The sequence below is a fragment of the Lygodium microphyllum genome, chromosome 10, assembly GCF_053477565.2.
Source record: "Lygodium microphyllum isolate KBCC chromosome 10, Lygodium_microphyllum_v1.1.10, whole genome shotgun sequence".
NCBI lineage: Eukaryota > Viridiplantae > Streptophyta > Polypodiopsida > Schizaeales > Lygodiaceae > Lygodium > Lygodium microphyllum.
The window spans coordinates 54,262,552-54,406,730 of NC_141144.1; the positions used below are offsets into that span (position 1 = coordinate 54,262,552).

The 144,179-nt window shown below is 41.4% G+C and overlaps 2 protein-coding genes across 2 annotated transcripts; one reads left to right on the forward strand and one right to left on the reverse strand.

Annotated features, from left to right (window-relative positions):
- Positions 1–19,258: 19,258 nt before the first annotated feature.
- On the reverse strand, positions 19,259–67,472 carry ATG6 (AUTOPHAGY 6). The gene is made up of 10 exons (XM_087686276.1): positions 67,227–67,472; positions 66,155–66,579; positions 42,869–43,039; positions 24,850–24,974; positions 21,710–21,758; positions 21,362–21,520; positions 20,666–20,751; positions 20,153–20,215; positions 19,856–20,005; positions 19,259–19,773 (listed from the first exon to the last, which is right to left on the reverse strand). Exons 1-10 carry the CDS (start codon positions 67,390–67,392, stop codon positions 19,521–19,523), a joined length of 1,647 nt encoding a protein of 548 aa, XP_087542402.1. The 5' UTR covers positions 67,393–67,472; the 3' UTR covers positions 19,259–19,520.
- A 74,559-nt stretch (positions 67,473–142,031) lies between these two features.
- On the forward strand, positions 142,032–143,892 carry LOC148030008 (chaperone protein dnaJ 49-like). Its single transcript, XM_087687348.1, has 4 exons — positions 142,032–142,130; positions 142,204–142,464; positions 143,611–143,698; positions 143,783–143,892. Exons 1-4 carry the CDS (start codon positions 142,032–142,034, stop codon positions 143,890–143,892), a joined length of 558 nt encoding a protein of 185 aa, XP_087543474.1.
- The last annotated feature ends 287 nt before the right edge of the window (positions 143,893–144,179 follow it).

Sequence of the window (144,179 nt, forward strand, 5' to 3'; positions counted from 1 at the left end):
AAGTAATAAGTGTGGGAAAGAAATTGTGGGTGTGTATAAAATTGGAAGGTAGTCTCCACCGCAGTTGGAAAAAGTTGGCGTCCACCATGTTGGCCATATCTCCCGACTCATAATTATAAAAAAATACCATTCAAAACTTTAGCTCACACGCTACAACTTTTATGATGAAAAGTTTTTTTGGATCGGAGTGGAAGTATTTTTAAAAAATCTTACAAAATCATGTGCCTCATTTTTCTTCCACTAATGCTTCCAAGAAGGGTCTGATTTGTTTGAATTATCATAAGGCTCCAAAGCCATGACATTATGAGCCTCACATGCCCTTTGGATGGCTCCAAATCCATTTCATGTCTTTTCTTTTCACATTACACATTTTCCCTTCACCTTCCTCCATTGATCTTTACTCTTCACCCCCCCTTGGTAAACCGGTTCATGAAATATTTCCATCCAGTGATTTCTTGGATTTCCCAAGAGGTTGTTCCCACTCTCTTCTTTATTTCAAACCTCCAAATGTACAAAAAATCAACAAAGAGTTAGACAAATATTTTTTTGTGATTTTCTCGAATCATAGTGAAGCACCTCAAGTACACTACCAAGCATGCATCCAATGCTTACAAATGCACCTGATATAGGAGAAAGTCCCGACTATACAAACCAAAGAAAAATCAGCCCATAATCATCAATCTCAACAAGGTGTGTGTGCAAGAGACTCCCATCGTCTTGAATAAACCAAGCTTTGCAATGAGGATGACAAAGTACTCCCACTGGAATGAAATCTAGAATGTTAAGGAGCAATGCAAGCTAAAGACATAAATGTCATAACACATAGAAATCCAAGAGGCATCAAACGTACATCTAGGAGCATATGCAAAACATAAGTGACCAAGCTCCTAACTAATATTAGCCCACTGCAAGTATGTATCAAACATAGATTAAATCCAAATCTTAGAGCTCCACATAAGCATATCCATGAGTAATAATCCATGCCAAGCAACAAGAAATCCATGTTGCATCTCCAAAGCACCTTTAGGCATTCAATACATAAGACTTCAAACCTGTAATCTTGATGTCCAAACCTTATCAAAGCAATAAACCTTTGAGAGTGACTGAGCAAAATGATCTCAACTTATTCCAAAGAGCACCCTCCATGATCCATACATGATCCGAGAATTAATACGTGAGTGTGTAAGCATCAATGGGCTACAAACAATGAAGAGTGTGCTGTCTCAAAAAGTATGAGCGTCCATTGTGGCAACCAAGAGCTAACCTCGACCACTCACAACAATGTTCAAATGGAAGCCTTCAATGTTTGGGAGGATGCAAAATAAGTAGCCAATGATCCTCTAGCTCATGAAGAGGTGATTTAGATTAGAGATAGGTGTTGTTGCAGCAAGCATAGGTGCAAATCACACTAGCTATTGCTGGTTTGTTATGATATGGTTAAGCTTAAAGCTCACTTGGAAAGGCTCCAATGATCCATAGGAAGATCCTTATCAAGCTAGAGTAGTGTCAAGAAGGTCAGGAGAGAGATGGGAGTGGTACATACCTCAACTTGTGGCTACCATGAAAGCTATATGTGAAGTTTTCTTCCCAGGCTCAAGTCAATGTGGATAAAGCTCCTCAAATGCCCACTTTAACATCAGTTGAAAGGTGGAGCAAGAGTAAGAGCACAAGCAAAAGCAAGAGGAAGTAAGAGCTATATGGAGGTTTAACTTAAGAGAGAGATTAAGACGATATGTGAGAACTTCAATAGTCAAAATGTGTGCCTACCTTCCCTTATTCTATTATCATAGAAAAAATAAAGAATAAAGTGACAGTGATTGGGCAGCCACCACATGTAGTGTGCAAGTGTGTTGAAACTATGTACAAAGTAGATATAAGTGGCTAGCACAAGCGGCCTTTAACCCCTAACATACAATTGACGAACTAATTATTTTAATGAACTCGATAATGATGATGATGATGGACTATTTGTTGGTGAAGGCATAGCAGATGATGATGGCAATTAGGAAATTGCGATCTTGCAAATGACGATGAAGACAAGGTGAAAGGTGAAGATGACGTGTTATTTCTTTATCAACTCAAATGATTGGCATAACCTTTTAAAGTTTATAGTTTGTTTTTTTAAACCAAGGCAAAGCTAGAAGGCCAAAGATCTAACTAGCAAAAGCTTTGCATATTTTCCAAGGCTTAAGAAAAGGATTACCGTTCTACTTAATCAAGCTCAATAAGATTAATCATGATAAAGAATCTAATGAAGAACCTTCTTACGTGAAGGAATATGCAAATTCTTCCCTACAGAATTGATTAAAAATCTCCCTTGAAAAAGGAAAGGATTGTTTTTTTGGAAAGATTGTTTTCAACTTGTCTTTATGTTTGTACCTATGAACTCAAGGACTTAGAGTTCATGGGTTATGTAGAGGTGATCAACCGCTGAGATCCATGGATTGCTTATTGTTTCAAGCGTTCCAAGCCGAGCACTAATGGCTACCTCTCACATAGCTGACACGGTATCCATCTCTACTAGTGTAGTGAGCTTACCTTCACGCTCAATCGAGTTGTATCCTCTCTCGAGCACTCCAGTAGCTCCACGATCCAAGTGCAAGCTCCATCCTCAAGCTCCACACGCTCCAAGCTCTATCACCGTGATCAAGACAAGAGAAGAGAAGAGAAGAGAAAAAGAGAGGAGAAGATGGAGAGCTTCTCCACCACAGCCCCTCACCCTCACACACTCACTCAATCACACTCTCACACTCCCTCTCTCAAGCACAAGCTCAAGCAAGCAAGAACTAGAATAAGATGAAGAAGAAGAAGAGAGCTACTTTTGGCCAGTCACAATAATGAGCTCTCATTCATCTTTTGAACTTTATATACAAAGCCCTAAATCCCATTTGGGCGGCCATCCCCTTTTCACATGGCCAGCCATAGCCTACGGCCATAGCCTAGGCCCTTTTTTCCATTGCCCTTCTATCTTCCTAGCTTCCTTCCTACCATCCATCTACCTTTACAATTTGCAAGAGTGAGAGCCCACCAGCACTTTTAAAATAAATCATGGTGCACCTTGCGTTCTTTTACAAAAGCATTGACTTACACTTTTTCTTATGCCCCTTTCTCCTTGATTCGGGACTTTCTGCACTTCTTGTGTTTCCATATTTCTCCTGGCGCGTCTTCGTCTCCCATTTCACTTTTTCCTTAACCTTATCTTCTACTTTAGATTATCTTGATTTTCCACCTTGTTCATCCTCCCTCCTAGATGACGAGTGCCAGCAGTCCTATGGCACTTGCTGGTTGTGAGGGGGACAGTGTTGCTGGGATGCTAGGGGTTTCTTGAGGCTGTGGACATACCGTGGTGGAGGTGCGCTGGAGGGATTTTTGGACCAGTTAGAGGGATCTATGGAACTGAAAGGCCGTTGAGCTGGGTAGGGGCCTTGGTATTGGAAGGATTTTTGGAACTGAGAGGCTCTGGCACTGGATATGATCCTTGGTATTGAAGGGATGTTGAGGGGTGGGTCCATCTTGGAAATTCAAAATGGTGTTGGATGGATCCTTCATTTAATTCTCCATGGTTGAGTTCACCTGCACTATTCCAAATGAGCTTCTTCATTCACTTTCTGATCGTGGCTACTATTGCGTTTGCCCCATGGTGGGTTGTGCGTTATCTGATGGCACATGGTGGAGGATGGGGAGGGCATTACATGGATGATGGGGTCTTTGAAGCTGGTAGTGGGGCCTTTGGTTTGGGGCCTTCGATTCTACCTGGAAAGAAAAGAAAGGTGCATTATGTGTGGGTGTGTCCCACTATCATGTGGTGCATTATGCACATGCTATGTGGGATGGAGCTTAGGTTGACAAGTCTAACCACAGGTGAATATTACCCTCCTGGGTGTGTCCTTCCCTTGATGTGCCCTAAGCAAGAAATGGGAGATCAAAATGAGGCTATGGTTTTGGGGAATGGAACCGGTTGATCGGGGCCACCGGACACGCCTAACTTGAGGACCCCCTAGGTGCAATGGTTGTGGTGGATGTGCAACTTATGGTGGTGATGTGTGATAAAAAAAAAATTTGCCACAGGGGTGCTCTCAAGCTGTACCCTGATATTACTAAGGTGGCCTTAGGTATTTAGTCAAGAAGGTGCAGCTCTGCAGGTATTCCTTGATGGTAGCCCTCGCATTGAGAGTTGTGGTTGACAAAAAAGGGTGGCTGCACCTCATAAAGTGGCTATTATTCATGTCTTCAAGGATCCTCTTGGAACGAGGGGAATAGGATTGCCCTCATCATGAGCCTAGCCATAGCACAGCTATCTATTCCTAGGTTAATTTCAAAAAAGAGTGGGGGGAGGTGGGCTTCCTCAGCTTCTACTAGCTTTTGTTTAAGCAAAAACCTAACGATCCTCAGGTGATTACAAGTGGTTATGAAGGCTGGGTCTAGGCAGGAAGAGAAATCCTCGAGGAAGCACTTAATATAAGGGCGCAAGTCCCCTACTCTAAAGGTCAGGCATTCCCTGGGAGTTGCTGCATTGACATTGTAGATCTTCAAAAAGTCATACCTGCCACATGCACCCCCTATCGTAATCCACCCTGTGCCTGCAAGGGTAGGGCATATAGGCAGGATCATTCCGTTCTTCCTATAGCATGCCATAGAAAGCCATCCATGAATCAAAATTGGTGTCCCAAATCCTCCTCCGCCACTTTGGTCGCGCCTCGTAGCCTTGGACGTTTTTGGGAACCTGATTAACCTTGTCCTTCCAGTAGTCTGTGGGCTCCTTCCTCCATTGGGTGATGATGATGCTCTGCTCCTCGTCCCATCGGTTCGCTAGGGTATTGCCCAACCAGATGATTCCTTCCACTACTTCCAAGGGTAAGACTCAATTTAAGGCCCGTGGGAAGAGGAAGGAGAACTTGAATGGTCGAGATGAGAGCTCTTGTTGTTGCCAAATAGTCAGCTCCTATGGCCAGTTAACAGGATAGTGATCCTCATAAGGTGGCATGGGCTCGTCAGGAAGCTCTTGTGGCCATGTCTGCGCCCTCTGTTGGGCTTGCTCCACAAGTTCCTATCTTTTTCTTCTTGTAGCAATAACGTGCTCCAAAACCTGGGTACTCTCTGACTCTTTTGGGGGTAGATTAGGTGAGGGAAGACTGGCCTCCCAGATTTTCAGTTCTTCTTCGAATGCTTGCTCAAGGTCAAAGGCCCTTCCTCGATGTCTTGTTCCACAGGGAGTTGAATGGGGGGTGGGTGGGGCTGCTCTTGTTCCTCAAATCCAAGTTCCCTGAGCTCATTAGTGGAGAGGTCGGCTTGTTGCAAGTAGCTACATTGTTACTCCTTGGTTATGCCCGTTCCGGTTGGAAGTGTGCACTCTTGTAGGCCATATCTTAAAGCTCTGATTGTCAGTTCCAGCTTCCTTCTCATTCTCTCCACCGAGTCCTTGCCTTTTCAACTTGTGTGACATGAAGCACAGTGCTCAAAAAGGCTTGTCTTTGCGTGTTGGAGCACGCTTCAGCGGCCTCAGCTCTAGACTCTGCGAGCACCTCTCACATTCCGATATTGCCAGGCACTCTGTTAGTCTCCGCACTCTTTCAAGCTTGCATTCCTCCCACTGCTATGCATTTTCTTCCATGTCTTCCCCCTTACCCCTCTCCATCTCCTAAGATAGCATCATTACCACCTGTTGCTACTCACTCTAGATTTCCATCATCTGGGTCTTCTCCTTATCCCGGCAGTTCAGGTACTCCTCGGTCATCCTCCTATCTTGCTTAGCCACCACATAGTACTATTGGTAGGCTTCTGTGATCCGTTTTGATAGATCTTCAATAGTTTGCGCACAACTTTCAAGCTCTGCCTGGTGTAGCTTCCTTTTGGTCATGGCCATGGCCGTTAGTGCCTCCACCTCCTCCCGGGCTCCATCTTGTAGGCTTCCTGTGGCTTTATTGATGGCCTCGGCACTCATTTCTAACATGGCTTCTATTTCTCTCTCCAGCCTTCCTTGCTCTTCCATTTCCTCCACATCTCGAATACCATGGCATCGTTCTATTCTTGGCGTTGTTCTTTTTGTGCTTGGTCTCTTTCTTGTGGGCTTCCGTGTAGTTCTGCATGCATAGCACCCATGCCATTTGCTGCTGGAGCTCAGCATTTTGCTGGATGAGCCACTTGTGGCCCCACTGCTCCACCATCAAGTCTTAGGCTTCATCCTCTAGTATTTTCCTTAGGCGATCTTCATTTTCTTGAGCCTTCTTTTCTTGGACACTAAGTTGCTCCTTCAAGCTCCAAAATTCTTTCTCATGCTCAGAGGCTTGTTGTGTCATCTCTAATTGTAGGGCTGCCACAACCTCTCTTTCAGCCTCCAATTCCACAACAGTGGCCTTCCTCTCTTCCTTGGCCCTCTCTAGTTGGGCTAGGAGTTCTGCCACATAGGCATCATAGTCCTTGGCTGGGGGCATCGTTGGCAATGTTGTGGTGGACGCTTCCAGCTTTTTCGCTTTGGGTCTTGCCAGGACTCGGTGTCGGTCACAGACAACCTTTTGGATCTTGTCCCTAGCGCCATCTCTTGTACTTTTGTGACTAGGAATTGCATCATGGACATGAGTTGAGTGGTGTCCATGCCAGACGTTGGCTCCTATGTGGTGGAGGTGGTGGTGGCGATTTGAGGCATAAGAGTCAAAGGGAGGGGGTCCAACAGGGCCTTGCCCTTTCCCACAATGACTAGGGCTACTTTAGCACTACCACTTGGTTCATCTTTGTGCCATGGGCTCAAGGTAGCCATTCCTCTGGAACCATAGGCCTCCTCTACAGACCTTTGCATGGCCTCCGCCATGTCTTCATCTTCCTTTCTTTTTAGGTCTTCTGCTTCTCTCTCGGCTCTTCTCTTTCTCTCATCTTTAGCCCTCTTGGACTCTTTTTGGGCCTTCCTCAACTTGACCCATTCTTCCATTGTCATCGTTTCTTTTGTCTCCTTCTTCAGCTTTGATGGGGTTCCTTTCGTCTATGCCTTTAGCTCTCCTTGGCCGAGGGACTGTGTCTCCTGCTCTTCCTTATCACTTATAGTCCTTTCTCTTGACTGCACTTGTTCAGGGTGAAGCAGTCGATTAGGGGTTTCCCCTACTCCCTCTCCACCTTCCTCTATGTCCTTCAAGGCCTCCTGGATGATGGCCATTAGGATCCCACCAAACCTGATGGTGGATGCTTTGGAGGAGGACTTCTTTCGAAGAACTGATCTTGCTGTGGAGGCCGAGGATTCTCCTCCCACTACCGTTCTACCAGTGGTCAAAGCTTTCACTGAGCTTTCAATAGTTTTGCACACAAAGGTGTTCCAATCTATTTTGTCTAGGGATCTTGCTGTGATGCTCTCCAACAATGGCACCTTGATTCTGCTCATAAGGGCATTGTACCTTTAACTCGAGAAGAGAGTATGGACCATCTTTGCCTACAGCTTGTTGATCTCAGGATTTGGAATATCTGCTAAACTTACCCCATTCACTATGCATACGGTAGCCTTATTTATCTCTAACATGATGCACACGTCCCTTTTTGGGCATCACTCGGTACTACTAGTTAAGCCTAGGGCCTTCTCCACCACCTTAGGGATCAATTACACATCTACTTGGTGGGCTTCTTCCCCTTTCCTAATTGTCACCATGCCACATTTCCTTTCAGCATTGAAGCTCCTCAGAAACTCTGCACATTTTTTGTAGTTGACCGCTTGCCCAACCTTTTCTACATACTTTTGCAGGCTACATTGGTCCACGAGTCATTTTATGGGCGGCTCTTCCATGATGGCATCCTCTAGGTTCACGACATGTTTGAATGTGAAATGGTTGTAGCCCCTCATTTCTACCGTCAAGTCATACTTAGCTTGCTCTTCCTCCGTGAATGGAAGCTTGTTGCCTTTATCTTGCCCTGCCATTTTAGGTTCCTATCACATATCATGGTTCACCATTAGTAATCCTAAGACATTTTCTTGTTGGAAAATAAGCAGGAATTGATCGTGCTTTTATGGCAAGAAGAACATGCTTTAAGCAACAAAAAGAATTTCCCCTTGAGTAGTTCTATTCATTTCCAAGGTCTTATGACACTTTTCCTTGATTTCACCTTTCTTCATGTTTACGCCCTCCCCCCTTGGGAATGAGAAGAATCCTCCTAGGATTGAACATGGGAGAGGCAAGACATTTGAGCACCGTAGGGTGCTATTTACTTGGGCATCATCCAATTATAGAAATCAGGGTTGTATTCCAATTGGGCATGATGATCGAGATTACAAGGGCCTATGCATACTTGGGTAATGTAAGTCAGGACATCGGTTAGAAAGTCACCCGAGTTGATGCGACTAGCCACATGTAGCTCTTCTTCCGTAAGGATACGATCAATGTAAGGATGGGCCAAGACATGGTCATCTAGGTGTTTGGAGCAAGTGGTGGCCAAGACCCTAAACGAGGTTGGTGCTACGTAAGCCATACTCAGTTGTCTTGATGGCGCGTCGCTTCTCAGCATTAGTCATTATCTAGCAACCTTGCTTCTCCAATTGGAGACGTAGGTTACCCCATTTTTGTAGGAATGAGAAGTTAGAGTCAGCGAGGCGAGTAAGTTCCTCAATCTCAACAGTTGATGCAAGCCTTTGGGGCTTGCAGTAGGATGTTATTAATCATCTGATGAATGTGTGCTCTTTTGAGATTTCACCATTATTGATCAACTCCTTTGAGACTTTAAGGGATGTTACGGTTATAAACTCGTATTCTTCCCAAGTGTAGGATAAGGAACAAATCTCAGAGGCAAGGAGTTCATCAAGCAAGCCGAGGTCAAGTCTTTTGTAGCTCCTAGTGAACTTGGTATATCCAAGAGCTTGATGCAAGTCACCAAGTCATCTCCCATATTCTCAGCAAGGTCCTTGGCGACCGATAGAAATGAACATCGCTCGTAGGAAGGCCTAAGACCTATTGGTGGTTCGGGTGGAATAGAGCTAGAGGGGTGGCGGACTAGGTAGTGCTAGATCTAAGGATAACTCCGTAGTCCGATCCGTGTATCCAACACTGCTTTGGGGTATTGAGGGTGGCTTCAGTGGCATGGATGGTGCATTGCTTCCCTCTTATGCAGCCCCACTAGGGTATTGAGGGTGGCTCCAGTGGCATGGATGATGCATTGCTTCCCTCTTGTGCAGCCCCACTGGGGTGCCAAGTTCTCTGGACTTAAATGATTTTGGAATATCGAGTTGCTATTTCAATCGATATATTGGTTGGGTTTTTTTTACCACAACCATCACGGGTTCTGTGGGCCTTGCAGCTCGGGTTTCTTGGGTGATCCTTGCCTTAGCAGAAGTGGGACTTCTTGGATATGGGGTGGCAATCGATGGTCGTGGTTGGTGGGCTATGCTTCTAGGATCTCTCTTCTTGGACACCCATATCTAGGTGTTGCCTTGGTAGTATCCTTGGGCTCACAACAATAGATCTTTGGAAATCCATCATAGCTTGATTGTGCATCTATGCTAATAGTGTCAGATTGGTTGCTTAGGTTTTAAATGATAGCTGTTGGCCCTATGGGCCGTGTTTACTTGTTGTGCATAGGCCGTTTTTGGTGCCTTAGCACCCATTTAAGTGTGGGTTATGCAGCCTTGGGAATGGCCTTAGTTGGCGGTGGTTTTGTGGTCTATGTGGGTTGTGATAACTCACAACCCCCCTCCTTAGGCTTGGTCCTAGGTGGCTCTATCAATGGCATAGCAAGCTTTGGTGGAGCCTTGTTCCCCTTGCTGGAAGCTGTCACAATTCAAATATTGCAAATAGAAAGGTGAATCCGATGCAGATCGTAGTCTACATTGCAGTGTGCTTACTTCTTGAAAGTGTGTCCTAATAGCGTTTCTTGACCTACATCCTTTGTATTTGGCAATACATAGAAGATGACTGGTAGGCTCTCGGACTCGATAGAGACTATGATCTTGCACTTCCCTGGGAGTGCATATGAGTTGCCCCTGAATAAATGGGTTGAGTTTAGCGTTGGTGGGTTGTAACTGTGGCTGACCAATGAGGGTCCAATGAGTATAAGTCAAGACATTGAAGTTAGCTCCCTCATCAATCAAGATATCAAAAGCATGCGTGTGTCGAGCGGTGGCCGTGATGCGTAGGTATGCTGGCATTCATCATCCGGTACATTATTCTTTAGTAGTAATGGTTCTTCATTAACAACATTTATTTTTCTCTGTGCTACTACCTCTTCATTTTCATCCTCTAGTTTGGTGATGGTGGCTACACGGACATTCATAGGGGCTTCCAGCATAGGGGGCTCATGCAGTGGGTGAATGGGAGGATAGTACTTCTTTATGCAACTACCATTAAAGAAGCCTATGCCCTCTTCTTCAGTGTCGGATTCTACGGTGTCTACCTACTCCATGGTCTCCCCACTACTGGAGTAGCAGTCCTCGTACTCATCATCAAAATTGGCTTCTCCTATTTTCTTGTCATCCCTCGGACTCTCGTCTCTAGCATGTCCTTCGTCGGTAACTAAGGCCCAATTATACATTAGGTTTAGGTTATTCACCTTCAAGAGGTCTTTGAGGGGTTGAGATTAGCAGTGAGATTGCCAGTCAACTTACCCACCATATACTCAAGAGTCTCGTGCAATTCTAGCTTGTTGCTAGGAACATGGGGAGGGATAGGTCTAGGTTGGCTGCTTGAGCTCCTAGCCATCATACAGAGGGTCACTACAGGCTCCCTCCCTGAGACACTTGTGGTTTTTGTAGCCTGTTTGTATGTCTCCTCCTCGTTTGAGAATGGGAGATCGATGATTGCTACTATATGCATCCAATCTCACTCATTGTCAAGGCAAGGAATGTATTTGGTCAAGGGTCCGTGAGACTTCCTTATTGGTGTGTCACCCTTGAGCATGGTAGAGATGGCATCCAAGTTGATAGGGGTTGTCTTCCAAGTGTCCATCTCAACCTTTATCGATTATGTTCGGTTCCCTAGGAACATTAGACCATTGCCCCAGTCTTCAATGACTCGACTGTTCCTCATCCAGGGTCCTCCTAGCATAATGTCATAGTTCACTCCCTTCATGACAATGAAGTTCACATAGAACTGGACACCCACGATCTTCATTGGCCAAATCTTTAAGACTCCAAATGGCCTTACTTTCATTCCATTAGCTAGAGTGACGTTGAACATAGCAGTTTTGATGGGCAAGTTTCCCCAAGCCTGGAGCACAGTATGGCTCAACACACTCACTCCCATCCCGGTATCTATGATTCCTTTCCGTGTGGCGTCTCCTAAGGATAGGATAGGAAAAATTGTGTGCATCTCAGTGCCTTCCCAGAAGGCATTAACGTGTAGTGACTTCAGCACTAAGTGCAATGTCAAGCTGTGGGTATTTGCGTGACTGTATCATGATCCTACAAGTCAGTGGCAGCATGCTCCATTGGTTCTTCCATCCAGTGTTTCAATTCCTGCCATAGTGTGGGGTGCTATGTAAGTAGGTGTTGTTTGAGTAGGTCTCCTAAACTCAGGGTCACTGGGGTGGTCACTAAGGTCGTGAGGAGGTTTCTCGTTGTTTGTCTCTCTCCTAGGTTTGTGCTCCTTGGCCACTGGTTTTGACTGACTGGCTAGCCCGTGGCATCTAGACTTGGCCTAGGTGGTGCCACTTGTGGCATGGTCGCATCTCTCAACCTTGGTCATGCAAGTGAGACTGGTGTTCTCACACTAGAGAGATCCTCGATCTCGTCCTCTAAGATGGGCTCAGCATCCTTGAGGCGCTCCTAGGCTTATTTTACCCACTCTTTGACCTTGGCTATTGTCTCGAGTTGGCACCTAGGGTGGGGATACTCCCCTACCTTTGCACTCCCTTTCTCTGACGTCTTTGGAGCGATAGTTTTTACCTCTGCATCTGTGACCTTCTTGCCATTCACTAGCATTGTCCCATCATCAGCCTTAAGCATGAATTTTGTGTCAGTCTCTTTATTCCTTCTCCTTCGTCTCTTCTTTCCTATTGCGGCTACATCTAAATTGCTAGGCCCTTGTAGTGATATGCATGTCTGCTTTGTCTATGCTCTCGTCATGATATGCAATGGGATGGGTGTCCTTGGTGTCGAATGTCTCAACTCCAAACAGTCCCAAGGGCATTGATGGTACAATTGCCAACCTAGGGGATGGCTTCTGTCTAGGGCAATCGGCAAAGACATGAGTGATACCGCACTCGACACGTTCGAGGTCGGTTTTTTCCTTATTCACTTGTTCTCTCTCTAGACAATGTGATGAGATATTTCCCGAGTGATCGCAAGTCCAACACGAGATTGGATCTTGGATCCTGGCCCTACGAATCCTCTTCCTCTACCTCTACCTAACATCATCACTAGTACTAGTCGATAGTCCATCAGGACTGGATTTCTCTCTTCGTCATACGAGATGTAAGGGTTTACGTAGGCTTCATCTTCGTTAGGCTCCTCCATGTAATGGACTGGAGCATCACTCAGTGGATGGGTCACGTAGGGTCATGGTAGCCCGAGTATGCCCGCCAGGTTGATTTCCATCCTAGCGATGACGGGTTTTGCATCGTGTGGTGCTAGAAGTGCCAGTTGGGCTCCTCTTTCAAAGAAATTTAGCAGCCTGTTCTCCAAATATGGCAGGGTGTACTATTGGACATAGGGGGATCTCCTAGGCAACCTATAGTGCATGGCATCATGGCCGAATCTTTCACAATTCGTGCAAGGCCTAGATCTAGGATCCTGGTACTCGGCTGGGAGGTGGCTACTGCCACAATGCACGCATTGGACATGCAGTCAGACTAGTCTCCTCACCAATTCTTGCAGACATGCTAGCTCCATCCTCATCTCCACTAGCTCATGGCTTGTTCTACACTCTTCCCTCTGTCCTGTGTGCTAGGGGTTTATCCCTTGCTAGAGGTTGTGGTCCTCTCTGAGGTCCTCTGACTGGAGTTGCTGTGGTTCAAACTTCGAGAGCTTCTCTCTCTTAGCTGGTCATCCATCCTAATTGCTTCATCAAAGACTCTAGCTAACACATCTCGCTGCAAGCTAGAGTTACTCGCTAAAGCCTTGTACAACTCCTCACTGTAGATTCCGTTTATGAACACGGTGGAGACCGCTCTTTCATTGGGTCGCTCATTCATAGGGATTCTCTTGAAGAGTCTACGCACATGAGTGACTTAGTCTCTTATGTCCTCCTTGTCCTTTTGACTGATGTTCATCAGTCGAACTATGATGTTGTCAGAGTACCCCACTTTCGAGAATCTCTTAATGAAGAGATCTAGTCATGAAAAGTTCACTCACTCCATCGCGTCTAAGCTAGTGTACCACATTCTACCTTTATCGCCTAAGCAAAGCCCAAACACCTGGGAGCGTTGTGCAAGGTCTATGAGACCATTGGCCTCGCAAACTTTCTCAAACTACTCTATGAAGCTGTATGGGTCGCTACTAGGCTAGTACTTGTCCATCTGCTTAGCTACTGTAGGGATTTTTTATTGGCTCAATGCCCTTTGAGTAATTCCTAGGTCTAAGAGTAGAGAGGTTGCTAGTGTTGCTGCACTCAGTTCAGTAGCCGTATTATCAATGAGCCGCTTGGTCACAAGTGGTGTCCATGAGCCGTGTTGTCCATAAGCCGCTTGGTCACAAGTTTGCTCGGCGTGAGGTCTACATCTAGTGCACTCTCTCTCTGCATTTGGTACTGCCTTGCTTTCACCGACTAAGACTAGCATGCGTCGAACTTCGTGCACATCTACGTACAACTGCAGCTTCCTAACTCTCTGCTACTAATTGTAGGTTGCTATGCCCTACAGCACTTTCCTAACTGCTTTTCTTTCTTCCTCTAGGCTTGCCACTACCTCCTCTACTGGTCTAGCATGGATTATTGTTCTGGTCAGTAGGTCGTATTCATTAACCATGTCTTGGACCGCGACTGGGAATTCACCCATATCCAGCTGATCATATTTCGGTGGTTTCAATATTGCTTGTCTTTCAGTCCCCATGGCGTCTTCACGGGTCCTATTAATGGGGCTCTGAGGAGGTACCCAACTATGTTTCGGAGTCTCCTCCTATTGGTGGGTTCCTTCGAGTTATTATGTCTGAGTGTGTTCCTTGTTATTGAAAACAGACCTCAACTTATGTACACTCAGTGCTGGGTGCTCTATTGTGCACGATGCAAATTCAAAATTTTCATCTTTCTGGTGCACATATGTAAAAGAAATCACTGTGGGGTGCGCAAACAAAACAAAAAAAAACTATCTTACATGTATGTCTACCCCATTGGCTTGTCTACAATGACCTAGTATGGCTCTAAGCGCGGTCTCTGGTCGATCCTGGGGTCTATGCATCTATGCTTCTCCCTCTACATTTTATCAAGGCTGGGTTATAGTCTAGAGGCCAACCTTTGGGCTACACGTCTAGTCCTATGTGACCGGGCTCCTAGAGTTTACCTCTAGTCTTATAGTCACAGTTTCCTCTAGTTATTGGCTTTGGCGAGCCAAGGTGGGTTTCTAGGGTTGTTTTGGCTTTGATCCTAGTTTGCTCTGAGCCATGGAACTGGTCTTGGATCTATATTTTCTTATTCTGGCTTTGTTGGTCCGATTCCTAGAATCAGACTCGTTCGATTCTGGGTGGTTCAACTCTGAGAGTCGGATGGTCCAACTGGGCTGGTCCAACTTTGACGAGTGGTTTGATCAAACAGCTTGGTTCGATTCCTAAGGTTGGTCCAACCATAGAGTGATTCAATCGTTGTACGTATTCGATTGAACAAATGTGGTGTCCGAGGCGGTTCGATTGAGGAAGGTTGTCTGATTGGATGGTTGGATATCCGATCAGACAGTTGATCCAATTTTCATGCATTCAATTCTGAAAATCAGACGTCCAATTTGACAAGTGTCCGCTTTTGGAATGGTCCAATTTTGAAAATCGAAGCAGGTATGTCCGATCGAAAAAGGTTGCTTGTCCAATTCTATGATCCGAGCGTCGCGATCGGATGGGTCGAGCGTCCGATCGGACGGGTCGTGTGTCCAATTATGGATTTTTTGATTTTCAAAATCAGACGGGGTGTCCAATCGTCAAAGTGGTCCGACTCTGGGAATCGAACACTGTGGGGGGCATCCGAATTCTGCCAGCCAAAACGCGTGTTGATCACTTATTTGTTCAAAAATCTAAAGATGGATGTCACTGTGGCTACTAGAACTTCCAGGAATCAAGGGGGAGTGTGGGCCAAGGGCATTCCATACTTGCATCTCACTGAAAGTCCCGATATGCTCCGATCTATTTAATGTAGACCTGGATCTACAAGCTGTCTCTCGCTCTCTCAAGCTCTCCTTAACCTTTCAAATGCAAAATAAGGTCTTCCTTGCCACTCCTGGCCTCTTATTGCCCTGCCTAGGTCTGCATTCACCTTATTCTTGCTCCTCTTACCAACATTTAACCCAAAATTTCTTTTTTTTGCCCTTATTTTCCATGTTTCAGCCTGTTATATAGCAGCAGAAACCCTACTTCTGTGCTCACATTGTTTTGCTCCTATCCTACCTAAATGTAAACAAAAATCAATAAGAGAACACCTACACTACTCCAACCTGCTTTTCCAAATCCAAAAAGCCAAAAACATACTTGCTAAGGAGATTGGATACCTCTTCAAACTCCCTCGCTTCCTACCTATCTACCTCAAGCACCAGTTCAGGGAAAACCCTACTTCAATGCTCGATTCAAAGCGCGCAAGTGCTCAATACTTGAATCCCTTTGTCCCGGCAACGAAACCAAAATGTAGAGGTGATCGACCGCCAAGACCCACGAACCGCTTATTGTTTCAAGCATTCCAAGCCGAGCACCAATGGGTACCTCTCACATAGCTGCCACACTATCCATCTCTACGAGTGTAGTGATCTTACTTTCATGCCTGATCGAGTTTCCTCCTCTCCCGAGCACTCCGATAGCTCCATGATCCAAGTGCAAGCTTCAAGCAAGCTCCATCCTCAAGCTCCACACTCCAAGCTCCATCACCGCGAGAAAGACAAGAGAAGAGAAGTGAAGCGAAAAGAAGAGAAGAGAAGAGAAGAGAAGAGAAGAGAAGAAGAGAGGAGAAGATGGAGAGCTTCTCCACCACAGTCCCTCACCCTCACACACTTACTCCCTTACACTCTCACACTCCCTTTCTCAAGCACAAGCTCAAGTAAGCAAGAACTAGAAGAAGAAGAAGAAGAAGAAGAAGAGAGCTACTTTTGGCCACACACAAAAATGAGCTCTCATTCATCTTTTGAACTTTATATACAAAGCCCTAAATCCCATTGGGGCAATCATCCCCTTTTCACATGGCCAACCATAGCCTAGGCCCTTTTTTCCATTGTCCTTCTATCTTCCTATCTTCATTCCTACTGTCCATCTGCCCTTACAATTTGCACAAGTGAGAGCCCGGCACTCTTAAAATAAATCATGGTGCACCTTGCATTCTTTTACAAAAGCATTGACTTGCGCTTTTTCTTGTGTGCATTTCTCCTTGATTCAAGACTTTTCAGCACTGCTTGTGTTTCCATATTTCTCTTGGCGCGCCTTCGTCTCCCCTTTCACTTTTGCCTTGACCTTATCTTCTGCTTTAGATTTTCTCAATTTTCCACCTTGTTCGTCCAAGGGTTAACAGGTTAATTTAAAAAGCTAACTTTATATTTTGAATTAATTTTATTAGGTAATTAGATAATTAAAATTTTTATCTTTAAAAATTGATATATATCTCTTTGTCATATATGCCTTTGACCCTAAAAGGACATTAATGCAACCCCAGAAGGTCATGGTATTCAACATTACACATGCAAGATAACCAAATCATTAGGGATTTTTTTGACTCCATTTTTTGGGCCCTCTAAGAAGTGCCATATCATTAGTTCCTTGGAAAAAAGGAGCATAGAGATCCCTATCAAACTGCAGATGTTCTAACATGTTGGAACAACAAGGATGGAGCTAGTACAACAGATTGCTTGATAGGATTACCTAGATGAAAATCTTCTCCATTTCAAGCATACCTATTGGGATAGCCACAAACCATGCACACCTTTCTTTCTCAGTGGCTTACAAAATATTCATATATGTTTTGACTCAACACGCATGTAGATATCCAAGGCACCACTATATACGAGACACAATAGATACATATAACAATGCGATCTATGAGAGATTATGAATACCAACCCATACAACCTCTAAAAGAGATTGTGAGAGTCTTAGAAAATCCATTGCAAATTTCTACAACATTTGCATTTCAACATATCAAAACCTCCTACATCATACGACCACATAATGCAACATCTTAGAACAATTAATATGATGATGAGTGTTGTGACATGTCAGCCTAGTTAGAATAGGAGATTTCACTTGGTCATAATATAGAAAAATAGGCAAGGGTTTTGATGCCTAGTGCAAAGTAAGAAGCACAACTACTTGGCATGCCTCAGGTATAGATCCACCAATCCTTGGGACAAGTAAATACGAGGGTTTGAAGATGTTCTTACAAAGAGGGCCACCCACGTTGATCATGACACTAAGGAATGTCATGACTATGAAAAGTTGCATATGAACTACCAAGAAATCTACATGCGCCACATTTAGTGCCACCCCAAGCTACTAGATAGTACCCTTTTTACACTAAGAATGGTCATGGACACCATTGATAGATTCTTGATAGTGAGAGGCCAAGGCCATGCCTCTAAATTTTGCATAAACATTGACCTCAAAGTCCATCGGGTATTTAATTCTATTGAGACTTGGGTGACTAGATTAGGGCACCAATTCATCTTTGATCAAGAGCCCATTGGGCCACATAGGTGTAGGTGACCAAATCAAAGCAACAATTTACCTTTGGCAGAAAGCCCATTGAGAGTGCTAGATCATATGCACATATGGATTAAACTTTAGAGGGCCACAATTCTAGATGCAAGAAGCTACAACGGCCAAGCTTGCATCATGTCTTGTAGCACTAGGTGCTCTCAAGAGATAACATCCACATATCCAATTTTAGGAACCATGCAAGGAACTATAGCTTTTTTATTATGGATCCCAATCCCAAAGATCCCACCCAAAAAGGCCAAGGCATCAAGCAAGAATACCCAAGAATGTACCAAGATCACAAAGATAATGCATTTCTTTTGAGTTGCTTAAGAGGCTACCCAAGTGAAATCAAGGCATTGGGCCAAGAGTGTCACAATTGATTGCCCATGTGCCTGCAAAACAACCACAACAACAACAAGCATTCCTATGGCACTTGAATTTTGTTTCTTGCCTTTTTCTCCTTGCTTAAGCTCGAGCCACTGAGACTCACCAAAGATGATAGCATTACTTGCAAACCCTAAACTTCCTCACCAAGGTTCCCTTTCCTCTACACGATGGCTACCTCTCTAGATCTAAGTGGACCATTTTCATGAGTTATTATCCTTCAAGTAAGACATAACCCTACACCAAGTGTTCCCATCACTCTATAAGTGTCAAGCCGACTATTCTCATCACTAACAATTTTGAACCATTATTACTCACAACAAGAGAGACTTGAGACCCTTATACTAAAGCAAGTGTTACAATGGCCTAGTTAGGGAGCTATTGGGATAATCAAACATTAGATTCCAAACACACTTAAATTGGTGTAACCATCTCATAAATTGTACTTCATGATAATAAGTCACTGCCATCGTATTATATGCTCAAGTGATAAGCCCTTTCGGCCTTTTACAGACATGAATGATGTAATAGAGAATCACAATCAATAAGCTTTGGATATGGCTAAAAAAACTCTAAATACATCCAACATGACTAAACTATCTATGATTTCACATATCTCGTGTGTTATCAGCCCTTCAAAGCATCTCGTGTGATCAATACTTAGAAACATTTCGTGTGATCAATCCTTCGAAGCATTTCTGCATCTTTAAGAAACATGGATATTTTCCTTCATTTTCTTTCTTCCTCTCTATGTCACAATGTTGCACAATCCCATCATTTTAAATGTGGCATGACAGGCATATTTTTCCCCATTCAATGACTAATTCATTAATGGTGACCAATTATCCACAATTCCCATATTGTGATCCAATATCGAAACTTATCTTGTGGTAATTGTGTGCTCTACCGCCATTATTCTAACAAACCAGAATTGCACGAAAACCCTTTTGCAATCTCAGTGTCGATTGTGCACGTTTCACCACCAGCAAATAACCAATGAGCCTCCTGAACAATTGTGCCTTTGTACTAGTGATTCATTAGCTTGACACTCGCAAGAATTCTAGAGGTGGGCTACTATTTATGAGGCCTTATCACTCTTTCATCACCTTGTTAAGCAATTTGTGCATCTCTGTCTTACGAATTTGTAGTCTACAGAAGAGTAACACATCCAAAACGTAAATGTACAATGTAATTTTCTGTAATGTAGTAATGTGTATAATGTATAAACATTGTGGGATGTACATTGAACCCCTTCGGTTGATTTGATTTGTTGCAGAGAAATTAGTATTTACAGGATTCTCCTGGTAAGTCTCTTTTCAGAGGTCCCTTCTCTGTTTGGCCAGAGTCTCTCGGCAGACTTTCTCATATGTCAACTGCTACCATGTTGCATTCTTGACATGGCAACTGCTCCTTTGGACTCTGCCAGTGTCCTTGCTCTCAAAGATGTAAGTCCATGAGCAATTGGTGAAGGTGAGGAGGGAGATTGGAAAGTCGTATTTCCAATCAACCAATATAACGCCCATTTCAGGTCACACAACATATACTTCAGCGCTTTGGTCCACTTTTCTGGGCGGTTGAAACTTTGAGTGATGGTTAGTCCTTCAACTTTATCATTCTCAATCCTGGAAAACCCCAGAAATGTAGGCCATTAAAATACCAAACAGCATGCAATGTTACATCACAAAAATACTGCAAATACTCTACTTGTATGGCAATTGGAAGCATTTATCAGGTGAGATATTTGCTGCCCTATCCTTGGTGAATGCAAAATCGGCAAACTCCTTGATACAAGCTAGAAAGAGAGTCATTGCTTTATCATATCGGGTACTCCAAAAGAGATTCACAGGACCAAACCTGACATCCAAAAACAAGAATTGAATTAACATACATAACATCTTTTAGTTTCTCTGATTTGCAATTGCTTCACCTCAAATGGTTTTAACCAATCAGCCCTAGTTATTCCACAACTCTATTACCGATGATGAGAAAATAACAACTCACAACTCATATTTCGTCTTGCTGTCTGCGATCCGAGGATAGCTCCCCATTGGCATTATTCGGTAACTGTGACAGAGTGTTAAGGTGCTACTGCACTATTTACATAACCAACTTTTGACCAAAATCATCGTACAAAAACTATTGCTGGCACTATGAAAAAGTTTACTATGTTAAGCTTTCACCCCTCCAATTCATTTCAATAACCCCATGCTTGCCTTGGTTTATACATCATTAAAAGGTGACATTTCTAGGGTAATAGAAGTTTTATTGGCAGCATGTTTGTTCTTCCATATGGTTGTCTAAACTTATGTAATAGACTTCATATGAAAACGTGTAGACCACGGCATTGGTAAATAAGCTCTCACCACACTTTAATACAGCTTTTCTAATGGTCCACCACCTAGCCCAAGCAACTTCTTCAGTGTCACGAACAGAATTTTTCAAAATGCAAAAAGAATGTAACTTGCATAATCATGGCTATGAAAACATAAGTGTCACTTCAAAGGACGAGGATACGTGAAGTTCAGACGGCAGTATTGTGCCATCGTAAACAGAAGCAGACATGCCTGACCCCATGCAGCATTAATCTCCTCCCACTCCACCTGTAACATGGATAGCCTGTCATCAATATCAGGGTCTCTTTACAGAAACCTTTAAGAAATCCTCAATTTTTGGGGGAACTGTGTTTTGTGCTACTCAAAATAAAGCAGCATGTATGGCATAACATGTGGCCTACTGTTGATAAAGGCTGAAGCTGATGGTGTACTTTGTACGACTTGTAACAAGTTGATATGTGGAGAACCTCTGAATCATAGTCTCATGTAACCACAAAGGTCAACCCTGCTGCAATGGCAACAGCTCAAGACTAGGAAACAGCAAAGCTAGGGAGTAGCTGGCAAACATCAGAACTATAAACTTCTTCACCATTAGTTACAACATTTAATCACATGGAAGGGGTGGAAAAGGGAAAACGAGAGAAGGTTTCCTTTCACTTTCCCTCTGCGCTCTCCTGTTTTAAGAACTGCTTAATATTTGCCTGTGCTTAAACTTTTTGTGCGTTGGTTTTTTCCAGTCACCTAAAATGGCCATTTCGGAATGTGGTCTGTGAGCTTGAGGTACAATATTCATGACCCCTTATCCTCAAAACATGATCTAGATGATTTCTTAAAAAACATTGAAAAGCCAGTTTCAAATTTCAAAGGCACAGCATACCGGGACACTAGGGAGTCGACCAAGTCGAAATCCATTTATTGTTCCAAAGTCTCCTTCATGTGTGATATGAAAAGCATCATTCAGTACATTTGCCCGTTTCAACATATCTAACTGGGCTTCAGTAACCTCTATTTTAGCAAGTACTGCATCCCTTTCTTCCTGTACAAAAGCTATTAATTTAGAACAACGGGCATAGAGACAATGCCATTGACTGGGAAATCATGACCATGAGCAGTATCTGATTGTGCATATTTTAAAATTCACGTGTAATTTGAATCTTTCAATCTTTACATTGTAGAGACAAGGTTGGTTATACACACAAAAATAAAAATAACGTTTAAGAAGAACCTGATGCATAGTCAACTGCAGCTTGAAGTCATTAAACTCGTGCCAGAACCTATCAAAAGCATTGAAATCCATGAGCATATCTTCTCCATATGAGTTTCCTATCCCCCCTTTATTTGTACAAAAACGAAACTATTGAAAGCAAGAACATAAGGCTCATGAAATGGTCACCTAGAAGGCTGCATAACAAGGGCCTAGCGTCCTTACATTAAACTGCTAGTTCTCTGCCGTTCCTCATTGAACACATAGTTTTGTTTGAGTGTCACTGTGTTCACACCATGTTACCACACCTACACTGCATTAAATGAAGGCCAAGCAAGGCAATGTGCATCTTGGCCTATATAAACAAGGTGGTTGTTTCAAATCAAGAATACTCTTTGATTCTTTCTCCTCTCTTTAAACTCGCAATTTTTAACTATGAAAACATAAGCGTGCCATCAGAGAAGGCTTGGAACTCCATCCATTTCTTCACCTTCATCTCCATGTTCAGCATCACATCACGTATGGCATGTCCATCTTGTCACGTGGTAGCTACCTTGAGATTTGACTCCTCTGCCAATAAAATGTGCCTATATCATGCCGCTTCACATGTATTCAACTACTATCATGTGAGAAAACAGGATCATCCATGGAGGAGAGAGAAACGAGACAATGACAGTGGATGAGCTATAGCAAGAGAGTAGAGTGTACTTTGCTGAACCGAACTGAAAGAGTAAAAGTACAACCTAGTTTAGGTCATGAGTTGACCTAACCAGTCTTCCACCAACTAACAATAGTTAGGCTAACTTACTCTAGTTCCTAATGTCACTAACTTAATGTCTAAAGACACTAGGTACACACACACTACATTGATACTTGAATAAGTGTCCACAACACACGAAATACATTGGGCACTACCCGGAAGGAAGAGAAGGTGAGGGAAAAGGAAAGGAAGAGGGAGAGGGAGAGGGAGAGGGAGAGAGAGAGAGTAGGGTAATTAAAGAAGATGGAGGCTTGAAAATTGAGCTCAAGAGAGGGCGATTGATGAAGATGGAGTCTAATTTGTGTGGTGAAATCAAGGGGAGTGGGCTGCCCTTATATGAGGGCTAAGGTGAGGGAGAATAGAAGAGGGAGGAGTGGAGTGTGAAAAAAGAGAAGCTTCAATGTCTAACAGCCCAAAAAAAGGAGTAAAAGTTCAAAAAAAAGGGCGCCAATGAGCAATTTTAAAGGTCTTTCCTTTTTCAAACAATTTGAACGCACACAAACTGTACAGTACCATATGGTACGGTACATACTGTACACACACACAATGCAACCTTGCACATGGAGCAGGGATCAAAGCATCTGCTCATTGTTGTTTTCAAGCATGAATCAAATGCTGGTTTGTTGTGACAGCAATGCAAGTTTGAAGGTAGGTCTGAATTTACTCACTGGGATTGACATATGATTAGGGCTGAGACTTCATAGATTCGATCAGTTTGGAATTGAGATTTGAGTGAGTTACACTTCTTTTTTCTTTTTTTTGGTGGGGGGGGGGGGGGGGGGAAGGAGTTTGTGTGTGTGTAGATATGGGTATATTGTGTATGAGAGAGAGAGAGAATGAGATGCCTACATTGTGCGTATGTCTGAGAGAGAGAGAGAGAGAGAGAGAGAGAGCTGTTGGAGGATATGGAGTTGGGAAAAAGCAACCCAAAAAAGGGTAAAAAACAGTCATATTTGACCCCAGCCAGAAAAGACAGTAGATTTAGCCATATATACTGAAATTCTTGCTATAAATATTGTTATGTATGCTAAAGGCAAAGACGTGGTTACAAACATTGAAATATGCCACAAACGCATTGGACATGCAAATTTGTACAGGTTGAAATTAATGCAATTAAAAGGGTGGGTTAGAGGTTTGTCTATATTCAGAGTTACAAAATTGCATAGAGCTTGTGAAGCATATCAATTCGGGAAGCAGTTTGACCCACGCAATAGACACTGGCACTATCAGACAGGTTCAGACATGCTGAATAGGATCGGACCTATTGAATGAGACGGATCAGAGATGTTGAACAGGATGGATCGGATGGGTTGACATGCACGTTGGACATGAACAACCCTGAACACTCAACAATTGGTTGACCATTGGAGGCCAACATCAAAGATGACAAGGGGAATCAATTGTACCACAAGAAATCACTTGAAATTTAGCCATTTATAACTGATTTGGAGCAGAAAAAAGTGAAACTATAGCTCTTCTACCGTGGAAAATGCATGGAAAATTCAGGAAACTGTAAGAGAGTAACTAATGAAACGCATGGAGTAAGGATAAGAGCAGTTGCCCTTTGTTGTTTTCACACATGAATCGAATCCTGGTTTGCTGTGACAGCAGTGCAAGTCTGAAGGTATGTCTAAATTTACTCACTAGGATTGATGTATGAACAGGGCTGAGACTTCGTACAACAGATTAGATCAGTTTAGAACTGAGATTTGAGTGTGTTACACTTTGTTTGTAGTGCACAACAATATAGGACCAAGTTTGAACCTCCAATGTCACATTTCAAGGCCAAAAGGACTAAGGACACCATGTATCCATATACATTACATTTATTAGAGCGTGAATCGACAGATATTTCACGCATCTGGTCGGTTGCTGAGAGCAACTAGGGACGTCACTTTAAAGACAAGTCTAGGTTGGTTCAAGAGCCAAGGCACATGGAATCATTGGCATTGAGAAAGTGCTAGTTTATGATAGCAGGTCACTCGTGATTAGTGCAAGCTTTGAATAATGATAAAGGAATACTGTAAGGGGCACCAACCTTTGGGGCCTATCGTGTGTTGTTTACCACGCAGGAGGATTCATGTAAGTTGGTTTATGTTCACTGCCCTTTAGATTATTTCCAAAGGGCGGTTACATCTCTTGAGGACACACTTATACAAATCTCTTATTCAACTGCTGTAAATAAAGGTATAAGGATCTCTTCTCTCATCTTGTATTGAGTTGTACAAATTAGGACCTAGTGTCTTACAACCATAGCATCAGACCAAGTTAACCCAACCTTTAGAGTTATTTGTCACCAAATTACAAGTACACACAAGAAAAAAATGTAAACAAAGTTTGCCCTACATCAAATAATAGCTTTCAATATCCTAGGTGTGCGAAAATAAAGTTTTTAAAATACCTTTCTTCTAATTCATGGAAATGCTTAGATTTCAGTTCAAGCTCTTGGAGTTGGGCCATTACTTCCTCATTCTGCCGCTCAGCTATCTCAAGTTCAGATTCCAATTTTCTTTCTTCTTCTTCCACCTTTAAAAAAGAAGTTAACAACATTTCAGGGTCTGAAGAGCATATAAATAAAACCCCTAATTTGCTATAGTAAGACGATTATACTTCTAACAATATAGCACCTACAAACCATCTCATGCTGTCTTGAGAGCACAAAACAAAACAAGTGTATATGCTTAGTTAAGTTACAAACTGTTTTGTCAATGTAGATTAAAAACTTATAGATATTAAAACAAACACAACAAAACTAAAAAAGAACTTTCCCACATTTACAACTCTTGACTTATTATATAAGCACAAAGATCGACATGGACAGCAAGCTAATAATGTTGGTTTAGACCAAAATGTGGGTCCTTCTAGGCCTTCAGAAGCTAATGACCAGCAAGAGCAAGAGGAATTTGATGACCATTTTAGAGATCAGGTAATGATAGCAAGTAAAATGTTTATGCAATTGGCAAATGATCCTCACTTTATGCACTTTTTGAATGCTTAAAGAAGGGCAGCAAAGGCAAGAAGAGAAAATCATATTCAAGAGGTTCGGGACAGCAAGATGCACTAAAGAAAAAGCCAATACAGCAGCATGATGTTTCAAACATGGGTAGTAAGCATAAGAAAATGATGCCTGTGGAGCAATTGATGCATATGCAAGGCCAACTTGGAAGTGCAACAGCAGGGCATGCATGCAATGATGGGCAACCACGATACTTTGGTGGTGTCACTAGTTTCCATGCTATTGTGGGTCAAGGACCGCACATGGAGATGTAGGACACAACTCCTTATCATATGCAACCCTGTCACGGGGACATGAAATTTTCAGATGCTATAATCTTGCCGATAACATTTGATTAAGATATTAATCAAATGTACAAGATTGTTTAGAACATGCGATGCACATAACAAGTATTTCATGGTAATAGCCCAAGGACCCTAAGGATGCAGTGGGTGCCATAGACAAAAGTAGTAATAAGTTATGCCTAATATGTACTAGGTGGTACTCGGTATCAGATTTTGGCCTAGACCAATTTATTGGCCACTAATGTCAATGGTGACATTAGAGACTTTAATGTTATTGGCTGGTGACATTAGAGACTTTAATTTATTAGCCATTTAATTATTGGCTGGAGAAATTAATTTTTTGAATACTAGAATAATAATTACATTAATTTTCAAAATTGAACTAGATAATGCTGAAAAACGGAATTAGAAGGCTCCCACTTGGCAAAACTTACCCATGCAAGTGGGAAAAACGTTTTTAGGGGCTGGTGGAGTCTTCCAGCCGTTGTGAGAGAGAAGGAGGCTATTAGAAAGCAAGGAGAGGCTACTGATATAATTTGCAGCCACCAAGGATCAGTTCTACAGCAAGTGACAGCAATTTGGAGCCCTCCACGAGTGACAGCAACCCAAGGTCCTTTTGGTGCAAGTGACAGTTTACAGGTGGGGACAGTAATCTTTCTAGTAGTCCTAAGCTATAGATGACAACTTCCATGGCTGTTTGAGCAAGGCAGCAACAACTTTTCAACATTTCTTACAATGAAACTCTAAAATTTCTCTCTACAGCATTCTCTCATCCCCCAACCATTTCTCAAGTTATCTTAGCATTTTCCAACAATTTCAAAGGAAGAGATTTCAATCAATCTCTGCTGTAAACCCTAATCCATAGCAAAAATTAAGATTTTGACACCCACCTCGAGATGTGTGCTCATAATTGAGAACCTAGGACTTGAATTCCAACAACTGAAATTGAGGAATCTCTAGGAGATTCAAGAGACCAACCAACCAATATCTAATTTGGGGCTGAATTTGTCTTTCAAGGAACAAGGTGAAGGCCAATTCCCAAGCAAACCAAGGGGCGATGGATTAGCATAGGAGATCAATGAATCTATGTTGTACTCCATCCATTTGCAATATAAGTTAAAGAAAAGGGGTGCTAAATTTGGGGCCAGCAAGGTGTCAAATGTCCAAGATTAAAGAAATAAAGTGTGCACTTTTAGTTTACGTGAATTTTATGCTTGCTGTAATAAGTACTTAATCAGGTTATTTATCACCCCATCCAAAGAGGAAGGCTGGTTTCAGCCAGTCTTTACAAAGTCAGCCAAATCATTAAAACATACTCTTTCACTGTCGAAACAACATCTGGGGACATTTTTAATGTACAAAACTTTGGCCAATTATAGATGCATGATTTAGGAACATTTTGATAAGCTTTTAGCTCAATCTATCACCTAAAAGTGTCTTCTTTATGGAGTACTGCCACGTCACAGGTACATACAAATGGAAACTATCAAAGCAAAGCTTTGTTGGTCATATTGATTCTCAGAGTTCCCTTAAGTGAGGTGGCATGGAAAAGTTACTACATTAAAGATTGGAGAAGATCAAGCCACTGTTGGGTTATCATGGTTCTAGCATATCATGAATGAGACGTGGGAAAAAGTATTTTGCAACAACTATCATTAAGCTTCTAGGTTATTATCCTTATATCGTGTTGGGAATAAAGGCTCACCGTGCCTTTTACCGTGCTTGGGTGTGAACGCACCCTTCACTTGTACTTTATATATATATTCAAAACGTAAAAGTTGTACACTAGTCTTTTGTACCGAACATCAAGTGTTATGCCCACTCTTCCTTTCTACTACTCTCAACTCTCTACGCATTCACTCACTCTTCCTCTCTACTACTCTCAACTCTCTACGCATTCACTCTCAGCTCAGAAAACTATCCGTCAAATTGGTATCAAAGCACAGGTTGTGCACGCTTCCCGAAGCCAATAAGTAGCAGGCAGACCAATCAGCAGGTCGCACGCACTGCAGGCGACACATAGAAAGGCGATAGACGACATGTTGTAGGCGAGTCGGACCAACAGGCGACCACTACAGACGGTGACGGGGAGACGCAACGACCAAGCTGTAGACGAAACGGGCAGATGCGATGACAGACGGGCTCACGACTCACATGGACAGGCGGTCACCCGTGACCAGACGGATCATGAACTTGACTTAATAGTCTTTTTTTTTTTAATCTTTAACTTCTACAGTTACTTTACCAGACGTTTAGACCCAAAGGCACAAAGTCAAATTTAGCCAAAGAAAATTGGGGCTTTTCCCGGATTTGGGGACTTTAATGCAGAAGTGGACAATTTGACTCAGAAATTGCAAAATCGGTGCACATTTGCTCGTGAAATTTTGGGGCTTTTCACATTTCAGTGAAATTTCTTCAATTTCATTGAAATTTGTGCGCACTGGACCCGAGAAATTTGGGGCTTTTGCAGAATTTCATCAATTTGTGCAAGAATTGCTTGGTATATACACTTGGGTACGTGTGTTGATGCAATTTGAATGGATTATCCTCTAAAATTTTGGGGCTTTTGATCCAAATTGTCAAATTTGTGCTCAGGAATGCCTTTGAGCAAAAATTGCAATGAAATTTTGGGGATTCACATGTAACTAGTGGCTTGGTCTCTAAATGTGTCAGAAATTGCTTGAAGAGTGCAGCAAACGACATTCTTTAATTCTGAAAATCTATTTGCAGATCTGAAATTTCTGCAATCTTGGGATTTTCATTGCTGGTTGGTACTCTCATGTACTATGGTCACTTGTGTCACATTTGGGCTTGCCTTTGGTGACTGATTAGTCAATTTTGGGACTGCAAATTATGGCTAGAAACAGTGACAATGGTAATCTTTTGCACATTAAGAAGCTTGAGGGTGCACATAATTTTGCAATTTGGCAAAAACAATGCTACAACGTCTTGGTGTAGAAGAAACATGTAAAGCCCATCAAAACAAAGAAAATCAAACCAGTAGACATGGAACAAGACGAGTGGGATGACTTGGACTAGCTTGCTCGCTCTACCATTGAGCTCTCGGTGTCAGACAACTTGCTCTTTAACATTGAGAAGCTAAATTCAACATATGCAATGTGGCAAAGGCTTGAAGAATTGCATTCTCAGAAAAGTGCAGCCAACAAGGTTTATTGGCTGGAAAAACTAATGGACTTTCGCATGAAAGAAGGTACAGCCATGTTTGTACATTTGAATGAGTTTAACTCAATTTTCAGTTAGCTGATTGCTTTGGATTTCCATATTGATGAAAAGTTCAAAGCTACCTTCTTACTATGCACTCTACTTAAAAGTTGGGATAGTTTCAAGACAGCATTGAATAATCCGAATGCTCAATTGTTATACCCTGATGTGGAGAGTTCTTTGCTAATGGAAGAACTCAATACACTAAGAGGCAGATTTCAGCATAAGAGCAATTCTGAAAACAAAGCACGCAGTAAATCTCGTGGCAAAAACAATGAAGCCAACTTGGCTGAAAATAAGGACAGCCAACCTGCCAAAAAGAGCAATGTGAAAATAGAATAGGTTAATGTAGTCACTCATGATAATGACAGTGATGGTGATGTACTTCTTTGGATGCACATGCATTGATTGCAAATTCTAAGGATGATATGCACACTTGGATACTTGATTCAAGTGCCTCCTTTCATGTCACACCACATCATGAGTGGTTCTCTGACTACAATGGTGGTGTACGTGGTGTTGTCCACTTGGGGGATAACTATGCATGTAAAATTGCAGGCATTGGTAGTGTGAAACTAGAATTTCAACATGGCTCCGTGTTTGTTTTGCATAATGTGAGACATGTACCTCAACTCAAGAAGAGCTTAATAAGCACAGGGCAACTAGATGATGAAGGCTATCACACCACCTTTGGGCATAGCAAATGGAAAATCTAGAAAGGCTCTCGCATTGTTGCCAAGGGGTCCAAAAGTAATACCTTGTATCCTTTACATGTATCTAGTGTGCGTGACCATGTAATCGCCATAACTGAGCAACCAAGTGTTTCTTTGTGGCATAGCCTGTTGGGACACATGAGTCAATCTGGAATGAAAGTGCTCTCTCGTTTGGGTTATTCATCGTCTTTGAGTTATGCTGATTTTGAACAGTGAGATCATTGTATTTATGGTAAACATGCTCAAACGTCACACAAAACATCTCTTTCTCCAAAGTTTTTACCCTTGAGTTGGTACATTCAGATGTGTGTGAAATGCCAGGATTATCTTTAGGGGGGAAGAAGTATTTCATTACCTTTGTTGATGATGCCACACACAAAGTATGGGTTTATCCAATCCGTCGCAAAGATAAGGCCTTGGATAAATTTAAAAAATTCCTAGCACTTGCTGAAAATCAGACTACCAAGACATTAAAATGCCTTCACTCTGACAATGATAGGGAATATGTGTCCAAAGTCTTTCAAGACTTTTGTGACAGCAAAGGGATTAAAGGGGAGCTTACTACCCCTCATAATCCACCCCAAAATGGTGTTCAGAGCGTATGAATAGAACCATTCAAGACAAGGTCCGTACAATGCTATCACATGTTGCTTTACCCCATGGTTTCTGGGCAGAGGCTGTTATGACAACCGTACACTTGATTAATCGGTCACCAACGAAGTCTTTGGGAGGGGGAGTCCCTCAAGAAGCGTGGTCGAGCAAGCCACCTTCGTATGCTCACTTGTAAGTGTTTGGTTGCGAGGCATTTGTATATATACACAAGGAAGAACGCAACAAACTTGAGCCAAAGCCCTATAAATGTATTTTCCTAGGATATGGTGATGAAGGTGAGATAAGGTATCGATTATGAGATCCCGAGAAAAGAAAAGTAGTACGCAACAATGATGTCATCTTCTAAGAAGATCGCATATACAAACTGCCCGAAAGAACAAAGGAGGTCAAAAGGGTTGTATTCCGGGAGGATGTACCAATAGGACATCAAAGAATGCCCGTTAGACAGCAGCAAATACCTATTGTAAATGCCCCTAAAAATGCACGGAATGATGCTGAAAATGATCATAGGATCTTGCCCATGATGTCCCACAAATTCAGCGAGAACATGTGCATCTGGAACAACCTGAACCAGCTATACAACATGCTGAACCTGCAGAACAGCAAGCTGTTAATGCAGATTTGCAGGCTGAACAGCCAGCAAATTTTAACTACTGGATTCGTCAGTCAACTAGAGTGCAAAAACAGCCAAATAGATTTGTTCCTGGTGTAAACTATGTGGTTGATTATGTCATGTTAACATATTGTGGTAAACCATCATGCTTCCAAGAAGCAATGGACAGACAGGATAGTAAGAAATGGCAAAAAGCAATGCTATCAAAAATGGAATCTCTCATGAAGAATGGCACTTGGGATTTGGTACATTTACCAAAAGGACTAAAAGTGCTACCGTGCAAATGGGTTTACAAAATGAAAGTCGCTTTTGGTTCTTTGCCAAAGTACAAGGCACGCTTGATTGCTAAAGGGTACAGCAAGAACATGGAATTGATTTTGATGAAATATTTTCTCCTATAGTCAAAATGACTACTTTGCGAACTATCTTGTGCTTGGTTGCATCTAAGGACATGGAACTCATACAGATAGATGTAAAAACCGTCTTCTTACATGGTGATCTACATGAGGAGATCTATATGCAACAGCCTGACGATTTTGTTGCAAAGGGAAAAGCGCACATGGTATGTAAACTCCACAAGAGTTTGTATGGGCTGAAGCAGGCACCATAAGAATGGTATCACAAATTTGATACAGTCATGCAATCTCAGGGATTTCATCGTTCTCAAGTTGATCACTGCTTATATACCAAGAAGGCAACAGATGGCAGCCTTATTCTCTTGGTTTTGTAAGTGGATGACATGCTAATTGTACTCAAGGATGTCCATGCCTTGGACTCCTTGAAGCAGAGTCTACACAATAGATTTGATATGAAGGATCTTGGTGAGGCAAATCACATTCTTGGCATGTGTATACTCAAAGACAAATCAAAGGGTCTTCTTTATCTATCACAACAAAAGTATATTACGAAAGTTCTGTAACGTTTCAATATGGAGGGGGAGAAAGCTATTAGTTTACCATTACCTCCATATGTGAAATTTAGTGCAAATGACAGGGATTGTTACATTAATGAATGTAACTTATGGGGAAACAGCACGAGAAATGACCGTCACAGAGCCTTGGACGCCCATACGGGATTCAGGGGGATTAGGAATGAAAGTGGGAACAAGGCAATTCGAAAGAGAGTTATTAATTAGTATAACTCCTAAGAAATCGACAGCTAGCAACATGCTAGACACGCACGGTTACTGAATCCTCCTAAGCGTGCCTGGGTGGAGAACGAAGGGATATCTCTCATATCTTGTGCTTCCGTAGTGTGACACTGATATCAGAGCTGTTCGACATGCCTGTCAGACGTGAGAAAAGTAGAAAATAATTAATCGACTTGGAGAAGGACGCCGCTGCTTAGAAAGCCGTGCCAATTCTAGAGCGAGAGGTAGCGCGCTACATTTCTCGCATTCCGTTGTGAGAGGTAGAGAGGGAGATAGCGTGCTACGTTTCCGGCCGGGAGGTAGCGTGCTCCATTTCTGGCCTCACGCGGCCCTCTCTCTCTTCAAAGACCGAAAGATGCCAGCCGTCATGTACCGTCCGAGCGGCAACGATCTTACCCACTCGCAACTCGGTGACGGGCGCCCCTACTGAGGGTCGTATCTATGCACGACTTCGCATTTCTGTTCACATGCTAGCTGTCACTTACCAGCCGCCGATATCTGCCCCGCCAATCTACAAGTCTACACTCCCTGAGCAATTTCAGTAGGGAATTTCAAGAATTTCCACTGGGCTGCGTCCTGAAAACCAAAATTCAGCATACACGTCTTTGCTCCCTGCCAAGAAATCAGACAGACGCAATACAGGGAAGTTCCCTACCTTTGTCTGCAAATTTCTTACATTTTCTTCCCAATTCCAGTGTATAGATGGAGGGGAAAGAGAGAGAGGGGGTAACCGAAGGCTTTAGTTCCGAGGACCACCCTATGGTGGATTCCCATGAAACTGAAATGCAAGAAAAACACTAGGAATAATTTTTTGCTACACGAGAACAATTTGATGATTTAACTGCTCGTGTGCAAGCATAGGAGATTCAAATGGAGTTGCTAACTCAAGCACTCACCGAAATAAAATCCCAATTAGCCTTATTACTAGAAAGAAATAAAGGTAAGAAAGAGACCTCAAATATTCCATCTTCATCAAAAGATGTAGATGTGACTATGCAAGACCCAAGGGAACCCCACCAAAAGCTGAGGGATAATCCAGTGTTAAAAGATATGAAACCCCCTCAGTTTCATGGGGAGGAAAAAGATAGAAATAAAGATACACTCTTTAACTTCCTTCAAAAATGGGAGGATTTGCACAAATTAAAGAATACTCCACTACATCTCCAAGCACTGGAGGCCAATTTAACCTTGGGGCCAAAAGCATATAAATGATGGAGAACTTGGAGGCAAATAAAATACCTGAAACTTGGGCTCAATTTGAATCGGTCTTTTTGAAAGAATTCATTCCTGAAAATGAAATGGAAAGAAATTGGGAAGATTGTGATTTTGTCAGACAAAAGAAAAGACCTTTGCTAGCATATATTGAGGAGTATCGTGAGATAATCCTCAAATTGGAAGGAATAGATGAATTTTAAAAGACAAGAGGATTCATAAGGGGACTAGATAAGGCCTGTAAAAAGAAAGTGAAAAGGAGTTCATCCAAGACGCTTGAAGAGGCAATTAAATTTGCATTAATCAATGAAGATAATACGCGTCCAGGTGCAATCACTAGTCTCACTGATACGGAGCCCAAGACTAAGGAATTTGAAGCCTCAAAATTTGTAGGCAAATCCAAAAGGAAAATGCCATTCCTTAAGGGTAAGAAACAACCCTTTGAAAAGAAACAATATGTACGGCCGAAGCTAAGTCAAGATGACTTTGATAAGGCCAAAAAAGAAAGGTTGTGTTTCAATTGCCTATCCCCTAACCATGCTGCTTGGAATTGCCCTCAAAGAAAGAAGGGGGAAGATAAAGAAAAGGATAAGGACAAGGGCAAGGGAAAAGGGAAACAAATCCATGTAGTGCAGACCCTGGAATTAAAGGGGCATGAAAAGTATAAATCTTTAGAGGTCTTGCACAAGGATGTACAATACAGGTGTCGTATGTCAACTTCTATATGGCAATCTACCTTCGGGCCACATGATTTAGTTAGAGTGCATGGATTGGTAGGTGGAAAGAGGGTTAGAGTCATGATTGATGACTCTGCCACCCACAACTTCATAAGTTGTGCACTTGTCAAAAAGTTGAAACTTCCCCAACAAAAGAGTGAGCATCAATATGTTGTTCACATGATGCAAGGTCAAGATAAAAGAATATGGGATACAATGGTATCCAATTTGGAAAACAAGATCCAAGGATATAAAGATAAGCTTGATTTTCAGATTATGAATATGGAAAGAGCCGATATCGCTTTAGGGAGGGAGTGGCTATGGGGATTGGAACCATCCTTAAAGCGTAGTTATCATCATAATACACTGGAATTTGAAAGGGATGGTGAGACTTTTGTGATTCAAGGTGAACATGAAGTATCTGATAATCCTTTGATGTGTTTCTTTGAAGTTTAGAAGCTGATAAAGAAGGAAGCTTGTGAGGTATATATGTTATGGTCCCTTCCTGTACAGGACATTTTTACTTCTTGTAATATAAAGCAACAATTTTCTTATGTTTGTGAGTTGAATGTAAATAATGAATTGAGTGGTTTGTTAGATGAATTTAAAGATGTGTTTCCATCTGACTTACCTAGTGGCCTTCCACCAGATAGGGGTGATGTAAATCACCCAATTAATATAGATAGGGATACATACCCTATTTCTAAACCACCTTACAAGCTAAGTGAAACACAGCACCAAGAAGTCGAAAGACAAATCAAGGATTACCTTGATAAGAGGTTTATAGAATCCAACAATTCACCTTAGGCTTCGCCAATTTTATTGGTGAATAAAAAAGATGGTTCTATGCGACTTTGTGTTGATTATAGAGCACTTAATAAGATAACGGTGAAGAATAAATTTCCTATGCCCAGAATGGAAAATCTTTTTGATCAATTACAAAGGGCAAATTTTTCACAAAGAGTGACATAAGATCAAGCTATCACCAAGTAAGAATTAAGGCCTAGGATGTTCCTAAGACGGCATTTCGTACTAGATACGGGCATTATGATTTTTTGGTGATGCCTTTTGGTCTCACTAATGCACCAGCTACTTTTATGAAGCTGATAAATAGTGTGTTATGACCCTATCTAGGACACTTTGTAGTAGTCTTCTTGGATGATATCTTGATCTTTAGTAAATCAAGAGAAGAACATTTGGAATACTTACGGTTAGTATTCCAATTGTTAAGAACCCATTCCCTTTATGCGAAGAAAACTAAATGTGAATTCTTCGCACAAGAGGTCAAATATTTGGGGCAACTTATCTTGAAAGAGGGAATCAAGATGGATCCAGAAAAAGTAAGGGCAATTATTGAATGGCCATCTCCAAGAAACTTGGAAGAGCTGCAGATCTTTCTAGGTTTATCTAGATTTTATCATAGATTCATTCAAGATTATGCCAAGATAGTTGTTCCAATGATGGACCAACTTAAAGAAAAAGGGAAGAGCTTTAATTGGGGAACAGACCAAAATGAAAGTTTTCAAAAACTTAAGGTAGCTATTGCTACAGCTTCAGTATTATTAATTGTGGATCCCAATAAACCATTCGTGGTTGAAGCTGATGCCAGTGATAGGGCAGTAGGCACGGTCTTATTATAAGAGGGTCGACTGGTTGCTTCTAAAAGCAAGAAATTAGACCGTGCAATTTTTAGCTTTTCTCTATGTTGGAGCAGTCGGTTAGTGACTAGATTTGGATCTCTATTACATTATGCTTGGTCTATCCCTCATGGACTTCATGCTTCGATTTTGGAAGGGGATAGGTTGAGAGATGTGTTTGTGTTTTGTTGTGTATTCTTCTTTGTAGCATCTTGATGCTCTTTATGGTTTATTTATGTGCAGATTAGTTCATGGATTCAAGGGCTAAGTTACCCTATCCCATGGTTGCTAATGAGAGCGGGATTTTGATCCCAAAAAAGAGTAAAAAATGTGCCAAATTTTGTTGATTTGAGGTAGAAATAGAAGCTCACTAAAAGCGACAGATGTGGACCAGATGATGATTCCGTTTATGAGAGGGAGTTATATGCAATAGTATGTGCAATGAAGAAATGGAGGCATTATTTGTACGGTGCCAAACTTTTGATCTTGTCGGATCATGAAAGTATTAAGTGGCTTAATGACCAACCGGATTTACAAGGGCATAAAGCCAGATGGGCCGAACTCCTCCAAGAGTTTGACTATGAGATAAGGTATAGAAAAGGAAAGTACAATATAGTGGTTAATGCACTCAACAGAATGCCCATCATAAATGAATTGAGTTTTACTCAATTCTCTTCCGATTTGCTTGAATCCTTAAAAGAGAAATGCCAGGTTGATCGGGCATATTCCAACATATGGGAAGCAATTGAAAATGGGGATCCAAATGGAAGGGCCTCCACTGAGTAAGGAACAACTGAGAATGTTCAACAAGAAAATGGAGCATCAGGGATTGCTCAAATGGGATTCAAGTGGAAGAATTTTACAATTGATAATGGTTATTTACTCTACAAGGATAGGGTATGTGTCCCGAAAGATGAAGAAATAAGGCGTCAGATACTCTTTGAGTGTCATGATACCCCTAGTGCAGGACATCCAGGAGTTAATAAGACTTATAGTCTTATTAAAATGCAGTTTTATTGGCCCAGAATGAATAAGGGCGTCCTTGACTATATGGTCAAATGTAATAAATGCCAGGTTAATAAAGTTGAAAGATTGAAAATGGGAGCACTTCTCCACCCATTAGAGATTCCTTCAGGAAAATGAAAGAGTATCTCCATGGACTTTATTGTCGCATTACCCAGAACACAGAGAGGGCACGACTTTGCGTGGGTGATTGTGGATAGGTTAACCACAATGGCTAGGTTTATTCCAACTTCAACTGATGTTAAAACACCAGAATTGGCTAGATTATTCATAGAGAATATATACCGATTGTATGGCCTTCCGGAAAATATAGTTTTTGATCGGGATAGTCAATTTTGGTGTGCAATATTTAGGAAGTTGGATACTAAACTTAGCATGAGTACAGCGGAGCATCCGCAAACTAATAGGCAAACTGAAAGGGTTAACCAAATCCTTGAAGATATGTTGAGAGCATATATAAGTAAAAGGCAAACTAATTGGGAAGAGTATTTACCAATAGCAAAGTTTGCATATAATAGTGCCAAACACTCTTCCACTGGATATAGTCCATTTATGCTAATGTATGGGTTTCAGCCCAGAGCTCCTCATGCAGTAGGCCTGCATAAGGAAAAGGTTCAGGCAGCAAAGGATTTTTTGGAGAATATGAATAGTATGTTAAATTTTGCTCAAGAAATTATTAAGAAAGCTCAAGACCGAGCTAGAGCTTATGCAGATCCTCACCAAAGAGACATCTCCTTTGAGGAAGGGGAATTGGTCTATCTTAAGGTGCCTAAACAAACTAAAACTATGAAAACGGAATGATGTCTAAATCTTTCGTCTAGGTATTGTGGTCCTTTCACAATACTTAAGAGGGTGGGGAAACGGGCTTAGAAGCTCCAACTACCTGGTAGTAGTAAAACACATCTAGTTTTCCATGTAAGCAAGATAGGAAAGAAGCTGGGTGATATGGATAATCTAATCTTAAATGATAACATTGAGGAGCTATTAGTGACCAATCTATTCCACATGAACTAGAAAGAATTTTAAATGTTCGTAGCAGACGAACAAGGCATACTATTTATCAAGAATATCTGGGGAAATGGAAAGATTGTTCAGGAGAAAGCTCAACATGGGAGCGAGTAAGTACTTTAAGGAAAAGGTTTTCCAATTTACAGTTAGTAAGTATCGTTTTCAAGGACGAAACCGATTCTTCAAGGGGAGGGGGAGGGGGGGGATGTTACATTAATGAATGTAACTTATGGGGAAACAGCACGGGAGATGACCGTCCGAGAGCCTTGGGCGCCCGTACGGGGTTCGGGGGACTTAGGAATGAAAGTGGGAACAAGGCAATTCGAAAGAGAGTTATTAATTAGTATAACTCCTAAGAAATCAACAGTTGGCAACATGCTAGACACACACGGTTCCTGAATCCTCCTAAGCATGGCTGGGTGGAGAACGAAGGGATATCTCTTGTATCTTGTGCTTCTGTAGTGTGACAGGGATGTACTTGACAACAAAGGCATTGAGCTTGTCAAGGTACATACAAATGATAACCCTACAGACCTTCTTACGAAGGGTCTTCCAGTTGAGCGGTTTGCTCATTGCCGCCAGATGATGGGGGTTGGATAGTATATGTCTTTTAGCTTTGTATATACATAGACTTAGCTGATTCTTTTCTCTACCTTCACGCATGTTGCCTTTAGGTGGGAGGTTGTTGGGAATAAAGGTTCACCATGCCTTTTACCGTGTTTGAGTGTGAACGCACCCTTCACTTGTTGTACTTTATACATATTTAAAACCTAAAAGTGGTACACTAGTCTTTTGTACCGAACATCAAGTGTCATGCTCACTCTTCCTCTCTACTGCTCTCAACCCTCTACACATTCACTCTCAGCTCAGAAAACTGTCCATCATATAGTTTTAGAATGCTCCAATGACTACTGAAGAGAGCTGGAGGCAGCCCCTTCTCTTCAACACCTAGGTCACTTTGCAATTGGAGTCACCCTTGATTAAAGATCACACTTGTCATGGGATAGATTCTCATCTAGGATTGCTAGCACAGTTGGAGTGTGGTTTACATGCAGCGACCTTTCTCTTGGCATTTAAAGGCAAGGATTGCAAGGACTTGAAGGAGGAGAATAGATGATCCAGTCTATTCAAGAGGGATTCTTGAAGGTGGAGCATAGATTTGCCTATATTGCAAACTCTAATAGGTATATTTTGCAGAGGAGACGTGTTGTTGAGGATATGTTTTGTTGCTTGTGATAACACTATCAAGTTGGCATGAAGTCACAATGGCGGAGGATGGTAGTCTCACAACGGAGGAGGTCAAATTGTTAGAGTACTTTGGTCACATTACACATAGGATCAAGGTAGTAGCTCATTGTGACTGGAAGTGGTGTATTGACCCACCTTGTTGGTTCATAGGAGGGATAGAGATTTTGGCCTTATCCAAGACGAGCTCTAAAAACTTGATCAGATCTAGGAGTGGGGCTCTAGAGACCCCTTCATCCTGAAGTGCTACAAGCTTAGACCGGTATGCTTGGATAGAAAAGTTATGAGATTGGCATTCCAACAATTAGGGCATTCACATCCTCGGGTGGACAACAAACTTGAGTTGGCTTGGCTAGGCCAATGGAACATAATGTGCACTTTGCATGCTCCATTAACTTCTTTGTGAAACCATTACTTGGCTGTATTTTGAGCTAAGATGTAAGAATCTTACGTCTTTAATGGAGGCCTTGGACAAACAAATGCAAAGTTGAAGAGGAAAATGAGATCTTTGAAATTGATTATCTAGATTATCCAAAAGATGCAAGACTAAATATGGATGCACATTTTTTTGAGAGCATGCCACTTTTAGGACACGTTTTTCAAGAACACGACCATTTTGGCACATTCCCAAAAGAAGGAACTTTTGGATTGATGGGGGCCCAACCGTCCTAAGAAAGCAAGTTGAGAAGATGTGTTTCCCAAGAGAGCTCATCAAGAACAACTCCATCAACATAGTGACGGCTCGTCTTCAATAGAAAACATTATTCTCAAGTTGCCTTCTAACTATGAATGTGACTATGACTGTATGTGTGTGCGCGCACGCACGTGGGTGTGTGACCCCTTCTGCTCTAGATTCTTGTTGATTGCTCCAAAGAGGTCAGGAGGTTGGATGATGGATCCCACAAGGTGTCTTGTAACGTCATCACTCGATATAAACAAGCAAACTTGTCTCCATCATCTTCTTCAAAGGTTGGCTTTCATTCAATTTCTATAATTTTAGTTCTATAATAAAACCACTGCATCTCAACTTCTATCAAAGCGGGTCAACTACTTGGCATAGATGTACAAGAGATCTCGAGTTAGAATTTTTGACAATTAAGTCACTCCATTGAAAAAGGAAAAGCTTTGATGAAGGACAATAATCCACCAAACAACTCACATGACGGTGTTAGGGTTGGTGGCATTCAAACTGGCAGGAGTCTACCTAGTGAAGTTAGGCCTTCCACGAATCCTGATAGAAGACATGATGATGCCCACAAAAACCAAGGAGGAGGACACTACAAAAGTTGCTCTAAAGCAAGTCTTAAGAAGTCAAGATTTCTCAATTCAATGGCGAGAACAAGACCATCGACAATATTGAAGCATGAACTAGAGGATTTCTTCACCCTACAAGTGTTTGATGAAGAAGAAAAAGCAAAGAGCGTGTCTTTGGAACTTTGCAAAGTTACAAAGCTTTGGTGGAAGTCTCATTTGCAAACAAGAAAGAAGCCAAGTGAACCCATCAATTGGATCAAATTCGAGCTGCCACAAAGAAATGATCATGTTCTCCTCGTTGATACATGGAAAAAAAGAGATTTTTTACATGAACACAAGAAGGGCTACATGATCGTATTATAGATAAGTGCAAAGATCATTGCACTACACAAGTATGCTCGTGAAGTCTCAAATGAAGCCCAAAGAAGACCCATATATGTTGAAGGGACAAAATGCATAGATTTCTTGGATGCAATAGCGAAGGCAAAAAACTTTGAAAAGAGGCACATTTTGAAAGCAAAGCTTGAAGCAAAGAAAAGATTCACTCCTACGGAACATTGGCCAAGTGGTAGTAAAAACTTCCAAAGATCTTATCTTCCTAAAAGCTTGAATTTTTCTCGAACATGAGGTAAAGGACGAGAGAAATCATTCAAATTGCAAGAGATTCCAAGAAAATGCCCTCCATAACCAAGAAGGAATAGTAACAGGACAAGGGAACTACCAAATGGAGAACCAACATAGGTGGATAAGGAAGATTCAACCAAAATCAAAGTAACCAAAATCAAGGTGGATCCAAGAGGAAACAACAAGCAAAGCCATGGCAATCTAACCTAAAATTCATTGAGAGAGCATGAGGAAATGTATTATGCTTCCGATGTGGAAAGCAACTACACCATCAACAATCCACGGTGTTGAGAGACTTAGCATGTATGACCAAAAGACACTAGGTCTTAGGAAACAGGAGCTTGTAGCACAAAGATAAGAATTTCTGAAGAAGATGATGAAAAGAAAGTGAGAAGGTAATAAATTGCAGTAACAAGTTACCAATATATTGCAACCCCAATTGTAGCTTATGACTGATTCATATAACCTTGTGTCCAAACCACATACAACATATACATCACCATATACATCAAGTTCTGAGACTATTGCTTAGCATAAACCTGGCTATGTTCAGCCCTATATGCAACATACATGTGTTTGGACAACAAACAATATATCTACAATTCAAAAACGGTCCCATACATACATATGAGCAGTCCGGAACTCAATTAGCCCATATAAACATGAAAGTCCCTTTTTTGGATCACCAAAATACCTCTCTTTCAGCCCTATATATCAGCCTTTCAATCTATGATAGTAGTGAATCAGGAAAGCATCAAATCAGCCCACTACATATCTTGTTTCAGGACAGCCAAGTACATAACACAATGATGAGTTTGAGGACAACAGCAGTGAACTACATTTATGCCCTTGTTTGCTTCAGTTTTTGGCTGTAAAAAACCAGCATACATAGCCCATGATTTAAGATTTCAATCCCCTCCACTGCTTGAAACAGGGCAGCAATGGTCTTCATGATAGCAAAAGTTTCAGGACAGCCATAAATATAAACTAGATAAGAGATTTAGGACAGCAGTGCACTGCTTGAAAAACGATGTTTGCATCAGTTTATGGCAGAAAAAACTAGCATACAACAGCACCCTCTCATCTACAGTTTCCAAGCTTCATATCTCTGCTTTCTCCATGTCTTCTTGCATCCATAGAATAGTGCTTTTTTCATCAGTTCTTGTTGTCCACGAATGTTCCTGATGTTGACACATGTCACCAGCCTTTGAAATCTGTCCTAAAGATGTCCAGATCAGTCTTAAAGCATGCTCTGAAATCATCCCTAAAGCAGGCCCAAAATTCCTTCAATCCTTAGCCAAAAAGCATGCAAAATATGCACCACATGAGAGAGAGAGAGAGCAGCAGCAGTAGGCAGCCCAAAAGTCATGGTGCGAATTGCATCGGCTATCTCCTGCTCATCTACAACTTTGCTGCTCCTGATCTTCCTCTAGTTCTTCTCCTACTTAACTTCCAAACAAGTTTTTTATTTTTCTCTTCTTTAACTGCCACCCCTAGACTTCCAACAAACAGGTTCCCATAGCATTTTGTCACGAGGACGTGAAATTTTATTGCTTTGCTTAGCATTTGATTAAAAGCTAATCAAATGTGCTAATGTGACTTGCATATGTGAGGTGCAAGTTAATTATTTCACAAGGCGGGACCCAAGACCTCAAGATATTAGTTGGTACCAAAGGCAAAAGTTGTAATAAGTTATGTCTGACATGTACTAGGTGGTACCTGGTGTCAAATTTGGGCCTAGACCAATTCAGCCTCCCTCAAAGGTGTCTTATAAGAAAAATGTTATGTTGATCAACCTCCAGCTTTTGGAGCTCACAGCCTGCCAATAGTCTAGCTGGAGGTTCAGGGCTTGCACAATTGTAGCAAAGGCCTTAGCATTGTGTTTTCAGATTGATTGCTACTTGAAAAGTGGCCACATGTCATGAGTATTGAGGCTACAAAACTATCATATTTTGCTCAAAGAAGCCAAGTCAGAGAGAAGCAGAGCCGGATCTAAAAGTGACACGTTCAGTTCTTTTTTATGCTTGCAACAACTTGTGAATAACTTGAACATCAGTGACTAAGAAAACAGAGACAAAAATAACAGAATACCTTTTGTTTTTCCTTCAAAAAAGCCTCTTCACTAAGAGTATTGACCTGCTCCTTCTCAAGATGATTCAGGCATGCTTCATAAGCTTTAATATCCTTCAAAATCTCTTCTGCTTGCTTGTTGAACTCCTCACATAGCGATCTCATGCACTCTGCACAGAGAGGTTGTTCAACCTGCTCAAAAACAACATTATCATATAAGATAGGACAAGGACACATGACCAACAGTATCCTGGGAACCATATAATTGTGCAAATAGCTTGGCAAGACTTCAGTATCACGACTCACAACCAAAGCATAGATCACAATCAGAAATTAAGTACTGCCATAACCTTGAACTAACAATCATATCCATTGATTTTTCCACAACACCACAGCCAAATCTAGTAAGAGAATACTGCACGAACAATGATTGAAACTTGAAAGATATTGTCCATTTCTGAGCACCATAGTTCAGACAGCCATACTCTCTTTACATGGACAATGTCATTGTTATGGGTGGACTCATGTTGTTTTACTAGGCTGTAGACTGAGAGAAAGAAATGAAATTCTGCCATTTTAATAAAGCAGCCTAAAAGGCTAGATAAAGACACTAAGACAGAGAAAGTTGAGGCCTAACAAGGAAAAGCCCAAGTGAGTAAAAAGAAAAAGGAAAGCCACATAGAATTGCTCAATTCTTTTCATTTTTCTTATGAGGAAATGCAAACCTCCAATGAATCAGCTTTTGTGCAAAGGGCATGTTGTTCCATCCATTGAATTGAGAACCAAAACTGAAAATCTAGAACCTTGGTAGGACAAAGGTCCAATGAAAGTCCTAAAAAGGTCACCATGTGGTAGGCCATTCTTACCCTAGAAAGTCCCTGCTGCTGATTTCAAACTGTTCCAGCCTGGGAAAGTGCTGCACATGCCTGATACATGCCCCAAACAGCCATCTTTTGCTGTCATCATCAACCACACTGCTGTTTCAGGTTCTCCCACAGCCCTTCCAGCCTGCCGCTGTGCCAGCCACATCATCATCCATGCCATGGCCAGCTGTGCTTTACTGTCTTCAGCCTTTCATGAATAACATATTAGGCCCTGATTTGCACAATTCAACAGAAGACGAGAGAACTAAGAAGGTAGAAGAGATCTTTCAATCTTCACTACAACAGTTAGATAAGGATTTGTACAAATATGGCTCCAAGAGCCCAAGCATGAACCAACACACTTCGCTTCAAATCCATGAAGCCAGCTCACTATCCTATCTGGGGTAGCTCTTCAACACCTGCACCAGTCATCCTTGATCAGTCTTCTACCATGATCAGCCATGGGCACTCCAGGATGCCAATCTCACAAACACTCCAGTCAACGAGCAAGGTGTCTCTTCACTGCTCCTTGTAGAAGGCATGGACAGAAGAATTTTGTGGTTGTTGATCTCACGATCCGCATGACCACAATTCCTTCCAATAACCAGCTGTCCATTAAACATTTTTATCTCTTTTCAAAAACATGAGCCTGGCAACCCAAAAAGCAGCCTGTTTTTTAATTTAAAAACTGTCGACCCTTTTCTTAATGTGTTTTCACCACGTCATCAAGTGATTAATGATCCATCTTGTAAAAATGCCAATGATTAGAGGACGCATGGCAAAGTTGCACTCTAATTTTTCTTTATGATTGCCTGACCTCCCCAAAGTCTACAAACTACCACTGCAAGTGATCATCTTGCACTAAAGGAGGACTTGACAGAAACACAAATGAAAGTTCAAGCACTGGAAGGACACATCAGCCACCAAAAGAAAAATGAAGACGAGGCCATCCATCAAGGAGAGCAATTAAAACCACAAAGAGATTCTCGTGAAAGAAGTCAACACAAATTGAAGAATAAGAATAGCAAGAATGGGTTGCCAAGGAAATCAAAGTAGGAGGCTCGGATGAAGGATGGGATAAGGTCAAGGTTCTAGTGACGGAACACAAAATAATACAAAGAAAGGTGTGTAGGGCCACTCCCTTCATGACGTTGGCAAATGCCATGACTTTACATTGCTTGTTAGCTTGTGCAATATACCATTATTGCAATTGTCTAATCGTATCTATCACTTCATAGTGGCTATAAATTGGTTGCTTCAATTTGGCCATGAATATGTTAGAGAGTCATTTCCTGGACAGCAGAGTGCCACATCAGCAGTACGGACAGCGCAGAGGACCCACGTCAGCAGGCGGTACAGTCGGACAGGTGCCACATCAGCACAGTTGGTCAGGGACAAGAGCAGTCAGACTGTTTTATGCAGCCGACCTGTTTTTTTGGGTCATTTTCGTGGTATATTTTCTCTGCACCCGTGTATATTTCTGCACTCCTATACAGCATACTACACTGCAAATTTTCTGTGTTTCACTGTCTCTCCTCTCTCTCTCTTCTCTCTGTGTTCACTCTCTCTCAATCTTTGTCCTACGCTTCCGCATCGCTGCACTCTGACATGGTATCAGAGCGGTGAAATCAGACTAACTAATTGAAGAACCTACCTGAAGAGGAGATTTCAGCACGACACAAGGCTGCGTTTTCAGCATTCGAGGGCAAGTGGGAGACCTGCGCATCGGAACAAGGCTAAAGCAAGTGTGGGCGTGCGGGAAAGGAGACCAGCTGGTGAATTTGCTGGAGGTTATTGCTGTTCGAAGGGAGGAAGGCTGTGTTTTAGGCCTTCTACTGCAGATTTTACTTTTCCATCGCCTCCAGCGGCTGAAGAAGGTTCAGGAAGTGGAGGAAACAGCCCTAACGGGCTGCGTTTACACAATCAAAGGGGGCTGATTTTGTGTTTGTGCAGGTATTGCAGGTGCACATGTCTACAGAGACTAATTTGGAGTTCCAGGCGATCATGGACAGAAAGGTGCCTATCTTAGCAACTCTTCCATTAAATCAGAAGCTTGATGGTGACAATTACCCCATTTGGTGGGTGATGATGTTGGGCATTCTGGAGTCTTATGATTTGGTGGAGCTTGTGATGGAGGAGATTAATAGGCCCTCGGTGCGAGATGAGTCCAAACTCTCTTCCAATGCTCGTGCGGAGTTGACCAAGGCCCAGTCTCATTGGGACAAACTGAATACCAGGATTCGTTCTTTTCTTTTTCTGTCTTGCAATACAGCCATGATAGCTCACATCGAGCACTTGACGGTGGCTCGAGAGATATGGCTGGAGCTCGCGACCAGATGTATAATCGGATGACCCTGATGAAGAGGATTTCTTTGGAGGTGCAGATGCAGACCTTGTCCGTGAATAAGTCTTCTTCGCTTCGGAAACACATCAACAAGCTTCGGCAACTTCAGATGCAGGTTCAAAACGCGGGGAAGCCTATTTCCTCCAAAGACATGGCAATCACTTTATTGTCCCAGTTGCCACCACGATTCGGTTGTAGTGACTGAGAGGCATGAAGATTGAGACAGTAGGTGTTCATTACGCGCGGAGAGACAGAGAGAGTGAGAGAGAGGAGAGCAGAGAGTGTGCACGATTTTAAGTACAATGACGAGTGTGTACCTTTAGGTTTTTAGATAGATATAAATGTGTAAGTACAAGTGCTAAGGGTGTGTTCACACCCGAGCACATTTAAAGGCAAGAGGGCCTTTATTCCCAACAGCCTCCCACCTAAAGACAATGTGCCTTAAGAGGAGAAAAGAATCAACTAAGTCTAGGTATGTACAAAGCTGAAATCCATATATCTATCCAACTCCCATCATTTGTTGGCAATGATCAAACCGCTCTACTGGAAGACCCTTTGTGAGAAGGTTTGCAGGATTATCATCTGTATGCACTTTGACGAGCTCAATGCTCTTGCTGTCAAGTACATCTCTAATGAAGTGGTACTTCACCTGTATGTGCTTTGTCCTTGTATGAAAGACAGGATTCCGTGCTAGCATGATAGCACTCTAACTATCACAATGGAAAACAAGTAACTCTGTGATTCCAAGCTCTCCCACCAGACGTGAAAGCCATAAAGCCTCCTTGCATGCCTCAATGGCAGCCACATACTCTGTCTCTGTAGTAGACAATGCAACACACTTTTGTAGCCTGGAGATCCAAGAGATTGCTCCTCCTGTGAAAGTAAACACATACCCAGAAGTGGACTTTCTACAATCCGCATGACCAATATAGTCTGCATCCGTAAAGCCAACAACAGATGCCTTCTGCTTCCCAAAGCAGATACACAACTCCTTTGTGCCTTTGAGATATCTCATAATACCTTTCACTACTTCCCAATGCTTTTTGCCACGGTTTGCCATGTATTTGCTAACCACTCCCACTGCAAAGGCAATGTCAGGATATGTAGCAACCATAGCATACATTAAACTGCCAACAGTTGAAGCATATGGTATCTTGACCATTTCAGCCTTCTCATCATTAGATGTAGGGCTGTCCTCTGCGCTGAGTTTCACATATGGAGGCAATGGAACCCCAATCGTCTTCCCCTCCTCCATATTGAAACACTACAAAACCTTGGAGATATACTCCTGCTGAGATAGATAGAGTAATCTTTTCGGCCTATCCTCTGAGTATTCGCATACCAAGAATGTGATTTGCATCACCAAGATCCTTCGTGTCAAAGCTGCCATGAAGACTTTGCTTCAGTGAATCCAAGGCATGAGTATCCCTGCCAGCAATCAGCACGTCATCAACATACAGAACCAAGATAATCAGGCAGCCATCTACTGTCTTCTTAGTGTACAAGCAGTGATCCACTTGACTTCTATGGAAACCTTGAGATTGCATAAATGTATCAAACTTATGATACCATTCTCTTGGTGCTTGTTTCAGCCCATACAAACTCCTTTTGAGTTTACATACCTTCTTTTCTTTCTCTTTTTCAACAAAAGCTTCAAGCTGCTGCATATATATGTCCTCATACAAATCACCATGTAAGAATGCAGTTTTTACATCCATCTGTATGAGCTCCATATCTTTAGCTGCAACCAAGCCCAAAATGGTTCTCAATGCAGTCATCTTGACTACAAGAGAGAAAATCTCATCAAAGTCAATTCCATGCTCCTGCTTGTACCCCTTTGCAACCAATCTCGCTTTTACTTTGGTGAGGAACCAGAAGTGATCTTCATCTTGTAAACCCATTTGCATGGAAGTGTTTTTTTCCCTTTAGGCAACTGCACCAAGTCCCAAGTGTCATTTTTCTCAAGAGATTCCATCTCTGACAACATGGCTTCATACCATTTCTTGATGTCCTGTCTATCCATTGCTTCCTTGAAGCAAGACGGCTCACCACAGTTTGTCAACATGACATATTCAGCCGCATTATTTGCACCAGGAATGAATCTATCAGGTTGTCTAGTAACCCTAGACGATCTCCTAACCCAATGATCATTGTTTGCTGGTTGTTGAACATTTTCAGCTTGCTCTTGGCATTTCAGCCTGCAAATCAGCATTAACAACTTGTTGTCCTAGCTATTCCTGCACATGTAGTGGCTCATTATCATGGGCAATAGCTGGCTGATCATTTCCAGCATCATTTTCTACATTTACAAGTTCATTTACAGCAGGTATTTGCTGTTGTACAGCGGGCACATTTTGCTGTTCAAAAGGTATTTCTTCCCGAAATACAACCCTACGGACCTCCTCAGTCTTTTCCAGTTGTTTATACATGCGATCTTCCCGGAAAATAACATCATTGCTACGTACTACTTTCCTTTTCTCGGGATCCCACAGCCTATACCCCATTTCACCCTCGTCACCATATCCTAGGAAAATGCATTTACAGGACTTTGGCTCAAGTTTGATACGTTTTTCTTTACGAATGTGCACAAAAGTCTCGCAGCCAAACACTTTCAGGTGAGCATACGAAGGTGGCTTGCCCGACCACACTTCTTGGGGAACTCCCCCCCCGCCCAAAGACCTGTTTGGTGACCGACTAATTAAGTATACGGCTATCATAGCAGCCTCTGCCCAAAAACCATGGGGTAATGTAGCATGAGACAGCATCGTACATGCTGAAACTGCAACTGCACACTGCACACTGCCAATACCTGCAATGTCACATGCATAGTTGTCCCCAAGATGGACAACACCATGTCGACCCCCTGTATAGGCAGAGAACCACTCACGATGAGGAGTGACATGAAAGGAAGCACTTGAATCGAGAATCTAGGTATGCATATCATCATCTGTATCTCCAAGTAAAGCATGTGCACCAAAGTGTGAAGAGACAAAGAGTACGTCACTCCCACTATCACTGTCATAAGTGACTACATTCACCTCTTCAATTTTGACACTGCTCTTCTAAGGCTGACTGTCTTTCTTCTCTTCCTTGCTATCATCTGTCTTCTTGCCTTTTCCTTTCTCTTTCTTCCATTTGTAGCAATCACGTTTAAAGTGACCCTTCTTACCACAATGGTGGCATTCAACATCTTTCCCACGTGATTTACTGCGTCCCTTGCTATCAGATTTGTCTTTCTACTGTGATCTACCCCTAGTATGTAAAGCACTAGAAGACTTACTGGATGCATTGTTCTGCCGATTCATTTCTTCCATGAGTAGAGCACTCTCTACATCAGCATACAAAAGAATCGCATTGGAATTGCTCATAGCAGTCTGAATGTATCCCAACTCTCTGGAAGAGTGCAAAGCAAGAACGTAGCCTTAAATTCTTCATCAATCAAGAACTTCAAGGCAACCAACTGGCTGAAAATAGAGTTAAACTCACTCGGGTGAGTAGGCATTGCTGTACCCTCTTTCATACGCAAATCCATAAGCTTTTTCAGCCAATACACTTTGCTTACGGCACTTTTCTGTGCATACAGTTCTTCCAATCGAGTCCATATAACATATGCAGAATCCAAACCTTCAATGTTGAACAATAAGGCATCGGAAATCGATAGCTCCATGGTTGAGCGTGCAAGCTCATTTAATTCATCCCAATCTTCCTGTTCCATGTCCGCGGGGTTTGCCCCTTTGTTTTTAATCGGCTTTGTCTGCTTCTTTTGCAACAGGATATTGTAGCACTGTTTTTGCCAAACTGCAAAGTTATATGCTCCTTCAAGCTTCTTTATGTGCATGAGATTACTGCTGTCACTGTTGCCAGCCATGATTTTCAGCCCAAATGTGACCAAAAAACAGAAACGCAGGTTCAAAACTGTCACCCAAGTGACCAAGGTATAAACAAGTACCAATTAGCAATAAATGACCACGTAGAAGCACAGATTTCAGATCTGTAATTAAATTTCCAGAAGCACCAAACCATGTGCTACAGCATTCCACAACTGATTACAGCTGTTCCAAGGGCATATGCATCACATTACATGAGAAATCCCAAGTTTTAGCTACAATTTATGTTGTACATGTACTTATGGGCATAAAATTTGACATGCACGGTCAAAAGCCCCAAAATTTTTATGCTCAAAGCATCAACCACACATCTGCATTTTCTCTGTCATGCATAGAACAGGCCAATTTTGCCAAAATAGAGCAATTTCAGCAAAACCCCAAATTTTACTGACCAATCTGTCCCAATTGCATTAATACATGTTCCCCAACGCATAAAACGGGCAAAATTAGCAAAATTTCACAAAATTTTGCAAAGGCCCCAAATTTCTCGGGTCCAAATGTGCACCAATGTCAACCAATCTGACTCAGCTGAACAGGATTTCACCAATACGGTAAAAGCCCCAAATTTTATGGGTCCAATGTTGAGAGATTTCACACAGATGAGCAAAATTTCAATAATTTTGGCGAAATTCCCAATTCAAATGCACACAATGTCTGCAATTTCTGACACGAATGCCTCAATTTTGCATGAACAGCACTCAGTCTGAAAAAGCCCCAAATTTCTCGGCCAAGATTGCACAAATCTAACCTTTTCTGCCTCCATGTGTGAAACCCGTCACAGGGAAAAGGGGATAAAATAGGATTTTTTTTCTTGAAAGATGTGACGGGGGTCCATTGACCCCATGCAAGTCATTGCCTTGTCGTCGCCTACACCTACCCACCATGAGCCCGTCACACGACTGCTACCCGATGGTCGCGCTGGCACCTAGTCGCATTGGTCACGCCTGTATGGTGGTTGCCCCGTCTCATCCTTGGCACGTCCCGCTGGTCCCGTCCGTCGAGCACCAACAACCGTCGCCCCACTGCCAACCGTCGCCTACAGGAAACGTATCCTGTCGCACGCCACCTGGTCTACATCTAATGTTGCAGTGTACAGCTGGTTGCCCGTCGTTCGTCAACTGGAGCTCGGCCCTGTCGCACACTCTCCACAGCCCGCCTTCTGCAACTCACGACCTGTCATCTGTCTATAGAGATGACGTTTTTATCCTGCGCCTGCACCCTGGAACTGTTGCCTGACAGAGACGTAACCTATTGACCTGCACGAACTTCGAAAAGTACAAAACACCTCAACCGCAGCTCTGATACCAGTTTGTAGTGACCAAGAGGTATGAAGATCGAGACAATAGGTGTTCGTTACGCGCGGAGAGACAGAGAGAGTGAGAGAGAGTAGAGCAGAGTGTGTGTACGATTTTAGATACAATGACGAGTGTGTACCTTTAGGTTTTTAGATAGATATATATGTGTAAGTACAAGTGCTAAGGTGTGTCCACACCCGAGCACGTTTAAAGGCACGAGGGCCTTTATTCCCAACATCGGTACCTTTTATTCCGCTCTTATTGCATCAGGGCGAGAGTCGACTTTTCGGTGGGCAGAGTTGGTTCCTATAGTCTTGGACCAAGAGGAACAGTTGAAGGGACAGAGTGCTGATCACCCCAATGGAGCTTCCGCCGGTGGTTATACCCGAGTCTTCAGCAATGGAGAGCAACGGGGAGAGATCCGGCCTCCTCCTCGTTGGGCCCATGACACCCTCCGAGATTCAAGGATCGAGGGAGTCCCTGAGGAGTGGGAACTGCAAGATGGACCACGGAGGTCACGGAGGAATCAGGCACATTCTACAGAGCTTGTTTGCTCTAACTATTGTTTGATGACTCATGTTATGCTGCAGGATCAAGAGCTCACTTCCGTAAAGGAGGCTTTGCAGTCTGATCATTGACAAAAGGCTATGGAACCCGAGTTGGAAGCTATTGAGAGGAATGGCAATTGGTCCCTTGTGCCTCGTCCTTCTCACAAGAAGGTGATTGGCATCAAGTGGGTCTTCAAGACCAAGTACCTTAGCGATGGTTCTTTGGACAAGCACAAGGCTCGCCTTGTTGCTAAAGGTTTTACTCAGCGCCCAAGCATTGACTTCCATGATACTTTTGCCCCCACTGCTCGTATGGCGACTATTGGAGCTGTTATTGCCTTGGCTGGCCATAGGAGATGGCCTGTCTATCAGATGGATGTGAAGTCGGCCTTTCTCAATGGTGACTTGCAGGAGGAGATCTATGTTGAACAACCTCCTGGCTTTGGATCCTCGAATGGGAAAGTTTACATGTTGAAGAAGGCCTTGTATGGCCTCAAGCAGACTCTACATTCATGGAACGAAAAGATTAACTTGTTTCTTCAATCAAAGTTGGGCTATCAGCACTCCAAGGCCGATCCGCAGCTTTATGTGCACACTTCTGAGGCTAGTCGTATATTGTTTGTGTTGTATGTTGATGATTTGATTCTGACAAGGGATCATGCACAAAAGATCCAAGAGACCAAGACTGCTTTACATCAAATGTTTGAAATGACGGATTTGGGACTTCTTCATTTCTTCTTGGGTCACGAGATTTATCAGTCTCAGAGGGGGATTTTCATCTCTCATCAGCAAAGATACATTCAGAAGCTCTTGGTGACTTTTGAGATGGAGAGACCATTTCTACTCCTATGGATCCGAACTGGAAGGCCACTTCACACTCAGATTCTCCCTTGACGGATGCTTCCCGCTACCATCAGTTGATTGGATCCTTGATTTGGCTCCTCAACACTCGTGTTGATCTTTGTTTTGCTGTGGGTCTTTTGGCGGGGTTCATGAGTGAACCCAAACAAGTGCATTGGCAGGCTGCCCTGAGGATTCTTTGGTATTTGAGGGGGACCTCTAACTTAGGGATTTATTATCCAGCAGGTACAAATGCTTTCGATCTAGTTCTTGCAGATTGAAGCGACTCGGATTGGGCTGGCGATGTGGACCACCGGAGGTCTACTACAGGCTACTATTTTACCTTGGGTACACGTGCTATCTCATGGAGTAGCAAGAAGCAACCCACAATAGCCCTTTCTTCTACTAAGGTGGAGTATTGGGCCACATCTTCCACCACATGTGAGGTTGTGTGGCTTCGGAGATTGTTGGAGAAGCTTGGCTGCCTCCAAACTGATTCCGTACCCGGATGAAGCACATTGAGATCCAGTATCACTTCATTCGGAAGAAGCTTCTGGATGGGACCATTGATGTGGAGTACTGCAAGATGGATGATAATCTTACAGATTTGTTCACGAAGGTGGTTCCCCAGTCTCTTCTTCGGAGACATGCCAAATCCCTCAGTCTTTTGACCTATCCAGGATCTGAGAGGGGGTGTTAGTGAGTCATTTCCTGGACAGCAGAGTGCCACATCAGCAGTACGGACAGCGCAGAGGAGCCATGTCAGCAGGCAATACAGTCGAACACGTGCCACATCAGCACAATTAGTATGGGACAAGAGCAGTCGGACTATGTAGCCGGCCTGTTTTTTTTGTCATTTTCGTGGCATTTTTCCACTACTATTTATAGCAGTTCCAGTCCAGCACTTTGATTACATTCTAATCTTGAGATCTAACAGAGATAGCCTACGGTGACTCACGACACATAGGCTGACGGATATCGAGGTCCTCAAGGCGGAGACACACGCAGATATTTTCTTTGCACCGTGTATATTTCTGCACTCCTATATAGCATACTACACTACAGATTTTCTGTGTTTCACTGTCTCCTCTCTCTCTCTCTTCTCTCTGTGTTCACTCTCTCTCAGTCTTTGTCCTACGCTTCCGCATCGCTGCACTCTGACAGAATAGTGGAACTAAAATCCATTTTGGTACCTAATTTTTTTAAGAGGGCCGTGGACAACCCAAAAATTATTACAAATACAGCCATCTCGATCAATATGATAACCTTAGGAGAGCCATAATGATGACAAAAGATGGTCTAAATAAATCATTCAGCAACTTGAGGTATAGATAGAACTTTCTTATAGGGTATAAAATATGCTTGTTTGCTAAACCTATCCATAATAGTTCAAAACATTCTGTTATGGGAAGATGTAGCAAGAAAACCAGTTGCAAAATCCATAGAGATATGTTCTCTTGGTGCATTAGGTATAGCTAAAGGCATAAGTAAACCATGAGGTTTGTCATGATGGCATTTAATGAGTTGCATTCAAATACATACTTAGCAATATCATGCTTTAAATCTAGCCAATAAAAATGTTATTTATACAAAGCTAGTATAGATTAGATTCCTCGATGTCCCATGTAACATTGTGTGTGCATTTCTGCAACAGCTGTAACCCTAATATGTGCAGTCACACACAACTTGCTTTGATAATACAAAAATGCATGTATGTATGTGCAATCATTAGAAATAGTAGTTTTTGCATTCTACAAGTGTTACCATACATTACTGAAGTCATTATCAAATGGATAAATAGAGATCATAAAGTCAAAAGCTTGGATTTCTACAACAAAAATGTGATTTAAATAGACATTTTTAATCTTATCAAAAGCAAGTGTGTGTTGTAATGGAGTAGGGCTATGGGGTTGAGAACTAAGTGTATCAACAACAACATAAATATGCCCAAGTTGATATCGGATCATAGGGTGGAAGTTTTATATAAATGAAGCCCATTTACCTCAAGGCTTTTTATTTAGAACCAACTTTGGATCGAGCTCGATCAAGTTCAACACTTCCAATCCTCCAATGGACAGCTCTCATGTATAGTGGATCTCGAATGTATTCAAGATGCATCCACGATGGTATGTCTGCCATGAGGCCACTATTTAGTGTATTAGTCACTACAATTTGGTATGCAGATTGGTATGGTCTTCACTGCAGCTCAGGAATTATACAATCGCATCAGTATATGACTATCACAAATTGTTAATCAATCATTGGCTTTCAGTGGGGGATGATCATCAATTGTCGGTGGTATTCAGTTGGTTTTGTGGACAGCAGTGTGGTTTATAAATGCCATTGAAAGTTCAGCCATGGTTTATACTTAGTTCCAACTTTGCTATGGTTATTTGGCTCGAACAGTTCAGATATACTAATGAGAGATACGTTATATGGGTTTTTGGCACACATTAGCATAGTTAAGCAACACTAACCAATGTTGTTTTCACTATGATGACTTTTGGAAAATTCCAATGCAGTATGTTCTGTATTGGCACATTGCAATGCAATCAATGATTGCAAGGATTTCAACGGGGAGGTCTATCACGAGGTCGTAAATTTTGATGATTTGCTTAGAGAGTTAATCAAATGTGCAAGTCTGAGGTGCAAGTTAGTTATTTTACAATGTGGGACCTAGGACCCCCAGATATCAGTTGGTGCCAAAGACTAAAGTTGTAACAAGTTATGCATAGCAGGTACTAGTGGGTATCTAGTGTCGGAATTTGGCCTAGAACATTTAATTAGCCACCAATAAGTGTCAGTGGTGACACTAGGATATTGGCATTAATTAGTTAATTATGTGAGAGTGTACAATGGAAAGGAAAGTAAACAAGGAGGGGAGACAAAGAGAGAATGTAGGTGAGAGAAGGAATAATGTGACTACAATGGCTGAAGGTATAAGGCTGCAACAATCCACCCCAACATGTAGCTCTAGGCGTCAATGCAAGTGACAGATGGTAGCAAGGGGATGAGAGAATGAGAACTACCTAATCACAAAGGATTGATGATGGATAATAGAGTGAGCAAATACACTACCTATATGTAGGCAAAACCGGGGCCACAACTGGTAATAAAGTGGCCAGGTCCAAAATATGGGCACCCAAGATAACCTTAAGTTGTCAAGTCCAAAATATGGGCACCTAGGATAGCCTCAAGTTGCCCAAAAAGAAATGCACTAATGTGCCCTCCATCTAAAGTACCTAAAGCACATAAAATGACAGAAAAAAGCAATGTCAAAGCTCCTAATGTCTCCTTTAACTTAGATTGAGAATCACATACAACAGATGACCACACATGACTGCTAACACCCTGTCACGGGAAAGTATTTTTGAGATGCTATAATCTTGCCAATAACATTTGATTAAGATATTAATCAAATGTGCAAGGTTGTTTAGCACATGTGATGCACATGGTAGTTATTTCATGGTAACAGGTCAAGGACCCCAAGGATACAGCGGGTGTCAAAGGCAAAAGTTGTAATAAGTTATACTTGACAAGTACTAGGTGATACTCGATGTCAAATTTTGACCTAGACCAATTTATTGGCCACTAATGTGGATGGTGACATTAGAGACTTAGCATTAATTAATTAATGAATGGCAATCTAAGGGCTAATAACTACTCAAGGATACTTGGAAGACAAATTGGCCTAGCCAATTTAATTATTGACTGGTAAAATTCAATTTTTGAGCATTAAAATAATTACTAAATTAATTTTTAAAAAATAATTTAATAAGCTAAAAATGCTGAAAAATGATATTAGAAGGCTACCACTTGGCAAAACTTACCCATGCAAGTGAAAAAAACGTTTCTGGGGCTGGTGGAGTCTATTTCAACCATTGTGAGAGAGAAGGAGACTATTAGAGAGCAAGGAGAGGTTGCTCATATGATTTACAACCACCAGATCAGTTCTACAGCATATGACAGCAATTTGGAGCCCTCTAGGAGTAGATGATAGCAGCCAAGATCCTTCTCGTACAGGTGACAGCATATAGGAGGGAGCAACAGTCTTTTTGGTGGTCCTAAGTTGTAGATGACAACTTCCATAGCTATTTGAGCAGGGCAGCAGTAGTTTTTCAGTATTTCTTGCAATGAAACTCTGAAATTTCTCTCTATATAGCATTCTCTGTCATCCCCCACCCTTTTCTCAAGTTATCTCTATATTTTTCAACAGTTTAAGCCATTAGAGGAAGAGATTCCAGTCAATCTGTATTGTAAATCCTAATTTACAGCAAAAATTAGGGTTTTGACAGTCACCTCGAGATGCATGCTCAAAATGAAGGGCCTAGGACTTGAATTCTAGTACTCGAAATTGAGGAATTTCAGGGAGATTCAAGAGGCCACCCACCCAATATCAGATTTGGGACTGAATTTAACTTTCAAGAAGCAAGGTGAAGACCAATCCCCAAGCAAACCAAGGGCAAATTGGTTTGGAGGCTTGTCGGTCAGTTTTGACAACAAGAAGCACTTGGATTAGCGGAGGAGATCAAAGGATCTTAGTTGTGCTCCTTCCATTTGCAAAATAAGATAAAGAAATACCGCAAGGGGCACCAATTTTGGGGCCAACACAGTGTCCAATGTCCAAGATTAAAGTGGTGAAGGCCAATTCCCAAGCAAACCAAGGGGCAAATTGGTTTGGAGGCTTGCTGGTTAGTTTTGACAGCAAGAGGCACTTGGATTAGCCGAGGAGATCAAAGGATCTTAGTTGTACTCCTTCCATTTGCAAAATAAGATAAAGAAATACCACAAGGAGCACCAATTTTGGGCCAACAAGGTGTCCAATGTCCAAGACTAAAGTGGTAAAGTGTGCATTTTCAGTTTATGTGAATTTTATACTTGTTGTAATTAGTGCTAAATTAGGTTATTTACCACCCTATCCGAGGAGGAAGGTTCGTTTCACACCCCCTCTTAGATCGTGGATGTGGTGGAAAGCCAAAGGAGATGCATATCCGAGAGCGGCAGGAAGAGTGCCAATGTCAATGAAGTCCGTTGTGAGACGGATCTAGGATTCTGGTCTCGCGGGTTGATTGCCGGAAGGCGCCGGGCCTCTGTTTACTCAAGATCGCAAGCAGAAAGTAAGCAAACACTCAAAGAACTCAAAACGATATGATTTATTGAATTACAAAAGTTGTTTACCCAAATTCGAATTCGTCTGGCTACACAATGCTCGGAACAAATTCTCAACACAATTCAGAGTTGTGCTCACACTCCATGATGCTCGATCCGACTCTTTGACTTCAATGCACATATCATAGCAGTCCACTACAGTCACACGATTATAGTGCTTCAACTTGAAGCCTTTTTTATTGCAACAACTCTTGAAGCATTCAAATCTGTTTTATTCCCCATAAGTGCCATGACAATGTTTGGACTTCCATGTTTCTGAAGTTCCTTGTCCCAAAGGTTGCATAAAAAACTACTGCCTAGTTGATGCCTCCTTCTTACATGCTTTTTCTAGTCAATATGGACAACCGATGTTACAAGATCAACATGTTGTAGCTTGGTATCTTTCAAAATTTTAACAATGTGGATATTAGACCTGCCTCCCGTAATGCTGCTCAACCTGAAGAGAATGAAACCAGAACAGTCACAAGAGACAAGAGAGCATCTGCAAATGAAATAAAGCAAGTTCCTGTCTCATTTGTCAATGAGGCAACAGCCTTCTGCACAATTGGTAAAATACCCCTATGGCCACCAGCACTAACAACAGCCAACACATTTGATTGGTGAGGTCGATCTTGGGCTTGTGCAGTCAATGCCAGTACAGCTAACATCCGGATATCTTCTGGAACAGTGTTTTTTTTTACTGGAGTAATGCAACTAATTCATTGACAAACTCTGGTTCATTGACAAAGAAAGCTTTCAAGTCTTCATGATCTGGATTTGACTGCAAAAGCGCTGTGAAAGCCAAGAGACGAATGCAAATATACTGCCTTCTGATGGGTAATGAATGAAATGCCTCGCGAAACTCCAAAGGCTGACTAAAAATTAGTCGAATTCGCATCAATTGGTCCTGCATGCTCATCAAAAGCCTAGAATCCAAGCCCTCAAGTGTATGCTCCAGCATAAACCCCATCTACAGCCCGAGCTTAGTCCTGCGCCAATGTCTCCACTTGGCATTACACCTTATTGTGTTCCCAGTCCTCGTATAAATCCAGTGAGATATCGGCCTGTTTTTTTTTCTTTTGCTTCTTGCCTAGCTTCTTCCATTGTAGTCCTCCACCCTCTCGAGCTCATGGCAGCTGCTGCTTCTTTTTCTCTGATCTTCAGACTTCAGCTTACAGCTTTGTCTTCTCGCTGGCGTAGAGGATGTCTTCTTGTTTGCTAAAAGCAAAGTTCTTTTCCTTCCTTCAATTGGGCACAGGCTTCCTGGCAAGATTTCTGTTCAGAGTCTGCTATTCTTTCCCTTCTTCAATTCCAATAATATCAGCCATGCACTAGCTATCAACTGCAAAACGCTGATTGAAACTCCTCTGATTCAGCAGCCGATGATGTAGCACTATGACCATAACCTGCAGGACTTCAACTACGTGGACTTTGGCCGTAGCCATGGCTTGGACTGTATCAGCAATGAGGAAGAGGGTTATGAGTGCATGCTCGGCTACATCCTACACGGCCCTTGATGGACTCCTCTTGCTCAAGCTTCCGTCTTCCTTACTTCACTGCCACCTTCGTGCTTGAAAATATGATGCCATCATGATTCCAATCGCTGAAGATGATCCGATCCTTTATTCCATCAAGCTTTGATACCCCACAATACTCTAGCTTCAGTGTCTGTCTGATACTTTGACAAGGACAAGCTCTATCAATTGCTGACAAAAATCTTCCTAGACATGGAAATTCTGATAAAAAGCAAGGCTTCAGATGCACACACACCATCCTCCATTTTTCTCTGATCTCCCTCTCTCTTGGATCAACGAATCCTCCCCCAAAAGAAACACACGCTTCCTCCCTTCCCCAAAAAGCAGCTCTAAGAGGCTGTTTTTTCCCTCTTCCCCTCCAAAATTAGCCTGTTTTAAAAAACAGTTCAGCACTTGCCCCCCTTGGCAATGTTCAGCGTGACCAGTAATAAATGCATTCCATGAAGTAATATCTCGAGCTGGCTATGATTTCTCCTCGTGCACTTGCACTTTCAAGCTCAATGGATTCAGGTTCTGAATAAAGAAAGCATCTACCAAGTCTTTATCATCACCTAAACTGATGATATCATTATCCTTGTCAACATAGGTGATAACAAGCACTGAGGCAAGAGAGAGATTAAAGAATTGTTTAATCTGAAGCTCAACTTCCTGTAAAGTCAAAGAAAAGGAGACTTCATCAACTGTCTCACAAGCAATCCATCTCCAAACAGTGTCCTAAAGGATGCCAGGAAGTTCCTGTTTGAAAAAGCCAGTATCTCAATGAACTCTTTGGGTTCAAGACAAGGTAATATACCTGTCCTGCTAAACTCATCCACGACATGCATTGCCTCCACTGAAATACCACTCTGAGAGAAATCAATATGTTGTGTTCTGGATTCTATAAAGCAGCCGCCATTAAGCATGGCATCAAACGGAACTGAAAGGCATCCATTTTCTGCCGACCACAGATGACTATCATTAGAACACTCCAAAGTGGCTTCACAGTGGTGGGCGCACAAGATCACGACACCGTCAATGAAGAATGCCAACCAAGGAGCAAGATCCCCTCTCCAAAGAAAAAGCCGATCAAATGAAAGACCACCAAATGCCAATGGAAACATAGAGGCCTTGAATGAATCGCTCCTAAAAACTCCAATTGGAGATGGGTGAGCTAAGCCTCTAACCCAACTATGAGACAATAGCGAAGGTGCCATAAACCGAATAGAAACAATAGGGACCAAGGGCCAAGCAAAAGGGGATGGTGACTTGATAACAAAGAAAAGAGATCGCCGCATGAAAAAAAGGCCCAAGGTAGATTGAAATCCCTAAAGAAACTCCTCACAATCTTGGAAAGTCCTCTCTGAAACACAAAGGGCCAAGAAATCCAGAGCTACATCATCAATATCATCCCCCTCTAAAAAGAATGGGAGGTACAAGGGAACCATCAAAGGAGATGGTGGGGATGGATGGAAACTATGGAGTAAATGGTGCACAATCGAGAACAAGTGTGGCTATAGAAATCTCCCTTGGAGGTCCTTGCACAATGGAAGAGAAATGGAGCATATATAGCCCCCTCTTGCCAACCCGTCACAAGAGCAGCTCTTGTAGAAGAATACTCAACAAATACAACCAACTCGGGGATGACAATGTGGGTCCTAAGTCTAGTAAGGCCATAAACTGAAAGAAAATGGAATACGAAGTTCGAAACATGTAGGGCCTCAAAAACGGAGCTCAATGAGCAAGCGGAGAATAGAGGCAAGGTGTCAATACCACTAATAGGCACCAAAGAAATAGCACAAATGATGATACCCTCCAACAGACAGAGATCCTGCAACAAAGCACCTCGTGAATTCAAAAGACTCAATGGACCATTGTCAATGAGCCAAGGCTACTCAAAAGGCAAAATAGTCGAAGAAGGCTCCTTCACCTGATGAATGTGTAGAAACACAGACTCAATGGTAATAGTTGGTGATAAAGTAGAGGTAGATAGAGACTCTAATGTAGATCCACCCTTCACTATCAAACAAAGTGAGGATATTTTCTCTAGCACTTCTTCTTGGGGTGTAAGATCTTCCCACAATGAGGACATGTGGGATATCCTTGACCCTACCCCACAAAAGCTGTATTAGAGTCAAAAAATGACTTCGACTCCTTCCTCTTCCCTTTCTTCCACTTGGCTTGTCCTATACCTATAGATTAAGCCACATAAGCACGACCACATGTACAAGCTCCACCAGAATCTGTCTCGCTATGATGCGCATCCTATTCAAGCACCAATGGAACTAGCTCCTCCCAAGAGATAAGTCTCCCAACTATGAGAAGTGAGAAAACTAGTGTAGAACACATCATATGTCAAAGACGGAAGATGTGAGAGGTGTCTCACAACTAGGTCCTCTCAAGAAATGTTCGAACCAAGGGATGTAAGCTTATCCCGAATCTCCTCCACCTTACAAATGTGATCCCTCATCATAGGAGAATCTGTGGACAGAAAGCTATCATAGCTTCAACTCGAGAGATGATCAATACCCAAATGTCTGGATCCGATAGAGAAATGCAAATCTCTTCCAAACCTTTGCGATGGCACAGATATGACTTACATGCGTGAGCACAAAATCTGTACAACTCAAAAAGAGAAAATAGCAGGCTCTAGCATTCAATCAATCCAATAAAGCTGCCAATTCTGAAGTCACACCATCATAGGGATCCATGGAAGGTCAAGGTATAAGGACAATAACAAAATCCCAAAGGTATAGGTGTCCAAGAGACACTCCATTCAGCATGAGCGACAGGGTAGTTCATCCTATCCAACTTCTTGGATATGGATAGAGGATAGGACCAGCACCTGCTCAAGAGATGCCATCAATGCCGATCGGGGACTGGAAGCCCCATGAAGAATATAGAGGGAAAGAGTGATAGGGTGGTTCTGAATGGTCCCGACCCACACAATCCTCCAAAGCATACATGTGAGTCATAGATGTCCTTCAATAAGTACCTACAAGAAAACAAAAAAAGATGCGACCACTAGGATGAATCCAACCAATAAGACATGTTCATGGAGTAATCAGGGTCCGTTGGGCCATTGTACGGAAGAAGATTGACGTAGGCAATGTAGACGAGGAGTATCCAATACTGAAAGGAGCACACAAGGCCAGGTAGAAAGGCTGGTCGGCTAAATGCATATATGCAAAGGGCGATACACCCTATGTAAAGGTACAGGACTGATCAGAGTCCCACGCAAGTGACCAGCCAATAAGAGACAGAAAGAACACTGGTCTCAAACCACCCAGCACATGTAAAAGGTTGCCCAAGTTAGAAAGACCCAGCCCAAATTGTATCGCAGCAACAAATCAAGTTTAGGCCTCTTAGAAACAGGCCGCCCAGCTTGTGGTGAAGCTGCCCTGTAGTGGAGAAACAGCCCTGATCCAAAACACAGATTGTAGTAGAGCTGATCCAGAGAATCCTACTGAAAACGCAGGTATACTATAGGGCAAAACAGCCAGTAGATAGAACAAGAACCTGCAGGACATGCCTGCACCAAAAACGCAGATATGATGGTGGTCTGTTCACCTGAAAATCAGATCCTCCAGCCTGATATAATGCACCCAAATAAGTGGGAGGTTCTGTACCGCAAAATGTAATTGTGCAGAGAGCTGACTACGCACAAACAAGGGCCTGTCCAGCAGAAATAAAGTCGTCTAGCAAAGAAGAACAACGCCCTGCTGTAAATGCAAAGTTCCCAACTACTTCAGAACATGCATGTTTCAATGGGTAAGGACAAGAGTCTAGAGCAAACACCAACCTGACTAGGAGAAACTACCAATGCAATTGGATGAGGGGCTAAACAGAGGGGGATTAGCTGAAGAGCTAGACTTAGTTGTACTCTCACAACCTAGCAAGGTTGTTCAGCAGGCCCCACGACTATGTCCCATGAGGACACACTAGAAAAAGAGAATGCTGAGGCCCAACCAAGCACATCAATGGTTGACCTAGTTCAAGGTCCTGAGTCTTTAAAGGATACACCTCAATTGCCCAAGAAAAAGAGGAGAAAATAATGAAAACAATGGCAATTGCAAGTTGCTGTAGGACACCAAGAAAATTGAGACCAAGAGTGTTGAAGAGCCGAGGAATAAAGCATCGAGAGCCCATGCCGCCTTGGTTGATATGATGTGCCCTGATCCAAAACACAAGGTGCTGGACTTGATCACAAATCTGCAGCCCTATTGGGATGGCACCCAGCTGACTCAAGTGGCGGACAAGTTACTCCTCTTCAAAGAAACTCCGGTTCCCATGCATGGGTCTAATACCATGTGAGAGTGCACAATGGAAAGGAAAGTAAACATCGAGAGAAGACAGAGAGAGAACACAAGTGAGAGAAGAAACAATGTGACTGCAATGGCTGAAGGTACAAGGCTGCAAAAGTCAGCCCCAACACGCAACTCTACACATCAATGTGGGCACTAGATAGTAGTAGGGAGATGAGAGAATAAGGAGGGCTGGCTAATCACAAAGGATCAATAATGGATAACGAGAATGAGAGGGCAAGCCGCCTATATATAGGCAAACTAGGGCCATAATTGGTAATAAAGTGGCCAAGTCCAAAATATGGAAGCCAAGGACAACCTAAAGTGCCCAAAAAGAGATCCGTTGATTTGCCCTCCATCTAAAGTGCCTAAAGCACATAAAATAATAGACAAAAACAATGTCATAGCTCCTAATGTCCTCGTCTGACTTAAAATTGAGCTCACACACAAGAGATGGCCACACAAGACACACATGACTGCTAACAAATTAATGCCAAGTCCGAGGTTACTGCCAAACAATATCCAACCACCTTGGCATTTTTTTTCTATCTCCAAACATCTTTTTCCAGCATTTATTGCTGGTCAGCCCATTTTAGGGCCCAAGGTGCACGTCGACCAATTTTTTGGGTAGTTGGCTATATATAGTCCCCCCACTCACTAGGCAGATCATCTTCATTTTTCCTTACCAAGTGCACACTCCAACTCCATCATCTTCCTCCGTCTCCACTGTTGCCGTCATCATCAGTCCAATCTAGTGCCCTTGCTAACACTATGGGCTGCATGCATAGATTCATCAATCCTCCTTCTGTATTCAGCATTTGTTCCTTGTTCAATGCAAATTTCTTTCTTCTTTTCTTTAGCCTCTCTCTGTTTCTTTGTCTCTATGTTCATGTTTTCTTTCTGTTGCGCACACTCACATGAGTATTCTATACATTCTCTCCTTGATTTACAACATTGATTCATTCACTTACAAAGTTCTCTTTCTTCTATGTTTGTGTTTGTGTTTTTGTGTTTTGCATCTTGTGTTTGCATTTAGGGTTTGCATTTATTGCATTATTGTTTGAGCTATTGTGTTTCAATCACATTCATACATTCTATATTTTCTCAATGCAAACCCTACCATATCTTCACACCCTTGAGAGTACTATGATCCTTTTCTTCATGAAAGCCATCGTTGTTGTCTCATTCTGGAGACTTAGTATAAGTGTGTACTTTTGTCATTCCTTCCCAACTCTCCATGCTTTGGTAAAGGGGAGTGTGTCTACCTCTTTGTATCCCAATTATATGCTATGAAAGGCTTTGAAGTTAGGCTTAGAAAATTGGCTTAGTGGATTGCTGATTTGATGAATATTTCAAAAATATGAGCATCGGACTAAACTTCTTGGATGTCTACTTATAGTATAACTTGTTGGCTTTTTTTTCACAATAATATAGTCAATGTTAGATATATAAATTCTGATGCAAGCTCTAAAGCCCTCCCAAACTGCCCTCTTCACCTTGAGTTCAGAAATAACTGCCACCAGCTGAGCCCAAACTGCCAAGGGTGCAGCTGTGCTGTGCAAGGTACACAACTCACCAAATCTCATCCCCTATGACCAGACCACCTCCCAAGTCTCATCCCACATGTAATAAAGGATCTACCGAGCCCATGTGGTCACAGAGCCAAGGCTGCCCCAAGATCTTGCCTATATTGAGAAGAGGTGCCACATTCAAAGAAGTTCAAACCTCAAAATCTTCTATCAAACTCGCCACATCCTCCACCTGCGAAACTTCTCGGCCTTGATCTTCCTCTTATCACTCAATAGCTGTTCAGGAGAGGAATCAAGGAAACACCCAAGAGTATGAGTCTTGAAGACAGACTTTCATTTTTGCTCTTTTCTCAAGTTGAGCCCACCTTCTGGTAGCTAAGGAGCTGGGAACGGTAGGTAGAGTGAGAAAAATGGATGCTCCTGCTCACCCTTTGTCTTGTTATTGTGCATCATTATTGTGATATGACCATCTATGAACTTCTGATCAGCAACACTCTACCTTTGACAGAAGAGAGGAATTTTTTTACAAATTGCCACATTGGAATCCACAAGAAAGGATCACGAACGGGAGCAACTTAAAGCCATGCAGCCAAGAAAATAAAACCTCAAACTTTAGTTTCCTCTTCTTTTATTTCTTCCCCTCTTTTATCTTATCATGTCAATGAAATAAAGCTTAGGAGTTAGCAGACAAACCCAAAAAGACCATATAGAAATAACTAACTCTCCTAAGAGCACCCGATCTAGAACCTATTTGAGGTGTACTACCATCAAATAACATTTTGAGAAGTGCAATGTTAGAATTCAGTGAATACTGACTTTACATGTTTCTGTGTGATATTCAAGTGCTATGAGTGCACACAATATAACTACAAAGGCATGGTACCAGAATAGATGAGAGCAGATTAATTATTAATCATGTTATTACACACTATTAGCACAATAGGGCTACTCTCTGCATCCTGGTCAAAGAACAATGCATGCATAACTTTTGACTGCATGATAAAACAATTGTATGGAAAATGATACATATTTCCTCACCTGTGTTTGTGAAGAAACAATGTCAAAAACATGAGTGAGAACATTTATATTGGCATTGAAACTTGCATTAGCACTCTGTTGATTATTCATCACTGCTGCAGATGCTGAGGTATTGGTACCACCACCCTCTGCCCGGTACATAGAAGCAGCTGCTGAAGGGAGAACTACAAATGACTCATCCAAGGCCCTTCCACCAGGATTTTCTCCAACTGTGTTGGCTGTAAAAGGTGCTCTTTCCAAAATGGTTGATGGATGTTGTGCTGCCAGAACTCCAGTATTTGACAGTGGCATAAGGGGATTAGAGCGAGGTCTAGGAGGGGGAAAAGCAGGGTTTTGATTCCTCTGTTTGTGAAGCACAACAAAGGAGTGGTCCATTCGACTAGCTCCCAGCTCGCTGGAGCCGCCATGAACAGAAGCAAGAGGTCCTGTACAAAAGTAGGAATTAGAAAAATTGCTTCTCTAATGCTCATGAGTGTTAGTGAAAAAAAACCGTGTATTAGGGTGCTGCCAAATGTCCCAGGGCAACCACTTTCTGTGCAGAAGCAGAACAATCTCAAGAGTTAAAAATTGAGCCAATTGATCTTCTCTAATGCTCATTAGCATGCAGTACAACAAGTATCCATTACTAGATGCTGCCAGATATGAGCAAAACTTGCCGTCTCTAATTCTCATAAGTGTTAGTACAACAAGTGCGTACTAGTGAATGCTGCTAATGTCCCATGGCAACCTCTTTCTGAGCAGATGCAGAACAAACTCAAGAGTAAAAAACCGATCCAATTAAGTCCTCTCTGATGATCATGAGAACTGAGTGCAACAAGTATGTATTGGTGATGCTGCAAAATGTCCCATGGCAACCTCTTTCTGTGCAGAAGAAGAACAATCTCGATTCTCAAGATTTTAAAAACTGAGCCAACCAAGAGCATTGAGCGCAACAAGTATACATTAGTGGATGCTGCCAAGTACCCCAGAAAGACAATACTAAAAGCTACCAAAGAACCATGATGCTGTCTTCCAGTCAAGTTGCGCATTGGACACGCAAAGTCAGAAAACCCAAAGGGCAGTCAAATATTACCTCTTGATGACGGCTGTTGATCTGCCGCAATTCTGTCAACGAGAGATTCTGCCCCTGTGACGCAGAGAGGGTGCCTGCACATCTGACATAGCCATCTTGGCAAATTGGGATCCACAGCAAACGCACGGTTCCCTGGACCTGCAGGAGCAGCCGCTTCGCCCACCATCTTCAACTTCAGAGCTCACCGCATTGCCAATTGGCTCTCTCCTCTTCTATCAGCAAAACTTCAGGGATCACGTTGTGATTAAGAGAGTAATTATTATTATTTATTACTTTTTTGTTGGGTAATTCACCTACACTCAATCAAAACACCGCACAAAGGTAACATGATATGTGAGAGCAAGGTATACTCTCGTATTATTCAATGAAAGAATCAGTACAACATAGGCACATCCCAAGACTACACCCTCGTAACGCCGCATATGTGAGGGTTCACCACTGGGTAGAAGGAATCACACGTAGAGTAGAAACCAAATAGGGCTCAAAGTGACTACTACTCCCTATATAGGTGTTGTGATGGTCCAGCCCTCAAAATCCCACACAAGGCACTCCCACAACCCCGTCCAGGCTCCAAAAGAGCACTAGACCCGCCAGACTACATTGCAACGTCACCAACTCAACACAACATGGAATGCACTCAACACGACATGGCACGCACAAGAGAACTCAAAGAGAGCACATGAGTTTGTAGAATGGCCCATCTTGAGAGCTAGAGCTCATATTCATTGCAAGAGAGTATGTACAAGATAAGCCAGAGGCACAGCGAGGGACTATGTCATAGGTGAGTGAGTGAATTGAGCTATTATAGTGAAACTCTGATACATCAAGATACAAGGCCTAATCTTTTTGGTCCACCTTGGCATAGCTCTTGAGACACTATTCAATGCCTTGGTTCACTCTTTCTGTTTGCCTATTTGTCTTAGGGTAGAAGGATGATGAGAATCTCAACTGTAATTCCGGAGTCTTAAAGAGTTCCTTCCATATGTCACTCATAAATTGACCATCTCTACCTGATACAATGGCTAAGGGTAGTCTATATAACTTGAAGACATGTGTTAAAGGTGGGCTACCTCCTTGGCATTCAATGTTGGCTTGGTAGGTATAAAGCGGGCTTGTTTGGAAAAATAGTCCACCATGACAAAGATAATGGTATAACCATGGGATTTTGGGAGTTCCACACAATAAAATCCATGCTAATGGCATCCCATAGTCGGCTAGGTATTGGCATTGGTTGAAGTAAACCTACTGGCTTGGAACGTGGTGCTTTCACTAGTTGGCAAGTTAAACAAGTCTAATACATCTATCTTGGGCCGGAATACTCCATCCATTAGGCCACAAAATGTACTTGGTCATTGCTGAATCCAAACCCTAGGACGAGCCACTCGAAGCTTCCATAATGGGTACAAAAGGCTGTTTTGGGAATATCTTCTTCCACTATATGGATTTGATGGTACCCTAACCTAAGATCTATACGGTTAAAATGTCTAGCTCCGTATAGTCTATCTAATAAGTCTTCAACCAAGGACATGGATACTTATTCTTGATGGTGATATTATTAAGAGCCCTATAATCTACACATAATCGAAGCCCTCCATCCTTCTTCTTGACAAACAATGCTAGGGCAATGAAAGGGAACTTTCTGGGTCAGATAATCCTTGTTCTTCCAATTCATGTAAGTGTTTCTTCAACTCCATGAGTTTGATGTGATTCATATAGTATGGGGCTCTAGCTGGTGGGACTGCTGCCCTTGGGATTAGCTCAATCTTATGGTCTACCTCTCTTTTGGTGGGTAGGCCTTTGGGTAGTTCTATTGGCATCACATCCACATATTCCTCATGTATCAGTTCCACTTCTTTGTTGCCAACTTGTGGTTTGGGCTTCTTAGCGATCTCTTGCTCTGTAGGTCGAATCATGCATAAATATACCATGTTTGCCTACTTCATTGATTTCTCTACTTATTTGACACTGCATGTCATGATGTGAGGCCAAATACTCGTAACTTGCTAAGGTGTTACTTGGACTAGTGCTCCTAGTTTATTAGGTGCTAACTTCGTAGTTTGGCATGAGACTCTAGGCTTGCTCTCCTTCATTTGCACTTTGATTGATGTTTGGCTTGGGAGTTGCACTCTTTCACATGGTACTCTTACGCCCTCTCCTTGCATATCTAGCATCATTTTATTAACTTCTTTTTCAAACATTGCAATGACATATTTGTCATACAACTCTAGGCCTAGAATGACTTCAAAACCGTCCATGGGTATGACTAGAAAGTTGAGTATGGCCTTCCATTTACCTGCATATCCAGTATATCCAACATCATTTTATTAACTCATTTTCCAAACATTGCAATGACATATTTGTCATAGAAGTCCAAGCCTAGAATGACTTCAAAGTCATTAGTGGGTATGACTAGAAAGTTGATGCTGGCCTTCCATTTGCATGCTTACACTTGTATTGCAAAGATTTGCTTGACCTCATTTACTTCTCCTTGTGCAAAGTTCACTGTTAATTCTTCTGGGGCCTTAAACAGTTTGAGTCCATGTTTAGCTGCACAATCTAGTATGATAAAGTTGTGAGTGGCTCCTATGTCTACAATGATTGCTTGATTCCCTTCACTCACTCTTTCCTTGAGGTATAAGTGATGTACTACTGCTACCCGAGCCGCCATGCATTGGGGATATGCACTAAGTGTCCCTGCTCTTGGGTGGTCTAGGCTATCTTCACTTTCACTAAGGATTTCTTGGATGTGCAAGGGTTGTGGCTCCTCTCCTTCATAAGCATTTGCTGTTGTTACCTTGGACCCGCTTGTTAAGGTTGTGTCTTCCATGGGGCATCCATTTTGATAGTGGGGTCCCCCACACTTGAAATATCTAACCCTTATGGTTGAGGCTTGGGGTCTCCACCAGGATGTATTTGATCCTGCAGACCCATAAGATGCACTAGGGGTTGGTTTGTAGTGTTTGTCTCCCCACCGTGCAACAGTTGCTCTTGGTACCAAGGCTAATTGTGACATGGTTGAGATTATTCCTAAGATTTAACCCCAAATCTTTGAGATGGGCCTTTAGGGGGATTGAGTCTCGAGATCCAAGAGTTGGTGTGGTAAGGTTGGTGTTGAATCTAGTTTGACTCCCTTGGGCTGTCATCCTCCCTTTTAGGTCAATTAGTCTTTCAGCTATCCTCATGGCCTCTGCTAAACTAGTTGGTTCTTGTCTTTCAATGTCTCTCTTGGCCCACTCTTGCATGCTCAATAGAAATCCATGTAACTTTGTGTCTATGTCCATGTTGGGTAGTTGCAACATCCATTGCCTATACTTGTTAGCATACTCTTTCATCTTTCCTTGTGTTTGCTTGAGATTTCTCCATTCCTCTCTAACTTTGAATTTTTCCATCTCCAGGATGAACTAGTCTTTTAGTTTCTCTTGAAGTTCTTTCCATGAAAAGACAATGTGTCGTTGCTCCTATTCCAGTAGATACTAGCTAACAGCGTCCTCCTGGATAGTTGCCACTTCTCCCTTCCTATCTTCAATGATTCTAGCGTACTTCAAGTACCTATCTACCTTTGCAATCCATTTCTTAAAAATCAACTTATCTCTCTCTCCTTTGTACTTGGTGGGTCAGGGCATCGTGAGCTTGCCATAGTCGTCTTCTGAACTCTCACTCTCCTCTTCCTCCTTATTGTTTTGCCTCTTGTCCTTCTTCTTGCTTCCTACTTTAGCTTCCTTCTCCTTGTCTTTCTTTGTATCTTGAGCTCTTCCAAATGTTTCCGCCCTGCCTAACCTATCTATCAATCTATCCACCTCTTATTGTAGTTTGTGTCTCTTCTCTTCTTCATGTTGTTGTATCACCCACTCTCTATAACCCTAATCTACTTCAAACTTTCTTCTCTTTTCCTCTTCTTCTTTTTTCATTTGCATATTCCTCCAGATTATGTCCAATAAACTTGGCATGCCCTCTCTCTCTAGTTTGCCTACCTTTTCTTACTGAGCTTCTCCCCATTCTTGACCTTGGCTCTTCTTTCTCTCTTCAATCACTGAGATGGGTGCATTCTCTCCGTTGTCCTCCACATTGTTGTGCGAAGCCACACCTCAGCTTTGGTGTTGTCAATGCGGAAAAGCTGTGTTTTGCCTTCGGATGGTGGTTGTGTCATGCAGAAGCCATGTCATGTCTTCACATGATGACTTATGTTGGGGTCACTATATCAGGGGTTGTTGTGCCGAGGAACATCACGAAGGGGGGCGATGCGACATGGGGTGTTGCGACGTGAGGCATCATGACACGATTTCAAGGCATTGGATCTTCTCTCCTATTTTCGTGAGCACTCCTTCACTGTAAGCAAGAGTTGCTCTGATACCAAGTGTAATGCACCTGCACTCAATCACCCACTAAACACGACATAGAAAGTAACACGATATGTGAGAGCAAGGTATACTCTTGTATTATTCAAGGAAAGAAATGGTACAACATAGGCACATCCCAGGACTACACCCTCGTGACACCACACATGTGAGGTTTCACCACTGGGTATAGGGAATCACATGTAGAGTGGAAACCAAGTAGGGCTCCGAGTCACTACTACTCCCTATAAAGGTGTCTCTAGCAGCAACACCCTGGTATAGCTGCAAAGCCCTTACGAGGGGGAAGGGGGGACTTTGAAGTGACAAGCACACAACAAAATCAAAGGGCTTGTTAGAGCCAAGTCACACAAGGTGGTAGTGGACCACCTACTCACACACAACGACAATAGGGTTTCTGTAAGTCCCTGCCCTCAATTAGCCTTAGGATTATCTCCCAAAGGGTCATAAAGATCCTCAAGAGTTGGGGTCTATGGCCAAATTTGCATCCAACACACATAATCAATTGCTACTACTACTTTTTGGGATCAACAAACAAATTGCATCCGACACACGTGATTGATTGCATGTGTTGGATGCAAATTTTTATGTAGATCCCAAATCTCCAGGGTCTTTATGACCTTGTGGGAGATAGTCTTGAGGCTTAGCTACCCCCCTCTTTCTCCCTCCTTTGTTTCACCTCTCGTGCAAGTCATCACAATGGTGAAATTTCATTCGCTCCTAGTATGCTTCATAAGAAAGCATCATCATGGCTATCCAAGCACCATTCCTTGTGCAACTCCCTTCAATCTCACCATTAATGGTTGCTACCTTGCATGTGCAAACAAGAAGGCTTCACCATTGAGGAGCCATTAAAATGGTGATTCTTGTCCATCCCACAATCTCGAAGGTCTATCTTCTATTCATTCTACTTCCAAACAGGTAGTCACCTAGGCACATTCTTTCTATCTAATAGCAATCATTTGTGGTATGCACTTTCCTTTGTGTGCCTTGACAGTGAATGAACCACGTGCAACACAAATCACTTCTTCTTCTTTATTCCTTCAATCATGCATGCTATCCTAAAGCTATAGATATTCTATCATCTATAGTTTCTAATAAGGTGTTTCAAGCAATAGGAATCACCCTTCTTCATTGTCCTTCCATGATATGTGCCTCCAAAATGAATGAAATGCATGCAACATGAATCATTTGATCTTCTCTATCCTTACATGCATGTATGCCACAAAAAGATGCAAATATTCTCTTTTTTGTAGTTTCAAATTAGATGTTGCATGCAATGGAAATCCCACTATCTTCATTGTCCTTCCACAATGCATGTGTTAGGATGTTGATGTTTTATATGTCCATTGCAAGTAACAATTCAAATAATTAGAGCTCTTGACATCCATGTCAATTGCCTTCAATGAAGAAGACTATTAATCCATTTGATGTTAGATGTTTTGCTATGTCATTACCTTCAATTTCAAGTGTCCCTTGCCTTCAATGAAGAAGGCCATACATCCAATTACTATCACAAGTTCTCTATGATTATTGCCTTCAAATTGAGAAACTACATAAAGCAAAAAACTGTGCCTTCTTCATTGTCCTTCCATGATGCATGTGTCAAGATTTAAATGTGTTCTATGTGATGTGCATGTAATAGGAATTCTCATCTTTTTCATTCCCTTATGCATGCCACAAAATTTTTACGTATTTTTTTCAACTAATGAGATCCATGTGAGAACACACTCATGCACCTTGATTTTTGCACTTGAGCATTTAGTATTAAAAATGCATGCATTCCTTATTATATTTTTCTCAATGTGCATACATGTCACCTGCAATAAAAAGAGAATATTATTCAATGTGCAATGCATGCAACAAGCTCGTCAATTTAGCCACAATGTGCATTCATACGTGTTTGATAAATCATCCTATTCTATTGTTCTATGCTACACATGCCCTACATGCAAGTTATTTCTAAGTATTTTGGCATGCTACTCATGCCTTTGAATAGTAGATAAAGGTTTTATTTTTAACATCATTGATTCTATTTTCTGTTGATGCTTAATTTGTTGTTGTTTTTTCTCATTCAAACATGCATCTTTGATAAAGGATTTCTTTATGCTACTTGGACTCAACATATATAATGTTTAGAGTTCTCTTCTAATCAATGAATGAAACAAGGTGTATTCTATCAAACTTTTATCATCCATTGTTTGGCTTCTTTTATTTTTGTTTCAGTTTTGGTGGATGGGCTAATGATTGCATTCCTCTCTATCTGAGGTTTGGGCTAATTATATTAATTTAAAGTTGTAGTCAGTAACTCTAAGTGTATTGGGCGTTAGTACTAACCTTAAGAGGCAATGAAGACAATAAAGCAAAACCAAAGTGGAAAAGGTCTAGTCAAAGTGCCAACATTATTTTTGGGAAGAGAGAATTTTTACAAAGTTCATTACATTAACTTAGAAACACTCATCTGTAAGGTGTATTTGCAATTTGATCCCATCTATTACTTCTGAATGAGAGAACATTATCTTTTTGTAAATGCTCAATGAGAGCTGATACAACTTGTAATATCACCTAGAGTTACGTTCGAAAGGCCCACAACTATTGACCTAAAACATTTGATGGGCAAAGCACTTCAACTTACCCCTCTACAATTGCTTTCCCTTTTGTATACTAGTATTTTCTGTAAAAAATGAGACCCAAGTATTAGCCAAAACCACACAAATTTTTGAGTAGCACCCAAAACTTTTCCTTAGAAGATTTCAATATTCCTTATTGCATTGCAAGTAGCTTCTTACTTTGCATATACAAAACCTTCTTACAAACAAGAAACATAATGTGAATTTTTTACAAAGCAAAGTCTTCTTTAGGAACCATAGAATTTCCATAGATGTCTTCAAGTACTATAACCTCTCTAATTTGAGAAGGAAACTCTAAAACAAGAGTCCACTTTGTCAAAGAATTTCAAGAGATGATCTCAATACACATGCACCCAAATAGTACTACTGTAGAGAGGATTGGTGCTAATGTAAGAACTAGATATAGAGTAATTTTTCTTTTACAAATTGTATGTTGAGGAAGCCCACAAGAAAATGCTATTGTTATTCAATAATGAGTTATGTAACATCCATGCACCAAAATTTAACATGAAAAAATATCAAAAATTCCATTCCAAGGAGGAAAATCTCTATATTAGATTAAATTATCCTATTTACGAAGAAATGTTCATATTGGGTTCTAGCTTCATGTATAATCCCAAAGAATAGAGCTTCCACATGTATTGTTTGGACTCACAATTCAGCACACAAACAATCCAATACATGAACTACTTGCACAAAATATCAAAACCAAGTGTAAAGCAATTCTACTAGAAAAGGAGTTGCTCCTACAAGATCAAAGACGAAGCTCTTCTATGGGTTTTTATATCTAGCCTTGTAAGTTGTCATCTACTCCTCCAACTCACACAATCTTTAGGTGCCATCATGCCACATTTACCTATATCAATGCTAGCCTCCACGTAAGCCATTAACTAAGACGTCCATTTTAGCCCATTATTACCCTCTTAAGGTTTAATTATTTCATTTGTTATCCATCTCATAACCCTTGGTCACATGCTCTAAGAGACATGCTGTTTTACAATTTTAAAAGCAAGTTTCCATGATATATTTTTAAGAGCTATTTGCCCTTGGATGTCCTCAACTAACAAACAACTCTTGTGTAATACCCAAAATTGCCACAAATTGCCTTCCCTTGAGTTTCCTCTTATAGCTTATAGAGTTCTTAGAGTCCAACTTTGCTAGATGACCCATATGATCACGTATCCATGCAATCATCATTTCCTGGAATAAATCTCCTCCCAACATCTTATATTTCTAACAAAAAGCAAGCAAGATCCTACAATAACTTCAAACATTACAATTTCTCAACGTGCTCCTAAATAGTGCCTATATTTGTGCTTCCCAACTACCATGCATACTTTTCCCTAAATAATACGAGAGCTTCATTCATGCTAGTAAAAAGCACACATTGCCATATCCACAAAAGCCAAAGTACATACAAAAGGAAAATGATCAATCCACAAGCCTAGTGGAAAAGGGTTGAGCTTCCTAATTTAAGTGGGAAACCTTAACCCTAACCCCAATGTATATAGCATGTAAAATTAAATAGAGAGCTCATTCTTATGTATGCAAACTTTGGAGCTTCTACTCTTCTACCTTTTTGTCTAAATTTATTGCACATCATTACTTTAGAGAGAGAGAGAGAGAGAGAGAGAGAGAGAGAGAGAGAGAGTGTGTGTGTGTGTGTGAGCATGGTCTTGTATGAGGGAGAGATTGAGAGAGAGAATGAGGGACCACTTAAGGAGAATCTCTTCTTTGTCCTCTTCTTCTCCTTCTTCTTCTCTATCTTATTTTGGGTGATGGAGCTTTCTGATATGGATGCAAAGGAGTTGGATCTATGACTCAAGGAGTGTACACTCGAATTGCAAGACCACCTATGCGCCTCAAGATCTTAGATTATCACAAAGGATGGTAAGTCTAGTTTTCTACTAAAACATCAAATCTCCTACTTTCTCACTCACATAGGAAGTGTGAAGAGAAGCTTAATGGTTTGGAGCTAGAATACAAGCCAATTAAGTGAGAGGTAGCTGAGTTGTGGAAGAGTTGGAACCCTTGAAAGAATAAGAGTGACATCCAATGTCCCACCATTGATCTCTCATTAAAGTCAACATTTTGGTTTTGTTGTTGCTAGTACCAATGACAAAATTCACTCGCCTAATGTGCTTGAATTCTCACCATGTCACATAATAAGAGGATTATGTGCTTGAATGGGATGGCATGGTGAGGAATGAATACCTTGCTTGTGTACCTCACTTAGTCAAAATCACACATGACTACATAAGGAGATCAATCTTATGATGAATTGATTTGAAGATTGATCAAGATAGATTATGATAGATTCAAAATCAATATACAAAGAAAGTATTAAGAAATTATTGCAAGAAGCACATGGAGGAATAGTTTGAGGACACTTTGATACCACCATCACGGCTCAAAAGATACTATAGTCATAACTTTGGTGGCTAATCGTATTTGAGAATGCAACATGATTTCTCAAGCATTATGATGAGTACAAATGCATGAAGATACCCAATAAGAAGGAAAAAATGGAGCTAGTGCTAGTCCTAGCATGTCAACCTTTTGAAAAATGGAGAAGTGATTTCATGGGACCAATCCGTCTCATTGTGAATATCTCTAAGGACATTATATCATAGTTGTGACAAACTATATGACAAAGTGGGTGAAGGCAAGAGCAACACGGAAGAATGATGATCAAGTTCCTATGGTGATAGGTCATATCCTAATTTGGTTTCCTAGTAAAAATACTTGGAAAATAGAGGGACCCAATTTGTTAAGGATGTGATAGAGCATTTTCTCTCCACATTCCTAATCATCCCCACTACAAGTCAATCCCATATTAACCTTAGGAAAACAGCCAAGTAGAGTTGACCAATAAGATTCTAATCAAGTATTGACAAAAATGGTTTTTGGATCATGAATTAATTGGGACAGCAACCTCAAGGCAACTCTATGGGCATATTGAACCAATGTCGCGAACCTTGTCTTAGGCTAATCTATGGCATCCATGCAATCATGACCATGGGATTTTTAATCCCTAGTCTATGCATTATAGTACAAGAACCCTAGAAAGGGAACAAAGTGTGGGCTATCATGTGCTCATTATAGAGAAAGCCCATAGGAAGGAGTGGTTTGACAAACATAACCAATAACAAATATTTGACCAAGGGGATCTAGTTTTCCTTCACTCAATTAAGAGACATAAACAAAAGTTAACAATCAGAGTGTTGGGACCTTATGAAGTTTAGCTATTAACCAAACAAAAAATGTAGAGTGAGAAACCCTCAAGAGGAGGGGATCATGCACTTCAATGGGAGCCACATCAAGAAGTAGTATGCTCCAAGGAAGAACCTTGAGAACTTGTCACAAAAATCTAGCTAATCCCAACATGTAGCAAGATCCCTTGTGATAAGACCATGAAGATCTAGTCAAGCCATAGAACTTCAAAGTAAGGGTAGTTGTAAGCATCAACCTAGATTATAGGGAGAATATAGTTGTTCTCAATGGCTAAACTCATGGCCTATAAGGAATTCTTGACTGATGCCCTCATCGATAAAGGCTCTGACTAGAACACCTTGCCCTATCACTTCTGGGATTAAGCAAGCTAACCATTGCTTGTGTCTCTTGATGGGAAACTTCATCCATACTACGAGGGCCAAGCCTACTCATTGGTAGGCAAATGTAAACTTATGTTAACAATGAAAATAAAAAACATCCCAACTTTCTTCTACATTCTCCTAAATAATGGAGATGTAGGGTGTGAAATTCTATTAGGCTAACCCTTTAAATGTCAAATACGTTGTCATATCATTTATGTGGAAAAGCATATCCATCATATACTCCCCCAAGCCAAGGTGATCTCCATCTTTAGCACTAAGGATTGGTTGAAAAATACCCACAATTGATCAAATCGACATGCCACACAAGCCTACCAACCAAATAGATACCCTCTTGCCACAATTACTAGCAACCAAAATAAGAAATGGCATTAGAAGAAGGCAAATAGAAAACTTTCTTAGACCATGCATGCAATGTAGAAAGCGCAAGGAGAGCCACACAAGAAAACACATTACCTCAAAGTGGGTTCTTAAGGCCCTACTTGCGACACCACAAGGATAGTACGAGGGTGACTAGTCACATATGGATACCCAGGTGTGCTAAAGCCAAGCCCTTGGTTGATTCTCTATAACACAAGATATAGGAGAAGTGTAAATGCACCACTTCGACCAAACAATCTAGGCCTTTCATGGAGAAGCCCTAGCCCAAGCAAGTGATATGAGTATATACACTCAAGTCAACCCAATCCTTGCCCAAGGTGGAGCTACTCTCACGTGCCCCTAATGATCCATGCTTTTAATAACCCAACCAAGTCACAACCCAAACACTAAACCATAGTAAAGAGCCATATCGAAAGGCTATCAACAAGGGAGTCAAACCCACAATGCATACTCTCAGGTCTCCAATAAGATTGTGCCTCAAAACAATGAATCTTTGAATGCCAACCCAACCCTAACTAGGATAACCAAGCTACGAATAGCAAACTAAACTGAAGCAAAATGCAACTCAATTGTCTATTTGTCAAATGGTGATCTCATTGGCCAAGAAAACCTCCCACTGCTAGATTGCTTGGCATAATTAGATGCCACATTCAAAATGCTTTCTAGGGCCTATGAGCTAATTGACCTAGGAAATTTTTATGACCAAATGGTTGAGCTTGTCTCCCATTTGAAGAATTATACATGGGAGAAACACAAACACATTTTCTATAGGAGCAAGGTTATCTAGCATGATACACTAAAAAAGCTTCCAAACAAGTGTGTCAAAGAAATCCGCTAGGTCACAAAAATTAGCAACCTAGCCAAAGTAATTGAGCTCTGGTAGAGTGTACTTCTCAATATCCATTCCTAAAAACTTAGTGTAGTTGCAACAATAGTCAACTTATGACCAATGTAGAGTAGTGCCTATGTTATCAAAACCCTTCAACACAACCCCACCCATTTTAGTGACATCTCTCTTAGGGCAATTGTAAATTGCTTGCAACTTGGACCATCCCTTGAAATTGGAGCAACACTCCCTCTTAGGTAAGATCCTTCTTGGAGAGGAATTACACGTTGCAAGTCAACTTGAGGGCCCATCCTTGTTGATTGATATTGTTACCTATCTTTGCAAACTATTTTGCTAACCCTTCAACTTGGATTCCCTTGCTAAGCTCTAGTACAACACTAAGTTCCATGAGTCATGACTTGCCAAAGTTGCTAGGATGCCAATATGTCCATAAATAAACACATGTCATTTGTACATACACAATACAATCTCACTTCACTTAAAACACACACTTGAAGATTCCACAACCCAAAGTCTAGTTAGGAAGTTATCCACTCCTACCATGAGGGGGAGGGGGGAATAGTGAGAATCAATTAAAAGTATAAAAGTTGAAACTAATCAAATGACATGGAATACTAAAGAACAAAAGCATTGGTCATTCAAACCATCACACGTGACTATTTAAGACTGGCCCATCTTAGCCTTACTAAGCATTTAAGCACTAGTTTTCTTCTGTTTTTTTTGTCAAATGTGATCAATCTGGCAAAAAATCTTCACCTTCTATTGCCTTTCTATGTACATTTTTTGGAGTAGTCATCCATGCAAAGCTTAAAAGGAAAAAATAAGGTGTAGTAGTCATCCACCCAAGGCACACAGGTCATCAGAGAAACAGACTCCTATGATGAAATTGTATCAACCAAGAACAACACTGAGCCTTTGACCTATAGCCCACACTTTATAGCATAGGGGATCTAAAGCCCCACTTAATTAAGAAACTAGATAAGGAAATAGCAAGCAATCCCAAGAGCAATATGTGGGCTTAAGCCATATGCTTCAAGGGTTCATCTGAGAATGCAAGCCACAAATGAGAATATTTGTGGTGTGTTTCATAAGCAAAGAGGAATTGAGACTTACAGAGATCAAGCTCAATCCCTAACTAGTGGAGTAAGCCTTGACCTTAAAGAGGCAAGATGAGAAGTACACCAAATCCAAGAAGGCAAAATGAGAAGTATGATAAATCCTCAAACTAGTGGAGTGAGCCTTGGGTTTGAAGAGGAAAAATGAGAAGTGCGATAGATTTAAGAAGGCAATTGTTGTGAATGACCACCTAGGGGATAGTAAGGATTTATGTAACGATGGACTGCTCTTCATTGCTGTTATATATAAAGATCTGATTTTTGTAGCTCAAACCTTGTTCATGTATATCCAAATCCACTTCTTAGCTAGTAGGATCTCCAAAAGACCTAATCACAAGAGCCATCACTAAGCCAAATTTGAACAACCTTTGGCTTTTGTCTATAATTGAATCAATCACCAGGGCAATTGCTATGATGACCACCTAGGGGATAGTAAGAATTTATGTATTGATGAACGACTATTCATTGCCATTATAGATGAAAATATAATTGTTGTAACTTAGACCTTATTCATGTATATTCAATTCCATGTCTTAGCTAGTAGGATCTCTAAAATTACCTAATCATAAGGGCCATTACTAAGCAAAATTTGAACAACCTCTAGCTTGTGTCTATAGTGTGATCAATCACCAAGGCCCAAGGCATAGAGAGAGGGCTATCGAGAAAAAATCCATCACAAATAACAAAACAAGAACTATAGTGTATGCTTTTGCTTTCACCAAGCTAATAAAGATCATTGTTGATGTGCCTAATGGGTGCAAATATTAATCCTACTAGCTTAGCCATGATTGGCCCACAATAAACTATCTGAAGCAACACAAAGGATAGGATTGATGTTAGTCCTCAGATGACGAACAAGGTGGAAAATCCAAAAAATCTAAAGTAGAAGACAAGGCCAAGGCAAAAGTGAAATGGAAGACGAAGGCGCGCCAAGAAAAATATAGAAACACAAGAAGTACAGAAAAGTCCTAAATCAAGGAGAGAGGCACATAAGAAAAAGCGCAAGTCAATACTTTTGTAAAAGAGTGCAACATGCACCATGATTTATTTTATAAAAGAGTGCCAAGCTCTCACTTGTGCAAATTGTAAAGGTAGACGAGTGGTAGGAAGAAAGCTAGGAAGATACGAGGATAATGGGAAAAAGGGCCTATGCCATGTAAAAAAGGGGATAAGGGGATGACTGCCCAAAAGAGATTTAGGGTTTTGTATATAAAGTTGAAAAGTGAATGAGGCACTCATTCTTGTGTGTGGCCAAAGGTAGCTTTCCTCTTCTTCTTCTTCTTCTTCTTCTTCTTCTTCTTCTTCTTGCTTGCTTGAGCTTGTGCTTGAGAGAGGGAGTATGAGAGTGTGAGGGAGTGAGTGTGTGAGGGTGAGCTTGTGCTTGAGCTTGTGCTTGAGCTTGTGCTTGAGCTTGTGCTTGAGAGAGGGATTATGAGAGTGTGAGGGAGTGAGTGTGTGAGGGTGAGGGACCATGGTGGAGAAGCTCTCCATCTTCTCCTCTCTTCTTCTCTTCTCTTCTCTTCTCTTGCTCGTCGCGGCAATGGAGCTTGGAGTGTGGAGCTTGAGGATCGAGCTCGCTTGAAGCTTACACTTGGATTGTAGAGCTACTGGAATGCTTAGGAGAGGAGGCAACTCGATCGGACATGGAGGTAAGCTCATTACACTCATAGAGAGAAATAGCGCGTCGACTATATGAGAGATAGCCATTAGTGCTCAGCTTAAAATACTTGAAAGAATTAGCGGTCCGTGGGTCTTGGTAGTTGAGCTTGCCTCTACATTTTGGTTCCATTGTCGGGACCAATGGATTCAAGCCTCCTTGAGTGCTTGTGCGCTCCGAATCGAGCATTGAAGTAGGGTTTCCCCCAAACCGATGCTTGAGGTAGATAGGTAGGAAGCGAGGGAGTTTGAAGAGGTATTCGATCTTCTTATAGCAAGTACATTTTTGGTTTTTTGGATTTGGAAAAGTATGTTGGAGTAGTGTAGGTGTTTGCTTTGTGATTTGGATGCATTAGGATAAGAAAAAACAAAGAAAAAAAGGAAAACTGGCATTAGGGTTTCTGTTGTCATAGCAAGGCAAGAGGGTATGATTTGTTTGCTGATTTGTATTTTGAAGTTTATTTGCTATTCTAGGTATATGCAATCCTTCATTAGGGTCTATTCTTACATTCTAGAAGTTTGTGCGACCCCTCATAACCAAAATTATTAGAATTGAGTTGATTTTTGTCATCCTTGGAAACTTGTGCGCAGGAATTAGACACTATTACCAGAGTCTGATTCCTAGAATCAAACTCGGACGATTTGATTCCCCTAATCAAATGGTCCGATTTTCGAACTCGGATACCTTGAAAACCCGTCCGATTCGACACACGGGACTCATCCTATTTGGATGCTCGAACAAGTGGATGCTCAAAATCAGACTACCTAGGAATGGGATGCATGAAAATTGGACATCTATCAAATCAAATGTTCAATTTCCAAAATCGAACTCCCAGAATTGGACGCATAAAAATAGAATTGGACACACAAAAATCCGACCAACCCATAATCGGACCACCTGAATTGGATCAACCAAAATCAGACCATTCGGACTCGGACCATCTGATCAGCCGATCGGACCAACCCACATACGTCCGATTCTAATAATTAGACTCTTGAGAATCGGATGGACTTTTGAGAATCACACAGAAAACTTTCAAAATCGGACAGGTGAATAGAATATAAATTTAACACATCTAAGACGTCCTGAAACTGACCTAGAGACTATATAGAGTTGAAAGCACATCATAGATCTATCACTGGGCTAAAATCTAGAGCAAGTAGTTCAAAACTTGGCTACGAACGGTCCTTCAAATTGCACATGGTATTTAGCGTAACGGCCCTGTGGGCCGGGGGGACTGCCCCCCCGGACCCCTGCTTTGCCCCCTCTGCACCTCCCCCAAGTAGGCTAGAGAGAAAACACGTGTCGTGATAGGTCCTCCAAATTAGATCCTAGTGTAGTAATGGCTCTACACAAGCATAGATTCTCACTTGCAAAACGTCAACCAAAAGCCCATACCTGAAAAAAGACAAATAGAGACCCTAGAACCTCAATGGGCCAATCTAGCCAACAAGGGCAAAAAGTTCACACCACAAAAGCATGTATAGGTTTCATTTGAACTGCATTTATTCAAAGCGAAATGCAACAACATCAAGCTACATATGAGGATGACTAGACATGAGAGTCCTAACAATAGATGCACCTTGAACGACACTGCATAGATGACCCAATACATCAGTGGAGAATCCACATCTGGTTGTGCAGTTGGGGACTCAAAGGCATGTATAAGAAGGCTTGAAATTATAAGCCAAGACTCGAAAGATAAAGATATAGTACCGCCTGCTTATCGTAGGGTCAAACTCACTACAAAAAGAGAGTACCGTGTCAATGCTCTCATTGATGAAGGAGTAGATTTTAATATCTTGACCTATGAAGCATGGACCCTACTAGGCCAACCAAAGCTCATACCGACTAATGCAAAGGCTTAGTCCTTATAGGGGACACCCACAGGCACTTATAGGGAAGTGCAGAATCCTTGTAACTATTGAAACGGAAAGTTTGCCTATCCTATTCCATATTCCTCCAATTAGTGCTAATTGTGGAAAGGAAACCCTCCTAGGAAGACCCTTCAAAGGGCAGGGAAGTGTGAGGCCGATTATGTAGCACATAGGATACACTTGACACTATCGGGTGTGAGGATAATCACAACCTTTAGTAAGGGTGACCTCATCAAACCTCGAGGGAAAGACAAGGAATTTTCTAATATACCAGGCAAGCCTAGTAATGAGAGCAAGGACTTGTTGAAAGAGTTGATATAAGCACATGTTGAACAGAGAGAACCAGTGAGCAAGGCCATACTTAAAACAAGAAGATCAAGAGACAATGCCAAGGATAGGCTTTCGACTTACAAATATCATAGAAGACCACAAAAGAAGCCCAAGCCTTATAGACGAAGGTATCGATGGAGAGCCAACACAACATCGCAATGGATATCCAAAGTGTTGCTATGTGCTCAAGGGTATTACATAGGTAACCGATGGATTTGGGTACCAAAACCCCTGCTAAACCACCTCTATCAGAGCTGAAGGCCAGATTGTATCAAAAGCAAAGAAGCATAGGAGGAAATATAAACGAAAATCCAAGTCTCAAGTCAACCACATTGGAGTGACTGAGCCTCTCACGATTGAAATCAAGAAACCAAACATGATTGTTTGACATAGATCCTTAGCCTAGCATGCTTAATAAGCAGATGTCATATGTAATTGTCGAGTGTGCACAAAGACCACTAGTGCCCAAGGAGTCTTTGACTTCCCAAGAGGATAATGAGCACCACAGGCACAACGTTGTTCATGATAAGGCTGATTACTCAACAAAGCGAATGGTAGAATCATCTAATAGCCACGAGCAAATCTTCCAGCCAGTGCCTAGGAGTCCCAAATCTCCTACACCCTCTTTCCCTAAATGGACACAAGAAGTACAATAGCAGTCATCAAGTGGTAGCTACTCAATACCAATCTCTACCTCCATCTGAGCTTCCAAATATCCAAGATGTGGGACATGACACCACCCTTAGCTCTCAACCTAAGGATATGCTGGTGCAATCCACCATGAGACTAGCTCAACTGATGCTCGATCTGCACAAGTGAATGCGTAAAGAGCAGTAAAAGACACGACTGCTTTTGATCTGCTTAAGGACTTGACACCGCAGTCTACCAACAACAACCAGTCCATTGAACTAGCCACTACTACTTCCAATCAAAAATCACAATAGTTACAGCCTTTGGCCATGAAATGATGCCCCTTGCAGAACGTGTCCTTAGCAATTTACCTGTGGAAGAGGCAACCAACATCCTTAACACCTCCAGCACTTTCAAGCACCTAAAGCATAGGCCAGAGGAGAAATCTCTTGAAGATTTGGCCAAGGAGATGGCGTATTTGACTAATGAACTAGAGATGAAGTGCCTAATGAAGTTTGATCACAAGTTGACAGCCATCACACACGTGCGTACGTCCATGTGGACATTGGAAGGCCAACACCAGACCACCAGAGCACAGAAAGCTCATATAGCTGAAACCCTAAGCAACAACATGTTTGCTCTCACTATGTAGGTGTTGTGCTGAGGAAGTCATAAAGGACATCCCAAAGGCCACAGCTAGAGAGCTACGCTTGATACCCTCACTCTATACTACTCAATGTGAGACAAATAAGGAAAAGCTTGAAGCAATCAAACAAAAAGGGAAAGGATAAGATAACTTTGTGCAGAATGGTACTTCAACCAAAGTTTGGCAGGCTGAAATTGGCCACCGACTAATGACACTTATTGAGCAAAGGAAAGCCCTTTGGACATCAATACATGGTCCCACATACATTGCCTCGACCTCATTAAGAGTGTTGGAAAAATGTGTGCCAATTGCTTCTAATATTTCTTGCTCTCTTCCTCACATTCTGGTCTTTCTTGCTTCATTATGGGCTCGATTGTGTGTGTGTGAAGAGAGAGTGAGAGGGATTGAGGTTGAGAGTGTGAGGGGAACAAGAGTAAACTATTCATCAAATCCACAATCTCTATCTCTATCATCATCATCATCATCTTCTTCTTCTTCTTCAATGGTGGTTTAAGCTTAGAGAGGCTCTAGTATAGATCCAACACTTTGAGTGAGAGGAGCATTTAAGGATTATCAATCCATCTCAAGATCTGGATTCAATTTACTACAATGAGAGGGAGAATGACGTATGCATACTATAGTCTTGGAATCAATGGTTTTCTTGCTTATTTAAAGGAGTGAACCTGATGATTTGGAGAAGGAAAGAGAGCAATTAGGTGAGAGCTAGTTTGTCGAATTAAGTTGAACTCTTGAATTTCCACTCATGTCCTACTATTGAGTGCATAGGAAGCTCAATAGTACTAATATTTTCCCTCTTCAATACCATGAGAAGTGAGATATGTGAATGATGGGCATTGCATGCACATGCGAGGTCTCTCAATATAATGATGCATCTCTTTTTATGCACATTGCACTTTCTAGAACTTTGGCCTTTCTATTCTAGCATTGTATTTTGACTCTCTATGGGATGCATTTCTTACATCCTCAATTGAAAAAGGCATATAGAAATCTACACAAGTGAATGAAAGGGCATAAGAAACCAAGCTATGCTACCAAAATTCTCAATAAACTATGAGACAGTGGAGGATTTGAGTGTGAGCAATCTTCTCTCAATCAACTAAAGGATGCTTTGACAAAGATTTAAGTACATTCTCGTTTCGCTATACACACAAAGTCTTCATACACACAAGGGATGTGTCTCTTGGACCCCCTCATATTCTATTTGTTGTGTCACATGAGTGTGATGTGTGTGTAATGTGCCCACATCTATCGATTGTCCAAGCATGTTTTTAGCGGCCCATCAAGAGAGAATCTAAGCAATACCGCCTAGCACTCCCATGGAATGTTATGGGGTTTGTTGCCTAGGGTTTCTCGAGTCCGCCTCACAACGGAACATTCACAGCCAAACCCACTAGGATCGACCTAAAATTTGAGTTCCTAATGGTCAAGGTCTCTTGACAGCATTCTAGCATTGGGTCCTCGACATCCTACTTTACGCAAAGATACCCAAGCTGAAGCAAACCCATGCCATACTTGGTTCAAAGAGACTGGGAAAGGAGAGGGATGCGCAACTCGACCTCTTTGCCTGTAGGGCATAGTCCCATTCTGATCCCCTAAAACGGCATGAATGAGGTTCTAACTTAACAATACCTAAAGATCAAATGAAGATAAAACTTTGTGAGAAGCCTCCTAGTTCTCTGGGACCACCCTGCCATAGGATAGACTCGTCAGGGATTCTGTCCACCCACTTTCCTCAGTAGGCATTCTTTAGTTATCTAATTAGGTCCTATCACATTTATGTGTGACATTTAAAATCGGTTTCATTAATTAAGCCTTTTAGGAAACATGGTTCGTTTGTGTAACTTATGGCACAGACACGAATACAGAGCAAGAAATCCTTTGACAAACAAGTTCAAACAAATTCCTTAACTTATCTTCACGTTAATCTTTGTCTCCTGCCCATACAGGAGAAATTATGTATCCCTTCTATCCAACAGAAGGACTCGGTCCAAATCACATGGCACCATAATTTCCATCCATTATCTAGAATAGGATCTTCCAACGCCACATATGTTGGGCTCATGGCAGTCTTCAACTCCGTTTCGGACTAGGCAAGGGGTGTCCAGAGCTCCACCTGACCCTAAGCAACCTAGGAATGAGACACAACTTTTGTGGTTGGCCTTTTCACCACTCGACCTTCGACTCGTGAATTGAGTAGTGCCCTCTTGGGTTGAAGCATGGTGTGACCTTGGAGATGATCCACCCACGCAAGATATCCTTTCTTAATTAATCAAATTAAGAATCAAGCACAATCAAGGCAATTAGCCTAATATCATCTTCCAAGAAAATATTTATTTATTCCACATGGCAACTTGTCATCACTGACCCCTACCATGCATTTACCATCAAACACAAGCACTTTGAATAATCATCCAATCACATCCCAACAATTAGTTTAATGCAAAAGCATTTAGGACATTGTTTGATCAATCAACAAAAACAATGGTATCCTTTTCCAAACATTGCAGGAATAGTCGCAATAACCTTTCCATTGCATATTTGCTCTTCCCCTTGGGATCAGGAGCGGTTCTATGTAAATTTTACTTAACACACCCTTCTTCCAGCTAAGGCATATGTTAAGGTTTCAAACACTGTACAAGACATAAGTTCTATTAACCACTTACATTGATCTACAACCCAGTATTCTTCCCAACAAGTACAAAAGCATCTCGACTTAGGGTTTCCTAATCCTTGAGCTCTTCACTTGCCCTAGTGTTATTGTTGCATCTAGCCCAACCCTGAATAGGATTGATAAACATAGTTGCTATCGGATAGATCTCAAGGCATCTTAGTTTTAATTCTTATGATCGTTGTTTGTGTTAACTACCCACATCATCGAGGTCCCAATGAACTAACAGTTTGTGATATTAGCGAGAGCTTGGGCAAAAATCTTAGAGTTTTGAGATTGAATTTCCTCTAGGCTATATTACTTACCATGCAATCTGTCAAGCGTGCAAGCTAGAAATACTTTCAATGTGGTGAAATACATATCTATTATTTTCAAGAAAAAGAGAGTCAACAATATCTTGGAATATTATATGCTATTTATGCTATGTACCAATTTATCGCATAGCATCTAGATGCAAATTACTTCTCTTGATATCCACGCTTTGCAAACTCCATCTTCGAATATTTGAGATGAAATTTATCCTTTACAATTAACCTATTATTGTGCGGTATAGTACGGTCTAATGCATCTCTTGCGGGAATCATGTAAGCATATAATAATTTGGAAATACATTACTTACGACCAGTACTTGGCAGTGATGTCTTTGCCCGAGGCTTCATTGCTCATTGTGGGGTTACTATCCGCACGTGACATTTTCTGTTTGGGGGCCATTCTTGATCTTTGTCTCCCTTAGACGTGAATTGCACGACTTCCGCACCTTGTACTTGATTAGTGGGGCTTGCTTGATTATTTGATGTGAACCCTTCAATGCTTGAGTCCCCTCCTTGTTGATGTGATGGACAAACCTTGCTGGTAAATTAGTTGAATAATTGTTGGATACTTAGTTTAGAGAGAGAGGCAAAATCTCTTGAATGGAGAGGAAGAGTGGGAAGAGTGAGATTGATGATGCTTGAGGTCTTTAAATCCACTAAGGTCTCCACAAATTTCCCTTCCTTGATGACTTGATGGGCAAGTGTTTGCTCAGATCAAAGTGGTATGGATATGATTTGAGTGGCAGGAGAGAGAAAATGAAGAAAATTATAGCTTTTGAGAAGTTGGCTATGGCTGCCAACTCTAGGGTTTACTATAGCCACTGGTTTTTCATCTGGAACAACCTGACATAGCAGTATCTCAACTAGATCTCTGGTGGGAAGGTGCCTTAGATGTCAAGCTTTGAAAGCCCTATGGTCTTGTCCAACATCGTGAAGTAGGCAGAGCACACAGACTGTATGATTGGCAATAAGTGCTATTTTAACAGCGAGAAGGAAATCATGCAATGGTGCGCTCAACAATGAGTAATGTCAAGCTATGATGGGCTAGGGAGGAGAGGCTTAACCTAGGGGAGATATCCCTAGAAGAGGGCTTCAAGAGTTATGGCCTAGATGAGGAGATCAAGAAGCTCCATTAGAGGTATGTGCTGTTTGGCTATGGCAGACTCAAGGTCAGGATGAAGATGAATTTGAAAATGAAGGCCTGAGTTGGATGTGAGCTGGGCAGAGATGATCGGAGGTGAGAAGAGATTGGAGAGGTAGTGCCATGCTTAGTTGAGCTCTGATACCATGTCAAAGACACGGGATCTAGAGCATGGCTATGGTGGATGGAGAATGAAGATTAAGTTCATGATGACATAGACTGAAGACACCAACCGTTACTCAAGTGAATTAGGTTCCAAGATGAAAGCTTGGACTCATAAACACAATCTTGAGTACGAGACTGACAATGACCATGACACTAACTGAGATGGAAAAGCATCATGATATTATATTCATCATATATATATATATATATATATATATATGAGAAAGTGGTAGTCAAGTACAATGCTTTATAGTTGCTGGATGTGTAGCAGTTTCCCTCTTTGTGCATATGGGATTCTTGCAGCCTGCATGTCTTCAGCCTAAATTGCCTCATACAAAGAGGCTACATTAGGTGTGATTGCAAATATCTCAACAAGTAGACCCGTGTCCTCTCCCTCATCGATGCCATTGTTCTCTTTCTCTCCCACTTCACCATTGATGGTGCTGTCATCTCCTCCCTCGTAGTCATCGTCAACGGGTTCCTCCCTTCTCACGTCATCTTCACGCCATCCTTTCTTCCTTTTTTTCCCTTGGCGACGACAGAGGGAGGATTTAAAAAAAAATTGCACTAATGTTAATTATTAAGGGGGGGTGGTTCCCATGTGGGAGCAGGGGTGTAACATCCTCTCCCCCTTAGAGAACTCGAGATGTCCTCATCTTGGAAGAAACTGGGAAAGACAAGTAGTAATGGGGCGTATGGGTTAGGACCCACCATGCATCCGCTATGCTACTCTTAATGATTCAAGTAGTGCAACTCATATTATTGCAATTAACTATAGGTACAAGAGTAGGATTTATTCCCAATCTAAGTTGTATTACATGTTGATAAAATTTCTAGGATTTCTAATCCTTCTAAAGAGGTGTAGTGGGTTCTAAGTCTTCGTCTTCATCTGATTTCTCTATATATCTGAAGACTGCACTTGTGTAGCTTCATTTCCTTGGAGGCTCAATATCTTTTGTGGTTAAGTCAAGGTAGTCTACTTGGACATGTCCTAGCTCATTGCAGTGGAAGCACTGATGGTAGGGACATCTTCTACGGATGTGCCCTATCTCTCCATGTGTGGCATCTCTTGCCCTAATCTTGGGAATCCTCTCTATCACAATTTCCCGGCTTAAGTTCTCGGACAATTGGCTTTGATCGAAGTAATGCATCTTGCAAGTCTATTAGGCACATTGCTTCTAGGTGGTGGTTTAGAGGAGTATTCAGACCGTGGCAAAACTTGGATACTTGTTGTGCAATTTCCATAGGTGGTGCATATTTTAGTAGGGTTTCAAACTTTGAGTAGTAAGCTTCCAAGGTTAATTCCAGCTGCTTGATCTTGAAGAATTCATTCATCCTCAAGGTCTAGTAAGTTGGCGGAGGATATCGTCCGTGTACAACATCTTTTAAGTGAGCCCAAGTGACAGGGGCTTCAGAATTACCTTGATCTTTGCACCATTGCTTCCACCATATCCAAGCCTGGCCAAGTAACTTAATTTTGGCTATCATTGCTTGATTGGTAGAGGCAGTTCGTGAAGTAGAGAAATAATAATCCATCGACTCAATCCATATCTCTGCCTTTGCTGCAATGTCTATCCCTTCTCCATCAAACTCGGGTGCCTTAATTTGCTTGAGAAGAAATTTTTTCTCTTGCATGTCAGTATTCGTGGGTGCAAAAGGTACCTGACAATCAAGCCATACTACTTAGGTAACTCTATTTAGGATATCCCTACAATCCATACATTAATTAGTCACACATCATTACAAAGTCTCACTCTGATACCAACTCTAACGTGCTCGTCTATTGGCTGTCCAAGCACGTTTTTAACGGTCCATTGAGAGATGAATCTAAGTGACGCTTCCTCACACTCCCATGGAATGTTATCGGGCTTGTCGCCTAGGGTTTCTTGAGTCCGCCTTGCAACAGAACATTTGCGACCAAACCCACTAGGATAGATCTGAAATCTGAGTCCCTAGTGGTCAAGGTCTCCTGACAGCATTCTAGTATCGGGTCCTAGACATCCTACTTTACACAGAGATACCCAAGCTGAAGCAGACCCATGTTGCACTTGGTTCAAAGAGAATGGAAAACAAGAGGGATGCGCCGCTCAACCTCTCTACTCATAGGGCATAGTCCCATTCTGATTCCCTAAAATGGCATGAATTAGGTTCTAACTTAACAATACCTAAAGATCGAACGATAGTAAAACTTTGTGAGAAGCCTCTCAGTTCTTTGGGAGGACCACCTTGCCATGATAGACCCGTTAGGGGTTTCGTCCACCTGCTTTCCTCAATAGGTGTTCTTTAGTTATCTAATTAGGTCCTATCACATTTGTGTGTGACATTTAAAATTAGCTTCATTAATTAAGCCTTTTAGGGAACATGGTTTGTTCGCATAACTTATGGCACAGACAAGAATACAGAGCAAGCAATCCTTTGACAAGCAAATTCAAACAATTTCCTTAACTTATCTTCACGTTAATATTTGTCTCGTGCCCATATAGGAGAAATTATGTATCCCTTCTATCCAATAGAAGTACCCAGTCCAAATCACATGGCGCCATAATTTCCATCCATGATCTAGAATAGGATCTTCCAATGCCACAGATGTTGGGCTCACGTAAATCTTTAACTTCATTCTGGACTAGGCAAAGGGTATCTAGAGCTCCACCTGACCCTAAGCGACCTAGGAGTGAGATACAACTTTCGTGGTTGGCATTTTCACCACTTGACCCTCAGTCCGTGAATCGAGTAGTGCCCTCTCGGGTTGAAGCGCAGTGTGACCTTGGAGATGATCCACTCGCACAATATATCCTTCCTTAATTAATCCAATTAAGAATCAAGCACAATCAAGGCAATCGGCCTAATATCATCTTCCAAGAAACATTTCCTTATTCCCCATGGCAACTTGTCATCACTGACCCCTGCCATGCATTTATCATCAGACATAAGCACTTGGAATAATCATCCACCAACAATCAGTTTAATGCAAAAGCACTTAGGAGGTTGTTTGATCAATCAACAAAAACAATGGTATCCTTTTCCAAACATTGCAGGAATAGTTGCGGTAACCTTTCCATCACATATTTGCTCTCCCCCTTGGGATCAGGAGCAATTCTATGTAAATTTTACTTAACACACCCTTCTTATGGCTAAGGCATATGTTAAGGTTTCAAACACTATACAAGACATAAGTTCTATTAATCACTTACATTGATCTACAACCCAGCCTTCTTTCCAACAAGTACAAAAGCATCGGTCTTTCCTTCGACTTAGGGTTTTCTAATCCTTGAGCTCTTCGCTTGCCCTAGAGTTGTTGTTGCATCTAATCCAACCTCGAATAGGATTGATAAACATAGTCACTATTGGACAGCTCTCAAGGCATCTTAGTTTTAATCCATATGATCGTTGTTTGTGTTAACTACGCACATCATCAAGGTCCCAATGAACTAATAGTTCATGATATTAGTGAGAGCTTGGGCAAAGATCTTAGAGTTTCGAGATTGAACTTCCTCAAGGCTAGATTACTTACCATGCAATCTGTCAAGCATGCAAGCTACAACAGACTTTCAATGTGGTGAAATACATATCTATTATTTTCAAGAAAAAGAGAGTCGATAATACCTTGGAATCTTATATGCTATTTATGCTATGTACGAATTTGTTGCATAGCATCTAGATGCAATTTACTTCTCTTGGTACCCACGCTTTGCAAACTCCATCTTCAAATATTTGAGATGAAATTTATCATTTTCGATTAACCTATTCTTGTGTGGTATAGTACGGTCTAATGCATCTCATGCGGGAATCAAGCAAGCATCTGTTAATTTGGAAATACATTACTTACGATCGGTACCGTAGTTGGATTGGCAATGATGTCTTTGCCCAATGTTTCATTGCTCGTTGTGGGGTTACCATCCGCGCATGACATTTTCCGCTTGGGGGAGCCATTCTCGATCTTCGTCTCTCTTAGACGTGAATTGCACAAGACTTCCGCACCTTATACTCGATTAGTGTGGGCCAACTGGGCGAAATGAGCTTGCGATTGAGGGATAATCTTGCAAAAATGGGGTAGGGGTTCGCGGCCAATGGGAAAAGAAGGAACGCATTTGGACACCCTCTTGTTGTGGGTAAAGGTGCCTCTGCCTAGCCTTTTCTTTATTCTTTTAGTGACAGTTTGAATAAAGGAAGGCCCGATCACACATTGTGACTGTTGGAGTTCCCATTTGGTCTCTCTCTCTTTCTTGCTCTTGCTCTCTCACCATAGCTCTTCCAAGCAAGCTTTGATCCTTCTCACCTTTCAACTGATATCAGAGCATGGATTCATGGCTACTCGAGCTTGGTTCATGGAGTGTCTAGCTTCCTATTGATCACCTACACTCATTGGGTCGCCTTCCTAGCAGCCATAGCCAACTCTCTTGAGCTCCCATCACTCATCGGCTTCTTGAGCACCTACCCAGCCCATTTGGGCATCCTCAGGAAATTCCTTCAGAGGTATTGAAGTATTCTTTTTAGTGTTTATTTCAGTTTTCAGGATACAATAGGAAGGGACTGCAGACAAAAAAATTGTTCTTTACTTCAACCCTCCCTTGGCACTCATTGGCAGCCTCATTTGGGCACTATGCACTTTGTTTATGCTTGGCATTTGATCCCGAGCCTTGGCATTGAGCATTTACGTGATTTACTTTAGGTTTGGGATTGTTATACATAGTTTACAGGCAACCCAGAGCAGTGCTACATTAGCATTTTATGTCTGGATCACTTTGGCATTAACATTTGATGCCTGGTTGGCCCGAATGCTCCCAGAATGCTAAGGGAATGTATGCCTATGATGTGAGATGCTTTTGGGGCTGAATTTTCTCAGTCATTGATTGTTTTACATAGTCCATAGGTAGTCCAAAACAGGGCAGCCCCCTGTCATTACACTTTATGCTGCTCATGCTACATAGTCATTTGATGCCGGATTATGCCCGCTTGGTGCCTATACATATGGGAAAGTATGCCTATGGTACCAAGTGTGATGGTTTGGCCCTTGGATACCCACTCCGGACCCCACCCCGTCTAGGCCCCGGAGCAGTGCCAGACCCTTCCTCCAACTTTGGCATTTTGACCCCTCAACACGTCACGAGGCATCCCAATACATCACAAAACATGACACAGAGCATAACATGCACACGAGATTACACAAGAGCGCATCTTGGCGGCATCACGTCATATTCATAGCAAAAAGATATGTACAAGGTAGCCGAAGTACATCAAGGGACTTTGTCACGGTGGGTGGGTGGAGCTTATCAACGCCCTGCGACATGACGCCAACACCGTGGGTGAGGGAGCTAGTTTGTCTATGGTTTTGAGCTTGGATTGAGCCACTGTTTGCTCAATTTTGGACATTTATTTGCTGTTGGATTATTTAGGGATGAAGCTTATTTTCTTATGTTTGAATATGCCTATTGGAGTCAAGCTATGTCTTGGATGTATACATTGATGTAGTGACTCTCGGCGATTGACATAGAGCTTGGATTTTCTCTCGAATCATTGGTTTAGCTTGAGCTCACTTTGCATAGCATTTGGATCTTTATATCTAATGCACTTATGGAATGTACTTTGCTTATGTCTGACCCGTCTTGACATGCTTGGCCTATGCCACTACTACATGCCCATTACATTGTTTGGAGTTGCATGCTACTGTTGGCTTGACATTTGATTGCCCGAGGCTTACTTTGGCTATTTCTTGGCTTTCCAGAGTTACAATTTGGATGTACTTGATGTCTATGGATGCTATGTACGGATGCTACATGGTCTATATGCTCATGAGGTCTTATTGATGCTTGATCTTGGATCTACTAGCACTAGTTCTATCATATGCCCTTGTTTAGCTTCTTTGCTTGATATTTATGGCTTTTGTGCTAGTGGGAGCATCTTGATATGCTTGACAGACATTGAGCAAAAGATTTATGCTACTTGAGCATTCAGATACTTGAGACTGGGATCTTCACTTGGATGTTGCATGGTTGATATGCTGTGGTTCTCACAGATGTACTTGGGTTGATTTGGACTTTGCACTCTTTGAGCATACACCTCTTTGTGTTAGGTCTTGCCAATGTTGTGTACACTTTGCCGTATTACACAGGGGGTGTGCTGGCTTATTGACAGATTCTTTTGACATGCTTGGATGTTTGCTCGATGTCCGTATGATTGTCACATGTTGATTTATGCCCGCTTGATGCTAGTTATGCTTTGATAGTCAGTGGTTGACTTGGTGCATTCATTTTGCCTACAGTTTGGTCTCATTGTACTTGACTGTAATTTATTACAGCAAGCAGTTATGCATGGATTGATGTGGAATTTTCATGTTGAATCATCCTAATTTTATGTAATTTTCATGGCACTTGGTGGACAGCATCATTAGCTATGAGTTCGTGGTCATTTTGCCTTGGTTTTGGTGGTATTTTGGTTGTTTACAACAGAAAATAGCAAGTAGTTTTGAACTGTTTGCACCATTTTGGACTGCATTATGGCATCTTCTTCCATTGATAGTGCTATCTTCAACATCATTAAGCTTGAAAGTATGAATTATGCCTATTGGAAGAGCCAAGTTTGGCAGGTATTGGTGCAAAAATCTCAGATCAAGCTACTAAGGATGCATGGCGAGTAGCCTAAAACTATGACTGATGATGAATGGGATGAGTTTGATGAGTTATGCAAGTCCACCCTTATCTTGTCTCTCATTGAATAGGTGCATTACAATATGGTTGAGGAAGCACAGAGTGCTTGGCAGCTTTGGGATAAAATTAAGAACCTCTATGACAAGAAAAGTCTAGCAAGTTAGATGTATCAGCTAAAGCAGCTTATGGACCTATGCATGAAGGAGAATATGACAATATCTACTCATTTGAGCTAGTTCCATGCTATTCTCAAGAACTTGACTTCGCAGGGCATTACCTTCAATGATGAGGTTAGTACATTGTTTTTTCTTGGGACTCTAAGTGAGCCATGGGATGTATTCCACACTGCCTTATGTGCTCCTGCTACTATTTTGAACTTGCTTGATGTAGAGAGTGCTCTTCTCCAGGAAAAGATCAATCGTAAGAACTTGGATGCCTCTCGTGTGTCGCATGCTTTGACTGCTAGAGGCAGAGATGGTAATGGCAAGAATAACCATGGGAATGGCCGTGGCAGAGACTTGTAGAAGTCTAGGTCTAAGTCATGTGGTAAGTCGCACATCAAGTCTCTGGAAGTAACATGTCATCATTGCGGCAAGAAGGGTCACATACACCCACAATGTCATGAGTTGTGCAATGAGAAGTACAAAGAGAAGGGGAAAGACAAAGTACATGAAAAATTCTTTAATCGCAACATTATGCCTGCGAAATCCAGTGTGAAAATCGAGGAGATAAATATCATGCAGACTGATGACTCCATTGGGGAGTACATACTTGCAGCTAGTTCTTGTGATGCTATGCTATTGACCAAGGTTCACTCTATGTATGCACAGTGTTGGCTTTTGGATTTTGGTGCTTCATTTCATGTTATACCATGCCGTGATTGAGTGGTTCCATTCCTACCACACTGTCTCTGGTTCAGTTTGCTTGGGTGATGACAGGTCACTTGCTATTGTTGGCATTGGGGATGTACGACTGCAGTTCTCTATTGGCAGTACTTTTCTGTTACAAGATGTACGTTATATACCTGTGCTTACATGCAGCCTTATGTCCGTAGAGCAGCTTGATGATGCTGGGTTTCATGTTTCATTTGGGGATTCTACCTGGAAGATGACCCATGGCAGACTTGTGCTTGCTAGAGGTGCTAAGACTGGCAGCCTCTATCCTCTTGCAGTTGATGGGTCCTCTATTAACCATGTTTTGTCAGTCAGTTTCATCCTACATGTATCTCTTTGGCATGCCCTTTTAGGTCATATGTCTTTGAAGGGAATGAAAATGCTTTCTGGTTTGTAGTACTTACTGCCCCTTGACTATGCATGTTTTGATTCATGTGAGCATTGTCTTTAAGGTGGACATACTAGGAATACGCATAATAAGTCTGGTAGAACACGCATGAGTGAGCCCTTGGCATTGGTACATTCGGTTGTCTGTGGGCCCATGGCCGGTCTATGGGTGGTGCAAAGTATTTTGTGACATTCATTGACGATTTTTCATGTAAAGTTTGGGCTTAACTCATTAAGCTTAAGTGAGATGTCTTGGCTATGTTTCAGAGATGGCTTTCATTGGTTGAGAACCAGGCTAGGCATAGGATGAAATGCCTTAAGAAGATAGACAATGGGGAAGAATGTGTGTCACGTGCCTTTGAGCAGCTACCTGACAAGAGAGGTATTAAGTGTCAGTTGACTGCCCCCTATACCCCACCCTAGAATGGTTTGGCCGAGCGGATGAATAGAACCATCTAAGAGTGTGTATGCAGTATGCTTAGCCATGAAGGCCTACCATAGAGCTTTTGGACTAAGGAAGTTAGTACAATTGTGCATGCCATCATCAATAGATCACCTTCCAATGGTTTGGATTTCCAGGTTGCAGAGGAGGTATGGACTGGAAAATCTTCGTCTTATGCACATCTACATGTCTTTGGATGTGAGGCATTCTGCCAAGGATAAGAGGATTAAGTTGGATCCTAAGAGTGTCAAATGCATTTTCCTTGGTTATGGAGATGTAGGCGAGATGCATGGGTTACCGCCTCTGGGATTCACAGACACGGAAAGTCATCCACAGCCATGATGTAGTCTTCTATGAAGATAAGATACATAGGCAGTTTGAGAAGGCGGTACAGATACACAGGGTTATATTTCAAGAGGAGGCACGTACTCCAGTATAGCCTACACAACTAGTTGGACAACATGCAGTAGAAGTCGGTATACAGGGTTATATTCCAAGAGGCCACGTGCTCCAGTACAGCCTACATAGCTAGTTGGACAACATGTAGTAGAAGTCAGTATACAAGGCCAGGGTGTTGGACAGGATGCTAGACATGCAGCAGAGCTTGTAGTGAGATGGTCTACTAGAGCTAGAAGTTCACATGAGCGATTTGAGACTTCGATGCATTATGTCTTGGTTACAGATGCAGGAGAGCCTCTCACCTATGATGAGCCTATGTGCAGGGGTGACAGTCACTCCTGGGAGAGGGATATACAGTTTGAGATGGACTCCCTTCATAAGAATATGACTTGGGATTTGGTTGCATTGCCTAACGGTAAGAAGGATTTGCCATGTAAATGGGTGTACAAACTGTAAAGTACCCCTGGACACCCCAAGCTGGCTATAAGGCAAGACTTGTTGCTAAGGGTTTTAAACATGATCATGGAGTTGACTTTGATGAAGTCTTTTCTCCTGTGGTCAAGATGACCACCCTATGCTTGGTTTTGTCCTTAGTCGTGCAGCTTGACTTGGACATGTATCAGATGGATGTCAAGAATGCATTCTTGCATGGGGATTTGCATGATGAGATATACATGGAGCAGCCTAAGGGCTTTGCAGAACCTAGTAGGGAGCACCTAGTGTGCAAGTTGAAGAAAAGTCTTTATGGCTTGAAGCATGCTTTTAGGGAGTGTATCATAAGTTTGATGCCTTTATGCAGTCACAAGGCTACAACAGGAGTGCTATGGATATGTGTCTTTACATGAAGAAAGCTCGTGATGGCTCATTGCTTATTTTGGTACTTTATGTGGATGATATGCTGATAGTAGGAAAAACTCATGATGAGCTAGATGCTCTTAAATCTTAGCTGAAGAAGAGCTTTGAGATGAAGGATTTGGGACAGGTCTCTCACATTCTTGGTACGTCCATTAAGTGAGATAGGTATCAGGGACTACTCTACCTCTCACGGAGGGAGTACATTCATAAAGTTCTTGACCGTTTCCACATGCAGGACGTGAAGCCTATTGGCTGTCCATTACCTTCTTATGTGAAGGTATCACAGGCCGATTGTTCGTAGATAGATGAGTAGAGGGCCGAGATGGCCAAGATTCCTTATGCATCAACTGTGGGCAGTTTGATGTATGCCATGATAGCCACTCGTCTAGATACTACCTTTGTAGTTGGTGTTGTGGCACACTATATGGCTACACATAGTAAGAAGCATTGGGATGCCGTAAAGGGTATCATGAGATACCTAGAGGGCACAACAAATATGTGTATTTGCTATGGAATCTAGGATACAGGAGTTGTGGGGTACACAGACTCTTATTATGTAGGACATGTAGATAGTAGGAAGTCCATTTCGGGCTATGTATTCACCTATGTTGGAGGTGTTGTCTCTTGGATGTCTAGGGTTCAGGAGTGTACGACTCTATTTACCATTGAGACCGAGTATGTTGCAGCCATTAAGGCTTGTAAGGAGGCCATATGGTTGGGCCATTTGGTTCATGACCTTGGGAATGATGCTATACCTACACTGCATTTAGATTCTACGAGTGCTATTTAGCTAGCCAAGAATCCGGTCTTCCAACACATTGAGGTGAGGTATCACTTCATACATGCGGTTGTAGAGAACAAGTCTATTGACCTTGTCAAGATCTCCACTAACAAAAATCCTACAGATTTGCTCACAAAAAGCCTCACTATTGAGCGCTTTGCCTTCCTCAAGAAATTGATGGGCGTTGGATGAGATGACGTTTTTCCTCATCCTGTTTTGTACACGTGTACATTGTACTATCTTTTTCTTTTTCTTTTCACTCCTCACTCGGGCATATTTAACTTTAAGTGGGAGGTTGTTGGGGGGTAAAGGCACCTCTACCGTGCTGCTTATGTATTACTACACTGACAGTACCCACCACTGCACATTGCAGGTAGCGGACGCCTGTCATCACTGTCACTTTATTCTTTATTCTTTTAGTGACAGTTTGAATAAAGGAAGGCCTAGTCACACATTGTGACTGTTGGAGTTCCCATTTGGTCTCTCTCTTTCTTGCTCTTGCTCTCCCACCATAGCTCTTTCAAGCAAGCTTCGATCCTTCTCACCTTTCACCTCTAAGGAGGGGAAGAGAAAGAGAACCTTCTAGAGGTTTCTCTCTCTCAATCTCTTCTTCTTCTTCTTCTTCTTCTTCTTCTTCTTCTTCTTTATCTCTCTCTCTCTTCTCACCTCTCCCTCCCTCCCTCCCTCCCTCCCTCTCTCTCTCTCTCTCTCTCTCAGGCCGGCATCAAGGGGGGGTTTATAGGTGTTGGGGGAGTCTATTATTGGGGGGGATGTGGGGAGGGAGTGGAGTGGTGGTGGTCTCCCCCACCCACCACTTGTTGAACTACATGTTGTTATAGAGGGATAGTAGCCTCGTGGCATCTCCCTCATCAATGTTGTCTTTCTCTTCCTCTCCCACTTCGTCATTGATGGTGCCGTCGTCTCCTCCCTCGTAGTCATCATCAATGGCTTCCTCCTTTCTCATGTCATCTTCACACTGTCCTTTCTTCCTCTTCCCCCCTACCACATGTTTGGTGATGACAAGGGGGAAGGATTTAAAAAAAAAGCACTAATATTAATTATTAAGGGGGGTGGTTTCCATGTGGAAGCGGGGGCATTATAGTGTGCAACTTTACAACAACTCTTAGTGATTTAAGAGCCTTGAACACGCTACATGAATGCAATCTGAAATCATGCTTGGAAGTTGGCAAATGGTAGGAAAGTTTTAGTACGCTGGAAAGTTCTAGTATATTGTTTATATGATGTGTGATTAGAGGCCCTAACTTATGCACATCATGGGGAGTAAGGGATCACGTACACTTCACTTTGCACTTGCTCCTAAGAATTGTACTAGGGGCTTCATATGCCCCTAACTCTCAATAGCATGCATGCCATAGGGTATGAAACACAAATGCAACATTTTTTGCATTGCACGGCATGGGTTTTCGTTGAGGTTATACTCAGCAAAAATTAGAAGCACGAGCACTTGAGAGTGCACCATAATCAAGCACACATCTTTTGCATGGCACATTGGGAGATTTGCCACTAATTAGGAACTTTAGGGATGAGAGATTAATGGTTTATGTGATTTGAAGGCTGTGAAAGTCTCAAACAATTGAGAGAAGGGTTCTAATGATCAACAATTTCAACTAGAGGATTTGTGAGTAGAGGGTAAAGTGGAATTAAATCCTCCTCTAGATTTTTGGCAATGTCGACCTACAAGTATCAGCATGAGAGATGATAGTCATATAACTCTACACTTTGAAAATGTTTCCTCAATTGATCTTAAAATAGATTTGATACGAGCTTTTCATTCTTCTAACAAAGAGGTGCATCTAATCCTTAGAAAAGAAAGGAAGATAAGAAGTAGCCATGAAAGAGGATTAAGATGATCTTGCAGTGAAGATGAAGTGTGTCAGATGCTTATATATAACTTCTTATGGTAATCTTGATGACTATAGTTGGCCCTCAGCTTCAATTCAAATGATTGTTTGCATGCCTCAACTTGAATCTAATGTAATTTTGCATGCTTTTCTTCGTAATGTTAAAAGGACCTTCAATAATTATTGAGAACACTTGGTAGTAATAGCACTTTCTAGGATTATGGAAGATCCAAAAAAGGTAATAAAAAAGGAACTTGATAGACTGTTTTAGTCTAAAGGGTGTTCTATCTTTTCTTCTTTCGATGTGTTTGGTGATGAGTAAGACTTGTATAGCTGTGTGCATATTTTGCATAAGTATTGAAATCATCATTGGATTGTTATGAGGATCTATATCCTCTCAGTTGTTGTTAGGGAGATGTTTAGGGGCATGAGTCTTTTCTTGAGGGAGATTTGAAAATGTTCAAAACTTGTTTAGTTGAGTGGATGTGTTGTGAGCTATAAACTTTTGTAGGTGGATCCATTATTTGTGTTTGTTTAAAGAAAATATGTTAGTTGAATTGAGATTGTGACTATTACAACTCCTGGGAACAATTGCATACTTACCTACCTTGAAAGAGAAAAGAGCCTTGAAAACAAGAGATTTGATACATGGTTGAGAGTCACATAATGGTGTTTTAAAAGATAAGGAAAACCATTATCCCCTACGTAAGTAGGGTGGTGGTTGTCTTTGTCTAGTCAAAGTTGTTGAAAACCTTTATAATTTTGATAAAGATTTTGAAAGGGCTAATGAGTTGGATAGGTGACCTACTTTAGGTGGCAATGATATATTGGGTGTAAAAGTTATGTTTATGGTCTTCTCTCGAAGCTTCTTGGGGTTGAGACCTTAGGGGGGACATTGAGCTTATTTTTTTGGTATAAGTATGATAAAGGAGCAATCATGTGCTTATGAATTGCCTTCCTTGAAGAAAGCATGTGCATAGTATTCTAGAAGATCTTAGATTTTGAGCTTTGAAGGGTTGTTGGATGGAGGCATAAGGGAAGTCATTTTGGCTTACTATTTCAATTAAAACCCTAGTGAGATATATATAGTAGGTCCCTTAGGGTTATCTTGTTCATTGGGATCGTTCATGATTGCCTTGACTAAGGATCTTATTGGTACACCATCCTATATGTACGTGTGCGCACGCACGCACACACACACACACACACACACACACACACACACACACACACACACACACACACACACACACACACACACACACACACACACACACACACACACACACACACACACACACACACACACACACACACACACACACACACACACACACACACACACACACACACACACACACACACACACACACACACACACACACACACACACACACACACACACACACACACACACACACACACACACACACACACACACACACACACACACACACACACACACACACACACACACACACACACACACACAGGTGGAAGCCAATTGTGTGAAGGATAGCTTGAACACATATGTTTGTGGCATATGGCTACTATTGTAAAAATGTGTTGACACCTAAGAATAACCTTAAGAGGCACGAGGTGTACTTAAAGGAAGTTCATCACTAAGAAAGAGCATAAAGGCTACTAGGAGGAGTTGAGAGAAGAAATTTTCATTGATCAAAGGACTATTGTTATCCTTTGTATCTTTTAGATTTGTTGGATGTGGTTCTTGGGGTTGTTGTATCTAAACTCAAGTCAAAATAGCCAAGCACTAAGTCACTTCATGTTACCAATGCCCCTTAGTATCTTGACCATGCAAGTTATAGAGGGTCTTCTCTATCAACCAAGGTCATGCCATATTTTTTGGTGCCAGTGTTGAAATGAAGATTAAGTACTTATGTTAGACAAATCTTGACCTAGCAATATGGCCAGCTTATTTCTTGAGTTCCAGGGATCGAAAAAGAAAGACACCCAATGGTTTTTGGAGAAACTAGTGCTGACTTATCTTGTACATAGAGTGAGTGATTCATGCAATAAGCTCCAAACACTAAAGTTCTAGTTGTAGGGAGAGGGTGGGATTGGATAGTAGATTATGAGTGACACTTGAATTCACAAAGTCCCCCATAACAATTCAATTATGAGGCTACAAGTACTACATTCCTATGCAAGTTCCAAAAGAGAAAAACTCAACGTGAGCTTTGGACCTAGATAGAGTCTTGTGAGCAAGGGGAAGGTTAGAGTGTCGAGGAATTTGCTAGGGAGCTACACCAGAAATGGGCTTTCAACATGAGACACATGATTTGGATAATTCACATAATGGAAGAGATGTATCACTTATTTGTGATACTTTGGTAATAACTAATTCTCTCTACATGCTTAAGGATATTGACCTTGGTAACAAATAAATCTATGTACATGCTTAAGAATATTGACTAAGATTTTTCCCAAATTATAATAGAGAATATTGAACCCAAAGATTAGTGGCCTATTTTAACCATAGGAAATGGCCATGAAGTTCAAGTTGTCCCTGATCTGGACCAATATGAATGTGAAGAGTCTAGAGGCCCTATGGATGAGACCTAGGAGGACTTATAAATGAAATAATGAAAAGAAGAGATTTTATACTCAAAGTTATTGCCCACTACTAAGAGTATGTTTGTTGAGGGAGAGTATGAAATGAATCTTCTAGGTGCAAACACAAGTTTTGAGAAAGCTAAGGCAAGCAAAAATCAATCTTGGAGGATGCTGGGTCATTGGACTTGTGGTGAAGGGAGTCTTAGAGAGACTCCAACTGATGTTTTGAGTGTTTATGATCACAATTGTGAGCTAGATTTAATAGAATCTTGCCTAATATATTTTGGTGAGAGTGTGGAAGAAGAAGAAGAAGAAGAGTATGGCAATAACAACATAATGGACATATTTTCAAAAGTCTCTAAGAGTTCTCAGTGTCTAGATGTGAGTGTTATAAGATGCATCCTCCACAAGGTTTGAAGAATGAAGAAAAAGGAAAGAAAGGAGAGAGAGAGAGTTGTGAGTGTAAGGGTTGACCAACCAAAGATAAGCCACTTTTTTTTGCATACTAAGCCAATCATTAAGGGCTATTGCACCAAAATAAGTTCACTCTTTTACTAACCCTCCAAGATTTTCCTTAAAATCACTTTAGTAGTCCAATAGAAAGTTGTACTCAAATCTTACTCACTCTAACTAGTCAAACTTCTAGGGTTTGCCTAGTCCAAGATTATTCACACTCACTCTAAAATAGCCAAGTCTTTAGTTGGGAACTAGGAAGCTACCCTAAGCAAATTATGGTTTCTTCCAAATTCAAGGGTAGCTCCTCATAAAAATGCTCCTTATCACACAACAACATTTCATCAAAGAAATTTATGTTTAACTTTGAAGTGAAAGGTGAGAAGGATTGAAGCTTGCTTGGAAGAGCTATGGCAGGAAAGCAAGAGCAAGAAAGAGAGAGATGAGAAATGGGAACTCCAGCAGTCACAATGTGTAACCAGGCCTTCCTTTATTCAAATTGTCACTAAAAGAATAAAGAATAAAGTGATGGTGACGGGAGCTCGCCACCTGCAGTGTGCAATGGCACGTATTGTCAGTGTAGTAATACATGGGCAGTTAGGCGGAGGCACCTTTACCCCCAAAAACCTCCCACTTAAAGGTGAATCTTCCCCAGTGAGGAGTGAAAAAGAAAAAAAAGAAAAGACAGTACAATGTACACATGTACAACAGGATGAGGAAAAACGTCATCTCATCCAATACCCATTAATGTCTTGAGGAAGGCAAAGTGCTTAGTGGTGAGGCTTTTCGTGAACAGATCTGCAGGATTTTCATTAGTGGAGATCTTGACAAGGTCAACATACCTATCCTCCACGACCCCATGTATGAAGTGATACCTCACCTCAATGTGTTTCGTCTTTGCATGGAAGACTGGATTCTTGGCTCGTTGAATATCACTCATAGAATCCGAATGCAACATAGCATAGGTATAGCATTAATCCCAAGGTCATGAACCAAACGACCTAACCATATGGCCTCCTTGTAGGCCTCGGTGGCTACAACATACTCGGTCTCAATGGTAGATAGAGTTGTACACTTCTGAACCTTGGACACCCAAGAGACAACACCTCCAACATAGGTGAATACATAGCCAGAAGTGGACTTCCTACTACGTGCATGTCCTGCATAATCGGAGTCTGTGTACCCCACAACTCCTATATCATGGCTGCCATAGCAAATACACATATTTGTTGTGCCCTTCAGGTATTTCATGGTATCCTTCACAACATCCCAATGCTTCTTGCTAGGTATAGCCATATAGCGAGCCACAACACCAACTGCAAAGGGAATATCTGGTCAAGTGGCTATCATGGCATACATCAAACTACCCACGACTGATGCATAAGGGAACTTGGCCATCTCGACCCTCTACTCATCTATTTGTGGACAATCGACCTGTGAAACCTTCACATAAGAAGATAATGGACAGCCAATAGGCTTCACATCCTGCATGCGGAAACACTCAAGGACTTTATGAATGTGCTCCCTCTGTGTGAGAGGTAGAGTAGTCCCTGATACCTGTCATGCTTAATGGGCATACTAAGAATGTGAGAGGCCTGTCCCAAATCCTTCATCTCAAAGCTCTTCTTCAGCTAAGATTTAAGAGCATCTAGCTCATCATGAGCTTTCCTTGCTATCAGCATATCATCCACATAAAGTACCAAAATAAGCAATGAGCCATCACGAGACTTCTTCGTGTAAAGACACAGATCCATAGCACTCGTGCTATAGCCCTGCATAAAGGCATCAAACTTATGATACCACTCCCTAGGTGCATGCTTCAAGCCATAAATACTTTTCTTCAACTTGCACACTAGGTTCTCACTACCAGGTTTTGCGAAGCTCTTAGGCTACTCCATGTAAATCTCATCATGCAAATTCCCATGCAAGAATGTAGTCTTGACATCCATCTGATACATGTCCAAGTCAACGTGTACGACTAAGGCCAAAACCAAGCATAGGGTAGTCATCTTGGCCACATGAGAATAGACTCCATCAAAGTCAACTCCATGCTCTTGTTTTATACCCTTAGCAACAAGTCTTGCCTTATAAGCTGGATTGGGGTTTCCAAGGGTACTTTTCAGCTTGTGCACCCATTTGCATGGCAAAGACTTTTGGCCCCCTTAGGCAATGCAACAAATCCCAAGTCATATTCTTATGTAGGGTGTCCATCTCAGATTGCATAGCCCTCTCCTAGGAGTGACTGCCACCGTTGCACATAGCCTCATCATAGGTGAGAGGCTCTCCTACATTTGTAACCAAGACATAATGCATGGAGGGCTCAAATCTATCAGGCGAACGTCTATCTCTAGTAGACCGTCTGGCTCTACAGGTTGTCTAACTACCTATCCAACACCCTGGCCATGTGTACCAACTACTACTGCAAGTTGTCCAACTGGCTATGTAGGTTGTACTGGAGCACGTGGCTCCTCCTGGAATATAACCATGTGTATCTCTACCACCTTCTTAGGCTACCTATGCATCTTGTCTTCATGGAAGACTACATCATGGCTGCGAATGACTTTTTGCGCATGCCGATCCTAGAGGCAGTAACCCATCTCACCTACATCTCCATAGCCAAGGAAAATGCATTTGAAACTCTTAGGATCCAGCTTACTATGCTTGTCCTTGGGCACATGGTAGAATCCCTCACATCCAAAGACACGTAGATGCACATAAGACGGAGGTTTCCCAGTCCATACCTCCTCTGCAACCTGGAAATCCAAACCACTGGAAGGTGATCTATTTACGATATGCACGATTGTATTGATTGCCTCAACCCAAAAGCTCTGTGGTAGGCCTGCATGGCTAAGTATACTATGTACATGCTCCTAGATGGTTCTATTAATCCGCTTAGCCAAACCATTCTGGGGTGGGATATAGGGGGCGATCAATTGATGAATAATACCACTCTCATCACATAGCTGCTCAAAGGCACGTGACACATATTCTCCACCATTGTTAGTCCTAAGGCATTTCACCCTATGCTCAATCTGATCCTCAACCAATGCAAGTCATCTTTTGAAACACAGCCAAGACATCGGATTTAAGCTTAATGGGATAAGCCCAGACTTTCCGTGAAAAATCGTCAATGAACGTGACAAAATACTTTGCACCACCCATAGACTCACATGGCATGGCCCCACAGACATCTGAATGTACCAATGCCAGGGGCTCACTCATGCATGTCCTACCATACTTCTTATATGTATTCCTAGTCTTGTTTGCCATAAAGACAATGCTCACATGAATCGAAACATGCATAGTCAAGGGAAGGCAAAGCATTTTTATTTCCTTCAAGGATATATGGCCCAAACGGGCATGCTAAAGAGATACATGTGGGATGCAACCTTCAGACAAAACATGGTCAACAGAGGACCCATTGACTACAAGAGGATAGAGGCTGCCAGCCTTGGCACCTCTAGCAAACACTTAGATGTTGCATGGTTGATATGCTGTGGTCCTCACAAATGTACTTGGGGTGATTTGGGCTTTGCACTCTGAGCATACACCTATTTGTGTCAGGTCTGGCCAGTGTTGTGTACACTTTGCCCTATTACACAAGGGGTGTGCCAGCTTACTAACGGATTCATTTGATGTGCTTGGGTTTTTGCTCGATGTTCGTATGACTGTCACATGCTAATTTATGCCTGCTTGATGCTGGTTATGCTTTGACAGTCAGTGGTTGACTTGGTGCATTCATTTTGCCTACAGTTTGCTCTCATTATACTTGACTATAATTTATTACAGCAAGCAATTATGCATGGATTGTGATGTATTTTTCATGCTGAATCATCCAGATTTTATGTACTTTTGATGGTACTTGGTGGGAAATATCATTAGCTATCACTTCGTGGTCATTTTGCCTTGGTTTTGGTGGTATTTTGGCTGTTTACAGCAGAAAACAACAAGTAGTTTAAACTATTTGCATCGTTTTGGACTGCAGTATGGCATCTTCTTCCAGTGATAATGCTATCTTCAACATTACCAAACTTGATGGTACTAATTATGGCTATTGGAGGAGCCAAATCTAGCAGGTACTTGTGCATAAGAATCATGTAAAGCCACTGAGATTGAGCAGGCAGCAGCTTGCAAGCATGTCGAATGATGATTGGAATGATCTTGATGCATTATGCAAGTCTACCATAATATTATCTCTCACTAAACAAGTGCACTACAATGTCGTGAGGCACAGAATGCATGGCAGCTTTGGGAAAAGATCAAAAACCTCTATGACAAGAAAAGTCCAGTAAGACAGATATACTAGCTGAGGCAGCTTATGGACCTGCGCATGAAGAAGAATGTGACGATATGTGCTCATTTGAGCCAATTCCATGCTATTCTCAAGAGCTTGACTTCGCAGGGCATTACTTTTACTAATGAGGTTACACCATTGTTTTTGCTTGGGGCTCTGAGTGAGTTATGGGATGTATTCCGCACTACCTTATCTGCTTCTCCAACTACTTTGAAATTGCTCGATGTGGAGAGTGCTCTTCTATGGGAAGAGATCAACAGTAAGAACTTGGATACTTCTCGTGTGTCACATGCTTTGATTGTTAGTGGCAGAGATGGTAATGGAAAGAATGACCGTGGGAATGGTCGTGGTAAAGATTCGTAGAAGTCTAGGTCTAAATCATATGGCAAGTCATGTACTAAGTCTCATGGGAGAAATGCTAATGTGACATGTCACCATTGTAGCAAGAAGGGTCATATATGCCCACAATATCATGAGTTGCGCAATGAGAAGCACAAAGAGAAGGGGAAAGAAAAAGTACAAGAAAAGTCATCTGATCGCAGCATTGTGCCTACAAAATCCAATGTGAAAATCAAGGAGATAAGACTAAGGACTCCAATGGGGAGTACATACTTGCAGCTAGTTCTCGTGATGCTACGCAGTTGACCGAGGTTCACTCTATGTATGTGCAGTGCTAGCTTTTGGATTCTGGTCCTTCATTTCATGTTACACCATGCAGTGAGTGGTTCCACTCCTACCGCACTGTCTTTGGTCCAACTTGCTTGGGTGATGATAGGTCACTTGCTATTGTTGGCAGGGATGTACGACTGCAGTTCTCTACTAGCAGTACCTTTTTGTTAGAGGATGTACATCATGTACTTGTGCTTACATACAGTCTTATGTCTGTAGAGTAGCTTTACAATGCTGGGTTTCATGTTTCACTTGGGGATTCTGCTTGGAAAGTCACACATGGAACCATTGGCAAGTGTCCAAGATCAAGCATCAATGAGACATCCCAAGCATGTAGGCAGTGTAGCATCCATACATAGCATACATAGACATCAAGTACATCCAAAAGAAAACTCTGACAAGCCAATGAATCACCAAGATAAGCTCCAAACAAGCCAAGGCAAGGCTCCAAAGGCATCCAACTCCAAACAATGTAACTAGCATGTATAAGTGGCATAAGCCAAGCATGTTAAGACCGGTCAGACATAAGCAAAGTACATGCCATAAGTACATCAAAGATGCAGATGCAAATGCTGTGCGAAGTGAGCTCAAGCTCAATCGATAATCCCAGAGCAAATCCAAGCTTTATGTCGATCCCTGAGAGTACATCCAAGACATGTCCCGTTTCCAATAGGCATAAACAAACATAAGCAAATGAGCTTTAGCTTGCTGCCTATGTACAATAGTGATTCATCGCTGAAACTGTGATTTTTTTAGCCCAAGGATTAGGCCACAATCATGGCAAAGCATGTGCACAACATTCACCAAGCATAGGCATCGATGTCATATCATATGGGCTTGAAGTAGTGTATGTAGAGAGCTCCAATGTAGATGTAAATGTCAATTGAAGACATAGACAACAAGTATGTTGTACATATAGTCATACAAACTGGAGCTAAATATTAGTGCCCCAAAGTCTCTACAAGGCTCAAGACATGTCAAGGATCAATCCAAGTAGTGCCACAATGATTAGGAAGCATGCCATGACTAACATTTGATATAGGAGCTACTGTCCATCTTTTGCCTACAATAGGTGCAGGTCATGCTGATCTACATGGGGTTTTTGCTCACATTTTTTTTGCTGGTTCAAGGTGGTAGAAGCTCAAGGGGGTGCCAAAGAAGGCACACAACAAGCCAAAGGTGCCCCACACAGGCCAATGTCAAGATATGGAGCTAGCAAGATACAATGGTGCTGCCCCCTTCTTCTTCTCAGACATGTAGACTTGTAACCAGCATGAAACCTTGAATAAGATGAATGAGTACCTTAGTTGGAATGCCCTGAGAGTGCCCAAAGGGACTGGGAAGGTGGTCAAGAAGCCGAGGAGTGACAGGAGCTCGAGAGAGTCAGCTATGGTTGCCGGAAAGGAGATCCAATGAGTGTAGGGATTCGATGGGAAGCTGAAGATGCCACGAACCAAGTCGGGATGCTCAAGCAACCATGCTTTGATACTAGTTGAAAGGTGAGAAGGATTGAAGCTTGTTTGGAAGAGCTATGGTGGGAGAGCAAGAGCAAGAAAGAAAGAGACAAGAAATGGGAACTTCAACAGTCACAATGTGTGACCGGGCCTTCCTTTATTCAAATTGTCACTAAACGAATAAAGAATAAAGTGACGGTGATGACGAGCGCCCGCCACCTGCAGTGTGCAGTGGCGGGTAATGTCAATGTAGTAATACACGGGCGGCTAGGTGGAGGCGCCCTTACCCCCCAACATGAAGAAGTATAAATATTTAATCCATTATTTATATTCTCATGGACTAAAAATGTATAAATACCAATTTTCTTCTTTTTTATTACTTAGATCTTCATCAACCCTTAAACCTACCATTAAACATAAAATTGAAGTGTCACCACATTTTCATTTAGCAAAACAATAGAATTCAAAGGTTTTATATTCAAATTTTATCATTTAAATTCATTTAAGATCTCTTTATTCTTAATAAAATTTTTTAAAAATAGTAGATGATCCAAAATAATCCTCCCAATATCTTAGTAGAATATGATATTTTTACATCTTCATTTCATAATTAAAACCTATTTAAAACTAAAATTTTCATAAAAACCCACTTTTTGAGTTTTTAAAGATACTAAAAATAATAAAAAACTTTGAGAGAAAATGCACAAAATCCCAACACTATAAATAATGTCAAAAAGTGGTAGACCTAATAAAATCACATTTAGTCATTTTAAACAGATTTTCAACATTTTCATATGTTCACACTTTTAAGAGTTCCAGAAAAGACCAATAAGGATGCTTATATATTAAACTTCGAAAATCATGCTTTCTTGAAATGAAATTATGTTCAATATGTAGAGGTTTATCATTTCCTTGCTCATAATTGAGACACAAAGATAAAGCAGTAGGATGTTGATCCATTTGCACTATGATTCAACATCTACCTTATCTTTTCCCTAATATGTAGCATTTTGCACATCGAATTTGAACCATCAAACTCCAAACATTATTAAGAGGGTGATTATAAATATGGTTTAATTATCCGAATCAATATCGAACATCTCACCATGATCATTTTATAGGAAAGAAAGAATAATGATGACGATTATTGTGTAGGCAATGATCACAATCGATTAAAAGAAAAGGAAGAAGTCATCCATGATGGAAAGGCAATGGGAGAGTAGAAGAGTGTTGACATTGATAAGGATGGAGTAGATGATGAGGAAGGAGAGGGCAATTATGCTGCTCATGTGGTGGTTATGGAGATGGTGATGATGATTATTCATTAGGGAAAATATGGACTCAAAAAGGGCCTTGTAAAAAATTGATTAGTAATCCTAAATCTTGAATTAGTCCCTCTTTCATGGTCATCATTGCATGCCATTTTTTCCTTTAGCCCCTCTACATTCCTAAGCTTCACTCTACTTTTTGGAGTGGACCCCACCTAGAAAGGAGGGGGCATTTCATATTTTTCACCCTAGTAACTATTGCTTTTCATCCTCTAAGATGAGACCCACCACTCAAAACGTACCACATCAAGAAGTTGGATTTATTTTTTCCCAAAATAAATTTTTTCATAGAAAATGGATTTCTTTGTCTCAAAAGGCACCCAATCATATTGCAAGTTGAAACACTCATTTTTAACATACTTTTTTGTATTAAATTGCCTCTAAATCACTTTACTCTTTGTAATACTCACACATGTGGTCCCTAGGACCTTGCAACAGTAGCCACATATCCAATTTTTCCCCTACTTCTCCTAAGTGCCACATCAATATGCAAGTTAAGTTTGCTCCCAAAATGTAACTTTTTTTCCTCCCCTCTCAAAAAATGGTATTTTCCATCTCTAATAGTGCCTAACTATACTATATATTTATCTAAATATTTTTCATGTCTTTTTTTTCATTGAATCCTTTCAAATTAATATTGTACTAAAAAACTCAATCTAAGCATTTCCTTTCCTACCTTACAATTCCTAATGAAACCACTTAGGGACATAACAATGGTAAGAGGTTGAAAGTGGGTTTGCATGTTCATGTGGAGATGAAGAGTTTGAGATTACAAGGATCTCTTACAGCAAGCATGGCCTAAATGTAACAACGACTTCCCAATATCATGTAGAGGGAAAGAAAAATATTGATTTTTGGGTAAATGATTGCTTGTATTCAAACAACCCTAATGCTAAGATAAATCCATATTTTAATTCCACTTCTTCCTTACTTACTTTTGTTGGGAATGGAGAACAAGGTCTATTAGATTATTGCAAATGCTTAGGTGACAATATTCATATGCATCAATATTATCAATCAATTTATGTAAAACTCATTAGTCTTTGTTACAATCCCAAGATTCAAACATGTTACAAAAAGCCTTACAAGACCCAGAAAATAGTGCAGGAGCTTAAAGAAGAATTGAAGTAATTCAAAAATAAGGAATAAGAGATTGATTCCAAGAGGCATATTCCATGGTGGATTTCGTGAGGTTTTGCGATGGATTCCGTAAAATTTTATTTATTGCCAGGGCTCATAGACAAGGTGGATTCCTTGTGCGAAAAGTCGATAGGGACGCCTATCCTTTTCGAGTGTCTTATTAATTTAATGTGCAAGTGGGTGATTCTGTAAAATACATATTTAAATTAATAGATGTTTATGAGTTTAGAGTGCGCACTCGTAATAAATTAAGGTTATGATTGAGTTCTAACCAATTTATTTATTTTGTAGCTAAAGACTGCTAAGTATTTACTTTTGTTGGTTTAATTTTATTATTTTCTAACAATTGTGAATGCTTCAATTGATGTGTAGAGGAGGCAGCGGTGGCGTTGGGAAGCATTGAGCGATAGTGTGTATTTAAATTATTAATATTTTTGATGGGCACGCATCTTAAGCATGGCACCAATATTTTGACGCGCTTATTTATTGAAGCGTTTGATATTTATTTATTATTTTTGTATGCGCATGGGCATACGATTTAAATATTTGTATTGGACACTATATTTGGGTACCGCCCGACTCCTTGGGCACCCAATAACTTTAATTCTTTAAGTGGAACAAAAGCAAACACAAAAGCTAAAGCGTGCTAATTGTAAATTGGGGTATTTTTTGAGCTTGGAGATGAATAATATATCAAATACATGCTTTTGTGGAGCGCTCACACAAGGCATGGGGGAGATTGTACCCAATTAGTCTCTTGCTTCATGTCGTGCAAGCTTTCTCTCTTGTTTTTTGTGCAAAAGTAGAGTTCTTTTGTTCTTGGGAACCTTTCGAAACTCACTACGTGCACATATAGCATCCGATCTGTGCATCAGTGGTATCAGAGCGAAGCTGAGATTGAGAGCTTCCAATCTCTTACCATCTCGAGCGAAGTCGAAGCTCCTGGAACGAACGGGCTCTACAATCAACCTCGCGACAATCCGTCAATACCAGCATGTTCCTGGCAGTCAAGAACCCCCTGCTACATACTCAGATCGTGAAGGACCAGCTTCTGCAGGCGAAGGACCACGCGGGGAGCTCCTTCAATAAGACGTTTTTTCTCAGAGATACAGTAAGCAAAGTCTTCATTAGTAATAAGCTTTAAGCTTAACAAAGCTTAAGCTTTGCTTAAGCTATTTGAAATTTGACGACTTGCTGCGTGAGGATGTACTGGAAGCTGTCACCATCCTGGTCATCATTAAAATGATTAGTTAAGCTTTTTAATTAAAGCTTAATACTCTTTTAAGTCTTACTAAGGCTTAAAAATCCAATTCTTAATCTCTTCCATAGCCTATGTTCATACGGACGTACACCCGAACTGGTTCTATACCTCCCTGCAAGCCCTTGTTCGTGCCTGCATTTTGACAGAACCAGATTTCCAGCAAGCAGTTTACAATACGCAGTATACACGCAAGATTATTTTCTTGGAAGACGACCGTGATATCAAATTCCGCATCCACAAAGGAGAAATACTACAAAAAGCCATTAAAAAAAAGAAAAAAGCCTTGTAAACCCAACTTTGAGCTACGCTCATCCCGCTAGCGAGATTTCGAGTGTGTGAGATCTTTTGGAATTTTGCAGGATGTCCGATCAAACCATGACCTACGCGAACCAATGATGGAGCAAAAACTGGATTTGATTATGATGCAGCTTCAAGAGGAACGAAGAGCACATCAAACCTTGCAAGCTCAATTGGCCAATCTGCAACAATCTATCGCTGACCAAGATGGACTGCAATCTGAAGATCTTATACGACATATGATCAATGCAACACTTGAAGCGTCGGAAAGAAACAAAGATAAGTAAAAGAAATTTCAAATTTCGTACTTTCAATGGGTCACGCGATGGAAAGATTGTACTTGCTTTTATTGGTCAATTTGATGATTATTTCCATGAGGAACAGTATGCTGAGAAAGACAAAATTAAGTGTGCCACTAATCATCTAGTTGATCGAGCATCCCTATGGTGGATGTTGTCCACAAGAGCATTGATTGTCCTACTACTTGGGAGACTTTCCAAAAGAAATTTTCGCAGAATTTCCTTCCATCTCAATTCCACGAAAAAGCAATCAAACAATGGGATCTTTTGCAACAAAGGGATCGTGAGCCTATTTCACAATATACCGAGCATTTTTGGAATGCTTGGTTACTTGGACATTTTTATGCGGAGGTCAACATGTTCAAGCCAACGACTCTCGAAGATGCAATTTCCTTGGCCCATGACATTGAAGACAAAATTCAAGGACGAGAGAAGCGACCACAACAATTTCAAACTAATGGTAACTTTGGTTCAAAACAATTCAATTCAAATTTTCGAAGATTCAATCAAAGTTGTTTCCTTCCATCTTCATTCCGTAAATCTTGGACACGACCACCTGCTTTACCATCAAACACAAATCCAAACCCTAAGCCATCTTTCCAGCCAAATCCCAACATTCCTAAACTTCCTTCTATTACCAATAATGTATCTAAAGCCAAACCCATAGTCTGTTACAAATGTCATCAACCTGGACATCTAGCGGCCAATTGTCAATCCAAAAAGCCAACTGTTCATATCAATTATTTGGGAGCGACAGAAGATGAAGAACATGAAGAAATATTGGATTTCACGGAAGACGATGACGACATTGGTACTACTTCAGATACTTTACCAAGTATGCCAAATCCCCATTCTTTATTAATGATGAAATGTCTTGTGCATGGTAAAGAAAAGACTATTTTACATGATGATGGGAGCACACACGAAATTATTTCTGCAAAATTGGTCAAAGAATTGAATTCACATACTATTTCTACACATTATCGCATCAAGGTTGCATTCTTAGGCACTAGATGCAATGGAACACAAGAGGTGCATGACTTAGAAATTAAAATTGGTGATTATATTGAATGTAGATATTTCTTAGTTGTGCCTTTGCAGTCTAGTGACATTATCTTAGAAATGCCTTGGTATCATCAGGACAATCATGATATAGATTATTCCACACATTTAATGAAAATTCATTCTAATGGGAAACAAATCACATTGCATGGTATGCACACTTTCAATAATTTTCCATTGCTTAGTCATACTCAAGCTAAACGTGCATTACGAAAAAGTAGCAAATCTTATTTAATATGGGTGAATGAAATCGAAGCTAAAGAAAATCAGATGCATCCTAGGCACGCACAATTTCTTTCACAATTTCAAGATTGTTTTGTTGCTGACTTACCACCTGGATTACCGCCTGTACGTCCTAAAGATCACAAGATAGATCTAATTCCTAGATCACAACCACCATGTAAATCACCATATAGACATAACCAAATTGAACAAAAAGAAATTCAATCCCAAATTGAAGAATTGTTAACCCGAGGATGTTGAATGATGTGGATCTAGGACACGACACAAGCTATGGTGGATCAAAGATGTAAACCAAGTTCATAATGACATGGACAAGTAGAGACAAACTATTACACAAGTGAATTAGGTTTCAAGATAGATTAGCTTGGACTCATAAACACAATCTTGTGTAGAATTGACAATGACAAGACACTTAACTGAAAGTACAAAGCATCATGATATTGTATTCATTTCATAGTCAAGTACAATGCTTTATAGACGAGTTGTTCCACTCTCCTCACTGTGCATATGGGATTCATGACAGCTCCTCTTGGATCATACATCATTTGTCTATTTCTCAACACCCCCGCTCAAATGATGAGTCCCTACACTTGTTGGATTTTGCCCCCCCTACATGATAACATGGCCCGGAAGACTAGCTCATAGGCAGCCTAGTCAAGTTAAAGCTTGAGACTTTACATCTTGGTGGCAAGGGTTTTACAAATCAAATCCACTAAGGGAAACATATTCCTTAAAACAGTTTGTCATAGTTGTTGATGGTAGCGGAAGTATCTTTTTCTTCTTCTTCATTCATCAATTGATTTTGGTGGTGGTTATTCTGCATCTGCTGTGCTCTTTTCTTGTGGAAGTATTCACTGGCAATATGGCCAGTTTTACCACAATAATGACATGTCATCCGATTCCTGTTGTCGGTGTTGAATCCTCGACCTCTTCCTTTGGGTCCAGTAGCTCCTCTAATGTATAAGAGGTTTTCCCTTGGGCTAGTTTCTTTTACATCTTTGCTTTTAAACTTGCTTTCTTCATCAAGCAGTGAGTGCTCAATATCTTTGAGTGAGAGACTCCGAACATTACTTAGAGTGGACACAAGGTTCTCATATGGATCCTTGTTTACACTTGCAAGCAATACGACTATTGCTTCATCTTCATCAATATTCTTTTTAAGAGATGCAAGTTGAGTTTTCAAACTCTTAAACTTATTAATGTGTATGGTCATAGAAGCACTGTCTTTGATATCCAGTTTATAAAACTGCACGAGAAGTTTTACCTTTGAATTCTTTGCTTGAGTACCAAACATTCTATCAAGTTTCTCCCAGGTGGTTCTAGCATTTCTAATGCCAGATATATGATGTAGCACATCATCACTTAGTCCCCAGGCAATGATGCCTAGTGCCTTATTATTCATCTTCTTCCATTCTTTGGATTTGAATTGGTCTTCTTCAACAAACCTGTCTTCATCATCTTCCTTCTTGTTGTCTGCATCATCTTCAAACAGGTCCCACAAGTCTTTCCGCATTAATTGATACATGGTCTTTTCCTTCCAGGCATGGAAGCCTTCTCCATTGAACTTTGCTATTTGCTTAAGCTCTGCCATATTGAGCAGCTCCAATTTACTGAAAAAAGACCAGCAAGGAAAATTTGTGAAGTGTCACAAGGAGATCAGTGTCAACTGACACTAGTTGAGTATCAATAGATACTATTTTTGAGCTTAGTATTGAATGTCGGTGCTTGATCTTCTTCTTGCTTGTTGATTTGAAGTGTTAATCTTGTTGGGAACTGAGTTCAGACTGAGACAAGAGTGGCAGTGTGTCCCCTAAATTGAAGGGAATAAGAATTTGAAGAAAAAAGTGAGCTTGGACCTTGATGGCTATGGCTTCTTGGATTAGGGTTTCTGTAGCAGCCTGGTTTTTTGGTCTGTGTGGATTACACACTTAATCATTCTCAAAACTTTTTACATGGCAATGAAGCTTATCTCATGGGCTACAAAAGCCCTATGGTGGCTGCGTGAATTGCGCTGCATATTGTGCGTGCAGCTGTACGAAACGTCACACTATTGCAAACTGCGCCATTTCTGCAGATCACGTAATGCTGCCTTCTGTGGATGCTAATGTCACCGTCCGATGTGATAGGATGAAGCTCTTGAGCAAAGGAAGATACTTCCAGATCCAAGTGCTCCAATGTGGGTAGGTGCAGTCTGGCTATGGCTGCCACAAGGTCCAACTAAGATTTGAAGTTGAAACTAGAGATATGAGCTGAATGTGAGCTGGTTAGAGATCACTAGGGGTGAAGGGAGAATAGAGATTCAGAGTATGAGCTCTAGGGTAGATGATCTTATGGACAAGCTACAAGGATCTGCAATATTTAGCAAGATAGATCTTAAATTTGGATACCATCAAGTAAGATTGGACACATGATATATTCAAAACTGCATTTCAAACACAATTTGGACACTATGAATTCATGGTTATGCCTTTTGGTTTAACTAATGCACCAGCCACATTCAGTCGTATGATGAGTCGCATATTTTTGAAACATCAGCATTGTCATTGTTTTCTTTGATGACATATTAGTTTTCAGTAAGAATGAGAATGAGCATTACGAACATTTATCTTTGGTTTTTAAATTATTAAAAGAGAATCAATTATATGCCAATCCAGAAAAGAGTGATTTTTTTCGAACACAAATTGAATACCTAGGACATATTGTTTCATCTGAAGGTATTAAAGTTGACCCTAAAAAGATAGAAGCAAATTTAAAGTGGCCGATACCTAAAAATGTGTACGAATTATGTTCTTTCTTAGGTCTTGCTAGCTTTTACAAAAAATTTGTAAGAAATTTTTCATTGCTTGCATTACCTTTGACATAATTATTAAAGAAAGGCATTGTGTATCATTGGTATGACAATCAACAAAAGTCCTTTGATTTATTGAAACATGCTTTAACTCATGCTCTTGTATTGTAATTACCTGACTTCAATAGACCATTTTTCCTAGTAGTTACTGATGCTAGTGGATCTGGAATAGAAGCATTCCTTATGCAAGATTCTCATTCCATAGCCTACTCTAGCTGCAAACTTAAACCCTCTGAACTTAAGTATTCTACCTATGATAAGGAATTGCTAGCTGTAGTACAAGCTTTACGTCAATGGAAACACTATTTAATGAGATATGAATTCATGATCAAAATTGACCAACAAAGCATTAGACATCTCCTTAGTCAACCACAAATATCTAACCGGCACATTAAATGGGCTACTTTTATTCAAAGTTTTCATCCACTCATACAATATCAACCTGGAAAAGAGAATGTTGTTATTGATGCTTTAAGTAGAAGACCGACTATTCATAATATTTTTGTGATATCTTTTGACTCTCTTCTCCCTATGAAAGACACTTATGACCAAGATCCTACTTTTCAAGCTGATTGGAATAAACTAGTTACAAATAATTGGATTCCCATTGATTCATTGTCTTACACTGATGGATTTATGTTTTATGAAAAAATATTATGTGTAACTATTCCATTTCAATCATTTGTTTTGCATGAAATTCATTGTCCCCCATACCAAGGCCATAGAGGAATTATTTCTACTTTGTGTATGCTGATTGAAGATTTTTATTGGCCACACATGGAATCTAATGTATCTAACTTTGTATTTGAATGCTTAATTTGTCAAAGAGTTAAAAGACACCATGGTAAACAATATGGTTTATTGATGCCTTTACCAATTCCAGAACAACCAGCAATTTAATTAGGTCAATAAAAATATTGTTGAACTTATCATACTCTTAGGAAATAGTTTTTTCTGGGTTTTTACCTTCTACTTTCATATGCTTCTTGATTTAAAAAGCATTGTCCTATTGACTCTCCAAGTGATGCATTTTGTGTTTGTTGCATAGACTTAAGTCAACTAGCAAGACCATATGTTTTATCTTGTTGTAAGCTAGTGCATTTCCTATTATATTATACTATATTTATGGTTTAGTAAGTTTATTAGTTGTCCATTTTCTCTATCCACACTTCACCATCCGTTTCCACCTCTCCCTTTGCCATTAAACTTGGGTGGTTTGACCTGCTTGAGAAGAAACTTCTTCTGCTAGACTTTGAGAGCATTTGGAGAAAATTTGCAACACATAGCATTAATCTTTGCATAATTAATTCAAGTCTTCATTCAATTTTTAACATAATCATGATGAAAGATGCAAATAAATAATACCAAGGAACTGCTCATGTGATACAAAAGGTATAATATCAATTTTATGAAGTTTATCAAATTTAAGTTCCATTATCTTAACCTACTTTATTGATATCTTATAGTACTTCAGCGATATCCATTTTCAAAGAGTAATAATGTAAAGATTGATTTTCATCATTTTTATACTGCTTAACACTTTGCAACTTAGAAAACATAACAAAAAATCTATCATATTTGGCTTGAGATATTCTCCCTGTAATGGCAACCCACTGATTATACATACTCTCTACCAAAAGATTCTTCATCATGGTAACATCAATTTCCATAAACATTGATCTATCAAGATCTACACCTAAATTGAGTAACATCTAAACCTCTTCATCGGTATCTTGACTTTGTTGCATGGTATTAATGGTTACTTGCTGCAAATTGCTACTTTCCTATATTAGGTCATTGTTTACTGATCTGAGTTTTTTACAAACCGAATTTCTACTACAAAATTTGGCCAAAAACCCTATCAAGAGCCTTACCCATAGCTTAAACCCTACATCTTATCACTTTGGGTTTACTCTTCAAGCACTAGGTATGCTATATTGCTTCTCGATTATGATAACTCTAGCAAGTGGTAAAATAAGTTCTTAGGAGGGATGCCAATGTAAAGGGTAAAAGGGATGGGTTATCTTAGTGAAGATGGAAATGGATTACACCTAGGGGTTGAGTGAGTGCATAGATTTTTCAAAGGACTAGCCTCCAACTACACTTGGGTCCCACCTGCATCACCAAGATTTGGGATCTATCACCATCATTAGAGGACACCTCACCCTTGTACATAAGTCAATGTCCACATCATGGTATCATTTGGATCTTATACAAAAGCTTACAAGCAGGGACCCCCTCTGTCACATGCTTATATGCATATAAGGAATTAAAGTCAAAGCAGCTTTTGGAAGGATGTTTTGAATAATTTTAATAAATCCTAAGAAAAATCAAATTTTAAGAAAATTCTTGCTTTTCTCGAATGGTTTCGACTTGGTCTACAAAGTTGCAGAAGAATTTTTTTTAGATTCTTCACTAATTTGAAGTTACGAAGGCGTAGACTGCTGGGCTGCAAGCAATTTTCTTCTCTCGTTCACCCTTATCACATCAACTTTCCATTTTATCCTTCTTATAAATATATTATAATAATGTGCTTTAGGCACCCACCTCTTATACTCTAGCTCCCTTTCTCTAGCTTACTTACCACCACCCTTGGCTTCTTGCATGATGACCAAGGTTGGGACTTATCCCAGGACTTATCCCATCCACTATTCTCCATATTAGAAAAGATGCCATACATAATCTAGAATTATATTAATCAAGAATATTAGCTTAATATAATCCCTCATGGAGGCTATATAAGGTGTCCATGGATATGTAAAGAGAGTCACAATCACAAGCACATGAGAGCACTCTAGATTACCAAGCCCAAAGGGGAGCCACTAAGAGCACATTATGCAACACCCTCATGCTAGTCCATCTCTTTGAGGTAAGCTATGAGTGAGTCTCTTTTTTTATATAGCATTCCATGAATACATAATGGCAAGCTTCCTCTACATCTTCTCCTCTTGTCTCCCTCTTGTCTCCTTCTCTTCTCATCTCTCTCCCTCTCTCTCATATTCTAATATTACATCTAGATCATATGGTGTCCCGGTCATATGTACTCTCTTCTAATTTTTCCTCTATATTCATACGTAAACTTATTAAGTAAGACTTGTCATATGCTCTATTAGTGGGAAATCCTTATTTTCTCATGTTATATATATGTTTATAGGAGAAATTAGGAGCCATTACCTCTCTTAACTTTCCATCATCTTCATTTCTCTTAAGATGGGAGGATTGGAGACTGGGTGGGTAAGAGGCATCCCACTAATCTTTTCAGCTCTTATTTTGGTGCCCCCTTCGCTGATGAACTTTCCAAGCTACGCTCTACAATTTCTATGAAGGAAGAAACATCTAAGGAGTTATCCTCTTATTCAATGAGCGTTTGTCAAGGGATCACTAAGGAGGAATCTTCATGAAACCTATTCAAGGGATTCATTGCTTAGGACTACCACTATGGTCTTCAAAAGAAGCTCAAGAGAAGAAGAATTTTTATCAACAAAAGGCACGTATGCGGGTCAAGGCATTATGTTGAGTGCGTTGTGTCTAGTGTAAAGACACTCTCTAAGGAGCCTCGTCTTCAAGTAGTGAAGAAACTTTCAAATTTGGGGATTAATAAGTTTTTAAAGGGGGAGTTACATATCAATGGTGTGCGGTATTGGCGAGAGGCGACATATGGTGATGTGCAAAGTAATTGAGAAGGTAGCTGTTAAAGCCTATGAACTTTACAAGGCTAATAATGGTCACACCAAAGTTAGGCTAATCATTGGTGAGAAAATCCTTCACATCTCTCGAGTGGTGGGATCTAAGAGGCCAGAGCTTCAGTAATACGCTTCATAAAAGTTTGTAGTGGAAATTTATAGTTAATGCATAAATGAATAATCCTATTTTCTACAACTTTCAATCGGTTCAAAACATTATTGTGGATATTTGCATTAGTAGAAAGATACATTTTCAGCAAAGGCTGGCCTTCTATTTTGGAGTTGAGAGGTTGAGAGAGATCTTGTTGTCCCTTGACCCCATAATATTTCCTATTTTGGATTATAAAATCTCCTTTAATGTGCACATATTCATTCTACTCAAAGTGCATCCCATGAACCATAGGGATTTGTATGGACCTATCCGTCCTCTTGCTAGGCAAACCATGCACATAATAGCTAGCACAAAGCTCAGGTTTCAAAATATTATAAGGAATTTATTGGGCCCTTTTCGTCTTACTGAGATTAATGCATCTTTGAATCCATTTATTCTACCCTTAACAAGATATGAGGCCTAGATGTGTTCATCTTTGTTTTGCATTGAGCTAGATCAACATCTTCCTATCATGGCTTTTCCAAGCTTTTTTGGCCACAAAGGGGAGAAAGCTCTAGACTTTCTAGATGACTTAGAAATGACCTTCCTAGTCATAGGCCGAGATGATGAAGCAACCAAAGTACGGGCCTTCTCTTTAGTTCTATAAAGGGTGATGCTCGGGTGTGGTATCAAGCTCTCTCGTAGGCTATAAGGGGTAACTAGGAGGATCTCAAGATTGCATTCTTGCACAAGTACCAAGATACGGAGCCTCCTGAAGATCTTTGGAGACAACTCCTAGATCTTCGCCAAACCTTACCAAGGGAGTACCAAGCATATGAATGCATGTTTATAAAATTGTGGAATAAATAGACAGCCTCCTTAGTCGAGGGAGAGAGAGTACCTAATTGCCTTAAGAAAGATTGTTTTCTGGCCGGACTCTACCCTCTACTAAGGGAGAAGGTCAAAGGCAAGTTTCCCACATACTATGAAGAATCAATCACTTATGCTAGGGAGAAAGATAGAAAATTGAAGTATCAAGCCCAGTTGAAGGGGGGAGTTGAGCCCATGTATGTTTTACCAACCATGCCAAGGCCTAGATAAATAGCAGAGATTCTACCTGAACCAAAAATGTCGCAGCAAGAGCTCCTACAATGCACTACTAATCAACTTGAAAGCCTTTCGTTGAATTTATGCAAGGAGTACGACCCCCTCCCCTCGCAAATGAAGGCAATCGGGGCCCAAGGAGACAAGAAAGAGAGTATATTTGCTATAATTGTGGGGAGATTAGCCATGATATGTACTTTGCCCTCATCCCAGGTGTCTAGCAGGAAATGGGTTCCAACCAAGGAGAGGACAACAAGTGACACCACCTAGGGAGAGGCTTATTCCACCGAATCCAGGGCCTCCACCGCCGGTTCAAGTTCTCCAGCATCCTTGACCACTTGCAGAGGTGCCGCCCTTGCCCATCTAGCCGCCAGAGAATCGTGATGTCAAGATGATCAGTTTGGATGAGAGTGATATCAAAGGGAAGGCCAAAGTAGCAGAGGTTGAAGCAATGTCGGTGAAGAAGAATCAAATGAGCAAGCTGCGCCACAGACTTGCATAAGCACGATGCAGAAATGCAAATACCGAGCTTGACGCTACACTCCGTGTCTAAAATGTTGGCTAAGGATCTATCAACTGAGGAGAAGGCAGCCTACATGGAAGTGGTGATAAAACACTCTGCACTTTTTATTTCTGATTATGAACACATCACAGGTGTGATGGCAGTACAACATCAGATTAATCTAAAAGATAGAGCAAGACTAGTGGTGCAGTGGCTACGACGGTTGGGAGTAGTTCAAAAAAACACTCTACTTAGTGAGGTGCAACGACTTTTGAAGGTAGGCTTCATCTATCCAGTAGGGGACTTAGAGTGGGTTTCATCTGTAGTGGTGACACCCAAGAAGAATGGCAAATAGCGGATTTGTGTGGACTACAAGCCGCTAAATGCTGCAACAAAGAGATATCACTTTCCTCTTCCCTTTCACGATGAAATACTCAACGAGGTGGCCGAGCGTGAGAGATACACTGTTTGTGATGGGTATTCAGGTTATTTCTAGATCCGAATAGCTGAGAAGGATCAACAAAAGACCACCTTCATCACGCCTTGGGAGTGTTTTGCTTACAAAGTAATGCCATTTGGATTAACACATGCCTGAGCTACCTTCTAGCGATTCATGAATTATGTCTTCCAGCCATATTTTGGTAAGTCCGTCAGAGTCTTTATTGATGATTTTTGTATTTATAGTTCTAAGGTTCTACATCTAGGAAAGGTGGATAAAAGTTTCAACTGCCTCGCACAAATGGGGGGCAACCAAACCATGAGAAGTGTCGTATTGGCGAAAGAAGTGTAACTTTGTTAGGGCATGTCGTAAGTGAGAGGGGCATTGAAGTGGATCCAAACAAAATTAAGGCCCTATTGGCGGTGTCATCACCATCTTCTGTGAAGCAACTAACCTCTTTCATTCAGAAGGTGCGATATATGAGGCAGCTCATTCATCTCCTCTCCCAATTAATGATTCCACTGCAACAGTTGACCCACTATGAGGAGCTCATGTGGAGTGACGAAAGTGAAAGGTGCTTCCACAAGGTGAAGAAGGCTCTTATCACCCTTTCCATAGTTTAACAGCGTTGCTGGGATCAAGAGTTTTTTGTCAACCCGAGTTTTGGGGAAGATGCTCTAGGGGCAACACTAATACAAAAGGATGCTAAAACTGGCATGATGAGGCCGGTTTACTTTTCTAGCAGAGTAATGTTAGTATCAGAACGAGGGTACAAGATGGTGGAGGTGATGGTTTTGTTTGTAATGTTTGCTGTAAGAAAGTTTCGTCCTTATCTTCTCTCTAGGCCGTTCATAGTGAGACAAAAGAGCATTTTCCCTATGCCTTACATCACATGGATGTTTAAGCTAGAATTGCTAAGTGGGTGATACAACTCCAAGAGTTTGACTACACCTTCAAGGTGGAGGACTCTACTCAGGCCCTGCCTAGCTGATTTGTTGACCCATAGATGCCATCAAAAGAAGGAAAAAGAGAAGGAAAAGGTAAAAGAGGAGACACCTCCTCTTGAGGACCCGCCACGGGTGGAGAATGCCCATGCTCTCTACTTTGATGGGGCCTACAAGCGTATTAAAGACAAAGCGATAGCAAGAATAGTGGTGTTTAGTCTTGAAGGTGACAAAATTTATGGAGAAGGTATCAGCTTGGAGGATGTCCATTCTAACAATGAGGCAGAATATTAAGCCTTGCTTTTAGGTTTGAGGTGGTGTCTCTCACATGGTGTCACTCGACTTAATATTTTTGGGGATTCTATGCTGACTGCTAATTAAATGAAAGGAATCTGGACTTGTAAAAATGATAACTTAGCCATGAAAATGAGAGAAGATAAAACTCTCATGAGGAAGCTACATAAAGCCCAAATCTATTTTGTGCAAAGGCACACAAACGGCGATGCAGATGCTCTAGCAGACTGAAAAATTGAAAGAGGTAATGGTGGGCATCATTGTAGTAAAGCTCCCCTTGTTTCAGGGTAAGTTTCAACTACAAGATGTGCTTTATTTTCTTGAGCATGGTGAGGCACCTACACATATGAATGAGAGTGAGAAAAGGTGGTTGGCTACTAAGGCCACTAAATATCGCTTGATAAATGATGTGTTGTATCGCAAAGGAAAGGATGTAGTGCTTAGAAGGATGCCAATAACAAAGGAGATTATGGATCTGATTAAGAGCTGCCATGAGGGGATTTGTGGTAGACATTTTGCTCAAGAAATAACCAGTAGAAAGATTCTCCAAGCCGGTTTTGTGTGGCCTAGTCTGCATCGAGATGTGCAACATTAGTGCCGCACTTGTGATGCTTTCCAAAAGGCCGGACCAAGGAAGCTAGTGCATGAGGACCAAAATCCCATAACTACATATGGCCCATTTGAGAAATGGGAGATTGATGTAATAGGGCCACTCCTACAAACTCAGTCTGGCAAGGAATACTTCATAATGGGTATGGACTACATGATGAGGTGGGTTGAGGCTTCAGCAAAACTAGTAGGACCACAGCCCAAGAAGTGGGGAAATTTGTGTTTGAAAATATTTGTTGTAGGTTTGACACACCTTTAGAAATTATCTCTGACTGGGGTCTTGGTTTTAGGGCTAATCTAGTGGGGGGAGCTAATGGAAAAGCTAAAAAACAAGCATAGGCATTCTACTCCCTATTACCCATAGTGTAATGGTTTGGTCAAAAAGGTGAATGGGCTAATTTGTAAGATAATTACCAAGCAAGTACACATGCACCCCAAGAACTGGGATAAAAAATTCAGAACCTCACTTGGCTATACTCCATTTCACCTTGTTTATGGCCAAGAGGCTTTGCTTCCTATAGAAGTAGAACTGGCTAGCTTACGTGTTTTAGTAGCCAGTCGAGAGAAGAATCAAGATAAAAAGTTAGAGGAAAGGATCTTGGATCTAGAGAGGCTGGAGTTAGATAGAGAAGCAACAACCCAACACTATTCCATGCAGGCTAAAGAGAGGAGGAAGACATTTAATAAGAAGTTGGCTAGCAAGCACATAAGGAAAGGATCACTTGTGCTACGCGATAATAACCGTTTTGATAACAAAAATAATGCAAAACTTGTGTTCAAGTGGGAAGGGCCATTCATGGTCATAAGGAGATATCCAAATGGTAGCTATAAGCTAGGTGACATGGATGGGAGGATTCATAAGACAAGGGTAAATGGATGGCGACTCAAGCCTTATTTTCAAAGAATTAGGGACACTTTAGAGAAGTCATTCAACAAAGAGCCACCAATGAGGAGGTGCAGTACGCCTTGCTCTATTGGACCATCATTAATAAGCTAGAGGCATGATTGCCTCTAGCCTAAGGGGAGGCCTAATGATCTGGGTTTTTTACAAATCGGATTTCTACCACAAAATTTGGCCAAAACCCCTATCAAGAGCCTTACCCATAGCTTAAACTCTACATCTTATCACTTTGGGTTTACTCTTCAAGCACTAGGTATGCTACATTGCTTCTCGATTATGATAACTCTAGCACGTGGGGAAACAAGTTCTAAGGAGGCATGTCAATGTAAAGGGTAAAAAGGATGGGTTATCTAAGTGAAGATGGAAATGGATTACACCTAGGGGTTGAGTGAGTACATAGATTTTTTCAAAGAACTAGCCTCCAACTACACTTGGGCCCCACCTGCATCACCAAGATTTGGGATCTATCACCATCATTAGAGGACACCTCACCCTTGTACAAGAGTCAATGTCCACATCATGGTGTCACTTGGATCTTACACAAAAGCTTACAAGCATGGACTCCCTCTGTCACATGCTTATATATATATAATGAATTAAAGTCAAAGCAGCTTTTGGAAGGAATTTTTAAATAATTTTAATAAATCCTAGGGAAAATCAAATTTCAATTAAATTCTTGCGTTGCCCAATCGATTTTGACCTGGTCTACAAAGTTGTAGAAGAAACTTTTTTCAGATTCTTTAGCAATTTGAAGTTACGAAGGCATAGACTGCTGGGCTGCAAGCAATTTTCTTCTCTCTTTCACCCTTATCACATCAACTTTCCATTTTATCCTTCTTGTAAATATATTATAATAATGTGCTTTGGGCACCCACCTCTTATAATCTAGCTCCCTTTCTCTAGCTTGTTTACCACCACCCTTGGCTTCTTGCATGATGACCAAGGTGGAGACTTGTCCCATCCACTATTCTCCATATTATCAAAGATGCCATACATCATCTAGGATCATGTTAATCAAGCATATTAGCTTAATATAATCTCTTATGGAGGCTATATAAGGTGCCCATAGATATGTAAAGAGAGTCACAATCACAAGCACATGAGAGCACTCTAGATCACCAAGCCCAAAGGGGAGCCACTAAGAGCACATTATGCAACACCCTCATGCTAGTCCATCTTTTTGAGGTAAGCTATGAGTGAGTCTCTTTTTTTATATAGCATTCCATGAATACATAATGGCAAGCTTTCTCTACATCTTCTCTACATATGAGTGAGCAACAATTCTGAGCTTTTTCTCGATCTAATTCAGCAAGAGATTGCCACAGGAAAAGACAATAGCAGTGGACAGCAGAGAATGGAAACACTTCTGTTGTATGACTTGAATCCAATACACTCAGCCCTCTGATTCGATTGGAATGAGCACCAGATATTTTCAGAATAAGCTCAGTTGTTCTTGTATCCCATGCTCTTATAGTGCAATCTTCATCTCCAATGAAAAGTACACGGTTTCAGCATTCTCAAATCGGACAAATCCAGATGGTTGACCATAACTATATTCTACAAACTTGATTGTTCCATACACTTTCAGCCACTTCTGCAACATCATCACAGTTTTGGTTGAATGTAAACGAACCAATATCCTTAAGGAAACATTGGCTGTTATAGAAGCCCAGTGTCTTCTGGGTAACCCATAAGTAAGTTCATATTTTGCAATGCCTGTCCTGATGCGCCTTTGACAAGATTGTCAATCACAGAAATGATAATTGCCCTTCCTGGCAACCAGTCCTCAAACAGTGTCGCTCTGTCGTTTGTAACCTGGTCATTGTGGTCAAACGTTTACAGACTGAAGTAATGAATTGACATGATGCTGCACCAGGCCATTGTTGAGTACTCAATATTGTCCTGGGCAATTTCACGGACCAATCTCTGGAAAGGGACCTTACGGATCAAGAGCTCTGTACTCTTCTAATACTTACGAATTTCCCTGAGGGTAACCCTCTTAGCATGAATCGCACAAAGGTTGGTGTCCTCAAACAGGCCTACAAGATAAGCCTCAGCAGTTTCTTGTAGAGCAAGAACGGCATGGCTCTGAAAACGGAGATGAGTCTTGAAGTCCTGGGGATTCTCAATAGCCACGATAACCCTTGGAGCTAACTGTAGCTTCTCCCAAGTCTTACCGACATTGATGATAAAAATACCATCAGAACGCCTCTACCACATGTATCGCTCCATCTGAAAGTCGCAATTCTTGGTGCTGAGATGCACATCGGCGTGGCGAGCATGAGCTGGATGTCGGATTCCTTCTGAGAGAGCACCATGGTGGCAGTCGAGGTAGCATCTTATGAGCGATCTCGGTTTGTCAAAGAGACGATCTGCACTCCAGCTCTCCTGCTTGCCAAAGAAAGGGCCACAAAGCTTGTCTACGTGCACCGCCTGAGGGGCGGGTAATCAGTGAAGCTCTCCACAGTCATGGGCTTTGTGGGGATCATCTTCACAAATCCAGCTTCCGTTCTTCAGGACCTTCGGCCATTACATTCCCCAGCTCATTGAAGTCCCTCCATCATCGCCTCCTCCTCATGATCCTCGTCTGTCTGCCTTGTGCGAACACCAGAAAACCCATTGCGTGTCATCTTTTCCATTCCATGCTCCTTAAGCTCTACTGATAAGTTACCAGGAAATATTGCTGTAGATCCTCCTTCCACATTTAAATCAAAGGATGCAGTAGATAGACCTCCAAGATCCTATCAGCGAACGAATCAGCCGGTGCCGCTTCTAAGCTTCACAGAGTACTACTCTGCTTGGTTCACCTCGCCATATTCATGTCCATTCCGAATGCGTAACTCCTCCTAGTCGTCATCCTTCTTCCACGACTTTTCTGCCAGCCCGCCATTGATAGCCCTTTCAAAAATATCCCCCTTTTTCCTAGCTTTTTCCCTCTCCAATCTCAACATAGCATTCGTAAGGCTATTCTAAAGTACAAAGCTTTCTATCTTTTCCTCCAACTTTGAAATCAGATGTAGCAAAGGATTTCTTCGATGTCACAAAGCTCTCTGGTTCATCTCCTCCATTCGCCTCATTTGATTCCACGATTTCCTGCACTTTTCTTGGAGATCATTATTGAAATTATCAGCTTGATAATGTCCTTTGGCATAAGTTTTTCATATTTTTCTGTCACACATACAACATGCATACAAACTGAAACACACATAAACATAAACACACAAGTGGAGTATGTACATTGGATGCGGGTACTGAAAGGACGGATTATCTTAATGCATCAATCACACACAATGAATCGCACGTGAAAAGATAACACAAATGCACAACAAAAATGGAGGTGTTTACTGATCGGATGCGCAGCAGCACGACATCCACCCCCTCTAAACCTGCGCATCCTCCGGATGAGCCAACTATCCAGGATCATCCAAGTCCACAAACAGGTCCAGACCTTCATTAGTTTCTAGTAGACCTGTTTCTCCATCAGCTTCATCATCCATATTCTCTGCTTCTTCTGCTAGACTTTCTTCTACCTGCTCTTCTTCTGCCAATGCTTCAACTGAATACTCTTCATCTTCTCTTCTCTTGAAAATCTTGACTCGTTTTCTAGCAATGGGCACCCTCAATACTGTTCCATCCAATTCAGCCAACTCATAGGTAGCATTGTCAAAAACCTGTTTCACCTCATACGGTCCAAACCATCTTTGAACCATTTTTCTCATGCTACTATGCTGATTCTCTAGGCTACTGTTGTAGACTAGAACCCAATCTCCCTCTTTTATGGCTCTAGGCCGCAAGCGATACCTCAAATCAAACCTGTCCTTGTTTCTGAGTCGGGCTGCCTTCAAACGATCAACTGCTAGCTGCACATCTTCTATTCTTCTCTCTAGTTGACGAATTCGAAGAGCTAGTAGCTCCTCCCTTGATAAATTCTCTTGCCATGGAAGAGCACTCCACGTGAGAGCACAAATTTCTGTAGGCATGATAGGTTTTTGCCCACACATAAACTCTGCAGGCATATATCCAGTAGTCACGCTATGTGTAGAGCGGTCTGCCCACAATGCAAAAGGTAGTAATCTCGGCCAATCTCCAATCCGAACTCTACAAGCTTTTGCCAATGCCTTAACTATCGATGGATGTCCTCTTTCGCTCTTGCCATTTCCCTCTGGATTATAGGCAGTAGTAAGAGCCAACTTAACCCCAAGCCGTGAGAAAAATTCTCTAGCTTCGTCTGCATCTAGCTCTCCACGATCAGCTGTAATCTTGCCTATACATCCATACCTGCAAAATATTTCTTCCAACAAGAATTTACATACTGTAGTGGTGATCTTCGTCCGCAAAGATCTGCCTTCAACATAGTTTGTAAGATCCTCCCTAGCCAAGACAAGATATCTCATCTGCCAAAGTCCCACTGGCAAAGTAACCAAGTGAACCACCCATTTATAATGAATACATAGTGGATAGGTCGGATGCAACTCATCACGATGCCGCACTAAAGAGTAAAGCTGACAGTCCCTGCAAGTCTCCACAAAGTGGGAAACATCTTTATACATCCCTTTCCACCAGTATCTTTCTTTGATTTTCTCATAGGTAGCCCACACACCTCTATGACCAGCTCAAGAACTCTCATGAAACTCTCGCATAATCTGTATCTGCATCGCTACCTCACAAACCACTCTCAAGGGTAAGCCGCCTCTCTTCTTTGGATGCTTCCAAAGAAAACCATCTTTCAAGAAATTCTTCTAATTTTCTTGAATTCATCATCTGTCCAATTAGCTCTTCGAGTCAATGAACTTAGATACTATCCAATTTGCAGCCACTCATCAACATAGAGTTCTTCAATAAAGGCTTCAACAGTAGATACATGACAATCATGAACAAGGACAGAAGATGCAAACTCTATCTCAGCATCTTCTGCAAGCATTGACTCCTCATCCTCATATCTCGCTCTAGACAGCATGTCAGCAAACTGGATTATCTTTCCCTGCTATGTGTCAAAATTCTGGATTCAATGATTTGATGTAGGCAATCCACAGAAGCATCGCTATATCTGGAGTCGAACAGCTAGTAATCATGCCAAGCAAAGGCAAACAATTTGTTTCCACAACAACTAAAGCTCCAATAAAATACCCTTTATCACACTTCAGTGCAGTGACTACTCCCCACAACTCTCTTTTAATCTGCGGATATCTCCTCTGTCGCTCATTAAGAACTTTAGCTCCAAAGCGGATTGCATATCTATTTCCATCAGCATCATCCAGTCCCACTGCCCAACCTATGCCAATAGGGCTAGTATCAACTGTCAACATGATTGGCCGTCCACACTGATAATCTGCTGACTGCAACAGCTTCTTGAGTTTACGCATGGCTTTCGAATGCTTCTCATCCCAATGAAATTTCTGCCCCTTTCGAAGCAGCTGATAGAGAACATTTGCTATGTGAGCAAAATGAGGAATCCAAATCATGTAAAATACACAAGCTCCCACAAATCTCCACACCTTTGAAGTAGTCGAGCAATACTCTGCAATCCTGCTTATGGCATCCACCTTTGTAGGTGAAGGCTTCTTGCCATAATAACCAACCATATGCCCAACTATGATGACTTCATTAACACCAAAGACAGATTTCAGCCCTGAAAGAGTCAAGTTTACCTCCTCTAATCATGTCAATATTTGCTCATAAGCAACCAAGTGTTCAGCCACAAACTGTCTACATCCTCGCAAATCAAGACTCTCATTCTTTTCTTCTTCTGCACAACCCTTAATAGGCACATCATCTAGGAAAGGCATGGTAAACTACGGAATATAGTCTCGTAGAACTCTATGCATAGCATTCATCATATGAGCAACTGAGTTGGTGGCACCTTGAGGCAAGGTACACATCCTCACAAGACCAATAGGTGTCCGCATAGTAGTAATATCCATGCTTTCCAAGGCAAGCTGAAACTGATCATAACCTGAATACAAGTCACCTAGAGAATAGATGGCTCGTCCTGCAAAAGCCTCAGCAAATTCATCCACAACTGGACCTATTCCCACATTCCTGATTGTCACTTTGTTCACGAGCTGGATATCCTGAATAAATCTCAAAGTACCATTCTTCTTTGGTACAGTAAACCACCTGTTAGAATAGGGCGCATAAGAGGGTTCCAAAATCCCCATCTTAGTCTTCTCATTCAGCAACTCTATCAGCTTTGGTAAGTGTGCTCTAGGCACAGGTATAGGACGCATATTCCATGGCACATGAGGGACAGTGAAGATGACCATAGGCGCAACCAATTCGGGACTAATGCAGCCAATTTCATGAGGAAAGAAAGCAAATGCCTTACCATGACGTCCAAGCATCTCTCTAAAACATTCTTTTTCCACTGGAAGCAAGAAATCATCATTTCCAATCTTCAATTCTGCAAGAGTTTCAGCTGTAAATTTATGTCCAATATTTGCAGGATTTCTCAACATAGGCTGCTTCATAGCTTTTTCTATCTGCTCATCACTATCAGGAGGAAGCGGCCCTGCAACCGGCTTAACCTTCTTATCAACTGTTTTATGTTTCGTTTCAACCTTGGCATCAGTCAGGTACTCTTTTCTTTGCTGCAATTTCTGCAAATTTTCAGCAACTCTCAACTCTGTTGGCTGAAAGATTTCAGCCCTTTGCTCTATGGACTGCATGGGTGCAGCCTGAAACTCTGTATGCTGGAAATTTTCAGCATTAAACTCTGTTGTGGCTGAATGGATTCAGCCCTCGGTTCTATGGACTGCATGGGTGCATCCTCATACTCCATATGCTGAATTTTTCCAGCATTTAACTCTGCTAGCTGAAAGATTTCAGCCCTCTGCAACTCTGTAAGCTGATCAAGATCAGCCATAGATTCAGTTTGTTGAGTTTTCTCAGCCTTTAACTCTGTTTTCAGCATAAAATCAGAAATTTCCTGAAACATATCCAAGGTTTGCACATGTATGATCTTTGAACCCTTACATACATCAGTTTTCAGCATAGTTCCCATCTCAAACAATGTATCCGCATAAGACATCCCTTCATACAGCCCATCTACATGCTCTTCTGCTTGCAAAATACCTGTAATCTTCAACTCTTTCTCCTTACAACCAATGTACTGCCTGGCAGCTCTAGACAAATCTGAAATTTTCTGATAACTCACTGAACTATCTGAAGAAAAACCAACAAAATTAGTGGAGAAAGACTGGTTGCCAGGAGGCGAGATCTCCTCTTTTCTCTGCTCCGTACCACTGGCGTCTCGCAAGACAGCGGTACCTAATGAAAATCCAACTCTTTCGCAGGTAGAGGTGTCTCATGCAAGGAGTCCTTGTTTCTCGGATGATTTACCTCAACAGTCATAAATTGAACAGCTCGCATACCATCCTTACTGCGTATCCGTGCATAGGCTGAGCCGTCATCCATCACTTTCGTCTCCATTCTTGCTTCTGTAATGAAAGGCTGTCCAAGAATAATCGGATAAGAGCAAGAATCCTGAACAAAGCAATGATAATCCTCTTCAACATTACCAATAGAAATTTTGATGCTCGGACAAGCAGCATACATATCACCAGAAGTATTATTGGCAGCTCTCATGCGCCAGCCATGCTCTGCATCCATAGGCTACTTGCCACTCTCATAAACACCTTGAGCAAGAAGATTAATCTCGGAACCATGATCGACTAAAGCAACCAAAGGAATCTGTTTCTCTCCAATCCTTACCACCGTCTCAGTGGTTGCTCTAGCCCAATGACTACGTGAAAAATGGCTGCGAGGAATGAGGATAGGGGTATCATCATCTTCATACTGCATAGGCTGAATTATTTTCTCCAATTGCGGATTGACAGAAGCATTCTCAACCATCACTGCATCATCATGCTCTTCCCCAAGAGCTCTATGCCATAATCCCTGTAAAGCAGGTCCTTCCATCGCATGTCGTTTCCTCCGCAAAAGATCCTGCATCTGATCCTGTATTTCTCTTCTAGCAATCCCAAGAGCTTCTCCAATAGTAAAAGTGACTTCACTATTCAAAATTCTTTCATGAAAAATATTACTCATATCCGTCTGCATATCAAGGTCTGACAAGAGCTTGAATCCTGGCTCCTTTCTTGGTTGCCTCTTCTCTTTCATCTGCTTGTCTCCCATAGGTTGTTCAGGACCTGATTGAGCTGGAGAACTTGTCATAGGTGGAGCTGTAATAGGTGGTGAAACAAAGTCACCCCCTCTAGTCTTTTTGGAAGTGCTGAGACCCTCCTCATCTCTTCTTCTCTTTTCCTCGACCATGGCATCTAAACCTTGTGTTTTCTCCATATAAGCAAAAATAGAATACCTGTCAACAGGAGAATCCCATCCTGTTTCTCCTCGGATGCTGGAGCCCACACAAGTCATAGTGGATGCCTGAACTTTCCCTCTTCTCGCTATCTCCAAGGCAGAGGACCATAAAGCAGAGTCTCCATCTGATTTCTGCTCAAGCTGGACTCCATAAGCTGAAGCATCTCCTCTAACACTCACATAAGCTGATCGCGTAGCCATATCATCAACGAGCTTCTTCATGCCTCCCTTACCAAAGTTCGTGTCAAGAGGTGTACCAGTCTCTGTCAGCCATATCTTCCCATCTTGTCCCCAGAACACTACATTCTTCTTACGCGCTTCCTGAAAAGCATCACAATCTCTGCAGTGTTGGTGCTTTGTACTATCGCACCAAATACATCGTCTCCCTTTTCTTTGGCCAGCTGGAAAAGCAGTCGCTGGAGCAGGTGCTACAGCAGGTACTAACATAAGTTGCTCCTTTAACTTTCCAACTTCAGCTTTGACTGCTTCAATTGTCAAATCTACCAAGCCTTTAATAACATCATCTACAGATAAGGGCACTGGAGCAACATGAACTGGTGGATTTACAACAGGAGGAGTAGGCTTAGGCATAGAACTTACAGCAGGGGTAGAAGAAGAGGTCTCCAAGGATTTTTCAGAAGCAGATCCTGTATTACGATGCAATCGTACTCTCCTGTGCTGCTTCTTAACAAGAGCATTCACAACATCAATGACATGTCTCCACTCGGTCTTTAAACCTGAATCGGTAGCTTGATCTTCCAAAAGATCATCCAACTTTTCCTGTAAATCAGCATCAGCGGCTTGTAAAAATAATTCCACTTTCTACATCTCCAAAGCTTGCTGCTCAGTTCCATCCAACTGATCATAGCGGCTCTCAAACTCTCGCAGAAGGGCGGTAACTGAAAGTCCCTTATTAGACATAGAAACCCATGCTAAGAAATTCCTGTGGTTCATAAGACCTGAATCCTCCAGGAAATATTCATATTTTAATGCCTTCTTAAATTCTTCCCAACCAGCATGTGTTCCTTGAATTTCTGAAATTCGGACTTCAAGTGCGCGAACCACGATCCGCAAAAAGTAGCGGCTCCAAACATCTTGAGAAACCCCAAAAAACTTCATCTTTTCTTCATACAAATGCAGGTAAGTTGACACTTGTTGGCCATTGAACTGCTTCATCTCCTGTTGGACAGCTTTCAAGGCATCCATGGCATCACTATCACGTTTCGCGTGAGCTTGCTGCTGCATATAGGTTGTAAATGACTGAAACAGGTTCTTCGTGACATTGTCATCTGTCATCTCTTCTTGCGAGTCTCCCATCTTGCTGAAAATTGACGCAGCACTTTCACGTCGGGTTCACCAAAAATGTCGTAGATTTCGTGTAAGGGCTGTTGAACACAGAGTTCAAGTTGCAACAAGGAAAGAGGCTAACAAGAAGAAATCGAATTTTTGATGCCAAAGTTCACTATATTCCTTGTCAAGTAAATTACATGAGGTGCATGTTCAGAAAAATCTGTAGTATCTCATAAACTGTTTTACATTCAGGTGTTTGAAGATAATTATACCATTGGCACATAGGCTTGAAGTGTCTTGAAGAGTTTTGCTGGAAGAGTTCTGCTGGGCAACAATTCTGAGCTTTTTCTCGATCTAATTCAGCAAGAGATTGCCACAGGAAAAGACAATAACAGTGGACAGCAGAGAATGGAAACACTTCTGCTGTATGACTTGAATCCAATACACTCAGCCCTTTGATTCGATTGGAATGAGCACCAAATATTTTCAGAATAAGCTCAACTGTTCTTGTATCCCATGCTCTTACAGTGCAGTATTCATCTCCAGTGAAAAGTACACGGTTTCAGCATTCTCAAATCGGACAAATCCAGATGGTTGACCATAACTATATTCTACAAACTTGATTGTTCCATACACTTTCAGCCACTTCTGCAACATCATCGCAGTTTTGGTTGAATGTAAACGAACCAATATCCTTAAGGAAACATTGGCTGTTATAGAAGCCCAGTGTCTTCTGGGTAACCCATAAGTAAGTTCATATTTTGCAATGCCTGTCCTAATGCGCCTTTGACAAGATTGTCAATCACAGAAATGATAATTGCCCTTCCTGGCAACCAGTCCTCAAACAGTGTCGCTCTGTCGTTTGTAACCTAGTCATTGTGGTCAAACGTTTACAAACTGAAGTAATGACTTGACATGACGCTGCACCAGGCCATCGCTGAGTACTCAATATTGTCTTGGGCAATTTCACGGACCAATCTCTGGAAAGGAAGCTTACGGATCAAGAGCTCTATACTCTTCTAATACTTACGAATTTCCCTGAGGGTAACCCTCTTAGCATGAATCGCACAAAGGTTGGTGTCCTCAAACAGACCTACAAGATAAGCCTCAGCAGTTTCTTGTAGAGCAAGAACGGCATGGCTCTGAAAACGGAGATGAGTCTTGAAGTCCTGGGGATTCTCAATAGCCACGATAACCCTTGCAGCTAACTGTAGCTTCTCCCAAGTCTTACCGACATTGATGATAAAAATACCATCAGAACGCCTCTACCACACGTATCGCTCCATCTGAAAGTCGCAATTCTTGGTGTTGAGATGCACATCGGCAGTAAGCATGAGCTGGATGTCGGATTCCTTCCGAGAGAGCACCATGGTGGCAGTCGAGGCAGCATCTTACGAGCGATCTCGGTTTGTCAAAGAGGCGATCTGCACTCTAGCTGCCAAAGAAAGGGCCACAAAGCTTGTCTGCGTGCACACTAGCAAAGAGCCTGAGGGGCGGGTAATCAGTGAAGCTCTCCACAATCATGGGCTTGGTGGGGATCATCTTCACAAACCCAGCTTCCGTTCTTCAGGAACTTCGGCCATTACATTCCCCAGCTCATCGAAGTCCCTCCGTCATCGCCTCCTCCTCATGATCCTCGTCTGTCTGCCTTGTGCGAACACCAGAAAACCCACTGCATGTCATCTTTTCCATTCCATGCTCCTTAAGCTCTATTGATAAGTTACCAGGAAATATTGCTGTAGATTCTCCTTCCACATTTAAATCAAAGGATGCAGTAGATAGACCTCCAAGATCCTATCAGCGAACGAATCATAGCTGGTGCCGCTTCTGAGCTTCACAGAGTACTGCTCTGCTTGGTTCACCTCGCCATATTCATGTCCATTTCGAATGCGTAACTCCTCCTAGTCGTCATCCTTCTTCCATGACTTTTCTGCCAGCCCGCCATTGATAGCCCTTTCAAAAATATCCCCCTTTTTCCTAGCTTTTTCCCTCTCCAATCTCAACATAGCATTCGTAAGGCTATTCTGAAAGTACAAAGCTTTCTATCTTTCCCTCCAACTTTGAAATCAGATGTAGCAAAGGATTTCTTCGATGTCACAAAGCTCTCTGGTTCATCTCCTCCATTCGCCTCATTTGATTCCACGATTTCCTGCACTTTTCTTGGAGATCATTATTGAAATTATCAGCTTGATAATGTCCTTTGGCATCAGTTTTTCATATTTTTCTGTCACACATACAACATGCATACAAACTAAAACACACATAAACACAAACACACAAGTGGAGTATGTACATTGGATGCGGGTACTGAAAGGACGGATTATCTTAATGCATCAATCACACACAATGAATCACACGCGAAAAGATAACACAAATGCACAACAAAAATGGAGGTGTTTACGGCTCGGATGCGCAGTAGCACGACAGCGGTGAACTTGTTGCTTGCAGTGGTAACCTTTTTGTCTACTACAATAACCTTGTCTCTTGCTATAGTAACCCTATTTTTAGTAGTGATGTTGCAGTCTCCCACAACAAGGTTGCAATTGCCTTCATCAGGACTGAGCTTTCCTGTAGTAGAAATGCAATATATTTTGTCCATTCAAGACAAATAAATACTACTGTCAGCACTAAAATATCACCAACATAAGTGTGATGAAATATTGTCAAATTTTGAAAACTATTTATCTCATAAAACTAGCAAATGACCATAATATAGCCATAGAATTCCACACTGTTGGTCTAGGCACTATAGCAATGACTTGCATAAAATTGATTCCTACTACTTGTTGAACTTGTGAATCCTTTTGTGGCTCATCATAATCAACTTAAATTAGTATTCGGATCCTAAATCCATTAATTGCAGGTTTAACAATGTCTCATTGCATTATAGTTAGAATGTGTTAAGAAACATGGATCTAGAGCTAGTTAGCTATGGTGGACAGAAATCAAACACATGATACATTATCAAAATGAGGGATTGTAACTCAAGTGAATTAGGTTCCAAGATAGATTAGCTTGGACTCATAAAGACAGTATTGAGTAACTCAAGCTGATAGTTCCATTGCATTGAAACAAGTGTCAAGTACATGCCTTTATAGCTTTTTGGATAGTACCACTTTTTCTCTATGTGCTTATGGGATTTTAGACATCTTTTCCTAGAGCATACATCATTGTCTAGTACAAAGCCACTTATGGGCAAACCTCTTTTTAGGCACACATTCAACCTCTATGGGCATATATCATTTGATTTCTCAACACCCCCCCTCAAATGATGAGTTTCTACCCTTGCTGGCTTTCCCCCCCTCTTGCATGTCAACATGGACCATGAGACTAGCTCTTTGGCAGCCTAGTCAAGTTAAGGCTTGAAACTTTACATCTTGATAAGATTTTTACGTCCACTATATGGGGGGAAACAAGATCCACCAAGGAAAAACATGATCCATGATGGAAAAATTTTTGCAAAACATTTTGTTTGTAGCAATAGAAAGTATCTTATTCATCTTCTTTGTGCTTCTTTCGCACTCTTAGAACTTCTTCTTTGTCTTCATGTTTTTTTTTTCATTGTGCTTCTCATCTCTTTTGTTGGTGGGTGGTATTTCTCTTTTGCTTGCGTCTTCTTGACACGGTTGTTTTGCTTCATGCAATAGATATAATCTAGTACATTGCTTTGACATGGTAGATTCTTTTAGACATACATGACTATGACCTCTCCTATATATCCTTGCTTGGGAAAGAGGTGTATTTGGGCAATCACTCAAAAGGATTAGCGGTGCAAAAACAATAAGATGTAACTTCCCAAAGGGCGATGAATGCCCAAAATTCAAATAATGTAAATCAAGATTGATAATAACATCACGAAATGCTGTGTAGAAAGGAGGCAAAGAGACAAGAGGGTCTCCTTCCATTGCGAGAAAGACCCGCAAGCCCGATGCAAGGGTTTCTCCGCTTGCCTTTCGTCCTAGCTGAAGGTGACAATCAAAGGGCTTCTTTCTGCATTGCCTTGACTTGCAAATGTTGGAGCCAAGTCAAACACTATTAACACTATTAATCCCTTTGAGCATGGACGGCAATAAAGATGCTGCACAGAAGTGTTTGGACATTGGGAACAAAGCTCTAAGGGATGGGGATAAGACTCGAGCTTACATGTTTCTGGTCAAAGCTCAATGGTTTGAGTCTTTGGAAGGTATACTATCTTCCTTGTCAAAAGAGGTTGATGAACAAGGGAGTATAGATTTTAGGCTTGGCAAAGGATTGTTCAGTTGAGGAGGTTCGGAAAGCTTATAGGAAAGTATCTCTAAAGGTTTACCCAGACAAGAACAAGGCGCCAGGAGTGGATGAAGCTTTTAAGGCTATCTCCAAGGCATTTGCTTGTCTGAATGATCTTGAAGGTAGGAAACCGTATGATCAGTTTGGTCTAGAGGAGGCTCATGATATAGTTCACCAAAAAGTCCTTTCATTGAACCGCAGCAGAGGCTCCCTGACTCTCCGAGCAGTATGAAACCGCACTCGCATGACATGAGAGTGGATGGCACATGAGACACAGTACTGCATCTTGGCATACAACTTTGGGATGGTGTAGCCTTCGTAGATGCACACCTCCTGGACATCTCGAACTGCGGCTTGCTCGATGCTTCTCTATCTATTACACCCTCTTCTTCTTCTTCCAAATGACAGATTTTGAAATAAGAAATGAACCTTAATACCTCTAATGTGAACTCCAAATCGAGCTTCTTTACTTCATACACAACAATGAATGTTGGCTTGAAAAATTGGAATAGAGATAGGTGTGTACAAGGAGAAGAACGAGATGGAAAGGGTTTAGAGTATGCAAGGAAGAAGGGAATGTTAGGAAGATATGCTCACTAGCTATCTAGCTCAGTTGATACCATGTTAAGAAACACGGATCTAGAGCTAGTTAGCTATGGTGGACCAAATCAAACACACAATACATTATCAAAATGAGAGATTGTAACTCAAGTGAGTTAGGTTCCAAGATAGTTTAGCTTGGACTCATAAAGACAGTCTTGAGTAACTCAACCTGATAGTTCCATTGCATTGAAATGAGTGTCAAGTACATGCCTTTATAGCTTTTTGGATAGTACCACTTTTTCTTTGTGTGCTTATGGGATTTTAGACATCTTTTCCTAGAGCGTACATCATTGTCTAATATAAAGCCATTTATGGGAAAGCCTCTTTTAGGCACACATTCAGCCTCTATGGGCATACATAATTTTATTTCTCAACAGAATGAAAGTGTCTTCAATTGTTGCTAACAAGGAATGAGCCATATCTCTATAGTACAACCATTTCAATGCAATATGCTAGGGCTGAGAACTCATCATATAAAATGACACCCATAATATATCATAGTTAATAAAAATACAGGATCATAATTGAATACATGGATTCTTGCTTCGATTGCAAATAATAATCTCATTGACTCCAAAATATGTCAATGATGCTCTAGCATTTTCATCATAATAAATGTATGCCAATGTGACACACAATTTGGATCTTGAATAAGATATTGTATCCTGAAAGAAATATGTAAGATAATCCATAACAACTTATATCTTTTGATTTTCAAGTTCTTGGAACCAATCATGTTCATGTGGTTGTCGTATTTATTGTTTTTAAGATTGTTGTAGCACTTTTGGCTATTTTTCAGCTTGATGTAGTACTTTTTGTTACTGTAGGAACTAGAGAAATTCAGCTTGTTGCTGTAGGTAGTACATGAAAAATGCAAGCTTTCGTTGTAGGCACATGAAAAATACAAGTTATTGTTGCAAGAATTTTGGTTGTTACTGAAGGAATTCAAGATACTGCTATAGGAAATTTGGATAATGTTGTAGAAATTCAGAGTCTTGCTGCAAAAATTGATGAAATTCAGGTTCCTATAGATCTTCATGTAGAAATTTAGGTTCTTTTAGTCCATTATGTAATTCTATTGATATTTTTAGTAAACCTAAATGCTCATGATTTACTAAAATCTCTTGCAAACTTGAAAAATCACTTTGCAAGTAAAAAAATGGAGCACTTCTTGATACATAAAATTGTAAAATACTATTGCTATAAGCATCGACCTCATATAGAATCAACACTTTCATGCTAAAAAATCAATCAACATAAATAACATCAACCATTCTCGCTATAACATGAACTACATAGATATCCATTATAGGTACTTGTATGCTTTTATATGCTCCA

Excerpts from the sequence above, each read along its gene's own strand:
- ATG6 (XM_087686276.1), bottom strand. The coding sequence starts at position 67,392 with ATGGTGGGCGAAGCGGCTGCTCCTGCAGGTCCAGGGAACCGTGCGTTT. Across the intron at positions 24,975-42,868 it reads TTTTGAAGGAAAAACAAAAG|GTGGAAGAAGAAGAAAGAAA; the intron begins GTATTCTGTTAT and ends TCTTTTTTAAAG. Across the intron at positions 21,759-24,849 it reads TTCCATGAATTAGAAGAAAG|GTTCTGGCACGAGTTTAATG; the intron begins GTATTTTAAAAA and ends TGCTTTTGATAG.
- LOC148030008 (XM_087687348.1), top strand. The coding sequence starts at position 142,032 with ATGGACGGCAATAAAGATGCTGCACAGAAGTGTTTGGACATTGGGAAC. Across the intron at positions 142,131-142,203 it reads CTTACATGTTTCTGGTCAAA|ATTTTAGGCTTGGCAAAGGA; the intron begins GCTCAATGGTTT and ends AAGGGAGTATAG. Across the intron at positions 142,465-143,610 it reads GCTCCCTGACTCTCCGAGCA|ATTGTTGTAGCACTTTTGGC; the intron begins GTATGAAACCGC and ends ATTGTTTTTAAG.